Below are 144,179 nucleotides of genomic sequence, written 5' to 3'. Positions count from 1 at the left end.
TATTGTAAAATATTTGGCCATTATGAAAGAAATTGTTGGAAAAAACAAAAACAACAAGCTAATTTTTCTGAAGAAAAAGAAGAGGTTGGCACTTTATTCTTGGCTTGTGATTCAACTAATAATGTTTCCAAAGAGGTGTGGCTTATGGATAGTGGTTGCAACAATCACATGATAGGAAACAAAGATGGCTTTGTGCAGATAGATGAATTTACAAAATCTGATGTACTATTGGGAGATGACAAGCCAGTTGAAGTTAAAGGTAAGGGAACAATTGTTGTGAAGACAAAACAAGGAAAACCAAAGCACATTAATGATGTTTTATATGTTCCTGGTCTAGCACATAATTTGTTGAGTGTGGGAAGCTCCTTGAAAACAGATATTTAATTTTTTTCAAGGACAAGAAATGCATAATCTATGATAAAGATGATCACAGTAAAATTATTGCTAAGACTAATATGCTGCAAAACATAATTTTTGCTTTCAATCTCCCTTGTGAAGCAAGTACAACATTGAATGTTGCTTATGATGATAGTTCTTGGCTATGGCACATAAGGTATGGACATTTGAATATGAAAGGCTTGAAATTGTTATATAACAAGAAAATGGTCAAAGGGTTACCACTTATTGGTTCTATTGATAAAGTTTGTGTAGGGTGTATTCTTGGTAAGCAACATAGAGATTCATTTCCAGTAGGAAAATCATGGAGAGTAAGTAAACCATTGGAACTAGTGCATGTAGATATATGTGGTCCTATGCAAACTTTGTCTCTCAACAAAAATAAGTATTTCATTATTTTTGTGGATGATTTTAGTAGAAGAACATGGGTATATTTCATTAAAGAAAAATTTGATGCATTTGTCATATTTCAACAATTTAAAGCTCTTGTCGAAAAGAAAAGTGGTTATTGTCTAAAAACATTACGCACAGATAGAGGGGGAGAATTCACTTCTAATAAGTTTGATTCTTATTGTAAAATGAATGGCATTCAAAGACAATTGACAACTAGTTATACTCCCCAATAGAATGGCATTGCTGAACGTAAGAATAGAATAATTGTTGAGATGGCTAGGAGCATGATGAAAGGTAAAAACCTTCCAAACATTTTTTGGGTTGAAGCTATAGCTACATCTATTTATTTTCTTAATAGATGCCTAACAAGAAGTGTAAAAAATATAACCCCTTATGAAGCATGGTGTGGAAAAAAACCCCAATATTTCTCATTTAAGAGTCTTTGGTTGCATTTCCTATGCTTATGTTCCTACTGAAAAGAGAAGAAAGTTGGATGGTAAAAGTCAAATGCATTTTGATTGAATATTGTGAGGAATTCAAAGGTTATAGATTGTACAACCTAGAAACTGAAAAATCAATGATTAGTCGTGATGTGTTCTTTTATGAGAAAGAAGAATGGAAGTGGAATCACAATGTGCAACAACAAACTCCAAGTAATGTTGTACAAGAAGATGAATATTTTGTTTATGCAAATACATCCAGTAATCAAAATACTTCAGAGTCCACATTCACTCCATCACCTTCTCCTACTTCAAGTCCTATTTCAAGTCCAAGTCCTCCTCCGAAAAAAAGAATAAATAAAAAATAAAAAAAATCTTTAAATGAAATTTATGGTTATACTAATTTTGCTTTGATGTTTCAAATTGAAGCAGAGCCAAGATGTTTTGAAGATGCAGTGAAAGAGTAAGTTTGGTGCAAAGCAATGGATGAAGAGATGGCAGCGATTAAAAATAATGAAACATGGGATCTTGTGGATCCTCCTACTAAAAAAGAAGTAATTGGGGTGAAATGGTTGTATAAAACCAAGTATGCAGCTGATGGATCAATACAAAGGAGCAAAGCAAGGTTAGTAGCAAAGGGATATGCTCAACAACCAGGTATTGACTACAATGAAACATATGCTCTTGTTGTAGGATTTGATACAATCATAACTGTTTTGGCATTGGGAGCACAATATAAATGGTTATTTTATCAATTTGATGTTAAATACGCCTTTCTAAATGGTGAGTTGAAAGAAGATGTATATGTTCACCAGCCCCAAGGATATGAAGAAGCAGGAAATGAACACAAAGTCTACAAATTGAAAAAGGCTCTTTATGGGCTTAAACAAGCTCCAAGAGCATGGTACAGTAGAATTAAAACTTATTTTTTGAAAAAGGATTTTAATAGAAGTGAAAATGAACAAATTTTCATATAATCTTTGTGATGATATTTCTACTAATTGAAATATTTGTCTGATGAAACATTTATCATCTTGATCCTGAATGTCATAGTTAGTTAAAGGAGAAAAATTTTGATTTCATTCATCATCTAACATATCAACTATTGGATCATAAAAAACTTGGAAGGATTGCTACAACTTATTGCATATAGGTTTGAATGGAACTTCATAGATTTCTACAATCTTCTCATCCTTTTCTTTAGATATTTTATACCACATTTCGTTTAAAAACTGAAATGATTCAAAACATAGTGGTATAGAACTTTCCTATGTCATCTCATCGGGATTTTCAATGAAATTTGATAACTGTAATTGTGAAACTAAAGAATCTTGATCAAGATTTTTATTGTCTTCTTTGTTGTCGATAACAATACCAAAACACTGTAGATTTTTGATTGCTTTAAAATTGTCTCTGATAAACTGAAATGAAGCAAAACAAAGTGGCAAAGATCCTTCATTTATTTCAAAAATTTCTGCATTTTCTTCTTCATTTTCATATCTGATATGCATTGGCTTATCATTGTATTCAAGCTGCTAAAACTGAATTTCCTCATTTCCCAAACTAGCTACTAATTGCTTTGTAAAGTTAGCTTGTGTTTGAAGAACATAATTATCATCATACTGATCATACTTAGGAAAATCACTAAAAGAAGGAACGTCATCAAACATACACATTAGATCATCATATTTCTCCTCCACATATTGATCTGTAAATCCATTTTCTGATCTATGGTAGTTGGAATTAGCAGGAATTTTCTCATGGCTATCAACCTCTTCTTTTTGTGAAATAAGTGTGTCATGGTGAACTTGAACAAAAAATTAATCTTGCATGGTGATCTTCTGTATCATTTCCTCTATTTTTCTTACCAAAATGTCGATTTTTACCTCTGCAATGTTGTTCTTCTCTGCTTCTGCTTTCAAATTTTCCTTTTTAATCAGCAGATGAACTTGTACATCTACTGTACTTTTCTGCATCTTTTCAAGAGTTGTTGGGTTTCTTTCGCTTAGCTGAAATTCTATTTCTGGATCAAACGCTTTTGGATAATGCAAGAGAGTTGAATCAGGAGGAGGTCTCATATTTGCTCGTATTGAATAATAAACTTGATTAAATCTGTCATAAAATTGTTGTATTGTTTCATTTGGTTGTCTTTTCAACTGATTATATTTTTTTATGATCGCAAAAAGATTGACTTTGATTATCCATCTATCAAGGAAAAATTTGACAAACTTTTGGAAATTTGAGATGCTTGCAATATGTAGATTCTTGAACCAACTCTTTACTCTACGTTGCAAAGAAAGAGAAAAAAGTCTAATTCTAACATCATCTTCATTAATCTCAAATATGTCTAGATAGTTCTCAAAACCTTGAACATGTTTTTGGGCAATGATACCAATCTCTCCATCAAAATTGGGGAGATATTTGTAATAGTTATCAGGAAAATCATGGAGTATAGGAGGTAACATGAGGGGATTATATCTATCAGGAACTTTACAAGGTACAAGAATATGTACAGGGATTGTAAGATTAGTCTTGATTTCTTGAGGCTTCTCAATTGGAAAATAATCTTCATAAGTTTCATAAAAAAGTTGCTCCAATGGGTAAGGAGATTTTATATTTACAATTTTCAAAGGAAAATAATCAAATACTAATCCAAGATCTTCTCTAAAATACAATATACATTGAAAAACCTTCCTGATGAGAAAGATCATGATGTCTTGGATTGTAATCCAAGTTAAAAGCTTGATATTTCCATATTGTTCTTTCAGGTTCATTCCTCCAGTGGAGTCTTGATTGTGAAATTAATTCGAAGCTGGAGTCTCCAAGTAGATGATTTTAACCTTTGTGTGTCTGATCACTGTCCACCATCATAGATCAGATCTGATCTTTGTATAATCTTTCTAAAGAAAATGCTCACCAATATTGTCGCCACTATGTTATCACTCAGTATTTTCTCAAAGTTAAAGAAAGAAATCACCGAGGTAACCACAAACCTATTTTTGAGATTAGGATCTGGCCTTCCTAATGATCAAAGAGGGCTCTCTCTTAATGATTTAACTTTGTTGAGTTATTTGATTTTAGGCTAGTTATGGTCGTACTTGGGTTTTGGGTTTTGATTTGGGTTTTGGGAGACTATATGTATTCAATTTAATTGGCATCTATTGGGAAATGGAGTCAAAAGATAAACTGGATGGTTGCATCAATTTTGCACAGAGTAAACTCAGGGCAAGTTAGGAATATTTACTGGATCTTTCAAAATAACAAGTGGATGATGGCAGAACAATGAAAATCTTCAGCGTAACTAAAGAGCAACTAAGAATTCTTTAGTGTGGCATTCAGTCAATTAGGAAGAACTAAAGAGCAATCAAGAATTCTTTAGTGTGGCCTTCTGTAGAAAACATATAGATTGCACAAGCAGTGAGAATAAGGTACTCAAAAGTAAATCCTATTCATCACATTTCTATTTTGCAATTGGAATTTAGATGATTATAGTGAAGAGATGATAGTGAAACCTTTAACATAAGAAAAACATCACTAGTATTTAAGCCACAAGAATCCTATGAATGGTCTGCTTAGTATTGATGCTCCAGTGCTTTAAAAAAAATTATAATGCTTCAATAGATCACTAATATTTCTGATCTCAAACAATCGACCTCTAATACTTCAAAAGAAGAAGTATTCATACAAAATTTACAAACTGTTTACATTAAATGTACAAACTGTTTACATTAAATGTTGTCTCTAACATGCAGGACAATTTTAGACTATAGATGAACTAAAAAGCTCTAATTGTTGCATATTAATAGTTCTAGTGTAATGTGTTGTGCAAATGTTGTTGTTGTGGAAGTGGGAGCAAGTGGGATGTGGACCCAAATTTGTGGTTGTGCTGGGAAATAAACTAGCAGATGCAAATGTATCTCTCTTTTTCTTAGTAATTCACTCAACTGCTTACTGATCCTCTGACTTGATAATTTGAGACTTCCCTCACTCATGGCTGATCCTGTGACTACCCTGTTGTTTTATCATTCATTAGCGTCACAAAATATTTTGGAAAATATATAATAATATATATATTTAAATAATATTTTCAAAATATTTTAAATGAAATTTATAATTAAAATTCCTTTTACCCTTGTATAATACCTGGATGGTTTTGAAAAACCATGTGTTGATTTGTATGGTTGGAAGAGTATTCTCACTTTACTCTTTTACTTTCACCTGCAACAAATATTACAGCTGATTGCTCTGTCACTTGTCACAGTGACTTACATTTCACTTTTTACAGTAAATTATACTAATCCTCTCGTGTCTTTTAGTAAAAGTGGATTTTACTAAGAGACATATGTAAAGTACAAAATGTTTCGTGGGAAGTAATTCATATTAATTTTGGTTGTTGCTAGTGTAAATGTTTTTATTTCTTTTAACCATTTACTGTGTAAATTTCCTCATTCGGCTCTGTCTCTGATTTGATTTGATTTATGCACAAATTGTTGTTGAATGAGGCCTTTGAAATTGTTTCTTGAGAATCTGGAGCAAAAGTTTTTAACTAGTATAAAAACTGTTTGTCCAAGTCTTATATGATCACATGTAAAAATAAACTAGTAATTTAATGTAAACACCACAAGGATGTAAAAATGGACTTTAAGGAACTGGAAATCTGTGGATTGAGTCCCAACTTTAGAGGTTTTGATTCTGCGTTGGCAATGGTATTTCCAAGTTTATTTATTTCAAATTGAGGTAAGGGAATGGTGGAATCTCTTTTGGTGGAAACTCTGTTATTTTTCACAATGTGCAGTACAGTGCAGGGAGGCAGTTTATATTGCACAATGGAGGAATGGAGAGGTAGTTTTAACACATGCACAGATGAGTTGGTGGTTTATCGCATCGTGGTAGGGTGAAAAAAAATTCTTATCGCAATGTAGAAGGGTGGTTTATCGGTTTTTAGGAATGGTCTAACACATAGAAGCTGGGTGGTTTGGCAATTTTGCTTGGAGGAGTGCGATACGATGTGGGAACATCGCATGGAGAGAGAGCGTTGGATAAAATAACCCATATCATGTGCTTTTCATTGTGTTAATTGTTGGGCAATTGGGGATGCGATATGGTGTAATGGTCGTTTGATTTGAGCGGGGAGATGTGGATGGAGTCGGGCTTGGATAGGTGGGACCCGAGAATTGTTGTGGAGGGGTGAGTTATAAAGATGGGTCCGGAACATTAGATATGTGGGTTAATATATAGGAATGGGTAAATATAATATGGGGGTTAAATATAATATAGCAGAGATTTAGGATAAATATATAAACTATAATCTAATATATCATATGGGGTGATAGGAATATGAGAGCGAGTGTTAATGTATGTGGGATATAACATCGGGGATGGATTTTTAAGCTAGGGAAATGGGTATTTACCAAATGGGATAAGGGTTTTTACAAAGGAAATATGTTAGAAGAAGGGAAAACGAAGAGGGAAAGGATTTTTGGAATTAGGAAGCAAAAATTAGTAAGATATTAGAGATAAGAAACATATTAACTCATGCTTTCCATACCATGTGAAAGTGCTTCTGCCTACCTTTTATTTACCCTAAAATTTTCTCTTCATTTATTGGGCACATTTGAGCTTGCTGACACTCTTATTTTTCTTTAATAAGCAAACTATCTAATTCTAATCTTATAACGTCCAATGGCTCAGATTAAGCTGATGAGCACATTGTTTCTCTACCTAACTAATGATCTGCTAAGATTAGATGGTTTAGTCAGATCTTTATTCACTAACTATTATAACATGAAATTTAAAGCATGAATAATCAATATCAAATTGTATCATTATCATGAATTGTGGCATTTTGACAAGCTGCACACAATTTTATTTGCATAAAGTAAATAAGAGGAGTGGCATTTGAACGTGAAACACTTTCAGGATCTATTTTGGTGGGTTCATTTTTAATATTCTTTTTTGATCCTTTTTCTTTTTGTCCTTTGATTTTTCTTTCAGGACATACCATCTTTTCATTTTTTAAATATGGTAAAACATTTGCAGAAAGCAAAGGTATGTACAATATTCCAACATTTACATGGTCATTTCAAAATTATGAACCATATTATTATAGTACCTAATAGGAGCTTCACCTTTGATATTCCCAATTGGGAACTCAAAGGTGGTGATAGTGGCATTTGTTTTAGCATGTTATCATTGTTGTCCCCCATGACTAATTATTCTAACCCTTGCTGTAGTAGATGTCCTTCAAACTATTTTTGTGATGGTCTTGTAGATGTGATTAATACCTCAGATACCCCTGGGGCTACTTGTTTCACCGCACTACTTGTATTTGGATATTGATAAACCAACAGGTGCTTTTCCATCTCAGGTGTCCGATGTTCCCCTCAGTTTCCCCTTGCCCTCCAGTCCTCAAATTATAACTACTATCATCCCCTTCTTTCTCATGAATTGAATGGTCTTGGGGGTATGGGCACTAGCTTTAGAATGATGCGGTCCTGAGATGGAGGAATTAAAGGTTTCTTCTTTCACTATGGGAGTAATAGCTTTCTGTAGCCTTGGTTTCCTTGCATTCCTTTGAGAGCTAGATTGTTCCTTTTCTGCCTTGGAGATTAGTTCCTGGATAAATGTCTTCCTTCCTAAATCTTCACCCTTCCTCTCCTTTTTATAACCCATTGTTCTTATGACTTATTAGAGTGGGGGTGATTTTAGTATTTTTGTAACTCCTGCAAGTGAACACATGGACCCTATGTGTGTTAAATCACACCCTAAGTGTCTCAATCTTTGACAGTGGTGAGCCCACCCATGTATGTTAGAGCGATGCGCAGGTTCTTACCTCTCCTCTTACTGCCCAACGACTGAAGAGCTGAAGACACAGTAACAAAACATCAAAATGTCTTAAGTGTCATAATAATCACAATGGTGATCCCACCTAGGTATGTTAAAGTGATGCCCAGGTTCTTACCTCTCATCTTACCACCCAACAACTATGGACTAGGAACACTCTATATCAAACAAACAACATGGCTCACGGTATCATCAAATTCCATCCTAGCAATGGCGCCAAAATGTAGTGTTGTTTTAATCAATCTTAATTGACTGAGACTACAACATTTAATTTTCAACCTAGGGTAGGTCTTGCTGTTTCAATGGAGTTCGCACTGTTTGTGCCGATACACACCAACCAAGAATAAGAAAATGTAGAAAACTGTAAAAGATGTCATTGATCTAAATTGTTGAATCAAACCATGCGTGTCGACATAAAAGCACTCTACAAAATTAAATCACAACTCGCAGCTATCAAAGTAAAGGCGCGCCACACATGAACTAATATCTACTCTAGATGGTTACTACCATTTTGTTGATTAACTCAGTGTAACAACATAATATAAATGGAAACAACAATGAATGTAATCCACGATTTTTACAGCAACAACGGAAAACTATAAATCAATTAACTAAACTAGAACGTACACTACATATATCGCTGCAATCCCTATCAAAGAGGAGGGCCCTTCCTCCTCAGCAAGGCACAAGAATAACACAAAAGTGATTAACGAATTAGTTGAAGAACAGTAACGGAATCACCGTGCTGATTGACATTAAAAATAAACTCAGAATTATAGAAGCATAGTAACAATACTCTTCTATATGCCCACATTTGCTAGCCTCAGCACAACAACATCGAGTGAATGGCATTTTGGGATGACGCAACATCACTGGCAACAACACTTTTGATGTGACGAGAGATTCTTGTATCAATGCATGCTATAACAACATCCTGTAACAACATCCAATGTGTAATAGCAACCTGTAATAACATCCAATGTGTAAAAGCAACCTGTAACAACATCCAGGGTGTAACATCGAACCGTTCTACCCTTTTTTACAGTTAATCTGTGCTTGATGTCTGCTCCATAGCTTTTTTCTCGAAAGACATCACCTGAAAGGAAGAGCTTCCCAAATTACTTCTTCAATACTCTCCCAGTTAGCCACAAAAAGGGATAAAGCCTTGTATTATTCAGTAAAATACACCAAAGTAACATGACAGTAGAATAGGTTAAAAAAGTAAGAAAATAGGGAATTTGATCATGTAAAGTCATAGCCCTCGAGGACAGAAAGGTCAAAACTAGGGAAAGAATGTGCAGAAAATAGGTAAAAAACCACACCCAACAATTTCCATACTTACTTTGTGCATTCTAAGCAGGATTAACCATTGGTGGGATCCTTCTTAATAATTGTTCCTTCAATTTTTGTCTCATCACCTCTTGTTTAGAAATGGGCCCTTGGCTCCTCAAGTTATATCGACCATTTTGTTTCTAAGGGGGGATGATCGATTTGAGGCAATGCTTCATCACTCTTCTTGTCAGTAGTGTGGATAGAATCAAAATCATTCATTTCATTTCCAATACCTATGCTTTCATCAACCACTGCATGTTCTTTTGTTTCTTCTATTTTCTCAGATTGTTTATCTTCTAGTAAGGAATCCACAATGTGTGTGGCCAGAGCATTCATGTTGTGGTTCCACCGTGGGAATGTTTTCTTTGAATGATATTCCTGGCAAAAAGAGGAATATTTATCCATGCCCATACTTTTATTCAACATGATATTTGAACTCTAGGAATATTGAGACGAAACATTGTTGTTATTGTCGTAATTCCTTTGGAATGGAAAAGAATTGGGGTGCTTGCTACTGGTAGAAGTATCTCCTAACCTTCTATTTAATTCTGAAACCTCATTGGTAAGTTCCTTTAATGCTATAGTAAAGCTTTCAATATCTGTGGAATTATTTTCTTTAGCCTTACTTGAAGAAGGATGAGACTTCCTACCAGACTCCTTGGATTCTTTAAATTCATCATCATCAGTAATAAATCCAATAGAACACAAGTATTTCTCCATGAATATTGCTTCTACAAAGTTTATATCCAATGTATTCTTTGCAACATTTTTAATGAAAGAGGAAATCTTGGTGGGAAAGGAAGTCGTATAATAGTCAATAGTGATTGCATCATGAGGTTACATGCCCAAGGGAAACTTGTTCAATATGTGATTGAAATTTTGATTGAAGTATTTTACTTTCTCCTTTTCCCCCATCTTACTATTTTTGAGCTCTTTTAATAACATGGTGGGAGTCTCATCATCAACAGTTTCTCCAAAAATAATTTCTTAAACTCGCTCCAACAATGGACTAAATTTATAGGCAGACTATGGTACAATGTTACTACTCTACCTTACAATGTAAAAGGGAAAGGCCTACAAGAAAAATCATTGTGGTAATCATCAATCTGATCTTCTACCCTTGTCTTCTTGTCTGGATCAAACTTTGGTGACAACTTTTTTGGATATCTGGGAATTTTGTGAAGGTTATCCAGAAGAGAAAGAGGCCCTTAGGGCATCCAATCTAGGTCTTGGCCAGCCATGTCTTTATCTCTTGGTTCCTCCTCCTTTTCAAAATTTGACGATTTGTCTCCTTCACCATATAAACCTTTTTTGAACTCAAAATCAGCTCCAGGATGTTCTTTGTCAAAAAGAACAATGTCCTCCTCATACCCTTCATTAATGGGTGGAAATGGATCTTGTTAAATTGTATCTTTTGAGGAATCTATTAACTCTTCAAGAGTGTCTAAAGCCAAATATTCCACTAATGCAACTAATACATCGGTATGAGTTATTTCTCTCTTCTTAGGATGATGCGGGAGATTATGGGTGACAGGGAGTAAATTGATAGCTTTTACAAACCAACCGGTTATAGGTAAAATTGCACATAGCTGTTTGTAGGTGACCTCGTAATCCAACTCTAGACCAGGTTGAGAAGAACCTCCTACTTCAGGAATAGGAGTTGGAATGGTGCTTGGAATATTGCTACCTTTTCTAGAAGATGAATTATTAGGATTTGTTGACTTATTAGCAATAAAAAAATGGCTCCCCTCTTTCTAGCACCAGAATTTTGATGGTGTTGGATACCATCAACATATAAGGGATCTCCCCGATATGAGGTCCCAATTAGACCTCACACCATTTGGTATAGGAGTTCCATCTAAAATATGACTCGACTATCATTTTCTTAAAGATATGCCTTGGCTTTAGTAGTTAGCATGAGAGAGAGGTGCACATGTTTTTGAATGAGTAAGAGAGTGTGCCTTGTAAATGTTCAATTGCAGATGTACCAATGTTCTTTCACTGTAGAGGGGAAATAAAGTGAGCCTCTAAGAGAGAAGTAATAGTTCACATAGATGCAATGATCGTTACAATCATTACAACACATTTTCAACGAGTTAAGAACCAAAGTCACCAAAATAGTTCAATTACTTTAGTACATGTGAAAGTGAACATGAATCAAAAAAATTCAAAGAGTAGTCTTAAAACATTCACAATCCACATATGAAAATGTGTTGGCCGGAAGGCTTCAAGTATTAAGAAAAAGTTCCAACATACATAAGTACAATGAACATCAATAGCTCCAATAGTGGAGCATTAGAGCCACTACTTCCTCCCCAAAAGTACTAACTCTATCTCTCTAATTCCTTGTGGGAGAAGCCAAGTTCAAAATTCCTTTTCATGAGTAATTAGGATCCTTTTATAACTTTAGGCATGACATTTCACATCCCCATGACTCTTGAATTTCCAACTCCTAATGACCTTTGGACTTCTATGACCTTTGGAATTACATATGACTCTTCATATTACATGTCTTTTGGACTTCTATTTCTCTTTCGTCCATACATGAATCTTGGACTTCCACTTATATTTATTTACAATGATTACATATTACATCATATATTACACATAATCATGTGATGAGTCATGACAAGTCACTATCATTGATGATTCATACTTGTAGTGACCAATGACATGGGCTTTGTTTAATTGGTGACATGAATACCACTCATGTATCTGTTCTAAATGCAATTTTCGATCATTGATGTCTTCACCCTCCAAAGGGTCTTTGATTTTATGGATTCTTTAGGGTACTTTGATCATCAAGACTTAAATGTGTTCTTATTTTTTAAATGCTTCCTTTGTTTTCCTTCTTTTCTCAATCTTCTTAATACATGCTTGATACAATGTTCCTAAAATACATGTAGCTAAAACCACTCATGACAATCAACCATCAACTTGAAAATGTCTTATTCTAACATGTTTCATGTAGATTTTATGTTCATGCCTTAACAATGCACTTGGAAGGATAAAGAGAGATTATGAGAACAAGCGTACACATCGAAAGGCTAATGGATTGAAGGGAGGAAGCTTCAGGGCTTAAGGATGCACTCATGCACTCAAGAAAGAGAGGCACTCCAGGAAAGGTGTAGAGCACATGTATGAAGGATGAAGGGTGAGGATTCAGGCCTCCCAAGTGTTTTTTTTTATTGAGGGAGACATGGAGGGTGCATGGAATAATGTTGAAGAATAAAGGGAGAGCCTTCAAGGCCTCGAGGTGTGCTCATGCACTTAAGAAGATAAAGGAGGGTGCATGGAACATTATTGAAGGGTGAAGGATGATGATTAGGGCTTCAGAGTGTGCTCATGCCCTCAAAGGTCCAAGGAGGGCATAGGGTTTATTACTGAAGGCTAAAGGAGTTGATATTCAGGTCTTTGGGGTGCGCTCATGTGCTTAAGGAGGGCGCACTTCTTCGAGTCGAAGGAGTGTGCTCAAAGGGAGAATTAGTTTTTCCAAAGGGCATGGTTAAGAACAAGGAAGGGGAAAAAGGGCTTAGGATTGTGTTATGCACTTCTGGAGGGTGCAGGGAACACTTCCAAACAAGGAATGATTCCCACTTGAGGCTTGAGAGTGCACTTTTATACTTCTAGCCTTGTCGGTTTCACTTTGAAACATAAAATTATCTAATTATGGAGGATAAAACAAGGGGAAAACATAACGAGTTTATTCTTTTAATCATGTGTGACACATCCTAACTCATCAAGAAAACTTAGACATGCTTGAGAAATGATAAATATACATCAAAATACCACTTTACTTACATTCCCTAAGTGCAACAAACAAAGTGTGTGTGACTATGATCAAAAGTGTTGTTTTACAACAACAAAGGTGTTATGACCATGACATGTGCTAAATATGTTCTAATAAATGCAATGAAAAATAAGGATGTCTATAAATATGGTGATAGAATTGCAACTGCTCAATAAATTGTAATCTAAATTAAGAGACACAATTCTACTCTACTGATCTAGAGAATTCAATTCACAATTTAAAACAACAATCTCATACATGCAATAAGAAATAACACACATGCACAATGTTTTCCTAGGGGAACTCAACTGGGAAAAACCCCTCAAACCTCTTTACATTAATTAGATGAATAAAGATGTATTACAATTTCTAGCTCTGAATGATATCAACCTACAAGTGAATAACCTATCTCTCTACTCAATGAGAAGCTCTGACCTAGACTTAATCAATTTCTACCTCTATTTTAGCCCCTATTTCCTTGTGCAAATCCTAGAGAATTAGCCCCTAATTTTTAGGAATTTTCCTCCAATTGATTGTGAAATTACCAAGGTTTGATCATCTGACTTCATGCAACACCTATACACTCAAACTAGTTTACAACTGCTTATTACACTGCCTTGGAAACTCCACCACAGCTGGGAACTCAAATTCTCTGTATGCATTAGTTATTTTAGGTTGATTGATCAACTAACTGGATGATCATTGAGTTAGTCTATTGTCCCAATGCACAAATGACCTTCCACTAGTTTTTCCAATTGTTAGAAGTAGATAAACTGAAGTCAACTAGATATAACTAAACTGGATTACTAAAATTTAGAAATCACACATTATTAACTAAACTCCAAGCCCTCTAACTTGAATTTATTAAGCTAACTGAGTGATAATAGCCAGGTCACACAATTTAACTACCTCCAAGTTTTCTATTGATGTGGAAATTTGAATTTTCTCAATTTATCTAAGGCAAAGTCAAATTGAGACTTTCTTGTCACACTTCTCAACCCTCCCTCTCAGCCAGAAAGAGATTATCAACCACCCCTATCTTGCATCTATGTAATTCAAACTTCCCTCTTGACAAATCCTTTGTCAATACATCATCATCTTGTTCCTCTATCAGAATGTATTGTAGCAACGTTATTTGCCTTTGCACAAAATCTCATAAATGATGATATCGAATGTCTATATGCTTGAGTGGATCGTGAAATGCCATATTCTCAAAGAGATTAATGCAACTATGATTATCACAATAGATTATAGTTTGATCCATCATCTAACCAAATAATCCCACACATATCTTTCTCATCCAGATCGCCTCACATGTTCCTTGACTTGTAGCCATGTATTTCGCTTCTACCGAGATGAGCATCAGAAATCGTTTCTTCCTACTGTACCAAGAAATCATTGCAGACCCAACACTAGAAATTCCACCTGATGTACTCTTTCAGGCAAATGGACTCCATACCCAATCTGCATATGTGAAGCCACACAACTTCACTCCCTCTATCTGTTTGTATCATAATCTATACTAGGTAGTTCTTCTGAGGTACTGTAAAACATGCTTCGCTTCCTTCCAATATAATTTGATTGGCCTAACCATAGCTTGGCTCATCTAGTTGATTTCATAGCACATATATGGTCATTTGTTTAGAAGATACATCAGTGAACCCACTAACTTCTGGTAAATGGTAGCATCCACCTCTTCACCTAAAGTGGAAGTCTCCTTCCTCCAGTTGGTCCCTAGAGGTGTCTCCATGGGTTTACGACTCTCCATGTGAAATATCTGTAGTATCCCGTTGGCATACTTTCCTTGAGACAAAAAAAATTCCCCATCACCTTACTATACTTCTAGCCCAAGGAAGTAGTGCATGAGACCCATGTACTTCATTTCAAATTCCCTTACAAGATCCTCCTTGCAAGAGTTGATCAGTTTCTCATCACCTATTAATATTACACCATCAAAATATAAAACAATGACAAGCAATTTACCTTGTACCAAAATATGATAAAGGTTCGCATTTGCTTCACTTTTGGTGAAGTCCAATCCTATGAGATCACTGTCGATCCTAGTGTACCAAGCATGAGGTGCTTGTTTGAGATTTTACAACGCTCACTTGACTTTGCGCACATGAGACTCTCGATCAAATGTCTCAAAACCTTTTGACTTCTCTATGTACACCTGCTCCTCAATAACACCATTGAGAATTTTTTTTTTTTACATCCATCTGGTAGATATTCCACCCCATTTGTGTAGCCAGTGTAAGAATTGATCTAATGGATGAACAACTTGCTATAGAAGAAAAGGTTTCCTCATATTCAATTCCCTCAACTTGAGAGAATCCTTTGGCCAAAAATCTAGCCTTATACTTCTTTATGCTTCCATTTGCTACATGTCAAACCTTGAAAATCCATCTCGTACCCATAATTGGTTTATATGTTGGTCTTGTAACCACTTCCCAAATGTTGTTCTTCATGATAGATTCGTACTTGTCCACCATTGCATCAACCCAAACAAGCTGCTCAACTACTTCCTCGAAAGAGGATGGCCCAGTCTCTACAAACTCGTTCATTAGAACCATGTATCCAATGTACATTTTATGTGACCTCCTTTGCCTGTGTAAATTTGAAGAGCTCCTGAATTCTCCCTCTCATCCTACACAAGTCTATCAACTTCTCTGGTTCTCTTTTTACCTTCTTTGGATTATTCTGCTTGAGTGGATGTCTCCACTCTCTACTCCTTTATTTGTGGCTGTTTCACAACTTCTTGAGGCTCCTCCTATGGATCTAAAAGCTCCTCTTCTAGTGGTATATGAAGCTCCCTCTCAAGAGAGCATGAAATCACTTTCTCCTCATCAAACTTTACATCCCTATGCACAAATTTCATTTTGTACACCTCATAATTGTGTGGAGTTTCGGTGTAACCCAAAAAACTCCCAACTGTGCTTTCAACTCAAGATTCTTCCTCAAATCTTTAGAGACATGGGCACATTTGACTTTCTCCTCGAGAAAGCTTCCTCCAGTGTAGTCATACCAAGACTCTTATGAGGACTTTGGTTTTGTAGGTATATTGTTGTGTTACATGCCTCTACGCACAATGCAGTGGTAGGCCTTGGTCATGTAGCGTATATCTCACAACTCCTACAATGTTCTAGTTCTTCCTCTCAGCCACCCCATTCTGTTGTGGGTTGTGGGGTGTTGCCAACACTCTCAGATTGCCTTATTTCACATAGAAATCCTTGAAGTCATTTGAAACATACTCACCTCTATTTTCTCTCCTGAGAGCCTTCACCTTCTTGCTAATCTCTTTCTCAACTAGTGCCTTAAACTCTACAAACTTGTATAATGTCTCATCCTTCTTCCACATGAAGAAGATCCAACACTTCCATGAGAAACCATCAATAAAAATAACAAAATATTTGTGTCTAGTAGTGGAGGCTATCGAGAAATGTCCACAGATGTCAGATTGGACTCTTTCCAAGGTTGCATGCACTTTTTTGTCTCACTCATGGAATGTGGATTTCTCATACTTTCGCAAGTTACAGCCTTTTTAGGCATCTTTCTACTCCGATGCTTGTTTATGGAGGCTAGTGGTTATTTTCTACATAATTTTCACACATTCCAGTAGTTAATGATGTTGTAGAGAACATGGTAGAGGGCCTATTGTATCCAGATGTTTAAAATAGGTTTATGGTGTTGGTCCGCTGCCAATAGGCCTAGACAGTACCCTGATAGAGTCACTTCAAGAAATCACAAACATTGCTCCACTACTAGATAGCTTGGTCAGTACCCCAATGGAGTCATTGCATTATGTCTCTGCACAAGAAGCCTTTCTCACTCCCTTACCCTTTATTGAATTTCATTTTATTTCTTGTGCACATTAGCACTTATTATTGGGCATTAATTGCGCCATGGTAGTTGAGGGATTCCAAATTATTTTATAGGAAAGAGAGGTTGTTTCTTTTTTGACATAAACTAAAAGATATTATGTTTTAGGTTTTCCCTCATGCCAGGCTTTCACATCTCATCTCGAATTAACAGGTGAACAATGAAAACAAGTCATTGAAATATTGAAGATCATGCTAGGCACAAGATTTAGGTTATGGGTATAGGTCATTCGAACCGATTAGGATTCCCCACAAGAAACCTATTCGTATTTTCTTTGATGATGAGTTAGACTTGTAGGAAATATGTCCATGATGTAACTTTGATGACCGGTTCTAAGAGAAGATACCTCTTGGAGTAACCATCACAACCATGCACAATCATTGGGGTTAGGGTTTTAATAATAGGGCAAGGTGACCAGGGAATCTCTTCTAGGGTTTTCAACATGTGTGAAGAGGTCAAAGAAAACTTCCTTTAGGGTTTGAGAATGTGCACACAGGCATTAGAGATCTAGTCACACCAGCAAGGGATCAAAGGCTCTAGGTTCGTGAAGGCTCATGTAGTGGCATACAACATAGAGAAAAATGCAAGGCTAGGTCAATCACCAATGTATGCTATGCAAGAAGACAAATGTGTGACGTAATGCAAAAGGCAAGATTATAGTGCAATGCAATGATGTATGAATGCAAGTAAGAAATTATCCAATTGCAATTAAAAGACCAATGTAACGCATATGCAGAGATTTCATGAATGCCATGCAACAATGAGCGATGCAAGAATATGAGTGCAATCTTAAATTCCTAACGTCATGCAACAACTGATCAAATATGATAAATAAAACACAACAAGGCATATCTAAACCATAAAACAAATGCTAAGAATAAAACCTTAATCAACAAATTATTAAGCAAAACGTAAATAGTAAAACCTAGCTAGTCTAAACCCTAAAACCCTAATTTAACCAAAGGGGAGGTCGAGTCATGTGAAATCAAAATTCTAATGCAGCCACCACAATAGTTCCCGACCTACAAAAACAAAGATATCAGCGATTAGAATATGTAAAAATAATTGTGCAAGAACCAAAATTCTGACCTATGAAACATGCACAATAGTAAGAAGGTCATGTCTAATTATCGGAAAACATGCCAGAAAAGACCATTCCAGTGAAACTACAATTCAACCATGACACACATACATTCATACGTAATCATAAATTCAATGAAAGTGAGGCAAGATGTTTCCTTCTTGCAGAGACATTTTCCTGATAAGATATTTCAAGAAATTCAACAATCCTATCATGATATTGATGATGCTCAACTTGATGACTTTGTAAAGAGTAGTTTTCACCAAGTGTAACTGAGATACCGATGGATTCAAGCATATAAAAACCCTAATTTTAGAAACCCTAGTTTGAAGTTTTCCATGGATTTCATCGAGGATGTGAGAACCTAACATAACCATCAATGGGAGCTGAAGTGCCTCACCATTCTGACAAACCTTTGAACCTTCAAACAATAGGTCATCAAATATTGGTGGTTTTATAAGATCAACTGGATAATGTCCATGGTCATTATTAGTTTTGATAGGACAACCATATGTGAATAAATTGTTGATTTGATCAGATGCTTGACCACTGATAGATCGGCATTTCAACAGATCAGATTCTTTAGATTCCGAAGAATGAGGTGAACCAGATGGAAGAGTCTCAGGTAAGAGATAGGTTTGGTGATTGGTACCCCCACATATAGTGGATTGTAAGACATCACTTGCTTGTACCTGTTCACAATCCATACTAGTTGGGAAACAATAAAAAAGATTTGAGACAATGGCTGATGTACTCTCTTCAAAAAACAAATTAGAGTATAGAGGTTAATGCATGTCAACTAATAGGGTATGGAAATATTTTATCAGGTAAACATTACTCGATTCAGAGGCTTTCCAAGATGAGATTTCATTTGTTAAGATGATGTTGAGAGGATGGTAGAGAACAAAAAACCCTAATTTCAGAAACCCTAATTTGACTTGATTCAGGGGTCTCATCAGGGTTGTGGGAACCTCACATAACCATTAGTAGAAACTAAAGTGCCTCAACTTCTTGATGAGTCCCAAAGATTTTGAAAGATGAATCATAAAATTTTGGTGGCTTCATAGGATCAACGGATGGATACAAATGACAATCATCATAGGTGTGAACGATGATATTTTCAATAGAATGAAAATCATTGAAGCCACCAATTTTCTCAGGTTGGGTATCTAGGACATAAGGTTCTTCTTGGATTAAAAGTGAAGATGAATTAGTGAAAGATTCATATTGAATTTGTTGAGATGTAAGGCTTTCTTCTTTACCTATTAAAGACTGTGGATGGTAGATATCAGGAACAAGAGATCCAAAATTCTGATATTGTGATTGTAAGAAATCACCCTCATGTAGATGATGAAAGTCAACACTAGTAGAATAAATATTTGAATGATTTATAAAAATTGTTGGTGTAGTATACGTAAGAATTAAATTAGGTTATAATGGATGACATGGTTTAGATGAAGGGGCACCAATCAGATTGGGACTCACATCCTGCACATTAGTGTCAGCTAGAGGGAGAAATAAATCTATGTGCACGTCATGGTTCGTGGAATTTATAGGACAATCAACTTTATCTGAGACAAGATCCAAATCATTTCCAATAGGCGAATGAAGTTCAGGAATATACCAAGACATATGTTCAACATACTTGAGCTTAGTTTCATTAATAGGGAGAGATGTTATATCAAATCTATCTTCAATTTCAAATTCAACGGGATGTATTAGAGCTTTGGAGGAAATACAAGTTGGTTCATTTCCCTGTAAACATTTTTCATCATGCAAACCATTTATGACCAAAATTTCACTAGGTAACACATCAGGAGGAGGATGAGAAATTTCACAAGTAGTAATTTCCTCCTTAGAGGCTTGAGTTTGGTCCTGACTCAGATAAATAGGAAAGACAAGATTTGGACGATTTGTAACTTTCATATTATCATGATGCTCATAAGAATCAGAATTTGTTTTAGATTTAGAGCGTTGCAGAGAAACATAAACCAGACACCAAAATTCCTCACTCGAATACATCTAATCAACGTCTCTCTCTGGGAATTCACAACAAAGATGAACGAACCTAATAGAAAAATCTTCTAGGGATTATTTAGGTTTCATTATAAGCTCATCTATCCTTTTAAAAACATCTTGAAAATATTACCTATCAAAGGCTTGTTGGAGCTAACAAATAAGTTTCTCAAATGAATGGATGGAAGCTGCAAGTAATGTGTGGCACCATTGCTTAACATGACCTTCAGGCATGAGGGTAAACAACCTTTCGATAACATCTTTACAATGTATTATGTTAGAGTGACAGAAATGAATAACTTGAAGCATGTGTCCCAAAACCGTTGTTCGACACTCGCCATCAAACTTCCATTGTGACAAGTGATAGATTATTTCCGCAGGGACCGAAAGGTTAATGTTTTCAGAAAAACAACCCGGGATAAAGATTTAAGATAGAGCCATTTATAGATATGAGACTAACTACAGGCTCCAAGGGCTCATCTTTTCATCTGGCCCTCCTTCTAGTGCCAAATCTATTGATGGGCTAGAATATACCACCAACAGCTAGGGGGTCTCCTCGGTGTGAAGTCCTAAATAGAACTCACATTGTTTGGGATAGGAGCCCCATCCGGTATGTGGGCCTGGCTTCCACAACAAATGTTTCCGCTCTTGGCTATCAAATGAGAAGGTGTGAGAGTGGGACAAGAATGAAATGCCCAAACAATGAAACAAAATCTGCCCAAGATTGAAAAACTACAGAAAGAGGTACAAGAAAGTCTCAGCATCAATAAGAAGGTGTATGCCATGAGAGGGATCAATAAGCCAAAAGCCAATCAGACATAGATGAACATGAACATGCCAGAGGTTAATTGCAAATTAATTCACAATATATCACCGACATGGCGAGAAATAAGTCAACACAAATTTGATTTTAGGTCCCTATATTAGTAGTGTAACCCCTTATTGTTATTAGTGGAACCCGCTTAATATATTTTTGTTCCCATGTAGTCACCATATTTTTATTATTGTGCCTCATAGAATCCCACTATTGTTATTGTTGTGGCCTTACATTATTATTGTTATGTCGGCTTTGATTATATTATGACCCCTTAGACTCCTATATACAGAAATGAGGTCTTGTCAATTGTATCATCCAAGAATTTCTCATTTGTGTGATGTAAAGGAGGTTTCCCCCTCGAAAAGGATGATTTTGAAGTTGTTGATCTATCCTTTCTATTTTTTTGTGAGCTGGTTTCATAACATTTGGTATCAGAGCTTTGGATTCTAAGGTTTCTCTGCTCCAAACAGGTCATCGTGGAAGTTCCGCTATAAAGTTTTCTCTATTAAGTTTCAAAAGCTAAAAACAAAACCCAATTGAGTCGAAAGCATTATGAACCTCACATCTAAATTTCAGATATTGGTGCGCCACATTTTCAGAGATATGATCTGATGAAGTTAGGGATTTTCCAAGATCCATAATTCCATATCAAACAAGTCATCGTGGAAGTTGCGCTATAATTACTTTTTCTACAAAGGTTCAAACTCTAAAATGAAAATCCATTTGAATCAAAAGCTTGATGAATCTCGGGCCTGAATTTCAGATATTTCTTCGCTATATTTTCGGAGATATGGTCCAAGACATTTAGGGTTTTTGTAGGCTCCCGAATTACATCCCAAGCATGTGACCTTGGGAAAATCGTCATAACTTTCTCTCTAAGCATCAGATTGAAATTTCGTAAGAAGTTATAGAAATAGGATAGATTGTATGTTTCTTTGTATCATTTGAATGTCCAAATGTTGAAACAGAGATAGGTGATATGTTGTACATGTCCGCTCTCCTGAAAAATTATATAATCAAGCCATCTTGGTAGATTGGGCATAACCCTTTCTTGGAGAATCCAATTTCAATCAGACTGGTGGCATTGGAAAGAGGATGCAGAGGGATCCATAGATCACAATTTCAGAACTTGGAGATCCAAAATTTCAGAGATACAATAGATTCAAGGTCGAGCTCCTAAAAGAAAGAAAAAGAATGACTCGAATCAAGAAAATAGAAACACCTAGTAAGCAAAATTGGAGAGATGTTTTGAAGAATGTGATCGACGATATGATCAATAAGATAAATGGTATATATGAAAAATTGAATGTAAACATGGAAGATTTGAAGAAATACATGGAAGGTATGAAGGAAGGTGGGACAAAGTCACTACAAGAAAGGCTTCCTACTGCCGAAAAGGTAGTAGAGTAAACTCATCATGAGAACAAAAGAAATGTTAATCTTGATTTCACAGACTCTAACATTGGATTGAAGACCCGCCATATTCCAAATATAGATATGAGTAAATTTGATGGCAAGGATACATTAACTTGGATGCTACAGATGGAGAAATATTTTGATCTACATGATGTACAACCGCCACAAAAGGTACGTATTGCATCATTATATTTAGAACTGAATCAATTTTTATGGTATAAAGGTATTTTTTCTCTTAAACCACTTGTCACTTGGTCAATTTTCATGGAGGAAATGATAGCACATTATGAGGATACAAACAAAAACACCTTCTTTAGCCAATTTATAAATCTCAAACAAAATTGTTCAATGGCGTAGCACATTGAGGACTTCCAAAAATTGAATATAAGGGTAAATGATATTCTAGAGAAGCAAAGGATTGATGTCTTCATAGAGAGTTTAAAGGATAACATTAAACATGAGGTTCATCTTTGGGAACTTGATTCATTGGAGAAGGCATTCAAGCTAGAAGGAAAAATTGAAAGAAAAATTATGGCAATAAGAAATCCTACCACTCATAATTATAAAGATGGAAGTGTTGTTGCTCCTACCCTTACACAACCTACAAGGTTGATACCACAAAAATTGGAAGAAAAAGGAGAAAACCACCTTTGTTATAATTGTGATAGAAAATACACTAAAGGTCATAAGTGTGCTGAGAAGAAATTATTTTACATTGATTGTGAAGAGGAGGAAGAAAATGATCAAGAAACATCAAAAGAAGAGGATATACACTAGGAGTCAACCCTAGAGAAAGAAGAAATGAATCTACCATATCTTGTAATGCATTGGCAAGACTTACCACTCCTCAAACTCTCAATATAGAAGGGCATATCAAGAGTAAAAAGGATAACCTCACTTTTATGCAAAATCGAATGAAATAAGAGGCAGATCAACATCACAACAAAATAAGTTTTGATATAGGAGATTGGGTATTTTTACGAATACAACGATACAAACAAATGTCCCTCAAGAAATCTAAGAAGGATAATAAATTATCACCAAAGTACTATGGTCCTTACAAGGTGTTGCAAAATATTGGTACTATGGCATACAAATTGGAGCTTCTTACATCTTCTTGAGTGCCCCTAGTTTTCCATGTTTCATGCTTAAAGAAGGTTAGAGGTGATAAGCTCCTAGTTCAAACAATATTGTTTGAACTTGACAAGGAAGGAAAAATCATATTGGAACCTGAAGCAGTGATGGAAACAAGAACCCGACAGCTACGAAATCAATCAAGTTCAGAGTATCTCATCAAGTGGAAGAACTTACTCATTGAAGATTACACATGGGAGGATGAGAATTTTATACAGAAGCATCCAGAACTACTCAGGCGTTAAGGATAACACTTTTTTAAGGAGAGGGGCATGTTAGGTCCTTATAATACTAGGGTAACCCATTATTGTTATTAGTGGAAACCCCTTATTATATTGTTGTTCCCATATATTCCCCATATTGTTATTATTGTGCCCCATAGAAGCCCACTATTGTTATTGTTGTGCCCTTACATTATTATTTTTATGTCCGCTCTGATTATATTATGACCCCTTAGACTCCTATATATAGAAAGGAGGTCTTGTCATTTGTATCATCCAAGAATTGTTCATTTGTGTAATGTAAAGGAGGTTGCCCCCTCGAAGAGGCTGATTTTGAAGTCTTTGATCTATATTTTATATGTTTTTGTGAGCTGGTTTCATAACATTCAAAAGTAAACATACATACAACAACTATGAACTAGTCCATAACATATTCCATGTATGAATTCACACATACAAATGTAGTGAAAATATCAGATAGCCAATACAACCAGTATGAACAAGCATGGGAATCAGTGCCAGAAATGAAGAACATATTATTATTATCGTTTTAAATACAAGGACATATCTTGTAATTTTTCAAATCCCAATAGTGGAACATGGGTTGCTCATACCATTGCCTAATGAAAAACCCTAGCCTCACTGCAGCTCATTCAACTAGCTTCCAAGAGCTAAGTGCCTCTAGCTCTCATGAACGAATCAAATATCGATTCCTAGCCTCAACTCAAGTGTTAAAGGTCCTCATACAATGAGGCATGAGGGAAAATTTATAGAAATGTGGAGGGTGACCCTTCACCTCCTCTTGTGACCTTTCAGCTAACCTCATGATTCTTGAGCTTACTCACTTCTTTCTTAGGCCTAATGATGCTTACATGCTTAAATTAGTCTTAGCTTAACTATTGACATTATGGTGAGTGATATTTACATTATGATGAAGGAGAAGAGGAGGATGTAGAGGGTTCTTGGATCCCCTAGAACGCTTGTTGCCCATATGCTGCAATGATGTGGATTCTCGGTCCTGAGATGGGCCTATTTTCTTACCACTATGCCTCACTTGCATTCATCCATCTTTCGGTAATGCTCCTTTTAAGTTATTGAAAGGTTCTTGGAGCTTGTATGGGACCATCTTGCTTGCTGAAGGAAACCCTAGTTATGTAAGCTTTATGAGAAACCCTAATCCCTTTGCATAGAACAACATCTCGTTTCCTTTCTTCTACCTGCAGGAAAATAACATTGGTAAGAAATAACTTTAAACAAAGAATAATACAATAAATACAATCAACTAATTGAATGAATGGCATTAATGAATAATTAATTTAGACCCCTATGTGGTCAATTGTGGTGCCACCGTGTTACTAGAGAGAGTGGATTTTATAGGGTCTCCTTGCACTTCTTCAATCAATGTTTTTGCTATGGGCCTACTATGGAATGAGTGTTGAATGTAGCTCCACTTCTTTGCAAAGCCAAGGGGCATCATACTGTAAAAAAAATGGATGATATCATTTTCCTTGTCTTCAAGCTTCCTTAGGTAATTCCAATCGTTAATCATTTTTTATAAGAGCCTCAAGGGTTTGATCACTTCCATCTAAGTTTCCTAAGTAGGTATAAGAATCATCCACTTCTTTAGTTGATTCCTATTCGTAAAACTTGAGACAGGAGATAGAGGTTTTTTGTAGTGGCTCCCAGGAAAATTTTAAGGATGGGAAATTATCTTCAAGTTTAAAAACATTGGCGAATCTCACTAGTCCATAATATGTAAACTATAAAATTCTTATTGATATATTTGTAAAATTATTCAAATATATAATGATTTTATATATATATTCTCTATATAATATTGGAAATTTTTAAGGTAAATTAATTTTATGTTGTAAAATTTGGCCGAATCATTTTTAGAAAAAATGGAAGTTGGCGAATCTTTTTTTAGAAAAATCATGGAAAATTAGCCCACGTACGAATATTAGCACCTAAAATTTTCCATGAGTGGCTCCTCTTGAAAATGCAACAAGAAAATACTAATTTAATTTGTCCTTGAATTAAATTATGAATTAGATTGTAATTCCACATCTCATGACAAATTTTAATAGTTAACTAAGTTAATTTGACTTAGTAGCTTAGTTATTCATGTTGGGAGTCTAACTAGAATCATGTAGAGTGTCTCCTACAATTAGGAGAAATAATTGAGTTTATTTTAAGTTGTAATTATTTAATTCAGTCTAACTAAGTTAAATTTAGTTAAACTAGTTCCAAATGATGGAGAAATTAGTGGGAGATCATAAACGGTTGGGTGTAACCAACAACAGTGGGGTGTAACCAACATTAGTGGGGTCTAACTTACTGTAGTGGGGTTTAACTTACTATAGTGGGGTGTGACTTACTGTAGTGGGGTGTAACTCACTATAGTATGGTGTAACCTGTTGTAGTGGGGTGTAACCTATTGTAGTGGGGTGTAACCAACACTGATTAGTAAACTGAAGATTCACCCATAATTAACTCATGCATGTCATATAAGAGAAAGACCCAGCTGAGATTAGAGTTCAAGGATAGTGTACTATAAGGTGTATAATCATCTTAATTGTACAAGTGTTGCATGCAATCAGAGGAAGTCTTATGAGGATTGTGCAATTCATAATTGTGGGATTTCCCAATTAAATGTGGGCTAATTCACAAGGGAATAGCACAAGGAAATAGGAGCTTGGTAGGCAACATAATTGGCTAAGTATTGGGTTGAGCTTGTTTGCGAAGCAGTGAGATAGATAGAGATAGTGCACAGGTTGCTCAGGCTTGAGGAAAGAATTGCATTCTTCTCATATTTTCTTATTAATGCAATATATAGATAACATGGGTGTTTAGCTGTGGATTTCCTGAGAAAATCATTGTGTTATGTGTGATTGAATTCTTTCTCTTATATGTTTCGTGATTTCATCGATTGTTTATTGTTTCTGCTAATGAGTAGAGTAGATTCAATTCAAATGTTTTAGCATATTACAATCTACAATTTGAATCTACAAGGAATTTCTACATCGTATCAGAGTTCAAATCACTATAGAAGATGTTAAACACAAACATGGCAACAACAGAGTATAAATGATAAGCATGAGACTATATCTATTATTAACAAATGATATACATTTATAGTACATTCATATGACCTTTGGTTTCATATTCCAAGGTCTCTCAGACTTCCTTAGACTATTCAACTTCCACACCAACCCTTAGAGGATTAGGTGTCTAACATTCCCCCCCTTAATCCAAAGGGTTATGTAGAGTCCAAGAAGAGAGTTGTAATACCAAACATGCAAAAATGCATGGCAGCACTAGGATGAATGTGCTCTCTGAAATGTTGGTATAAGGGGGGTGGTTTATGGATGACCACCAACACTGGAACGCTTAGTGCAACTCCCAGAACTCTTCCAAGTCTGGCATGAAGCTGAGATCTTCTGCTAGAGGAAGTGGCTTTATTTTTTGAAGAGGGAAACCTTCAACCATGAAGGGAGGTTTCACCCTACATAAAAGAGAGAACCTCAACCTGAAAAGGGAGGTCTCAACCTATGATGGTTTAAGGATTACCAACAACTCTGGAATGCTTAATGCAATTCCTAGAACTCTTCAAAAACTGGAAAGAAGATAAAGTATTCTACTAGAGGAAGTGTCTCCAATTCTTTGAAGATGCATCACCAACTGAAGGCATGCTCAAGGGCATATTTGTCTCTGGCTACAACTCTAAATCTGATATGGCAGGTTGTGGCTCAGGCTCACTTGATGTGGCTTTGAAGCTTGTAGATGACCATCATTTCCCCCCCTGTCAGATACAAGGTGAGATGATGGAGAAAAATCAACTGTAAGACTATTCAATACTCTAGAACAAGTTCGAACATATGACTGAAATATCTTCTTAGTTGTTGATGCCCATTGCCAAGAAGGGATCCATCTAAGATGAATCTTTGTTCTTGCAAGAGGTTTGTTTCTGAAGCATCTGTTTGAAGAATGACTGGTTTTATGACAATGCTTACATGGATGAAGATCAAAACAGTGATCTTTCATATGGCCAACTCAGTCATAGTGTTGGCATTTAGCAACTTGTTGTGGTTGATGTGGAAGGGAAGCAAAATCTGGAACAGCTGAAGGTGGACTGTCATCACGGAATCCAACACTTAAAAGTGAATGGGCTTGGAGTCATCTGGAATATGAAAGGACACGTCCTTGTCATATTCAAGACTATTTCTATGCTTGTTATGGACAAGCTCTTCCCAAGGTCTAATGATGGGCTCGGGAAGTGCAGACTGAATTTCTGCATCTACATGTAACCTTGCCGCTTCATTGGGAAATGGATCTAAATCAACCACAACATTATTGACTTGCTGTTGATGGGTTGTTGTTTCAATGTTCTGAACAAAAACAGGTTTAGAATGATGTCTGTTCTATTGTAACTCCTCTTGTTCTAACTTTGTCTCAAACTGCAAAAACTCAATATTCTCTTGTGCATTTTGCAAACACATTTTAATATTGGAAATAGAGGTTTTGTTGATCTTAACCATCTCATCAACAGTGGAATGTATCAGAGTATTTAACAACTCTAATGCATCATCAAGTTTGGTCATTGTCTTCATTATCAAACTTACACTTTAAAGAAACTGATCACAAATATTAGGAAATGAGGAAGAAGTAACAATCACTCACAATTCAATGTTATTGCAATATCCTCTGTTCTAGAAAGTCACATAATATTTCTTACTTATTTTGTGCTCTTACATCGATAACCTACCTCTACCTTTGTTCAACATGGATGGAAGTCGACTTTGTAATATCCTTCTTAGCCAAGGATATAACCAACCATAATAATTTGATGTCCTCGTTCGAGATATTCCTCCTATACTGACTGGAATGACATGGAAAGAACAAGTGGACTCTTTCTTTAGGAGGTTGTACCTGAAAACTTATGAAGGATCTGTGATTTTCACTGACATAGAAGAGATGTTTGAAATTTCATTTAATCTTATCCTTCTCATTGATGTTCTTGCTAACAATTTTCATAGAGGCCAGAAATTATTTTCCTACTGTGTCATGTATGGTTGAATGAAATAGACTTTTGTACATTAGTGAAGGGGTCCACAGAATGTTCGGTCAAGTCTGGTTATTTAGAGATCCAAAAATAGCAATGGAAAGTGGCATCTTTATGAGTATTTCGTTCTGATGAACAGATCATTGCTGCTATGGAATTGTGGAGATAACCGGGTCGTATCTCTGCACATTATCGTAGAGCTCAAACAGTGGAACAATAAGCAGGTTCAAAATGCAACCAATGTGGCGATGAAATGTGGTTGTATGCAACTTCATAGGGTAGATCGTTGAAAGAAGAAATTCATTTGACTTGTATGACCAGAATTCAAATAAAATTTAATCCTCTTTGATAACATATTGGGTCACAACAGTTCCATTAACCCATGCACATGTTTATGCACGATTATCATCCAATCAATCAACTAATGAACAGTCTTGATGGTCAGAAATCAACGAGGTTTTAATCCCATTTTATAAAAACTTATCGCATCCATTTCTAACATTAACCTATGCGCACTTTCAGAAGCGATATGCGTCCGATCACCCATTCATCAAACGGTCCGATCACTCTAAACCTTAAACAATTTGTGGCTTAGATACAAGGTTTGGTGACTTACTATCACAAATCACAGACCATATATGCAATTATAATACACATCCACATAGGTCCTAATACCATTCATGTTGGAATTATGATACAAGTATTGTCCCTGATGGAAACTCTACAGGTCAATTCAATTTTGATAAGAGGCTAACAATAATATTTAGAGGCAATAGGGTAGTGGTACAGAGGATCAGGAAGATGGAACTAAGGCCTATTGATCAGAATAAAGAAGTTGAAGGAAGAAGATGATGTAAGAGCAGTTTAAGAGATACATGCAGGTTCACTTAGTCCAAGAAGTGTATACACGCAAGTACTCAGAAAAGAAATAGCGTATAACATACACACGCACTTCCACAGAAAGAAAAGTGCGTACATGTTGAAAACTATGGGTTTGGTCTGAGGTAGTTTGTTCAAGGTATCTTTAGACCATGATATTGACCCTAGGTATTTAGTCTGAGGTATTCGGTTTGTGGTATTTGATCCAAGGTATTGGTCTTAAGTGGACTCGGTCCATGGTATTGAGAAAGGCCAAAAACTATATAAAGAAGAGAGGATCATAAGGCCAGATGTGTAAGTGAATAAAATCCTAAGGAATACTTCTATCCAAAGTACATTTTATGTTGCAGGGTTGTGTTTCAGACTAGATCTGAAATATTTATGTGCACCTTGAGTTTAATATTGGATCAGGACCATGAGACCTGAAATGACTTATTATTGAATGATCTGATATTGGTTGGGGCTAAATTTGATGTTTTGCGTTATCTATCATGATCTGGGTTTTTCTGAAGTCTAGAATTACAAAAAATTTCTGTACGCATGTTCACCTCGGAAAAAGAGTGTATACACACAGGTTTTGTTCTTTCAAGTAGCATATACAAAAGAAAGGCTTGATGTTCAAAGATGACTTATCTATCAGATCAGTATTGCTGATTTATTGTTGCTGCTATTTTACTGTTGTCTGTCAATGAAGTCTTCTTAGATCTGAATGCATAAGGAGGTTGATATTTGATTGATTTTATAAGTGAGAAGAAGTGTTTTTTGTTGCCTTCCTGTGTAAAGTTTTGTAAGTTGACAGTAGATGTTCAGTACACTTCTGGTTGGTATAGTTTGTGATTCAAAGATTTTATGATTCAGAATCTTTAGAGGTATACGCAGGTTGGGCTGAAGGAAGTAGCGTATACACGCAAGTTTTTCTTCATTGAAGTAGTGTATACAGTTTGACACATGAATTTTTGAGGTTTCAATTGGTTCTAAATGTTGATACAGGTTTCTGGGCTCAGCACAGTGTTTTGATGACAGTGATCTGATTGTTTCAGATTAATTACATGTTGGTTGATGAAGTTTGAGTATCTAAATTTCTAATGAGTTATTGATGAGCCAAGGTCTTCATATGTCTTGATATGTGCCAGGAGCATCCAGTCTAAAAATTCATGAAACGTGGTCCCTGGTGGAAGAGTGGAGTTTCCTGTAGGTTGGAACCTACGTACTAGTAAACATATTAGCTAGTACAAGAGCTAGGGGGTTGTAGATCCCTTCCAGTAGACGTTGGAGAATGAGAGAAGGTTGTAACCTTCTGTAGGTAGAAGCTTGTGTACTGGTATGATTCTACACTAGTAAAAGATTGTAAATAGATTTTCTTATTATTAAAAGAAGACAGAGACAACAACAACAAGTGGTTTTCATCCACATTGGGTTTCCACCTTAAATCTTGGTGTTCATGTGTATTTATTATGTGTAATGGTTTATTATGTTTATACTACACATGGTTACTATCTAATGATTGATGAACTACTGATGCACTGATTAAAGATCAACATATGATGAATTAACTGAATCATAAGTTTACTGCATAAACGTTGGTTGCCTTAAAGATAGTTGTGTGTACACGCTAGTTCCCCTCTCTGAAGTAGCGTATATAAATTTGATTATGAAAAAGAAAAATTCTTGATCTGATATCACCCCACCCCTCTCAGTATTATTTCCAACAATTGGTATTAGAGCCAAGTTCTTCAGAAGAAGCTTGATCGCTTGAAGGAAGATCCATCAAGATGAATAATCACGAAAGCATGGGATCTATCAGACTGCCAATGTTAGGGTCCCACCCTAACCCCCTTATTTATGTCATGGGATCACGTCATAGTCAAGAGTCAATAAAGCCCATATTAATAATTGTAAGTGGTTAACCCGCAATTAATGACGGGACCACAGTTAGTTGCAAATGGGCGGAAGTATTAGTTAGATGGTAAATGGGCGGTAGTATTAGATAGATGGTATTAATAAAATCCACGATATTGGCTCGTGGTATTGCATGTATGAGTCATATATAAAGGATAGAGACTCCCTGCGAGGAGTATTGTGTCTTGTTTTGTAATCTAGCTCTGCTCTATTGGAGGTTGCCCCCTCGAAGAGGCCTGTGAACATTTCTCTCTGGATAATAAAATCATTGCTATTCTGTGCTCTGGGTATCTTTTCTTCGCATATTTTGTGTTCTCGGTATCTTTTCTTTGCAAATTCTCTGTTTGGGTATCGCTTTGCAGGTTAAGAGCATAACAAGTGGTATCAGAGCACTTTCCAGGGCTCGGTGGGATCTCCAAATTTTAGCAAAATTTTTTTAGGCTAGAGACGTGTTCCGGCGTCTTTAAACCACGGGATCTGTCGTTAAGCACATAAACCTGCGGATTTGGGGAGGCATGCACGCAGGAAATACAAGAGGTGGTCACGTCTGTTGGACTCCCTTGTAACCCCTGTGGGTACCCCTTTGAGTAGTAGTGCATTAGACAGAACCGCGCACGGACTGTCTTCCACGTACCCTCTGGGTATATAGGAAGCCCCCTAGCTCCCTTGAAACCTCGCCATAGATAAAAACTTCGGCTGTCTTGTGGCTACAGTACACCGAGAACAGCACTCGGAGAGATTACTCGCCCGTACGATAGGGTAGTCGGGTTGTACGGCTAAGGGTACGGTCGATCCTCCTTAGTTAGAGCCTTGAAACATTGGGCCGAGTACTACTGTCAGACCCTTATGTATATTGCGATCTGTAGCACCTGACACTCCCCAAGACCATAGTTCCCTTTCTCTCGAGGGATCACACATCATCTCCAGATCAGCGGCAGCAGTTGTTCCACCATTCAGATCTCTCAGATCCACCAGATCGGACATTCCAGATCAGCAGCAGCAGTTGTTCCACCATTCAGATCTCCCAGATTCGCCAGATCGGAGTAGTGGGAAAGGGTTCCTGTACCTGGATATAATTTTCGCAGGACTTTTGGTGGCATTGACATTTTGAGGATTTGGCGACTGTAGTATTGATCAGAAAGGAGTAAAACTCCATTAGGATTTTTCAAAAAAAAAAAAAAAAAACAAAAAAAAAAAAGTCTGAGATCTTCCAGGGCGCTTATTGGTGACCTAGCCCATCAGAATCAGGATGACGAGCTGAGCAAGGTGGTACCATTCAATTCTTAGTAAAAAAAATTTCGGCGGTCCCAAATTTTCGTCAGACAGGTGTATGGTAGAAACTCGCGCTCAAGCAATGGCCAATGAAAGGGTAGAAAAACTAGAAGAAGAGGTGCACTCCCTCCACTCTGTGGTGGAAAGGATCGAAAATCATCTTAAAGGATTAGATTGCCTACTACAGGACAAGGGCAAGGAGCCAGCCCACGAGGAGGCGTATAAGGGTCATGAATACCATGAGGGGGAGTCTAGCCACTCTCCTCACGTCTGGCACACCCATCCACCACCCAATCAGAGACCTCCCAAGTTGGATATGCATAAATTTGACAGTTCTCACACGTCCGCATGGCTAGCACAAATGGAGCAGTATTTTCAATTGAATCATATCATAGATGAGGGGACTAAGCTTATGGTGGGCACCATGTACTTGGACAGTGAACGATGGCAATGGAAGGAATGGTATCAGCGTTGCAATGGACAATTTAAGAATTGGGGCCAATTTACCAAAGCTCTTCGAAATCGCTTTGAACAGGAAGACTCTTTTTTGGGGCGTCTCACTAAGCTCCGACAGACGGGTACAGTGGATGAATATATTACCGCTTTTGAAGCCTTAGCCTTCCGCACTAAGGGTCTCACAGATGAATTCTACATGGAATGCTTTATCAGCGGTCTTAAAGAGGCCATCAAAGCTCAGGTTCTACTCCACCATCCCCCCACATGGAACGAGGCTTGCCAGGTAGCCCGTAAGGTGGAACGGGCATTAGCAGCTCAATCCAGCCGCCCCAACTTTCCCGCTAAAGGTCGTCCCTCACAGGCTCCCAATATGACCCAAACACTTAAGATTCAAAAGGTGTCACCTGCAGAAATGGCTGAAAGAAGGAAGCAAGGACTATGTTACTACTGTGATGAAAAATATTCCCCGGGTCATAAATGCAAAGAGCACAAGTTTTTTCAAATAGATGCCACTGACTACAGCTCCACCGAGGAAGATCCACCACTTGAGGAACCAGAGGCGACCGAAGAAGATAACCAACAGGAGATGGTATCTGAGGAACCAATGATTTCACTACATGCATTGGCAGGAATTTCTTCACCTCAAACTCTCAAAATCAGGGGTTTTCTTAAACATCGGCCAGTAATAGTTTTGATTGATAGTGGAAGTACCCATAATTTCATCCACCAAAAGATCGCTGAAGCAGCACATTGTTATGTCCGAGCAGTTTCTAACTTCCAAGTCCAGATTGCAGATGGAGGCACAATGAAATGTGAAGGTCGCTGTGAAAATGTCAAAATTCAAATGGGGGATTATCAATTGAAAACCCACATGTTTGCAATACACATGGGGGGTTGCGACATTGTCCTAGGTGCGGAATGGCTCCGCACTCTTGGGCCAATCACAATGGATTTCCAGGAGTTATATATGAGTTTTAAGCAGAACGACTACACACATACCCTCCGTGGGCTACAAGCGGGAGCCCCTTCTATCATAAGCTCGCATCGTATGGAAAAATTGTTAAAAAAGGGCCATCATGGAGTAGTAGCTCAATTTAATGCCATCCAGGTAGTAGATACCATGTCTTCGCCAATTCATCCTGAGATGCAACAGATTTTGAATAAACATCAGACGGTCTTTGACAAACCTCATGAACTTCCACCCTCGCGAGGGGAACATGATCATAGCATCACATTGGTCCCAGGGGCCCAACCCCCAAATGTGCGGCCATACAGACATCCGTTCACCCAAAAGAATGAAATAGAAAAAATCATCAAGGAATTGTTGGAAGCAGGTGTCATTCGTCCTAGTATTAGTCCTTACTCATCTCCAGTCGTCATGGTCCTCAAGAAAGATGGGGAGTGGCGGATGTGTCCAGACTTCTGGGCCCTCAATAAGTTAACAGTCAAAGATAAATTTCCCATCCCAATGGTTGACGATTTGCTGGACGAACTCAATGGGGCTCAATTCTTCACTAAATTGGATCTTCGCTCAGGCTACCACCAAATTCGCATGAAGGAAGTTGACATTCCCAAGACAGCTTTCAGAACTCATGAAGGCCATTATGAGTTCTTGGTCATGCCATTTGGTCTCTGTAATGCCCCCTCTACTTTTCAGAGCCTTATGAATCACCTCCTCAGACCATATCTCAGAAAATTTGTCCTGGTCTTCTTCGATGACATCCTCATCTATAGTGGCACTTGGGCGGCACATCTTAAGCATGTAGATATCCTCTTGCAACTGCTCAACAAGCATAAACTATTTGTCAAAATGTCTAAGTGTGCATTTGGCATGGAAGAAGTTGAGTATTTAGGCCACATTGTGGGCCGTGAAGGTGTCAAGGTTGATCCCAAAAAGATCCAGGCAATGCAAGAATGGCCTCAACCTAAGACCTTGAAAAGCTTGAGAGGATTTTTGGGTCTCACAGGCTATTATCGTAAATTTGTCCGCAACTATGGCCGCATAGCGAAGCCCCTGACGCAACTTCTCAAGAAAAATTCCTTCTTCTGGAACGAAGAAGCACAACAGGCATTTACCGCTCTCAAAACCGCCATGTGTTCCACTCCGGTCTTAGCACTACCGAACTTCACCAAAACATTTGTCATTGAATTTGATGCTTCGGGAACAGGTATTATAGCAGTCTTAATGCAGGAAGGGCGACCATTGGCCTTCACCAGCCAACAACTAAGTGGGAAGAACTTGGGCCAATCTACCTATGAGAAGGAAATGATGGCCATCTTACATGCAGTTGAGACCTGGCGACCTTACTTGTTGGGGCGACGTTTCCAAATCCGCACAGATCATCACAGTCTTAAATATTTTTTGGAGCAACGCCTATCTTCCCCCCAACAAAATAAATGGTTAGCCAAAATGCTGGGTTATGATTATGAGATCATTTACAAGAAAGGGAAAGACAACAGGGTAGCAGATGCATTGTCACGCCAATTTGAGGAGGAAAGTACTCTGCTCGCAATATCCCTCCCCATTCCAGACTGGATTGAAGAGGATCGCGGGGAATGGTTTTCACATCCTGAGCTCTCCCAACTCATTTCTCAATTACAGGCAGATCCTAATTCCAGCAAGGGCTACTCGTGGCAGAATGATATTCTTCGCTACAAGGACAGAGTCGTCATATCACCAACATCCACCCTCAAAAGTCGCATTTTGGCAGAATTGCACTCCTCTCCCATTGCAGGACATTCGGGCTTTCAGAAGACATACGCTCGCACCAGAAGATCATTTTTTTGGACCGGCATGAAACAGGACATCCTTACTTTTGTAGCAGAATGTGACGTCTGTCAACGCCACAAGGGGGAAACCGTCAACACACCAGGCACATTACAACCATTGCCCATTCCGGCGTCAATTTGGATGGAGGTCTCCATGGATTTCATTACAGGTCTTCCAAAGTCTGGGAACAAATCAGTCATCATGGTGGTTGTGGACCGACTATCGAAGTATGCTCATTTCTGCGCTCTACCCCAACCATTCACACCTACTTTGGTTGCTCAAACTTTCATGGATCAAATCTTCAAATTGCATGGCATGCCCACTTCGATTGTGTCCGATCGCGACCCAATCTTCACCAGTAATTTTTGGCAGGAGCTCTTCAGACTACAAGGCACTCAACTCAAACTCAGTACTTCATATCATCTGCAAACAGATGGTCAAACCAAAGCCGTCAACAAATGCCTAGAAACCTACCTGAGGTGTTTCACTTCAGAAAAACAACACCTTTGGGCACAGTGGTTACCTCTGGCGGAATGGTGGTATAACACCAACTATCATGCCACCACCAAAATGACTCCCTATGAAGCAGTCTATGGACAACTTCCGCCGTCCCCTACTTCTTATCTCACGGGGTGCTCCAAAGTACAAGCAGTGGATCAACTCTTACAACACCGTGCAACCATGCTGGCCCACTTGCGCGAGAATCTTCATCAAGCTCAGAACTGTATGAAGCAACAGGCTGACCAACATCGCTCAGAGCGCCAATTTCAAGAAGGGGATCAGGTCTTTTTGAAGCTAAAACCATATAAGCAAACATCACTCAAAGACAAGGGCTGTCAAAATCTCTCTCCAAAATTCTACGGACCATATCAAGTACTTCAGCGCATTGGAGAAGTGGCTTACAAGCTGGCTTTGCCACCTACAGCAAAAATCCACCCAGTTTTCCATGTATCGTGCCTCAAGAAAGTGATTGGGAACAATTGCCGAGTTCAAACCAGTCTACCTGAATTGGATGAAGAAGGATCAATCTGGCTTCAACCTGAACAGGTTCTAGACACACGAGACAAGCACCTGCGTGGCCGCGTGATTAAGGAGGTCCTAGTCAAATGGAAAGACACCTCGCCGGAAGATGCAACTTGGGAACCAGCCGCTATTCTTCAGCAGTTTCCGTAGCTTCAGCCTTGAGGACAAGGCTAGTCTTAAGGGGGAGGGCATGTTAGGGTCCCACCCTAACCCCCTTATTTATGTCATGGGATCACGTCATAGTCAAGAGTCAATAAAGCCCATATTAATAATTGTAAGTGGTTAACCCGCAATTAATGACGGGACCACAGTTAGTTGCAAATGGGCGGAAGTATTAGTTAGATGGTAAATGGGCGGTAGTATTAGATAGATGGTATTAATAAAATCCACGATATTGGCTCGTGGTATTGCATGTATGAGTCATATATAAAGGATAGAGACTCCCTGCGAGGAGTATTGTGTCTTGTTTTGTAATCTAGCTCTGCTCTATTGGAGGTTGCCCCCTCGAAGAGGCCTGTGAACATTTCTCTCTGGATAATAAAATCATTGCTATTCTGTGCTCTGGGTATCTTTTCTTCGCATATTTTGTGTTCTCGGTATCTTTTCTTTGCAAATTCTCTGTTTGGGTATCGCTTTGCAGGTTAAGAGCATAACAGCCAATCTTCGATGGGAGCAACTTTGTTTATTGGAAAATACCACAACCTATCTACAATCTCTTGAAACAGATTTTTGGGAAATTGTGGAAGGAGGATATAAATTTCCAACAACAATTCCTACAAATACAGCAGGTAAAAAGCAATATGAAACCAATGCCAAAGTTGTCAATACTTTATTGGGAAGTTTGTCACAATTAGAGTTTGTCAAAGTCATGCAACTCAAATCAGCCAAAGAGATATGAGACAAAGTCATTCAAATCTACGAAGGAGACTCTCAGGTAAAACGTGCTAAACTTCAATCTCTCATAATTCAGTATGAAACTCTTAAGATGCATAGTGATGACAATATAGCTAGTTAATTTTTACGTATAGATGAGGTTGTTAATTGAATGAAGAATAAGTGAATAAATAAAGGAAGTTACCTTAGTTGAGAAAATATTTAGATCCTTGTTTGCTAAATTTGAATCAAAAGTGTCTACCATAGAAGAAAAACAGGATCTGCAAAATATCACTATGACACAGCTTCACAGAATCCTAACTTCTTTTGATATAAGAAAAGGAGTTCCATCAAATATGAGAGAAGTCGCATTTAAAGCTTCAGAAAAAGGAAAATAAAAGGGAGAACATGATTAATTAGGACACATTTCAGAAGAAGAAGATGAGGTAAATTTTGTCAAGAAGCTTCAATAGGGTTTTGGAAGGTTCAAAGGTAAGCTACCTTTAAAATTATTTTCTTGTGGTATAGTCGATCATTATGCTTCCAGATGTACTCATAAAGATAAATATGAAAAAGGAAAGGAATGTGCAAAAGGGAATAACATACAATTTGTGAATAGAAGGAATTATTATGCTCATGAAGATAGTGATGGTTTATCTAATAGTGATGAAGATGAAACTGGTGATGATTATAGACTTCTCATGGCTTATGACAATGATGATTTTTGGGATGATTTAGAAGAGGAAAGCGTTCATGAAGAAATCTCTAAACTCAAAATCTGTTTAGAAGAAAAGAATATGATCATAGATACCTAGACATACCAACTTGCTGAAAAAGAAAAACACAATGAAAAACTAGAATGTGAAATTGTGGGTCTAAGAAAAGATCTTGAGAAAACAAAATATCTCAATCTTAGATTTTCTAAAGTATCAGAAAATTTAAATGAAATTATCAAAGTTCAACATTCTCCTCTAATAAAGACAGGTCTTGGATATACTGAAGAAGCATCTCAATCACAAAAGTCGTCAACCTCCACCAAAAGCTATCTTGATGTAGCAAATACCAGTGAACAGTATGACAATCATTAGCAAAGGCATAAAGCTAATCACCAGGTAAATCATACTCAATTTTCTCCAAGGATGAATATCAATAGAAGCCACAAACAACCTCAGGCAAATCATACTCAATTTTCTCCAAAGATGAATATCAATATAAACTACAATCAACAGGTAATTAGATTCGATAGTCGCAGAAAATTCTTTAATGGGCAATGTTTTTCATGTCATAATTTTGGGCACAAAGCTGCTCAATGCGTTGCTTACAAAACCATCATGACTAGAGAAGCACGAAATCAAAGGAATGTAACAGGGATCAAGAGAAGTTCCTATAATAACTTTTCTCCTCTTGAAAATGAAATAGAATGCTCAATTTGTAACAAATTTGGTCATGAAGAATCTGAATGCAGGAGAGAATTTTGGCAAACACCTCAAAAGGAGCAAACGCCATTAAATCCCAAGAATCTCAAATAGAAATATGTGGTATAGCCTTGTATGCAGAAGGACAAGAAAATCAGTGGTACATCGACAGTGGATGCTCCAAACATATGACAGATGACAAAGAGAAACTTCACCCATATAATGCCTTAGAAAAGGAAAAGAATGTCTCATTTGGAAATGACACTCCAGCTGTCATAAAAGGTAAAAGTTATGTTTTCTTGAAAGAAAAGGTTAAAGCTGGAAATGTTATGTATGTAGATGGTTTAAAACGTAACCTGTTGAGTGTCATTCAAATGTGTAATCAAGGAAATGAAGTGGTGTTTCGATCAAACAGATGTGTTGTTCGTGAGCTTGATACAGGAGAGACCATGATCAAAGGTACAAGAACTCCAAACAACTTATGCATACTCAAAGGAGGACAACAACACTGCTATCTAAGAAAAAATGATGAAAAATGGTTTTGGCATAGAAGATTGGGACATCTAAGCTTTTCTCAAATAAGAAAAGCATGTAGACTCAAGGTTGTTCATGATCTTCCAAATATCAGCATCCCAAAAAATACAATATGCAAACCATGTCAAATCGGTAAGCAAACCAGAGTTCACTTCATGGAAAAAGAAGGGTCAACTAGTAAGCCTCTTGAACTTATCCATACTGATTTATATGGACCAACAAGGAAAAAGTCACCTCATGGAGAAGAATACTTTATTTTGTTCATTGATGATTTTTCCAGAATGTGTTCGATAGTTATTCTAAAGCATAAAGATGAAGCATTTGAAAAGTTCCAAGCCTTCAAAGCTTTGGTTGAAAATGAATCAGATCTAAAAATAAAATGCCTCAGATCTGATCTAGGAGGGGAATTTATATCGGATGAATTCTTTGACTTTTGTGAACAACATGGAATAAAAAGGGAATTCTCCATAACAAGAACACCTTAGCAAAATGGTGTAGTAGAAAGGATGAATAGAACAGTTAAATAAATGGATCGAACCATGCTAGATGAATCTAGAACTCTTGCAACCTTCTTGGGTGAAGCTGCATTCGATGTCGTGACTATTCTCAACAAAGAAAATGTCTGGGAAAATATCACTAAAAGTCCACATGAACTTTGGTATGGTAAGACTCCTACTGTAAAATACTTTAAAGTTTTTGGAAGCAAATGTTTTATCAAAAGGACTAATGAGAAACTTGGTAAGTTTGAACCCACAGTAGATGAAGGGATTCTTCTTGGTTATTCTTCCAAAAGTAAAGGATATAAATTTTATAATAAAATACTTGGGAAATTTTTTTAAAGCATTGATGTTGTAGTTGATGAAGCATGCAGAAATCCAAAACAGATAAAATCAACAGAATATTATGACAATGAGGAAGATGGAGATTAATTTCCCACATCAAATCAAAATTATATTGAAGAAGAAACCAATGAAGCACCAGAAGAAGATATAATGGTAGAAGAAAATACTTTGTCCATGTATGTTTAGAAAAGTCATCCAGAAACTCAAATTTTAGGAGAAAGGGAGGCTAGTGTATAGAAAATAAGAACTATTATAGGGACCTCAAGCTATCTAGCATTACTATCCTCCACCGAACCTTAAAATGTAAATGAAGCATGCAAAGATGAATGCTGGGTCAAGGCCATGGATGAAGAACTTGAGAAAATTGAAAAGAATGACACTTGGGAATTAGTTCCTAGACCTCATGATAAAAATATTAGAGGAACTAAATGGATATTCAAGAACACGCTGAATGAAAATGGAGAAGTCATTAAAAACAATGCCAGACTTGTTTGTAAAGGGTATGCTCAACAAGAAGGTATAGATTTTGAAGAAACTTTGCACCTGCTGCCAAACTTGAATCCATAAGAATTTTTCTTGCTCTTTCCAGTTTTCAGAAATTCAAAGTATACTAAATGATGTAAAATCAACCTTCGTTAATGGAGATTTAGAAGAAGTTTATATTGAACAGCTAGAAGGATTCATTCTTGGAAATGATGCAAAACTTGTATGTAGACTCAAAAAGGCTCTTTATGGTCTGAAACAGGCTCCAAGGGCTTGGTATTACCACCTTGACAAATATCTACACCAACAAGGTTTTACAAAAGGTTCTACAGACAACAATTTAAATAAAAAGATTGAAAATGATAAATTGCTAATTATTATTGTTTATGATGATGATATTATTTTTTGGTAGCAATGAAGAATCCATGAGTCAAAATTTTGCTTCAGTAATGCAGCAAGAATTTGAAATGTCCTTTCTTGGTGAACTTACCTATTTTCTTGATCTACAAGTTCAACAAACTAAAGATGGTATTTTTCTTTCACAAACCAAATATCTCAAGCAAATCTTGAAAAAGTACAGAATGGAAGATTCTAAACCTGTATGTACTCCAATGGTGATAGGATGCAGTCTCAGCTCAAATGATGAATCAACAACAGTACATAAACCAACCTATAGATCCATGATTAGCAATCTTCTTTATCTAACAGATACCTGACCTGACATCATGCATGCAGTAGGAATAGTTAGAAGATTCCAAGCAAATTCAAAGGAATCACACCTTTAGGTAGTGAAAAGAATTTTCAAATATCTTCAAGGAACTCAGGACTTTGGACTATGGTATCCTAGAGATGTAAATCTTACTCTTCATGCATATACAGATGCAGATTGGGCAGGAAGTGTTGATGATAGAAAAGGCACTAGTGGTGGTGCATTCTATATGAGTTCCAGGTTAGTGTCTTGGTTCAGCAAGAAGCAAAGTTCAATTGCTTTATCTACAGCTGAAACAGAATATGTGGTTGCTGCATCTTGCTGCACACAACTACTTTGGATGATGCAAAGTTTGCAAGACATTCAGATCACATGTACTCCACCCATCTCCATTCTATGTGATAATACAAGTTCCATCAATATTTCAAAGAATCCAGTCATGCACTCCAAGACCAAGCACATACCCATCAAGTACCATTTTCTATGAAAACAATTGCTTGAACAAAAGGTCAAATTGGAGTATGTCCCCTCCAAAGAATAGGTTGATGACATATTCATTAAATCACTGCCCATAGAAACATTTGAATATCTCATACAAAAGTTGGGAGTTGTTGTTGCATCATCCTACTGTTAAATCCAGTTTTTCAAAGGAAGTTTACTACACGCTGATTTCATGAAGTATCTGCATGGGTACACGCTGGTTGCCTTGGCTGAAAGTGCGTATATGTTTTTCTAAAAAAAAAAATAGTCGTACCACAGGTTCAGGGGGAGCATTCACATTCCACATTGTTGCCATTATGGTTGTTGAACTCAGCTATTTCTTAGTTGTATCAGTCATTAGTGTGATATAACTTCTTCTATCATGGTCTATATTTCAATGAGTTCTATTGGTCATATGATGTAATTTATTTCCCCAATATCCTTGAGATGGATGATGCAATAATTGTTGTATTTCTGTCATGTATAAACTTTGGTATATCCCCACTTGGTTGGGCAGATGAGTCAAATATGGTGTATCCCCACATGGTTGGGTGATTGATGTATGTATGAGTTCGTGATCATATGGAGGTCATACTCACTTTGTTGAGTTATAGTGTCATGTTATTATATTGAATCAGCTCTCTGCAAACTTGGCATGTACTCAGGGGGAGTATGGATAGCATCATGCAAAGGAGGAGAGTAGACTGGTCCTCCCTTTTCCCTTGATGTCAAAGGGGGAGAGTATTTTGGTATTTTTGTGTTGTATGGTATCTCTAATAGTATTTATTGCTTGTAGTAGTGAACACCATCATGGTTGCCATCAAGTCCAAAGGGGGAGATTGCTGGCATTATGATACAAGTATTGTCCTTAATGGAAACTCTCCAGGTCAGCTCAGTTTTGATAAGAGGCTAACAGGAATATTCAGAGGCAATAGGGCAATGGTACAGAGGATCAAGAAGATGAAACTAAGGTCTATTGATCATAATAAAGGAGTTGAAGGAAGAAGATGATATAAGAGTAGTTTAAGAGATACATGTATGTTCGCTTAGTCCAAGCAGCGTATACACGCAGGTACTTAGAACATAAATAGCGTATAAAGTACACTCAAACTCCCACAGAAGACAAAGCACATACATGTTGAAATCCATGGTATTGGTCCGAGGTATTTGGTCCAAGTTATCTTTGGACCATGATATTGACCCTAGGTATTTAGTCCAAGGTATTTAGTCATGGTATTTGATCCAAGGTATTGGTCCTAAGTGGATTCAGTCCATGGTATTGAGAAAGGCCAAAAACTATATAAAGAAGAGAGGATCATAAGGCCAAATGTGCAAGTGAATAAAATTCTAAGGAATACTTCTATCTGAAGTATATTTTATGTTGCAGGGTTATGTTTGGGACCAGATCTGAAATATTTATGTGCACCTTGAGTTCAATATTGGATCAGGATCATGAGACCTGAAATGACTTATTCTTGAATGATATGATATTGGTTGGGACTAGATCTGATATTTTGCATTATCTATCATGATCTGGGTTTGTCTGAAGTCTGGAATTGCAGAAAAGTTCTATATGCAGGTTTGTCTTGGAAAAAGAGTGTATACAAGAAAGTTCTATTCTTTCAAGTAGCGTATACAAAAGAAAGGCTTGATGTTTAGAGATTTGTGATCTATCAGATTAGTATTGCTGATTTATTGTTGCTACTATTTTACTATTGTTTCTCCATGAAGTCTTCTTAGATCTGAATGTAAATCTGAATGCATAAGGAGTTTGATATTTGATTGATTGTATAAGTGAGAAGAAGTGTTTTCTATTGCCTGCCTGTGTAAATTTCTGTGAGTTGACATTAGATGTTCAGTACACTGCTGGTTGGTACAATTTGTGATTCAGAGATTTTATGATTCAAAATATACGTAGGTTGGGCTGAAGGAAGTAGCGTATACACACAGGTTTTTCTTCATTGAAGTAGCATATAAAGTATAACACGTGAATTTTTATGATTTTAGTTGGTTATGAATGTTGATATAGGTTTATGGGATCAACACAGTGTTCTGGTGACAGTGATCTAATTGTTTCAGATTAACTACATGTTGGTTGATGAAGTTTGAGTGTCTAAATTTCTGTTGGGTTATTGATGAGTCAAGGTCTTCATATGTCTTGATATGTGCCAAGAGCATCTAGTCTGAAAATTCATGAAACGTGGTCCCTGATGGAAGAGTGGAGTTTTTTGTAGGCTGGCACCTACGTACTAGTAAACATATTGGCAAGTACAAGAGCTAGGGGGTTGTAGCTCCCTTCCAGTAGAAGCTAGAGAATGACAGAAGGTTGTAACCTTCTATAGGTATAAGCCTACGTACTAGTATGAGTCTGCACCAATACAAGATTGTAAACATATTTTCTTATTATTAAAAGAAGACAGAGACGACAATAGCAGGTGGTTTTTACCCACATTGGGTTTCCACCTTAAATCTTGGTGTTCATGTGTATTGCTCATGTGTAATGGTTTATTATGTTTATACTGCACATGGTTACCGTTTAATGATTAATGAAGTACTAATGCACTGATTAAAGATCAACATATGATGAATTAACTGAATCATAAGTTTACTGCATAAATGTTGGTTGCCTTAAAGACAATTGTGTGTACACGGTAGTTCCCCTCCTTGAAGTAGCGTATATAAATCTGATTATGAAAAAGAAAAGTTATTGATTTGATAATACTGATTCAACCCCCCTCTCAGTATTATTTCCAATAATTCAGACAGATATATTAAATCACGGAGGATAACTGGGAAAATGTCAGTCTACAAATCAGAAATAAGATATGGAGACTCGACTAATGTTTTGATCATTTATTAATATTTCAGCAGTGGAAGGATTTTCTTCCAGACTAATCCGCACATACCCACAGTATGCATATAAAATGCATGTCATATACATGTCCCAAGAATTTTAATATTCATGTTTAGTAAAACCTTACATAACCCAAGGTTTAACACTCTTTAATTAAATGGTTAAGTGGAAGTTAATAAAGCACATATTAATCAGATTATACCCACGGATCTTCTTACCATCTGATTCACAACAAACCTGACCAATCACTGTCAACCGTGTGTTGCATAGCTGACATATTTAGGCCAAGAGCATGCTAGAAAAGTGGTTTCCCTGTGCTACGTGTCAAGCCCTCAGGTTAATCACGTGAATTTGCAAAATACCATTTACAACTTTTAGGGTGCATGAGATACTGCTTACCACCTACGGAGACCGCTCCATTATTCTACATGTTTTCCACCCATCTGTCAACACGTGCCTAGACGTGATCCATCCATTTCTTGAATTAATCTCCTGTGATAAGATCTTCATCGCTCATCTTCCATTAATCATGTCCATTGATCCGACTGATCCAATGGTTACTGTGCACTGTCACCTGATTCACTAGACCTCGAGCTGGAAGGATTTCCAACCTCCAGCAAAGTATCAATTCAGCCTATTTAGCTTCCTAGCCCACTTAAGGGTTTTAGTCTTGGCTTCGAGCTTCTTGGGAAGTCACCTATGGACGAGAAAGTTGTAGTCCATAGATCTTCTAATGTGGAATTAGGGGCAACATTCATATAACTGGACGGTGTAAATACTAATATGTTTCAGGGAAACCAGAGTCACTGTGTATAGTCGTGGTGTACATGCCAACACAATTTCACTGACACAGAGGAGGTATTATGGTGCGGAGTCAGGAGTATTAACTGTGTGGAAGGATAAGTGTTAACCAAGAAACAGTAATGGTAATGCAGTATTATGAACACAATAACACCCCATGAGAATCACTCCATGTCAAGCAACACAATGTTCATCCAAACACCGTCAACACATTACCATCCAACGTAGAATACCATTCAATGCAGAATAAGTATCGAATATGTATGGCTGCAATACATACTTACTTCACTCATGGCACTTACTATGGTCATCTCAGTCTTCCATGCAACACAGACTTTAAAGGTCATTTGATTTTCTATCAATTTCAGAGCGTTCAGGTGTAGAGTCCAGGTGGGTGCATTTTTTCTATTTGAGGCAGTGGATAGAGAACTAAGCACAAATCTAGCTAAGAGAGGTCAGCCTGATAGTGTGAAGAATGAAATAGGCATGCACACAACAATAGCAGTTTTATCCACAGGAATGTAGAACTAACAAGCACATAGAGGCCACAACACAAGTGGCTCAAATTGGAGCAGGGCAGGAGTACGCCTGCTCTGAGACCATTTTAAACACATACATGGCAACAATAGAGTATGAATGATAAACATGAGAATATATCTATTATTAACAAATGATATACATTTATAGTACATTCATATTACCTTTGGTTTTGTATTCCAAGGTCTATTGGACTTCCTTAGACTATTTAGCTTCCACAACATCCCATAGAGGATTAGGTGTCCAACAGAAGAGGAGAATATGAGTTTGTATTTTGCAAGAGAAATCGAATTTGTAGTATCATACTTCAGATCCAGCAATATGTCATTCTACATATTGAGGCTTTAATATTCCCTTAAGGGTAGTTCAAACTATATTTATTGGAAGGACAGGATGGAGGTAATGTTGGAAGACAACATGCTTGAGGAATTCATAGATAACGATATTCCTAAGCCAGCTGATGCTAAGGATCTGGTAGAGTGGAGAAAGTGTGAGGCAAAGGTGAGAAGGATTATCCTAAAAGGAGTTTGAGATCATATTGTCTCGAACCTTCACGGTAAGGAAACTCCATTTGCAATGTGGAAGGCCTTGACAGACATGTTTTAGAACAACAATGAACACAGGAAGTTTGCACTGAAGGACAAGCTCAGAAAGATAAAGATGGAGAATGGAAATTCAATACCAAAGTACTTGACCAAGTTAACCCAATCTCGAGATGAACTTTGAATTGTGGGTGTTACAATTGCTGAAGATGATATGGTGAGCCTAGCACTATGCCTTCCCAGGAGTTGGCATAATTAAGTGTTATTGGGAAAACTAGTGTCCATTCGGAGCTGCTAGTCCCACTAAGATGGGTAGCTATCTTAGAAACAAACAAACTAAAGTCACTTGTGTTTTCCTTTATGAGAGATAGATGAGATAGAAGCAAAGAGTACCAACCTCAGTATTTCGCTAGTCTCCTTGCTCGTTTCCTCTCTCCCTTGATAGAGCTTTCACCACTCCTTTATCACTTGTCCTGCTTCAAAGAACACCTGTAGAGTCAAGGCAGCAAAATACCATCAAAGCATACAGATCTATAACCATAAACAATGTAGGATTAGATGCACATTAACCATATAAATGCATATACAAATACAAGATTCAGAGATATACAAGCATATGGAGGAAAACTCAAATAGCTTTATTGATAGAAGTAGTAGAAGAGAGGATTACAACCAAGCTGTCTGATCGAGAATCATCCTCTCGGCATGAATGCCCTCTTCACCTCATACAAAGCAAGATCACCCAACAATGTCTTCAAAGAGAAACCAACAACACTTCCTTACAAATTACAAAATTCCAGCTTTTGGATCTCTAGGATGAGGGATCTATATATAGATGTTTATAGGAGAGTGAGTCAACTTCTAGGATTTTTATTAGTGTCATTTCATTGATAGTCCTTGGTTCCACTTGGAGATTTCAGATCTCTTACTCATCCATGGGCGAATTCAGAGAGGCAAGTGTCATATGAGCAGTTTCTAGAAGATTCTCTGGGTTTCCACCTAGAAAACTGCTTTTTCCATTTGTCTACTCTTGCTCATCACACCCTATAGAAGGGATTTCCAGTATGCATCGCACCCACTGTGTGTAATAGGTAAGATACATCGCACCCTATGCATGGAGCAGTTAGTATGGTCTAGTTTTGACCAGTTCTGAGTAGTTTTTCATGGAGAATTCCTGGGAGATGATGTAATTAGCTAACCTTGTTCCTTTAGGGTATGAAACAACACTTTTAGGGGTTTAGAATCCCTTGGTTTATGGACATATGTGATTGGGATTGCAGTGCCCAAATATCTCTATAACAGTTGCCCCCTAAAGCATGAGGTCGTAAATCTTTTGATGTTGGGTGAAATGCTTTATAATGAGGATCCGAGGTTTTTCAAATTGGAAGGTGACCTGTAATAAGATATAATACAATATGTTATATTCACAATATTTTCATGATATAGCTAAGGTGGGCATTCCCATGCTCAACTTTATAAATTCATATTTATGTACATAAGACAGACAACCATCTATGTGGCAGACTGATGACTCTAGTAGAGCCATCATCCTTTAGTTTGGATTATTATTTGTGCAGCTGTGATGTACATTTAATGTCTTTATTTTCTTGAATATATCGCAACCCAGATGGATGAAACTAGATCCATGGTCTTCAAACTCATTCAATCTTCTCCCGAAGTACAAGTCGATCCATGTGAAAAGATGTTCTGATGTCGAACATGGAAAGACATTGCCTGATTACTACCCAATGATGTAAGCTATTAATAGGCATGAGAGGAATCACTGATAATGATGATGACCCTCAAGGTACTGCAATACAATTCACGTGGTGTGAATACATGAGTTGATGTCGAACACCACGTAAAATCTTTCGGTCGAAGGCCATTGATGTAAACCTATCACCGGAAGTGAGAAACTTGCCATTGAGGCATGCAAGCTTCAAAGTACTGAAAGGGTTGTTCCTAAGTCAACTTCTTGGATAATGAGTTGATGTCGATAAGAAGTGAACCGTCGTAGGAGGGCCTTAATGAATCCCACATCTACGACATGTAACGAAGAAAATGATTTTGTGGAGGTGAAAACGATCTGATGATATAAGGTTCAAGGTGGCGGTCATGAAAAATGGAGAGTGAAGGTATTGCAGTAGATGAGGCATTAGCTAGGTTGGTGAATTCTCTGATTGACTTCTCTTGAACATACTGGCAACACTGAAATGGATTGGTAGCGTTAACCCCAAGGTGGACGGTACGACAGTTCAATGCTGATATGACCAGTGAATGGAATAACCCAACCCGACTCAATCATGGTGACGGAGTGAAAGTGTCATGTTCAAGAGCGACCTGCTACCAATGAAGCTATTCAAGTTTTCTTCCCTTTCTCCCTAGTCATTGCTGACCAGTACCTCTTTATTTTTGTCAAGCTTGAGGAGGATAATATATGCTTGTTCTATAATTTTCCCTTCGGGCAAACCTGTCGCTATGTTTTAACGAGCTTAGTGACAGTGAAACTCGTTCTTGTCTGCATGGACAAGTTTATCGCTATTGTTTTAACGAGTTTAATAACAAAGATAAATCGGTCCTTTTCAATTTTAGAGAGTATAAAAAGAGATGTAAAGGCAATTCCAGTGGTCCTTTTTCATAATGTAATCCCTTAAGTCCAAAAAAGTGTAAAATAGTACGAAAGGGATGAATTTTCAATAGTTTTAACGAGCCGAACAAGACAAGCGCTCGATCTTTTTGTGTAATGATCCCTTGGGTCCAAAAAGATTAAAATCTAGAGGAGGGATGGCACTTCCAATTGCTTTAACGAGCTGGAGAGGCCAATTTCTCGGCAATCTTTTCATATTTTATGAGTAAGATGAAAAGAGCTTAAAGGAGACTCATTTTTTGAGGAACAAGTGATGTTTTTGGATAGCAACTGGTTCCAGGTAAGGTTTGGAACTTTTCAATCACGGCAGTGTAAAGAACGTGGCTAATAGAATCACTTGTCGCAACTGTTCCTCAAAACGGTAAACAATCAAATGGAGGTGTATGATCGGCTAAAAAAGAGTGGAGGTGACGATGAGAACACGACCAAGGTTCAAAAGCTGATAATTATGTCTCGCAATGGTTATTTATCGGAGGGGGTTCATGTTATAGCTCCAAATCTCACTATTGAGGTTTGTGATGCTGCACTCATGGCCTAGGGCAACCCCTCCTTCCAAACCTGGTCCAAAAATTTTAAAAACAATGTTTTATTCCCACCTATACGTTACATTACCCTGAGTTAAACACATGTATACGTGGGTCTGTGTATACCCAACCCGCGTATATGTCTTAAAACACTTAAAAAAACTAAATCTCCTTGATTTCGGGTGGAGATCACGGGTTTTACCTGCTGATTACCTGTTAGTGCCCGTGGCCCAACTGTTCCCAACGAATCCCAACTAAAAAACTACTTTGGGAGAAGTATAAAAAGGCTTCAATGGGAAGGCCTAAGGGAAGAGAGAAGAGAAAGAAAGGTTATTATGCTAAGATTTCCCTGACCAGGTCTGAAGATCCTTGTGCCTCCTTTACTTCCCCTTACTTACAGGAAACCCTTGTTTCCTTGTGTGATGATGTCTATTTACTACTTGTCATATCATGGAGTAAGTCATGGAAGGAGTTTGTTAAAGGCTTGAGACTGGAGGAATCCAGAGGACAATTCCGCTTGGAGCCTGCGAAAGGATGAATCAGGTGAAATTATTCCTTTCTGTACTTTATTTGTCTATAATAAAAGAAACACTTGTCTTTGTTCCTGATATAAATATTCTTCATGTTTATGATATCCATGTTATGATTCATATATGAAAGGTTGTTTAATTGTATAACTAACTACTTTTCAATATACTATGAAGATGATTTCTTTATAATGTTTAGTCCATATACTGCTGTACTTTCTGGGATTGATTGTTTTGCAGGTTGAAGGAGCAAAAGGAACTCCAGAAGGGTTTGGACCCTGGAAGGCTCTTGTCAAATGAAGGACCCCTAGGTACGCCCCTTATCGTATAGTTTTCTTATATTTGCATTATGGCTGTATGGAATGTGTGTTTCTCTGTATAGACAACCTCTGATCTGCTAGGGTTTCAACCTAAAGACCCTAGGGGAATTTGTTCCTTAACAGTTCATTTTTTAATGAGCTTAAACTTTAGGGAAACATTTGCTCATCGCTAGGTTTATTTTTTAACGAGCTTGAACTTTGCGTAAAACTGCTCATGGCTAGGTTTATTTTTTAACGAGCTTGAACTTCGTGTAAAACTACTCGTGCTAGTTTTATAATAAGGATGTCTCATCAGTAGGTTCATTTTTTAGGGAGCTTGCCCCATGCGCAACTTTGCTCCTGAGCCTTTCGTTATGCAAGCTAGGAATGACCAACCTACGAGTTTAAAGGGTTAAGAGTCTACAAAATATGAAAATAAATGGTCGTTTTCCACTTTCATGCCAAAAGGTTTGCATGCCCCCAGGTATAAAGTAGAGTTTCCAGGTCACCATATGGAAGTTCTTGCATTAGAAAGATTGTTCCGTCCACGTCGCAGACAAAACACTTCCTTGGCGATGTCCATTGAAATGGACAAAGGTGACTGTTGTCAGTGCCAATCACATAACCTTTGATGGGGGAATCCTTTTCCTGTTCGAATCCATTTTCCTAAACAGACAGGGGTATCAGACTAGTCATATTCCTACGCGGAAACCTACCTTATATTTGGGCTTTTCCTACTAAAGCAGACTAAGGCACATGCCTCCTAGGTTTCAGTCACAATCACCGAATCACTCACGATCATCAGGTGGATGGACTGGAGATTGATTAGACATTCCTTGTGTAAAAAGACCAGTTAGGGATGGCATTTTACAAATAGCTGTGTTTGAACTAGGGAATGAAAGGTAATCAACTTCATGGACCACTCTGCCTTCATGTGGAAAACACATCACTCGGAAGAGTGAGGAAATGATAGCTCCCATGCTATAAATGTAGTCATGACCAAGGAATAGATTGTAATATAGAGGTCCTTGGACCACCATCACGTTTAGATGAGTGGTTTTCCTTCTCAAATTTATAGGCGAATTTGGAAGGATCCCTAACGGTTGACTGGTTCCTTTGTTGAAGCCTGTAAGATTTCGAATCTCAGGCAGAAGCGATGGTGAACCATGCACTTTCCAAGCAGTTGAGGAAAGTATACTCACAGAAGCCCCTTCATCTATAATAGTACCAACCATGATCATTCTGTAAGCTTGTACTATGATTCAGAATGGTACATTAGATGGTAGGTGGGGTCTGCCTAGTAGATTCCAATCGAAGGAAATGACTAGATTGCTTGGAGGCGGGACCGAATAAATGGCCAGATACATCTCTGACAAAATTCCTTCCTGTAGTAAAGGAATGGGTAGATTTCCCCCATGTTCATCGAAGTCTGTGTTTATGAAGAGAATTTGAACGGTGTTGTTCTCATTCTTCTTGGTGACAGTGTCATCTGAAGGTGGACCCTCTGAAGACAAGATTGGGTCGATTTTTGTCTCGACCTGTTGACTGTGTTCCAGTGTGGACTCAGAGGGCTTATCTTCAATGATAGGTGCTTCGACGGACAAAAAAGGTGTGTCAGTGAGATTTTCAACTAGCGATGGACTTGGCAAGAGTTTCTTATATCCGGGAGGAAGTCGCTATGGTGATGCAGGACAGTTATCCAAGACTCTCTTAGCTTCATCTTGGAAGGGACAAGAATGGAGGGCATGATCACCTTCACACAGTCTACAAGGAAATTTGGATCTTCCTTTTTTTCCATTGACACTGTTTTCACTAGTTGATGGTGTGCTCTCAACATGATCATCAGCAGTTGGAGACACTAGATTGTGCAAGCGGGGAGACCAGTCCCTCAAGATCCATGGGATGCAAGGACAATCTCGATGATAGTGGTCTCCCTTGCAAATGACACATGGAGATTTAGGTTTTGAAGGTGCAATGTGTGGATTTTCACCAGATGATGTATGACTGCCCCCTTTGGTTGTTGGATTCTTCTTCTTCTTCTCCTTCCATTTCTTCTTCTTCTCAGTTACTTGGTTTTTAGCGTCACTAGCTTCACCAAGCGAAGAGGAAGAAGGAGAGGGAGAAACAAATGAATTAGAAGGTTGGGGAGAAAATTCATTTGATTGCTGAGGAATTGAGGTGTTTTGAATGACAGAGGTCGAGAAAAGCCACACTGGCAGGCCAATTGTGAGTCTCGGAAGGGACAATGTAGCCATATGTGGAGCACCAAAATCTCCCCAAGAAGAGAAGGGACTAGGACTTCCTCCAAGGGGAAATCCTTGATTGGTAGACTCCATTTCTCAACCTAAAGACCAACGAGGGAACAATGACATTATTCCGATTAAAATAAATTTTATGACGCTTTGACACAACTTGCTTTTTCAATTTTTAAGAGTCGAGAAAAAGCTAAAGATGACTCTAGTCGCCTTCGATTTTTAATGAGCCTAAAGTGACAAGTGCTCAATTGGACCTTTTCTTTTAAGGAGTCTAAAAAGGAACAAAAGTGACTACTCTAGAAATCTAGACAGAGGGGATGCCAAACCAATCGCAAAACTGCAGAATACTTTTTATGGTACGACAATCAATCTTCCTGAATGTTGTGTTCAGTGCATTGTAATCAATTGGGTGGCTGACACGACTTCATAAGGATAAAGGAGGTAGCCTATTATGGTCTCCCAATATATACTCGATGGTACATGGAAGCACAAGTCCGTACTGGCACTTGTCTCAAGGAGGAGGAATCACCCAACCTATGATGAAAGCAATAGTTACTAGGCTTTACGACGCCAGAATATGTCTCTAGCCTAGACTTCTAAATGTTGTGCGTTAGGTTCCAAAGCATTTTTATGTTCATTGAAGTTTATTTTATAGTTGCTCTTTCTTAAGAAGTTTGCCTTTAAGGTTCACTGCGTGATGTAGATATACAATTCCTAAATATGCAACCTAGGATGATAAACAGTCATTTACTTTCTTTTTGTAATGAAAATCCTAGCTACTAAGGAAAGAGAAATGAAATTCTTTCAACGTAGAGCAGAGAGCAAACACTAGATGCACTTTTCCTAAATCAACTCCAGCATCCAGTCTTAATGCAAATGCACATGTATGTATTGTTTTTCAGTTTCCTTAATGTGAGAATGACAAAAAGAAAACTAAGTATAGATCTAAACTATCTTCTTTCAAAGCGATAGTACTAACAATTTTCCTTTCAAAAAACGAAAGTAAGGTCAAGTGGACACTTTGCGATTTTGAATTTAAAACTCCTTTCGACACTTGAGACACTTTCAAATGAAAGGACGACAATTTGATTAAGCTATTATATGCAAAGGAGAACTGTAAATGATGAAAAATACATAAAAAAAAATTCACAATTCCTTCTGATGGAGGTTGAATAATGCAAAAGAAGATGGTTTCAACAGAGATATACTGATCATAGATAGAAAAACTACTGAATAAAGCTGAAGACAATGAAGAAAAAACCAAAATCTAGAGGCAGAAACAGCCTCACTCAATCATCGCACCTATAACACAGGGAAATAGGGATGCATCTCACCTGCGACACATAGGAGGTGCGATGCATCCAGGTTGCCAAGAAGAGACAGTGCGATGGGCAAGGGACGAGACTGAGCTTGGTTTTCACTCACAGTTTGCAGCTAAGTTCAGGGGTTTAGGCTAAGCTAATGATTGTCAGTAAACACAAAGTATAGGGGCTAATCTAATGAGGTTATTTGAGCTACCACCAGGACACTTAGGATGTTCTCAAGCTAGATGTTCAGTTCATAAACCAACCTGGAGATTGACTAAAGCAGCGTTGATCTACTTTGTAGTTACATAGCAAAAGAAGTTCGAAGGCTAGCTGGCTTGACTTCAGGCTCTGTCTGTGGTTTATAAAGCAAACAACAGTAACAAAACAAACAAACTATTCATTCCCTAGTGGAGTCGCCAGTTTGTTATTGGGAAAACTAGTGTCCATTTAGAGCTGCTAGTCCCACTAAGACGGGTAGCTATCTTAGAAACAAACAAACTAAAGTCACTTATGTTTTCCTTTATGAGAGATAGATGAGAGAGAAGCAGAGAGTACCAACCTCAATATTTCGCTAGTCTCCTTGATCGTTTCCTCTCTCCCTTGATAGAGCTTTCGCCACTCCTTTCTCACTTGTCCCACTTCAAAGAACACCTGTAGAGTCAAGGCAGTGAAATACCATCAAAGCATAGAGATCTATAACCATAAACAATGTGGGATCAAATGTACATTAACCATATAAATGCATATACAAATACAAGATTTAGAGATATACAAGCATATGGAGGAAAAATCAAATAGATTTATTGATAGAAGTAGTAGAAGAGAGGATTACAACCAAGCTGTCTGATCCAGCATCATCCTCCTAGGATGAAAGCCCTCTTCACCTCATATAAAGCAAGATCACCCAACAATGTCTTCAAGGAGAAACCAACAACACTTCCTTGCAAATTACAAAATTCCAGCCTTTGGATCTCTAGGATGAGGGATCCATATATAGATGTTTATGGGAGAGTGAGACAGCTTATGGGATTTTGATTAGTGTCATTTCATTGGTAGTCCTTGGTTCCACTTGGAGATTTCAGATCTCTTACTCATCCCTGGGCGAATTCAGAGAGGCAAGTGTCATATGAACAGTTTCTAGAAGATTCTCTGGGTTTCCACCTCGCAAAATGCTTCTGCCATTTGTCTACTCTTGCTCATCGCACCCTATAGAAGGGCTTTCCAGTATGTATCACACCCCCCATGTGTAATAGGTGAGATGCATTGCACCCTATGCATGGAGCAGTCTGTATGGTTTAGTTTTGACCAGTTCTGAGTAATTTTTCATGGAGAACTTCTGGGAGATGATTTAATCAGCTGACATGAAACAAAAATTTTAAGGGTTTAGAAGCCCTTGGTTTATGGACATATGTGATTGGGGTTGCAGTGCCCAAATATGTCTATAACACCAAGACTCAATTAATGGGAGGGATAAGCTATGAGAGTGTGTTATAGACATATTTGGGCACTTCAACCCGAATCTTATATGTCAATAAACTAGGGCTTTCTAACCCCTAAAAGTGTTGTTTCATACCCTAAAAAAATCATGGTCAACTAATTACATCATTCCCAAAAAGTTCCACCTAAGAAACCATCCAGAATTGGCCTAAACTAGACCATAGTGATTGCTACACTGGCCAAGTGCGATACATACTGAGTGATACACTACTTAGGTGCAATGCTTACTATTTGGGCCTTCTATAGGGTGTGATGAACGAGGATGGACAAATGTCCGGGACAGTTTGCTAAGTGGATGCTCATAGAATCTTCTAGAAACTTCCCTTCTGACACTTGCCTCTCTAAATTCACCCAAGGATGAGTAAGAGATTTGAACTTCAGTTATCTCCCCTCTTGTGGAACCAAATGTAACAAGTGGAATGACACTAATCAAAACCAAGAGATGACTCACACCCTTGCACACATCTATAAATGGATCCCTCATCAGAGCGATCTAGAGGCTGGAATATTGTGCATTGCATGTAGGTGCTGATAGTTTGTATTTGAGAAAGAGCATTGTATTGTTGGGTGATCTTGCTATTTCATGAGGTGAAGAGGGCTTTGATGCTGAGAGGATGATGCTGGATCAGACAACTGGGTTGTAATTCTCCCTTCTACTTAATAAAGTTCTTTGAGTTTTATTCCATATAACTGTGTAATTGTGAATGTTATTATTTGTGAATGCCATCATATGTTCATTATATTTTTGATTCCGTAATGATTATGATATAATAGATCAAGATGCTTTGATGGTTCTTTGTTACTGTGTTTCTACAGGTACTCTCCAATCGGGATAAGTACGGAGAGGAGTTGCAAGTTCTCTAAAGGGGGAGAGAGATCAAACAAGGAGTTAAGCAGAAGATCCAGGTTGGTTCTTTTGTCTTTCTCTTATCTATTATATATAGAAGAAATCACGAATTGCTTTAAACTATTGTTTCTAGGATAACTGCCAAACCTAGAGGGCTATTCGATCGAAAAGACACTAGTTTTCCCAGAAACAAATTGGCAACTCCACTGGCGATCGAATAAATGTTTGTTTGTTGTTATTGTTTGTTTTGTAAACTATATATGGAGCCTGAAGTCATCCAGGTAGCCTTCGAACTGCTCTTGCTTTGCAATTGCATAGTAGATGAATGTTGCTTCAGTCAATCTCGAGTTTAGTTTATGAATTAAAAATTTGACTTACAAGCATTCTAGATACCATTTTGGTAGCTTAGTAACCTCTCAAGATCATTCCTCTGTACTTTTCTCTTTACTGTCCATCATAGCTCAGCTTTACTCATTGAAAACAACTGCACATTTGAGCCAAAACCCACTTCAGTTGCGCTCCCTGGACCATCGCACTATCTGTCACTGTAACCTAGTATGCATCACACCTCCCAAGTGTAGTAGGTGTGATTCATCTCTATTTCTGTGAAACCTAAGTGCGATGACTGACTGAACCTATTTCCATTCTAGAAATTGGGAGTTCTTGTCCTTGTTTTCAGTTCTGTTTAGTTGATTTGCTACTTATGAACAGTGCCTCCTTACTGAAGCCTCCTTAAATCACATAGATCAGCATCCATTGATTAGGATTAGTAAATGTTTTTATGTATTTTCCCATCATTTACAATCCTTTGTCGAAAAGTTGCTTAAATCGATCTGTCGTTTTGGTACAAAAAGTGTCATAACTGTCATTTTGTGTGAAAAAGAGAAGTGTCTTTGAGTCTTCCTTCCCTGGATAGTCGATTGAACTTTTTGTCAAGCATTTAATTTGATTTTTTGATATTTGAAGTTTTGAAATCATTTTCTATTCGAAATTGGAAAGTGTCGTTTAGTCTTCCTTTCTATTTTAAAAAAGAAATTGTTGAAAATGTTGCTTTGAAAGAAATATTTTAGATCTTTGCTATACTTAGTTTTCCTTTTTGACATTCTTTCACATTAAGGGGAATGAAAAACAAATACATGCATTTGCATTTGCATTTAGTTTTTGTGCGAAAGATGATTAAAATGCACTAGTGTGTGCTCTTTGCTCTTTGTTTGAAAGAATTGTAATCTTCTTTCCCTAGCAGCTAGGATTTTCATTGGTCAAAATAAGCAACGATTGTTTATCATTGTAGATTGCATTTTAGGAATTTCAAATCAACATCACACGGTGAACCATTGAAAGGAAAACTTTAAACAAGATCAACTTTAAAATATATTTCAATTAACTTAACAATGCTTTGGAACTTAACGCAACACATCTAGAGGTCGACGCTAGAGACGTGTTCCGGTGTCGTAAAAAATAGTAACTATCATTTTCATCGAAGGTTGGGTGATTCCTCCTCTTTGGTATGACAAGTGATAGCACGGACTTGTGCTCCCTGTACTGTCCAGTATATATTGGGAGACCACAATAGGATTCAATCCTTTATCCATAGGAAGCTGAGTTTTCCGCCCTATCGATTGCAATGCACTGAACACAACATTCGGGAAGATTGACTGTCGTACATAAGTCCTTGGTAATTTCTCTTTAATTTATCACCAAGGTGTATTTTGCAGTTTTGAGATTGGTTTGGTAATCCCTCTGTCTAGATTTCCAGAGTAATCACTTTCGTTCATTTTTTACTGTTTAAAAGAAAAGGTCCATTTGAGCACTTGTCACTTCAGGCTCATTAAAAATCGAAAGGGACTAGAGTCATCTTTAGCTTCTTCTCGACTCTTAAAAATTGAAAAAGAAAAGTTGTGTCATAGCATCATTAAAATTTATTAATTTGGAATAACATTATTTTCCCCTTAATTTTGAGTTGATCAAGTAATTCACAATCGTGGAAGAAAGTCAATCAAAACCGTGTTGTTTGCAAAGACTAGCGAGTTAACCATCTTTGACTCCGGAAACGAAGCCATTCCGAGCAAAACGGTCTCGTTTAACTGAGTCCAATTCATCTGGTTTATTTGAAACTTTTGTTTCAACATCGTCAGAGACTACAATTACTCTGATTATTTCTGATACATCTGCCTTTAGAGAAGAAGTTATGTTGTTACAAGAAGACACTAGAATTGATCCTAGTGTAATGGTAGACACTTCTATACCTGAAACAACTCCATCTAGAGTTGATCCAGAGACTGAAGTTCGCTTACCTAAACATCTGGAAGTTGAGTTCCAGAATTCAAAAGGTGTCACCCCTCCGGTATCTATCATTGTAGAAGCTATGCCTTCTTCATCTCTAGAAATATTTTACGGACCTGACGGTCTACCTCTTCCACCTGGACTGATTGTTATAGAGGAGATAGTAGAAGATCCTCCATCCAGTACCCCGTTACATTTTGGAACTGGGATTCATCTATACCCTTCTACTCCTGAAGTTGGTCCTTTTAATAATCCTTCATCGCAAGTTCCTATCGAATCGCTAGGAAATCTTTTGGATAGACTAAACATGTCTAAGCAACCATCGACATCTAGGACTGTGTCATCTGATACAGCTACAACAGAACTTCCTGCTGCCATTCCTACAATGTTTGCTGGTATACCATCTGTCCCAGCTAGTTATCAATCACTAGCTGGAGTCCACTCAGGGGTTATTTCGACGACATGGTCTATTCCTATTTGTTCATCTAGAGTCCCATCTGGTATTTCTTATGTTGAAACTCAGCAAGTTGATCCTACATGCCAATATCAATTTGGGCAGACCAGTCTTCAAAGACCGATATATCCTTTGAACACTAGACTGCCGCCATATGGAGGGCAATATGCTTTTTCATTGTTCCCTCCCGGAGAACAACCATATGAGATTTTACAGCAAAATTCAGGTCAAACCAGAATTGCATCGAGTGGTTGGGTACCGATATTGCCACAACAACCAAGGGTTTTATATTCAATGCAACCAACACAACCTGTGTCGAATATTCCCACTACACTTGCTATTATGATTGTGTCGCAAGTACAAGCACTACCTGTTGTGTCTCAACCTCAAGTATCTCAAGTTGAAATACAACAGCCTCTTGTCTCTACGGTTCAATCACAACCTCAGGTTAGTTTTTCCTTACCTAGAACGACTCAGGCTCAAACAAGTATTATTACTCCACATCTTAGTCAATCTTCTAGTATTGGGCAATAGCAAATGGTCCAACAACCATGGCTAGTACAATACCAACAACCGCAATTCCAGCAAACCCAACCTTAGCTTGGGATTGGTCAATATCAAACCTACCAAGGACCTGAGCAACAAGGCTTTGTAGGTAATGGACAACCACATTTTCAAAATGGTTATTAGCAACCACACTATACTGGTTATGTCCAACAACCTTATCAAAGTTACCAGCATCAGATACATTATGATGGTATGCAAAGACCTACTGCTTAGGTGATTCCATCTTATCCTGGGTATGCTTCACCTAACATGAATCAAAAGTTTCCTTTTGTGGAAACTCTAGAATTACCAAATTTGAACCGGCTGACAAATGATCCAATTGCATATGCCCCTTGGTGGCCAGTGATTCCTTATAAACTTCCCTCTGATATTCCTAAATTCAATGGAAATCCAGGAGAAGATCCATCGAATCATGTAATGACTTTTCATTTATGGTGCTCATCTAATACCCTGAATGATGATTCGATTAGGCTTCTCCTTTTTCAGAGAACACTCTCTGGTCCAACAATGAAATGGTATATTGAATTTCCTAGAGCTTCGTTTGATAACTTTAGTGCCCTTGCCACCACTTTACTAACCCACTTTTAGTTACCCATAAGGTACGAAACAGGAACAGAACTTCTTACCAACTTTAAACAGAACACAACCACTCACATATCTGATCATATTCATGAGTGGTGACGTTGTCATCAAATGGTAAAGAAGTATGTTCCTGATCAGCTTTTAGCTGAGTGGTTTATTAAGTCCTTATTTCCATCTATAACTAAGGATGTGGCAAAAGGAGGAGTTGTCACGGAAGAGAAATTCATTGCTCGTGCCCAATATTTAGACTTAATCTATACTCAATCTAGCACACTCTACGACAAAGTTCCTGATGCTCCTAGACCTGAATTTTCCATTCCACTCCCTCCTAAATCAAATAGGGACTCTCACGCTAGTGATGGCGTGACCGGTGCCTCAAGCACGCAAACTGCAAAGGCTCCACCTAGTAAAGCCCTTGCAGTTTCTAGTAAAAAAGAAAATGACAAACCTCTTGCCTCAGAGATTAATGCCGTGTCATCTAACAAGGGAAAAAATCCAAAGTAACCAGGGGGCAAGAAGAAATGGAAAAATAATAAGAAGAAACAGGAAGATTCAACTCTTAAAAAATATTCTGAGAACCCTAATGGGCAAAAGAAACCTCGTTATCCATGTTACATATGCAATGACAAGCATTGGATGAACGATTGTCTGCATCGAGCTGAGGTTGTGAAATTTTTAAAAACTTCAAATACCTCAATAGTGTTAACTGATTCATTTCTGAATCTAGAAACTAATCTGGTTGCTATCGATAATGCTTCCACATCCTAAGTGCTTATGTTATCCATCTCAAAATATCAAAATTATTCTTTGATATCGACAAGGAATAAAGATTATGGAAATCCACTGTCTTCAAACAACAAGGCTATAGATCAACCCAGTAGTTTGAAAATGGCTTCACCTGAAGTTGTTCTGCCCATCATTCCTGAATTAACGATAAAGCCACCAAAAGGGAGTCATACATAAATAGACATTTAATCCTCGTGCTTGAGCTGCATAGAATTATAATATAGTGGAGGATCTGGCTCAATCGCCATCCGCTATGTTGATGCTTGAAGTACTACAGAATTTCCCCTCCCCAAAGCAGGCTTTGTTATCAGCAATAGGTGGGATTGACCCAGTAGATTCCAATCTTGTGGCATTTAACCATAAGGGATATACACCTCAGTTACTGGCCCAACTCGCTTTCCTTATACAGGTAAAAGCCCTCAATAAAACTATTCATCAAACAATCATAGATGAGGGGGCATCTACCTGTATTATGTCAATGAGTTGCTGGAAAGCTTTAGGTTCACCACCCTTGTCACGATCATTAATGACATTAAAAGCATTCGATGGAAGAACATACACGCCGTATGCGATTTTAAGTAATTTGCAAGTTGAACTGGGGGGAAAGATAGTAGAAATTGAAGTCGAGGTCATTGATGGAAACCTCGATTACAATATCTTACAGGGAAGGCCCTGGATTTATGCTATGGCTGTTGTTGTGTCTACATACTTTAGAAATATTGCATTTCCCTTCCAAGGTGGAATTACAATCGTAGACCAACTAGCCTTTTTTCCTAACAGTTCACAAGCTACTGGAAGCATTCCATTGATCCATGGAAGTCATCAATCACTTCAAAATGTTGGAGTAGGTCTCCTAAAAGATCCTTCCCTAATGGGTACTTTTTCCCTCCCACCTCCACCTGGACTTGTGGAAGTGGCCACAGTGGAAACCTATCATATGATCTCTTCTACATCACCTAATATTAAGAAGAACTCTGACAATTTTGATAGTTCATATCACAACGAGGTGTTGCCTCCAAGCCCCATAGAATCTTTGTAGCAATCAATTTTCTAGGCCTGGGTGCTAAACCAGAATCAGCACTCAAAGATTATTTGGATTGATAGGTATTTAGAGTATGGTAGCTCTTCTGATCCTTGGTCTAATATACATTCTATAGATGAAGGAATCGTCCATTCAATAATGATAGGAGAGACACCGTGGGAAGATTACCACCATCGTTCCCACTTTCAATTAACAATGAAGATAATTCGAGCAACCTTAACCATCCTTCAGTTTTTGATTTTTTATCAAATACTATAAATATGATAGATTCTAAGCGAAATCTATTCAATATTGAAGAAACTATCACCATTAATATCTCGACCAAACCTAATGTTGTAGAGAATATTCATGTGGGCAAATCTTGTTCTCCATCAGAACTAGAAATTTACTGTGCTCTCTTTCGTGAATTCAGAGATGTTTTTGCATGGTCATATGAAGAAATTCCAGGTATTGACTTGATAATTGTTGAACATGAAATTAAGATGTATCCAGTAGTCAAACCAGTACGACAATGGCTTCAAACTGTCCACACGAAGAAATTCGTTGCCATTAAAGCGGAAGTTGAAAAACTTTTGCATGCTGACTGATTGGGTATCAAATATTGTTCCTGTAATGAAGAAACAAGGAACAATTAGAGTGTGCATCGATTATAGGGATATAAATCAAGCATGTCCGAAGGACAACTATCCTACACCCTTCATCGACCAGATAATTGATGAATGTGCCGGGTGCGAAATCTTTTCATTCATGGATGGATTTTATGGATACAATCAAATCAATATCCGCCCACAGGACCAGCCGAACACTGCATTTATATGTCTATGGGGCACATTCGTGTATCATAAATTACCTTTCGGTTTGAAGAATGCAGGGGCGACTTTTCAAAGGGCAATGAATTACGCCTTCCATGACATCAAAAACATTGTTCAATAATATCTCAATGATCTACTGGCTCATTTGTGAAAGTGGACTGATCATCCGCAGCATTTGAGAGACATTTTTTTACATTGCCGACACTACAAGATACGACTCAATCCGCAGAAGTGTGTGTTTTGTGTTGGTTTTGGTTGATTACTTGGTTTCGTAGTTTCTAAGGAAGAAAATCGACTTGACCCATTTAAGGTTCAGGCAATCCTTGACATGCCTCCACCTTCAAATTTACTTCAGATATAAAGACTCCAACGCAAAGCTAACTTTCTGAGGAGGTTCATTCCACATTATGCTGAACTCACTAAAGGTTATACACGTCTTTTGAAAAAAGGAGTACCCTTCCACTGGGATTAGGTTATGCAAGCTTCCTTTGATGCTTTAAAAGATTCCCTGATAAAAGCATCATTAATGTACTCTCCTGACTACCAAAAAGACTTTAACCTGTATCTCGCCACTGCAGATACGACCATCGCCATGGTTTTAGTGCAAGAAGATAGTGGATTGAATATCCAAAATACTATTTAAGTCGCAACCTTAATGATACAAAAATTAGGTACTCTTATGTTGAAAAATTGGCTTTAGCAGTCATTTAAGCAGACAAAAATTTTGACATTATGTTCTCTTTCGCAAAACTACCATTGTGTCAAATTGCAACCCTATGACCTACATTCTGTCGCGTCAATTGCTCGGGGCCAAATATTCCAAATGGATAGCTATTTTGCAAGAGTTTGATCTAGAATTCACCAAATCCAAATAAAAAAAATCTCTCCTCTTTGTAGAGTTAATTTGTGACCTTCCCTCGTCATCCAACAATTTAACGTCCAAAGCAAAAATCGTGGATAAGACTCTATTTCTGATATCGTTAAGTGATCCGTGGTATGGATATATACTGGTCTATCTCCAAACCCAAAATTTTACATCTAACACATCTCGCTCTGAACAACAACGTACTCGATACCAAGCCAAAGACTACCTGATCATTGCCTATACCCTTTACCATCGTGGTGCCGATAAATTTCTACGAAGGTGCCTCATGCATGAGGAGGCCGAAAAAGTTTTAAATGATTGTCATTCAAGTGCTTGTGGAGGGAATCTATCTGGTTACGCTACTGCACAAAATATCTTATGAGCAGGTTACTTCTAGCCCACCATATTCAGAGATTTCATAACTGCAGTCAGAAGTTTCCATGCTTGTCAGTTTTTTTATCGCAAAACCAGATTACCACCTACACCACTGCATCCAGTAGTTGTTGTTGGGCTATTAGCTAAATGGGGCATTGATTTCATGACATGTAACCCCACCTTGGCTCGGGGGCATGGGTATATTATAGTTTTTGTCGACTATTTTACAAAATGGGTGGAGGTGATGGCTACATTAAACAACAGCAGTGAAATGGCTGCTCTTTTCTTTTTTAATCATGTAGTTTCTAGATTTGGTGTTCCACAGGCTATAGTCACAGGTCATGGGTTGCATTTTCGCAATGACATGATGAGTGAATTGACTACCAAATTAGGATTGTCCCACAATAGTTCTACTCCATATTATTCGCAGGCTAATAGATAGGTTGAGCCAATCAACAAAGTCCTTAAGTGCATGTTGCAGAGAATGATTGGAGTCCACAAACAGAATTGGCATTTAATCCTATACTCAGCTCTGTGGGCATATAGGACTTCAGTGAGAAATGCGACCGGATTTATGCCTTTTCAGTTGGTGTATGGTCTAGAAGATGTCTTGCAAATTCAGTGCAAAATCTTGTCCCTCAAGCTTGCAATTGATTTGCTTCCCAAAACTTTTGAAGAAGAGGCTTGTTTCTTGGAAGTAATCGACCTAGATGAAACCCGTCATGATACCGCGTTGGCTAATGAAGCACATAAGAAATGTTTCAAGGTGTAATTTGACAAAAATGTCAAGCCTCGTTTCTTCTCAGAAGGTGACCTGGTCTTGCTTTACGATCAGGACTCCAACAAATTAGGAGTAGGTAAATTCGAACCATTATGGATGGGCCCCTACATTGTTAAACAGGTATTGACAAAAGGAGCCTACGATTTGGTTGATTATGATGGGATTCCATTGTCGCAGCCTCGAAATGGGTTGTATCGTAAACGTTACTATGCTTGATTAAGTATAGTAAACTCATTGTACATATGTTTTTATTGCATTTTTTGGGTTTTCTTTTAGAGTTGTCATTTTGGTTAGGTAATCCACTTTGCATTTTTTTGCAGATGTCAAACTTTTTGGAAACATTTGTTGGGTACACTGACAGAGCTAGTCATAGTATGTAGAACTTATCTTCTACAGCCTGGGCCATTTTCGCTCCAAGCGGCGAGTTAGTGAGTTTCAGGGGGATATGTATTGGTCGTGTTACACAAAAATATTGTCATCATGATTATTTGCAGTCAGTATGGGTCTATCATCACTTGTACTATCCTCCTAAGCAAGTCTCAGACCTCAGCTCTCCAAATCAAGCTTTGGAAATGAGAGAAAGGCATTAAAAATCAATGTAACTCTGGTTCCTCACTTTCTCTCATGGTCACCTGCGGTCCCGCACCTTCTGTGTACAAAAATTGCGGACCTGCCCGCTCTGTCCCTAACGGTGTAGGTGTGGACCCCTGTGAAAGTCAAAAGGTGCAAGTTTTATCTTAAAAAACTCACTTTGGGTTAATTCTAGAGGTTTCTAGAAGGAATTTTGACGTGGATTGTTCGCTCTGAGGTGGTTCATGCATCCCAAAAGAGAAGGAGCTAATCCCTTGATGAGAGGAGCTATCCCTTTGAAGGAGGGCTTTATCCCTTTGAAGGAGGACCTAGTAACTTCCCTCCATTGCACTATAAATACAGGCATTGGGCTGGTTGCTGGGGAGGTTAGAAGCTGAACATTTTTTAGGGTAAATGCTGGTGAAATCAAGACTTCCTAGTTAAGCCTAAAGAGGAGAGATCACATACCTTTTTGGTTTCATTGGGGAGTGAGTGAAACTTGTCAAAGTAGAGGAGACTTCTTGCTGGACCCTGGGAGGAGCTTGTACAGCGTCAAGGCAAAGGTTGTAAGGTTCTTCTTCTTTTGAATTAATACAATCAAACTCATTTTTCTCAACAAGTATCTTATGTTATTTGTTTCATGGACTCCTTGACTTTCATGTTAAATATGTTTTATGCAATTGGATTTTCAGGTGCTATTTAATTTGTTTGCCTTGTTTGTGTTTGCAGATCCGCGAAAAGGAGCTCATTTGGATCGAAGGAGCGAGGGCATCCACAAGTTAGCGTTGGACCTAAGGTAGGCCCTAAAAACACTTGTTTGCTATTGTTTATTAAAGCATATTTAGAGAAAGATAGTGTCTGGTTGGTTTGCTTGTCATTAGGTCTTCTTTAGATTCTAGGAAGGTCTATCTTGTCCACAAGATCGACTTATTCCGTGTGACAAAATGGCGACCATACTGGGCAGCTTGATTGTTTTCCTTGTTTATACTTTGACTTGAGAAACTGTATTTTTGTTTCTGTTTTTGACTTGATGATTGTGGGTTTGGATGTTTTTAGTTAATCTTGAGTTAGTTTTTATTTTTCATAATTTTGGGAGAAGTACGCACCCTCTGAGTTAAGCACAGTGCGTACCTGTACGCACTTTTGCTTTGTGCACAGAGCATGAACGCACCTGCCTGCGTACCGTGTCAAAATTTTGAGAAATTTTAAATTTTTCTCTTTTTTATCAGTTTATAATTTGTTTATAGGTTTTAGCCATTGCCTAGACCTGCATGTACTCTGTCAAAAACTTTCCTTGGATTGATTTCGTTAGTGTTAGGGTTTTAGGTGAATTTCCTAGGAGTTTTGCTTGTTGGGTTTGTTTTTCATTTTGGTTGTGTAGTGGCTCTGAGCTTAGAGGCTGTAGGGACTTCAGATCACCTTAGTGTCTACCAGCTTTCTTATGAGTCTGACCATGTATGAAATCTCCCCTTGTTGAGGAATCCGCTTTGTATTTTCTCATTTCAAAACTTCGAAAAGCTTGTGTTTGAGAGTTTGGATTTTCATTTTCAAAAAGAAAACAAAATTGGTTGTTCTTGACTGATTTGTGATTCTACATAAATTAGTCCTTAGCTTGCATCTAGCTGAGTAAAACATCCTTTAAAAAGACTTTTAGTAGGCTTTGACTTCAAATAGGTTTTTATAGTTTGTAGCTCTCAAAGTTAGTCATTTTTATTAGTTTTGAGTGTTTTATTTACAAAATATAAAAAATCTCTTTTGAAAAAAGTTTGTTTTTTGTAGTGATTGGGTGCTTTGAAACGAAAAGGGGAAATTTTTGTGAAATAATTAGTTGTCTCGTTTTGAGTGCTTTGGAAAGGAAAAGCTCTTCTTTTAATTTGTTTAATTGAGAAAGATTTGTGTTTACAAGGTATTTGCATTCTCAAACTCTTTCTTAGTTTAGAAGTTCATCGAAGAGAAAAAGATTGTTTAGATCATCTTAGGTGCTTTTTTAGTGATTTTGAGTCGAGTCTTCATACCACGAGTTTCATCTCCACACCTTTGGACTTAAACAAAAACCACTAAAATTAACGCTTAAAGTAAAATTCATCTAGTAACATTTTTATTTCTAGGGCTCTGATACACCAACTTAGCTTAGGATAGTGTCTTGGAGTAGGAGAGTAATTAACTCTCCAAGACAGTAAAAACAAACAAGTAGCTGTATCTTGTGGTAGGGAAGAAATCCAATTGTTGCATTTATGCTCTGGGAAAGCTCCTCTTAAAGGAGAAGCACGAGATCGTGTCTGAACCAGTGTGGGAATCAATCCTTCCTCATTGGGAACGACGCCAGATATTCACGTATTACAAATGGTAAACCTCGGATTAACCATTGTCGAGGAGCCTGGGGTCACTTGTTGGTAAACCTTGGATTATGTCAAGGAGCCTTCAAGGGGATTGAGCTTGCTACTCTGCCCTTGCGTGCGTATCGGATCGTAGACTGTTCCCCCAGGTGTATTTTTCTCAGTTGGTAACCTTAGTGGCCATATTCTTTAGGACTCTTCCTAAGGTGACAGTGGTGGGAAGATCCCACTGTACCTGGAGCAGATGTCGGCTAGACTCACTTGGATTTTCTGGGGGGTTCACTTCACTTGAGACGGTTAAGTGGAGGAACTTGTGCCAGTCTATTCATTAAGCAGGTTGCCGGGGTAACTGTTCCAACCGCCATTTCTGTACTGAACTCTGCGACGTTGGATTTCATCACCAACTAGTGTTTTCGGTCCGGAAAGTTACTGTTTGTGTGTGTTTGATCTCCTAGATTCTTTAGGCGTGTGATTCAAATTTGTTTGGTTCTTTAGAGACTTTAGGTGCTTTTCACTGAGATTTTACTTTGTTTGCGTGTGAAGTAGTTAAAAGTCTTTAACTGTGGCTAAATTACCAAGACAGTCCCGTAGACTTCGGGGCCAGTCTCCTGAGATTATAAATGTGGCTGAGTTACGGAGGAAGTCCCGTAGACTTCGGGGCCAACCTCCTAAGGAAGTACCGAGCCAACTTGAAGGCTTAAAAGTCCTCGTAACTCCTAGAGACAGTAGAGTTGGGTCACGGGAAGAAGGAGAATCTTCTTTGATAGTACATCCTGATTTTCAAACTCCAGTAGTAGAATATAATCCACAGTCAGTGTTTGTCTCTGAAATCACTGGTAGTTTTTCATCTACTAGTGATATAGGTGAAGAACCTGAAATATCCGAGCCTGAAAGTGAATTTGCTGCTACTTCGACATCAGGGTTTGTTTCTCCAACTTTTAGTGGTCCTGGTTTACCTAGGGTAGAAAGAGTCATCACTCAAGATCTTCCTTCTGGACTTATTTCTATTGAATAACTTGCTCCGGAAGAAGAAGAAGTAGGCATCCCTATCCCTAAAAATCAACCTGTCATTGAACTAAGGGAGCGTGAATCAATTTTTTACAGTCCACCTAGGAGTAGTTCTTGGTATCTTTCTTTGACTAATTATTTAGAAAACTCAGGATTAAGTTTTTCACCACCTCGTGCTCCTTATCACTCAACACCTAGAGGTTTTTACACTCCCATCAATATGGCAGGACAGTCGTCCATGTTTACTCAATCGCCCAAATCCTTTTTGTACGGCGGTCCATCTGTTCCCTCTGGGTATCAGTCTCTTTCTGGTACTTTTTTGGGAGCATCTCCTCAACTCATTGAGCAAGGGTTATTAACTGGAAGCAATGGTAATAAACCGTTGAGCGTAGAAGACATTCTTATGATGTCAGGTTCTATTCCCAATCCTCAACCTCAAGGTGGCCAGTTACCGCCTGGGGGGCAGCCTCAATTAACACCTGGGGGGCAACCTCAAGGTACACAATTTGCATCTGGGGGGCAACCTCAAGGACAGTACATACCTACGGGATAGTACGTTCCTCAAGGTCAACCCTAGACTCAATATGTATCCCAAGGTCAACCCCAGTATCAATTTATACCTCAAGGTCAACCCCAGTATCAGTGTGTGCCTCAAGGGTATCAACCCCAAGGTCAGTACTTGAACCAAGGTTTCCAACCACCCCAAGGTCAAACATTTGTTCAAGGAACGGGAAATGTACCTTTCAATTATCAATCCTACCCTCAACCCGGTTATGGTCCTCAATATTCTCAACCAGTTATGGGTCAGTACCCCGGAATGAATATAGTGTGGGATCCATCGCAAACTCAACAGGTGTTGCAGCCAAGTGTACAGTTGCCATCTCAAACTAGACAACCCTTAGTTTCTAGTACACCCTAGCAACCAGTCCAGTCTAACATTCAAACTTCTGTACCTTCGGTAGTTTCTCAGCCTAGGCCTAGTACACCTCGTACTCCGCCTCAAACGACTGCTACAACTGCCGCAACATCTGTTCAATCTACCCCACCTACTTCTGGAGTATCGACAGCTCCGGTTTCTACTGTTCCTGTATCTACTCCTCAGACATCTTTACCACCGTCTGGATCTACGATTCAAACTTCGGTTCAGATACTTGTAGGACAACCTAGTTTAAGTACGGTTGTCACAAGTCAACCACAATTCGCCTATCAACCGTACCAGGGACAGTACCAATTTGGTCCTGCTGTCCAACAACCAGTTTATCAGTATCAACCGTATCCTGGGTACACTTATCAACAACCTCAACAACCTCAGTACGGTCCGGTTAATCCTGGTTTTCCGGGAGGATACAATATCCCGAACGCGATTCCTATTCTTAGTTATCCTGGATTCCTCCTCCTGGGGCTGGTCTCATGACCCAAAGTTTTAGGGATCCTAATCGGCAGTTACCGTTTATCGCAACTTTGGACTTACCTGACTTGTCACGCCTAACGAACGATCCCATTAATTATCTTCCGTTTTGGCCGCCAATGCCGAATAAGTTGCCCAGTGACATTCCCAAGTTCGAAGGTAAATTAGGAGAGGACCCGTCGAACCATGTGATGACTTACCACCTCTGGTGTGTGTCTAACTCCATCACAGATGATTCGATCCGTCTTAGACTTTTCCAGCGCACTCTAATTGGTCTCGCGGCCAAGTGGTACATTGAGTTACCGCGAGGCACTTTTTATAATTTTAGTCAGTTAGCTATCTCATTTTTAACTCATTTCCAGTTGCTAGTCTGATATGACAATGACACAGAATTGTTAACTTCGCTAAAACAATCGACATCCACGTAAATTTCAGATCATATTCACGAGTGGAGACGTCGACACCGTTTAGTGAAGGTATTTATTCCGGATCAAATCTTGGCTGAGTGGTTTGTAAAATATTTGTTGCCATAGATCACTAAAGATGTTGCTAAAGCCGAAGTTGTTACTGAGGAGCAAGTCATTGCTCAAGCACAGTACCTTGACTTGGTCTATACTCAGTCAGGTACGTCACATGAAAAAATCCCCGATCTTCCCAAGTCAAATCAAATCGCTGCAGCTCCTTCGGGATCTCATGCCGCCGATGGTATGATTGGCACGGTTAACACTAAAAGTAAGAAGAAGTCTTCTAAGAATTATTCTCCTATTATAACCTTGCCTGATTCCCCAACAGGCGATTCCTCTGCAGAGATTTCCACCGATATTCACGTTGTAGAGTCATCTACAGCAAAATCAAAATCCGGTGGGAAGAAGAAAGGAAAGAAGAAGAATAAAACGGACAAAAGTTCAAAGGAGAAACCTGAAAAGGCAGAATCCAATGACGAAAAGTGCAAACCTCGTTATCCTTGTATCATTTGTGACGATGAACATTTTACAAGAGACTGCCCTCATCGTGCAGAGGTTGCGAAGATTGTCAAGGGTTCCCAAACACCTGCTGTTTTGAAGGATCCTTTTCCGGCTCAAGACAGCAAGATGATAGGTTCATCCTCGAGAGCCAATGAAGAACCCATACTGATGATGTCCCATGTTAGGATTGCGACTCGATCGCAAGATTATGGTAGTAAGAGTCCTGTTGATGGTAAAGAAGCAGAATCTTCTCATTCTAATCCATCAACCTCAGCTCCCGGTTCCGATCCACTACAGATCGAGAAACCTAATTCAGACTTGGTAATCAAACCGCCCGCCAAGGGTATACTTCAAAAGTCAGCTTTCAATCCACATGCGAGAGTGGCTCAGAATTATAACATTGTTGAGAATTTAGTTGTTTCACCCTCAGCAATGTCGGCTTTGGAAGTGCTGCAATCATGCCCAGCACAACGTAAATTACTTTTGTCGGCTATAGGAGCTGTTGATGTTCAGGACCCGAACCTAATAATTTTCGATCTAGAAAATAGTACACCGTGTTTGCCTCATCAAATGGCTTTCCAGATTCCAGTGATAGTCAAAAACAGGCCTATTCATCGGACTGTAATTGATGAGGGAGCCTCAACGTGTATTATGTCGATACAGTGTTGGAGATCCCTTGGTTCTCCTTCACTAAATCAATCCCCGATGATTCTAAAGGCCTTTGATGGCCGTGGGTTTCATCCTTTTGGCATTCTACAGGATTTGCCTATAGGGGTTGAAGGAAAAACCGTTAGTTTAGATGTGGAGGTGGTTGATGTCCCTCTAGACTACAACCTTCTCTTGGGTCGAAGTTGGTCTTACGCTATGACAGTAGTCGTTTCATCGGTCTTTCGAGTAATAAAGTTTCCACATAATGGAAAGATCGTAACAATAGACCAACTGGCTTACTTTTCATCCGACCCAGCCTCTTCGGAGAGTATTCAGCATGTTGGTAAAATGACTATCCCATATAAGGATGTTGGAGTAGGATTAGTTAAAGATGCCGGTTTACTGGGAACTTTTTCTTTTCATCCAATCAACGCATCATCTTCATTTGCAACCATTCATATGATTACATCAGACACCATTATTTATGATGATCCTTGGATCGTCCCTTCTGAATCTGAGATAGACTCAATTGGTAATTCCATGCCTTTGAGTCCATATGAAATTGTCTATGAAGCTGTGCAGTCGTTTGCTGACTCGTTTTCAACCAAAAATGACTTAATGAATGTGGTCCGTGAGGAATCACTTTTCACATCAACCTCGGATTTAACTACGTTTTCTGAACTTGTTCACTCTGATGAGAAAATTCGTGAAATCCTATGTGTAGATGATTTACCATGGGAAGATCTACATCACAGATCTTCATTTTTACCTGAGGATGATCGTTTTGAAAATGATTTCTCATCAATTTTTACAACTGAATATGTCAAGGAACCTCAGAATCCAATGAAACATCCCGATTCAGAGTTAAATTTGGGAAACATCTCTCGAACTATTCCTATTGACATTTCGGACATTTTGGTTAAGCCCAGAATTGTTGAGAACATTCATATAGGTGTCTCGTGTTCAGATAACGAAATTCAATTATATAAGGCCCTATTTAAAGAATTCCGCGACGTGTTTGCCTGGTCTTATGAGGAAATGCCAGGAATTGATCCCACGATTGTTGTTCATGAGATCACGACTTACTCGGACGCTAAACCCGTTCGGCAACGTTTGCGTCAGATTCAGCCACGAAAAGCTGCTGCAATTAAAGCAGAAGTTGAAAAACTGTTGAAAGCAGGTTTCATTTATCCGATCCCGTTAACGAATTGGGTATCGAATATTGTTCCGGTTAACAAAAAGCAGGGAACAATAAGAATATGCATCGACTATAGGGACATTAATTGAGCATGTCCAAAGGACAATTACCCAACCCCCTATATCTATCAAATCATTGATGATTGTGCCGGCAGCGAAATATTTTCCTTTATGGACGGTTTTTCTGGATACAATCAAATCAACATTCTACCTGCCGATCAACCAAAAACGGCTTTCATTTGTCCATGGGGGACATTTTCTTATTGCAAATTACCTTTTGGGCTTAAGAATGCCAGAGCAACTTTTCAAAGGGCGATGTCTTATGCGTTTCATGACATCAAGCACATTGTGCAACTGTATCTCGATGATTTTCCTGCTCATCCGTTACATCAAGCTGATCACCTCGTCCATTTACAAGCAATCTTTATGAGGTGTAGGCATTATCGTATTCGGTTGAACCCACACAAATGTGTCTTCTGTATAGAAACAGGTCGATTGCTGGGATTTGTAGTTTCGAAAGCCGGCATTCGCGTTGATCCCTCGAAGGTCGAAGCTATCATCAAATTGCCTCCTCCTTCGAGTCTTTGCCAACTCCAAAGTTTGCAAGGGAAAGCAAACTTTTTACGACGATTCATTCCTAACTACGCCGAGGTTATAAAGGGTTTTACCCAGTTGTTGAAGCAAAACACTCAATTCTATTGGGATGAGATAGCTCAGAAATCTTTTGATGCACTCAAACACGCGTTGACCCATGCACCGTTGTTGCATCCTCCCAACTACAACCAGGATTACTTCTTGTATCTCGCCGCTTCTCATTCCACCATTGGAATGGTCTTAGTTGAGGAAGATGAATTCGGAACGGAACATGTGATATATTACCTTAGTCGAATGTTAAATCCAACTGAGCTAAAATACTCACATGTGGAGAAATTGGCATTGGCAGCCGTCCAAGTTGTCCAACGTTTTCGTCACTACATTCTACTACGTAAAACTACAGTCATTTCGGATTGCAACCCTATGATATACATTTTGACCAAGCAATTGCTAGGGGGCAAGTACTCTAAATGGATCGTTATCCTACAAGAGTTCGACTTGGAATTTGAGAAATCTAAGTCTAAGAAATCTTTAGTTTTTGCGGAGTTAATGTGTGACTTCCCGCGTGCTGACACGGAAACTGTGGCGAAGGAGCCCATTGCAGATGAATCCTTGTTTCTAATCAGCACTTTAGATCCTTGGTATGGGGATATCATCATTTATCACCAGACCCAATCGTTTCGGCTAGAAATTTCAAGGTCAGAACGTCGGAAAATTCGATTCCAGTCCCAACAATTCAGGATTATTGGAGATACTCTTTATCGCCATGGGGCGGACTCTGTTTTTCGACGTTGCTTAACTCACGAGGAAGCTGAAAGGGTTCTAAATGAATTTCACTCTGGAGTGTGTGGCAGTCATATGTCTGGGTATGCCACAGCCCAAAAGATATTGCGCACTGGCTACTTCTGGCCGTCCTTATTTAAAGATTGTATTACGGTGGTCCAAAAATGCCACAACTGCCAGATTTTTGATCGTAAGATGCGCGCTCCACTTGCTCCTCTCCACCCTATAATTTCCGTTGGTCCTTTTGCCAAATGGGATATCGATTTTATTACATGTAACCCTCACTCGGCCGGGGGGCATGCGTATATCATCCTTACAGTGGATTATTTTACTAAGTGGGCCGAGGCGATGCCTACATTCGAGGCAGATGGCAAGACAGCTGCAATTTTCATGTTCAATCATATAATTGCTAGGTTTGGTGTCCCGCAAGTGATAATCACTGATCATGGGCGTCATTTTCGAAACGTTATGATGACTGAACTTACAGGCCAGCTTGGTTTACGTCACGATAGTTCAACCCCTTATTATCCACAAGCGAATGGTCTAGTTGAGTCCATCAACAAAGTTTTAGTTATCATGATCCGACGAATCATTGGGATTCATCAGTCGAATTGGCACAACATGCTATTTTCAGTGCTTTGGGTGTACCGAACTTCAGTAAAAACATCAACAGGGTTCACTCCTTTCCAACTAGTCTATGGTTTAGAAGCCGTGTTACCCATTGAATGCGAAATCCCGTCACTGCAAATGGCCATCGAGTTACTTCCAGCCACTTCCAAAGAGGAAAAGCGTTTGTTATCCTTGGCTCAATTAGATGAGAATTGACGTGATGCTGCATTGGCGATCGAGACTCACGCAAAACGGATAAAAGCTCAGTATGATCGAAATGTGACCCCTCAAAATTTTTCGGAAGGAGATCTAGTCTTAGTTTATGATCAAGCTAATGATAAATTAGGCGCTGGAAAATTCGTTCCTATGTGGCATGGTCCCTATGTTGTTAAGAGAAAGCTAGCCAAAGGGGCTTATGAATTGGTAGACTTTGATGGGGACTCTTTGGGTAAACCCAGAAATGGCCTTTACTTGAAGAGGTATTATGCTTAAAAGAATGGGTATGGATATTTTTAGTTAGGATAATTTTTCTTTCTAGCTGGTGTGTTTTAGTTTAAACAGTGTGCTTAGCTTAAAGAGTGTTTTTTCGTCATTATTCCTGCTTATCTTGGTTTTACTCTTGATATTGCAGATGTCGATGCCTCTCCAAATATACATTGGTTTCGCTGATGGTTATCTATTCGCCCTCTGACGAGTTAGTATCTATGCATGGGGTAAGCCTCGGTCAAACAACAAACAACATTGCCGAGTATAGTGCAGTGATTGAGTTATTGTCTGAATCTATTTCATTTGGGATTCAGAGTTTGATAGTGAGGTTAGATTCTGAACTCGTTGTATTACAGCTTAATAGAGTGTATGCCATTAGAAATCCAGTGTTATTAAGATTATTTTTAAGAGTGCATCTCTTGGAACGTGAGTTTGATTACATTGAATATCAACATATTCCAAGGACTTTAAATACATTAGCAGATGCAATTGCTTCTCGAATGTTAAATAGACATTTTCAACAATCATACATGTAAATTTAAAATCATTCCATAACATGATTAACAAGATAAAGACGGTAATAGTGATATATATATATATAGGAGTGTATCAAAAAATACATCGTCTTCGATCATAGGTTGAAAAACACCTTATGATCGGCAAAAATGATAAGTACAAAAAACAAAAATGTCACATGTGCCCACAATAGGCGATCATACTATCACTGGTGATGATCTCTATAAGAAACCACTGCACAGGCCACCTTGCAAAGGAACCTCCTAAAAGGTCCCAGGACTCCAATCACATAGCGCTGAAGTCGACGAGGAATGTCGTCTATAGTGGTCTCAGGAATATCTCCTGTCAAGCGCTCGAGATGACCCTCCAACTCGGCCAAAACCTCTGCTGACTCGCCCTGTGGGGCTGGCGCGGGTGTAACTGGTTGTTTCCTCTCGAAAGGCCGGAGAGCGGCTAGTCGCTGTGGACCCACATCTGCATTTTAAAACTTTTACTATCAGTTTTGAGACGATGGAAAAATAAATAAAAAATAAAATAAAATAGGAAAATATTGGAAAGGATTTTACCTGACTCGTCCCACTACTCTCCTGGTGGAAGAGCCATGTCTGAGTCACCATGAAAATCTATCCCAGCGTAAGGGAAGTCCTAAATGGAAAAGACCTGATTTTCCAACCATTGGAAATACTCAGGTTTGAAGTGAGCAACCTCTGTCCTCTCGTCTGGGTGACAAGCCATGATTGCGACCCATCGCATCAGTTTGGGCTCTCGAGGAAGCCCAGCTCCAACAGTAAGGTGCTGTGGGATCAGCATAGGAACCCTCTCCAGGCCAAAACTCACGACCAAAGCCCCATAACCAAAGGTCTTTAGTCGTCCGTTCTTGGCCCTGGTCAGTTGGCCTTTCACATTGGCCAACACGGCATCGCACCAGTTGAAGATGGTGCCTCGAAAGCAATCAACTGCCATACGCATCTGGGATCCGATGGAAATATATAATGTGGCAGCTCCTCAAAGTTTGGTGACAGTAAACGCAATCACCATGAGTTCAGGACGGGATATGGTCTTTATGTCTATCCCTTTGTCTCTAGCCTCGCTGTTGCAGTACTCTAGCCGGAGGCTATCGACAGACTAGCCACCTGGCCTAGTCCCGTGCAGAGTCAAGTCTTCGCCTCTCTTAGGCAAACCAGTCAAGAAATATATGTCCGCCGGCTCGATTTCGAGCTGGTGGCCACCGATGAAGAAACACTGGTCCTGTATGCTCCATCTGTCAACCAGCCACTGTAAGAAATCCACCTGAGCCCTCATGCCAGGAATGGCCCAGAATTTGTACAGTTTGCATGCCCTCAAAGCATCAAGTGAAGGCTGATGATTCCATGCGGCAGCATCCACGTCCTCATGCTCTTGTTCATGCCAATCTAGCATGATGTACTCTCTGCATCAAGTATAAAGATTAATTAAATTGCTAGAAAATATTTTGATTGGTCCATTTTTGAGAATTTTTGGGTTCAAAACCCTTGCGGCGGGGTACGCAGCCTCTGGGTTAGACACAGTGCATGGGACCGCACTTTTTCTACACAGAAGGTGCGGACCCCGAGCTTTTTCCTAATGGAGAAAAAGTCGGGGTCCGTGGGTCCGCAATGGTAAACCTGCAGGCCCTCGCGCGTGGGTTTTGCACCTAAAAACCCTCCCAAAAATGAATTAAAGGACTAAAAAAAAATTAAACGGTTAAAAATGAAGAGAAGGATGATGTGGATTACCTAGAGAAGACGGTACTCAATTCCGACGGTTGGATTTTCCGCAATCTTCACGGGAAGTTTTCTAAGCAAAAGCACCATTTTCTCACCCAAACTCAAATGGTAAAAATGATTTGACAAAGGCCCTTTTTATAAGTTTTTTGAGTAAATAAATCGCAAATTTGTTTATGTTTCACTTTGAAAAGGTATTTTGCGATGTTTTTATTCATTTCAAACAGGTATGAGTAATGTTTGTGTTTTTGTGCAGAATAAAGGATTATTCAGGCGAAATCTACCATTTTCGACAGAAAAACATGTAGAGTCATCTTTAAGCTCTTTTCTGACTCCAAAAACATGAAAAGATTGCCGAGTGTTTCTTTTAAACTCGTTAAAACGGAATTAAAAGACGGTCCGCTTACAGCTCTTTTCCGACCGTAAAAACATGAAAAGATTGCCGGATTTTTGTCGTTTCGAATTCGATACTGGTTATAAAACGACGTGTCATTGATCGCTTTTTTACTTTTTCAGGTCAAGGGCACTAATGACGAAAAATACTCCTTGGTTGTAAAAGATCAAGTGGTTCTCTCAAGTATTATTTTATACTTTTTCGGGCTTGAGAGACACAAATTTACGAAAAAGGTCAACCCTGGAGTCTTCTTAAGTTTTTTCAGACTCTCTAAAATTGAAAAACGCCGAGTTTCTCCTATACTGGACTCGTTAAAATTTCACAGTAAAGGACCTGTTCAATTACAAAGAGGAATGAACCACTCCTTCTTAGGGTTCGAATTTAAACTAAGTTGGACTCATCCGAAGGATGAGCTTATAATCAAGCAAATGTTATCCTCCTCAAGCTTGTCAAAAATAAAGAGGTACTTGCCAGAAATGGTGGGGCAAAAGAGAGAAAAATGAGCCTGTTTGTCATACTTTGTAACCACTCTTGAACACGACACTTTTATTCACCTGGGTTGGGAAATCCTTTGCCTAACAGTTGATCAAACCACATTGAAAGTCTTCAGCCGGTTTCTGGGTATTAACTTTGGGTCAATTGTCACCAAACCATCTGTCGTGTCGTTATGTGTTCAAGAGGTCACTGCCAATACGCCATTCATCTGCAAAATATCTGTCATCCATATTGACCATCCCTGAGTCAGTTCTTGCAACTAAATTTCTTCAACTTGATATATGATTTCGTGTTGTGGGCTTGCCTACGACGGATCGCTTTCTATCGACATCAGATCATTATCTAGGAAGATGATCTAGGAATCGTCAGTACCTTGAGATCTGCATGCATCAATGACAAGTTTCTCGCCTTTGACGACAGTTTACATCATTGACTTTCGATCAAAGGATTCCGTGACATGCTCGACATCAACACATTTATTCGCATCTCCTGGATTGTACTGGGTACTTTGAGAGCCATTGACATTACTGGTGGTTTCTCTCACACTTGTTAACAGTTTACATCATTGACTGGTAATCAAGTGGTTTCTACCATGTTCGACATCAACACATTCATTCGCATGGATAGAATCGTACTATTTCGGGAAGTAGAAATGAAGACCCTGGATCTAGTTTCCACAATCCAGGTTGCGAGGAATTTTGTATTCATTATATAATGGACTATTCATAAATAGATGGCTGCGTCCATACTATGTCCACATGAGTCTTTACTTGTGATGTTTTACAAGATCATTCCTGTATCAGAACAGTAGTTAGTTTTTCTAGTCAGTTTTGATCTAAGTATGGGAATGCCTACCTCAGCGATGATATGATCTCATATATATATTTTGCATTGAATGTTTTTACAGGTTCCAACCGGGTTCTCCACAAGATGATCCTCGAAATGATAAAGTACTTCACTCTTCCTAAATGATAATAAATCCTCATCTACTACAGACTTCACACTTTAGGGGGCAATCTGTTACACAAAAATATCGTCATCATGATTATTTGCAGTCAGTATGGGTCTATCATCACTTGTACTGTCCTCCTAAGTAAGTCTCAAACCTCATCTCTCCAAATCAAGCTTTGGAAATGAGAGAAAGGCATTAAAAATCAATGTAACTCTGGCTCCGCACTTTCTCTCATGGTCACCTACGGTCCTGCACCTTCTGTGTACAAAAACTGCGGACCTGCCCGCTCTGTCCCTAACGGTGTAAGTGTGGACCCTTGTGAAAGTCAAAAGGCACAAGTTTTATCTTAAAAAACTCACTTTGGGTTAATTATAGAGGTTTCTAGAAGGAATTTTGACGTGGATTGTTCGCTTTGAGGTGGTTCATGCATCCCAAAAGAGAAGGGGCTAATCCCTTGATGAGAGGAGCTATACCTTTGAAGGAGGGCTTTATCCCTTTGAAGGAGGACCTAGTAAATTCCCTCCATTGCACTATAAATACAGGCATTGGGCTGGTTGCTGGGGAGGTTAGAAGCTGAACATTTTTGAGGGTAAATGCTGGTGAAATCAAGACTTCCTAGTTAAGCCTAAAGAGGAGAGATCACATACCTTTTTGGTTTCATTGGGGAGTGAGTGAAACTTGTCAAAGTAGAGGAGACTTCTTGCTGGACCCTGGGAGGAGCTTGTACAGCGTCAAGGCAAAGGTTGTAAGGTTCTTCTTCTTTTGAATTAATACAATCAAACTCATTTTTCTCAACAAGTATCTTATGTTATTTGTTTCATGGACTCCTTGACTTTCATGTTAAATATGTTTTATGCAATTGGCTTTTCAGGTGCTATTTAATTTGTTTGCCTTGTTTGTGTTTGCAGATCCGCGAAAAGGAGCTCATTTGGATCGAAGGAGCGAGGGCATCCACAAGCTAGTGTTGGACCTAAGGTAGGCCCTAAAAACACTTGTTTGCTATGGTTTATTAAAGCATATTTAGAGAGAGATAGTGTCTGGTTGGTTTGCTTGTCATTAGGTCTTCTTTAGATTATAGGAAGGTCTATCTTGTCCGCAAGATCGACTTATTCTGTGTGACAGGTCGATCAACGAACAACATCACTGACTATAGTGCATTGATTGAACTTCTCTCTGCTGCCATTTCACATGGCATACGCCAACTCATTGTCAGGCTAGATTCACAACTCGTCATTCTACAGCTTACTGGCGTTTATTCCGTTCGGAACCTAGCTATTTATCGCATGTTCCTAAGAGTAAAGATTCTAGAAAGATAGTTTGATTCCATTGAATATCAACACTTTTCTATAAACCTAAACACATTTCATTAGCAAACTATGTGTTAGATAGACATTTGCAACATTTGTAAAGAAAGCATTTTATATCAATAACTTAACCAAAATAAAACTCTGAAAATAAAAAATATATAGTTGTTTATAGTTTTTACAAAATGTTTTGTGTCCAAGAAAAAATTGGTCATCTAACCAAGAAACTCAAAATGAATGCAGAAAAGCATCCTAGACTAATGATGCTAGTGATAACATGTCACCGCCTATGTGATCATGCACAAGAGCCTGGTCCATTGACTCGGCACACTAGTAGTGTGGCGTTGTAACCTCAAAGGTAACTCATTGGTCCTGACATCCTAAATACCGAGATTGAGGCCCTCGATCTGATCCTGCAACACTGTCAGGGTCTCCAATATGTCTAGATCCTGAAGGACAACCCTCCCTATAGCCTCTCCTGCTGGAGCGTCATCTGCTGTCGGTGGGCGTGCCACTGGTCACACTGGGCCAATATATGCACACACATATGAGTTTGATTAGTCTTGATAACATTAAAAAACACAAAAAAATTATAAAACTAATAAAAAAAGATATGGCCGAGACATTTTTTCTATAGCACTCCACTACTCGCCCGGTGGTAATGCCAAATTCAGGTCACCTCAGAAATCTATCATGATGTATGGATATTCCGAAAATACCATCTCCTGACGGTTGAACCACTCAAAAAAGGCATCAGAGAAGGAAATATGTGACTGACTGGTATGTCTGGCCATAAGATCAACCCATCTCTACATCCGTGGTTCCCTCGGTGCTGGAAATCCCAGTGAAATGTTCTGAGGCTGCATCACTGGAATCCTTTCCAAAGCAAAAGCAGTCAATATGGAACCGTTGCCAAAATTCTTGGTTCTTCCATTATTTATTTTGGAAAGTTGTTCTTTTATTAGAGGAGGTATCGCCTCACACCAGTTGAACACCTTCGGTTCCAGGCATTCTAGGGCATACGTCATGTAAGATCTATTTGCCAAATGTAAAGCCGCGCTACCAGCCAATCTAGCAAAGGTAAAAAAACTGGTCCTCAAGGGACGATCAGTAATATCCCAGATATTGATCTTGCCATCTCTACTGAGCTCAGATCCATCGCTATAGAACTGACGAATATAGTCTTTCACAGATTCACCTCCACGGGCAAATACTAATAGTGAAAGAGGGGCACCACACCTCAACAATCTCGTCAGAAAGTAAATGTCCTTGACTATCAATGGAATAGATTTACATCTGATTTGGAATACCTGGTCAATCGGATCCCAAGCATCGAGAAAACACTACAACAAACAGATTTGTTGCCTCATGCTGGATATGTGGAAGAGCTTCAGCAAGCCACAGTTTCGTAATGCAACAACTATGCCCTAGTCATGTAAAGCAATCATGTCCTCCTCTTCATGTTCTCGTTCACGCCATGTGATGACCATCTTGATCCAACAAATGTCTGAAATGAAGACAAAAGATGAGTTAGGATCCAAATTTGAGCAAAAACAGGCAAAAATTTGATGAAAAATCATTGTGTAAAGTTTCCTTTCTGCGCCCATCGCACCCTGCCTTTGAGCAAGGTGGGATGCATACTAACTGGCCTGTTCGCAGCTCAGTATGAATGGCACCTTTCAATATAGGCTAGGTGCGATGATTGGGGAATGAGATATTCAAACCCTAGGGGCCTAGAAATATAGAAAAACTAGCTCAAAATCAAGAAAAGATGGAATGAAAATGAAGAGTTTAGGGTTAGCTCCTACCTGGTCCTAATGGTGCAGAAAATAGTCCACCGGATCTCCTCAAATCAAATCGTGAAATTTAAAGGGGAAAACCACTCTAGAGCTCCAAAATCCCAAATTTGAAATGAAATGATGAAAATGAAAGGTGAAACTACTTTTTGTATTTACTATTCACGTACTTCAAGTAAAATGTTAGTTTTAGTTCATTTTTCCTACATATATGTGTATTTCTAATCAATTTGATGGAGTGATTGAGCAGGTTAAATGACCGTCGAAAAAAAAAACTCATGTGCTAAACAGTGAATTGAACATCTCTGACCAACTTGACCAAGCATATGTTTGTTCGTTTCAAGCTTGTAAAAGCAATGAAACCCACACTGAGCATAGTTCCCCCAGGATTCAAGCTCATTAAAAAATGAATCTTCAAGTAAATAACTTTGTGATTGCCATCAACCTTTTGAGCCTTGGTTGTGTACCTCTCATCACCTCCATTCTTTTGGCCAATCATACACTTCCACTTGGTTGTTTACCATTTTGAGGAACAGCTACGACGAGTGGTCTTGTTAGCCAACCTCTTCCCAAAAATTACCATTTTTGAGAAGTTCCAGCTTACCTGAAACCAGTTGCTACCCTAAACACCACTCGTTCCTAAAAAATGAGCCTTCTTTAAACCCTTTTCAGACTCGTTAAATATGAAAAGATTGTCGAGCACTTGTATTTTTCGGCTCAGAAAAGTGATCGAAAAGTCATCCCTTTTGTATTATTTTAATATTTTTTAGACTTAACGGATTATCCTACGAAAAAGAACTGTTGGAGTTTCCTTTTCGTCCCTGTTCAAACTCTATAAATATGAAAAGGACAGAGTTATCATTGTCGTTAAACTTGTTAAAACAATAGTGACAAACTCATCTAGACGAGACGGAGTTTCATTTTCATCCCTTTTCAAACTCTCTAAACATGAAAAGGACCGAGTTATATTTGTCGTTAAACTCGTTAAAACAATAGCGACAAACTTGTCCACCTAGACATGAACGAGTTTCACTGTCACTAGACTCATTAAAACATAGGGACAGGTTTGCCCGAAGGGAAAATTATAGAACAAGCATATGTTATCCTCCTCAAGCCTGACAAAAATAAAGAGGTACTGGTCAGCAAGGACTAGGGAAAAAGAGAAGAAAACTTGAAAAATTTATGGTAGCAATTCGCTCTTGAACATGAAACTTTCACTCCATCACCATGATTGAGTCAGGTTGGGTTATTCCATGCACCAGTCATTTCACCATTGGTCTTTCACACCATCCACTTTTGGCGTTAACGTTACCAATCCATCTTAGTGTCACCGATATATTCAAGAGAAGTCATTCAGTTGAGAATTCACCATCTAGTTAATGCCTCATCCACTACAATACCTTCAACCTCCATTTTTCATGACCGCCATTCCTAAACCTTGTGTCGTCAAATCGTTTTCACCTCCTGAAAATCATTTGCTTCGTTTTGTGTCATAGATGTGGGATACATCAAGGCCCTCCTATGATGAGTCACTTTTTGTCGACATCAGATCATTATCCAAGAACTTGACTTAGAAACAACCCTTTCAGTGCTTTGAAGCTTGCATGCCTCAATGGCAAGTTTCTCACTTTTAGTGACAGGTTGATATCAATCGCCTTCGACCAAAATATTTTGTGTGGTGTTCGACATCGGATCATATATTCACACCCCGTGAATTGTACTATAGTACCTTGAGGGTCATCATCATTATCAGTGATTCCTCTCGCATCTATTAATAGCTCACATTATTGGCTAGTAATCAGGCGATGTCTTTCCATGTTCAACTTCAGAACATCCTTTCACATGGATCGACTTGTACATCGAGCGAAGATTGAATGAGTTTGAAGACCCCAGATCTAGTTTCATCCATCCGAGTTGTGATATATTCAAGGATATAAAGACATCAAATATACACAGAAGCTGCACAGATGGTCATCCAAGCCAGGGAGGATGGCTCTACATATGAAGAATCACCAGTCTGCAACTACAGACGATTATCTGTTCGATGTACATGAAATGAATTTATAAAGCTGAGCATGGGAATGCCAGCCTCAGCTAGATCATGAAAATTATAGTATGATGATGTATTGTATTGTATCTTATACAGGTCACCTTCTAGTTTCGAAACCTCGAATCCTCATGATAAAGCATTTCACCCGACATCAAAGATTTACGACTTCATGCTTTAGGGGGAAACTATTATAAACATATTTGGGCACTTCAACCCCAATATTATATGTTGATAAACTAGGGATTTTTAACCCCTAAAAGTGTTGTTTCATACCCTAAAAGAGCATGGTCAACTGATTACATCATTCCCCAAAAGTTCCACCTAAGAAACCATCCAAAATTTGCCTAAACTAAACCATACTGACTGTTACACTGGCCAGGTGCGATGCATACTGAGTGATACACTACTCAGGTGTGATGCATACTATTTTTTCCTTCTATAGGGTGCAATGAGTGAGGATGGACAAATGTCAAGGACAGTTTGCTAAGTGGATGCTCATAGAATCTTCTAGAAACTTCCCTTCTAACACTTGCCTCTCTGTATTCACCCAAGGATGAGTAAGAGATCTGAACTTCAGTTATCTCCCCTTTTGTGAAACCAAATTTAACAAGTGCAATGACACTAATCAAAACCTAGAGATGACTCACACCCTTGCACACATCTATAAATCGATCCCTCATCGAAGAGATCTAGAGGCAGAATATTGTGAATTGCAAGTAGGTGCTGATAGTTTGCATTTGCGAAAGAGCATTGTATTGTTGGGTGATCTTGCTATTTCATGAGGTGAAGAGGGCTTTGATACTGGGAGGATGATGCTGGATCAAACAACGGGGTTGTAATTCTCCCTTCTACTTGATAAAGTTCTTTGAGTTTTCTTCCATATAACTGTGCAATTGTGAATGTTATTATTTGTGAATGCCATTGTATGTTCATTATATTTCTGATTCCGTAATGATTATGATATAACAGATCAAGATGATTTGATGGTTCTTTGTTACTGTGTTTCTACAGGTACTCTCCAAGCGGGATAAGTATGGAGAGGAGTTACAAGTTTTGTCAAGGGGGAGAGAGATCAAACAAGGAGTTAAGAGGAAGATCCAGGTGGGTTCCTTTGTCTTTCTCTTATCTATTATATATAGAAGAAATCATGAATTTCTTTAAACTGTTGTTTCTAGGATAGCTAACAAACCTAGAGGGCTAGTTGATCGAAAAGACTCTAGTTTTCCCAGAAACAAAGTGGGAGCAGTTCTGGTTTGGCTTGGTATAGGAAGAGATTCATTAGAATAGCAAATATGGATCCTCATCCAAACACGGTGACGAGGAGAATTTTTCCTTAGCTGTAAAGGAAAAGAAAGTGGATGGGAAGTCATCACATTTCAAATCAAATTCTAGTAAGGGCGGAAAGAAGAAGGACTTGTTGAAGATTAAACGCTTTCATTGTCACGAGCTGGGACAATATGCCACAAAGTGTCTACACAAGAAGACCAGTAAGAAGACCTCAAGAGGAGTGGCAGGTGAAGCCCTTACTTCACAATTCAAGTTGGATTTCACCCTCATCACTTACATGGTGACATTGGTGATGGGTAGTGTGTGGTACCTAGATAGTGGAGCCTCATTCCATATTAACGGAAACAAAGAGTTCTTTAGGGACTTGGATGAGAAGGACCTCCAAATGCACATCCAGATGGGATATGATGGGAGGTATAGTGCGACTGACATCAGTATTTTTACCTTTCAAAGGGAGTCTGGTACTCCTCTCACAATAAAATATGTCATGTATGTTCGAGGTTTGAAGAAGAATTTGGTTTCAGTTTCCATGTTGGAGGACGAACTATGATGTGATATTTAGTAAGGGAAAGGCTTTCCTTTTTCACATTGCCTCAGGACAGGTGAACTGGATCAAGGTTCGGGTGAAGAACCTCTACAATTTGGATGTAGAATATTGTGTTGTGTCGAGCACAAAAGTAGAGAAGGTGCAAATTTGAGACATCGGTGAGTTGTGGCATAGAAGATTGGGTCACTTGCACTACAGAGCTTTGAAGATCATACAACAAATTTCTACAAGAATTCCCAAGGGTACACTAGAGTAGAGAGACACATGAAAATGGTGTACATTGGGGAAGTACACCAAATCTTCCTTTCATGATAAGGATAATCGAGCGCAAGCGATCCTTGAAAGATTTCACTCAGATGTTTGTGGACCGTTCTGGACAACCTCCACCGCCAAGCATAGGTATTATGAAATATTTGTTGATGATTTTTCTCGTAAGTGTTGGATTTTATTCATGCAGAAGAAAGATCAGACCTTTGCTAAATTTTTTGAATTTAAACCACTTGTTGAGAAAGATACTGGCAGGAAAGTTAAAGTTGTCAAAAGCGATAATGGTGGAGAATATGTGTCGAATGAATTCAATAATTTCTATGCTTGAAAAAGCATTCGACAAGAGTTAATAACACCTCAAAACCCACAGCAGAATGGGGTGGATGAAAGGAAGAACATAAGTATTGTGGGATCTTGGCGGGCGATGTTACATGATCAAGGCCTTCTATTTCACTTGTGGGCTAAAGCATGCAACACAACTATTCATTTGCATAACAAAAAGCCTCATCAAATTCTCAGGATGAGTACACCAAAAGAATATTTTTCAGGTAAGAAACCATATGTGGCACACTTTAGGATCTTTGGTACATCAGTCTACTATCATGTTACCAAGGATGCATTGAAAAAGCTATAGCCAACAGATGAGTTGGCCATATTTGTGGGGTACACTGATACACCTCACAACTATCAGGTGTACCTAGGATCCAACAGTATGACTATGGTTTGTAGATATGTGAAGTTTGATGAAGAGAAGGCCATGAGATGTTCCCTTGAGAGGGAGCTTCAATTACATGTAGATGTGGAGATTTTAGCTCCAAAGAAGGAATCTTGGGATGAAGTGGAGTAGCCACATGCATAGGAGCAGAGAGTGGAAGCACCCACTCATGCAGATACTTCTAGAGATGGAAGGAAGCACATCAGAGAGGTTGAAAGATTGATGCATGATGCTATATAGAATGTGGGAGCACCAACATCATAACCCAGGTAGAGGAGTTCACCAAATTGGTACATTGGCTACATGGCTCTGATGAGCGAGAGTGTAGAGGTTGATCCATCCTCATTCAAGGAAGAAATGAAAAAACTAGTATGGGTTGATGCCATGGTTGAGGAGTATGAACCCATTATCAAAAATAGTTTTTGGGAAGTGGTCCCAAGACCAGCAGACAAGTCAATGTTGAGTTCCATATGGCTTTACAAGGTAAAGCAGGCAACATATGGGAGTGTGGAGAAACACAAGGCCAAATTTGTGGACAGAGGACTCTCTCAGGTGGAGAGAATTAATTATGATGAGACCTTTGATCCAGTAGCAAGGTACTCTTCAATAAGATCTATTCCATTACTGTCAGTGCCGATGGGATGGAAGATACATCAAACGGGTGTGAAGACAACATTCCTCAATGGTATGATTGAGGAAAATGTGTATTTTGAGTAGTCAAAAGGATTTGAGACATTCAACAGAGAGTCACATATGTGCAAACTAAAATGAGTGTTGTATGGACTAAAACAAGCACCCTGTGCTTGGTAGACCATGATTGATAACTATTTCACTTGGTTGGGTTTCACCAAAAGTGAAGCAGATGCAAACCTTTACCATATTGTGGTTGAAGGTCATCTTTTTATTTTAGTAAGTATATTTCGATGATTTGATTCTAATAGTTGATGAGAAGATGGTAAAATCTTGCAAAGAGGATCTTGCAAGACAAATAAAAGTGAAGAACCTGGGGCTTATGCATTACTTTGTTGGTACGGAAGTATGGCAAGGAGATAGGGAAATGTTTGTATCTTAGGGAAAGTATTCCAATGAAACACTGAAGAAGTTCCATGTGGAGAGAAACAAACCTATGGAGACTCCTCTAGCATGCAATTGGAGGAAGGAAGATGCTACTTCAAGTGAAGTAGTGGAGGCTACTATTTATAGACAACTTGTGGGTTCACTTATGTATTTAGTGAACACAAGACCGAACATCTGTTTTTTAGTTAACCATCTTAGTCAAGACATGGTTAAGCCAATGAAAATTTATTGGAAGGAAGCTAAACATGTTTTGAGATACCTTAGAGGAACCACTTAGTTTGGTCTTTGGTACATATGGACAGAGGGAGTGATGCTTCAAGGCTTCAGAGATGTAGACAGGGTAGAAATTTCATCTGACAGAAAGAGAAAATTAGGGGGGATCTTCAGTATTAGGTCAACAAAATTTTCCTGGTACATCAGGAAGTAGAGATCAGTTTCACTCAGTTCAGTAGAAGTAGAGTACATGGCTGATATTCAAGCAGCTTGTGAGGTTTTTTGGATGAGGATCATCCTTGTTGGGTTATTCGGTTAGTAGATTGATCCTACAATGATTTACTGTGACAATCATAATTGTAGCGAACTCTATGAGAATCTTATTTTTCATGACCAGTTCAAGCATATCGACATCCGGTATCACCATCTATGAGATTGTGTGCAGAGGAGAATTATGTTGTTGGAATACATTCCCACATAGGAGCGGGATCCATATATTTTGACAAAGGCATTGTCAAGATGCAAATTCAAGTTTCACAGAAGCAGGATGTAGCATATAATCCCTTTCTTGTTGAGAGGGAGTGTTTAAAATTCAAAAATAAAATACTAATTTAATTTTTCCTTGAATTAAATTAGGAATTCAATTGTAATTCCATATCTCATGAAAACGTTTAATAGTTAACTAAGTTAATTTGACTTCGTTGGCTCAGTTAAATTTGAGTTGGGCATCTAATGTTATTTAAATTAATTTATATTTGTAGCGATTAGTTAAAATAGGAAAAAGGGCATGATCACAGATCATGCCCATTCACCAATAGGCACCCAAGGCAATATAAAGCCAGGGGCCTCCGACAAATTGTATCATCATCTATCTATTTTTTAATAATAAAATATGTCTTTGTTGAATCGTTGACTTCTTCTACTTCATTTGGTATGAGAGTTGTTCGATCCTTTGGAAAGCTCAAGCATTGCACAAGAGCCTCATTCTCCGATCTAGGTCTTTGGCCATAAAAATCAACTTTATTGCTGTTGTGACTAACGCATTCACTACAACAAACTTGTAGTTTCTCCATCACTGATTTCATCACGGGCCATAGAAAATAATAATAATAATAATAATAATAATAATAATAACAATTAGGAGCACTAGTTGAGTTTATTTTGAGTTGTAATTATTTAATTCAGTCTAACTGAGTTAAATTCAGTTGTGAGTAGTTCCAACTGATGGAGGAATTAGTGGGAGATCTGAAACTGTGGGGTGTAAGCAATAGTAGTGGGTGTAACCAGAATCAGCAGGGTGTAACTTGCGATAGTGGGGTGTAACCTGTAGTATTGGGGTGTAACCAACATTGATTAGTAAATTGAATATTCACTTATAATTAACTCATGCATGTTAGATTAGAGAAATACCGAGTTGAGATTGAAGTTCAATGACATTGTACTATCAGTTGTAATCATCTGATTTTTATAGGTGGTGCATGCAATCAGAGGAAGGCTGTTATATACCTAGGGGGGATAATATGGGGTACCAAGGGAGGTACCCAAGGTAATAATGGGATGGGCCATAGTAATAAATAAGGTGGTTAAGCCATGTCATGTAAGGGACCACAAGTAGTTAATAATAATGTAATGGGCCCATGGTATTAGTTGATGGTATGAGGAAACCATGGTAATGATGCATGATATTGTATGTATGAGGCCTATATAGAGGCTAGAGACTCCACATGGAGGGATATGAAGAGAAGTATTATTGTATGAACAGGCATATGGCTTGTGGAGTGCTCTCCTTCCTTAAGGAGTGAATGTATGGTGTTGCCCTACCTTAAGGGTTTGATCTATAAAGAATCATTTCATATTATCTTTGGGTTTACTTGCATTATCTTATATTTTTATATCAGATCTATAGTATTTCCAGGTTAGATCTACAACAAGTGGTATCAGAGCACTTTCTTGGGCAAACCGTGGATTTTTTTTTTTATTTTTGCAGGAATTTTTTGGGTGGCGAATTTACAGATCATATCTGTACGTTTTGGTGCAAGATTTGCAGAATCTAATTGCAGATCTGTATTCCTTGTGAAAAAATACCCAAATTCAAAAAAAAAATCAGTTGAATAGGAGTCTGGATGAAGGAGATATCGCTGATCTAAAAATCAAGGGGGTTGCAGACAATTTTCAGGGCAGCGAGTTTGCGGCGCAGATCTAGAAGCCCTGGTGCAAGATCTGCAAAATATAATTGTAGATCTGTATTCTTTGGGAAAAAACACCCGATTTCAAAAAAAAAATCGGTCGAATCGGAGTCCGGATGAGGGAGATATCGCTGATTTAAAATCAGCTCTTTTTGCAGACATTTTGGGTGACGGCGGGAGAGTAGCAGAGCAGATTTGGAATTCTAGTGGCTGGATCAGGATTTTTATCACATGGGCAGATGCAGAATGATTGTTCCATTTCTAAAAATAGGTTATAATAGGGATTCTGAGCAATATTGACAGATCTGTGACCATTTCAATTTTTCGCCAATATTTTTGTGATGGCGGGCCTAGATCGCTTTGAACAGGAAGAATCTTTTTTGGGTCGTCTCACTAAGCTCCGACAGACTGGTACAGTGGAGGAATATATTACCGCTTTTGAAGCCTTAGCCTTCCGCACTAGGGGTCTCACAGATACATTCTTCAAGGACTGTTTTATCATCGGTCTTAAGGAAGCCATCAAAGCTCAAGTTCTACTTCACCACCCTTCCACGTGGACGGAGGCTTGCCAGTTAGCTCGTTAGGTCACATTGCCTAGCAAAGATTTTATTTTTACAGAAAAGAAGGAAACTATGGAACCTAAAAGGTTACTTCCTATTGGTATATCCTTATTGCAGATTCATGGATTGATTCAGAAAGAGAAGATCATTGTTTCTATCAATCCTAGTTGTAAACATAATTTTATTAGTGTTAATTTGGCAAAAAAATTGCAAGTCCCAGCAAAACAAATTGAACATACACAGGTTGATGATAAGGATGTTCAAATCTATATGGATTTGAAGCTTTCTATGGATAAGTATGTGTTTCATGGTGATTTTTATGCTTCAGATACGAATAACATGGATGTTGTTTTGGGATACCCTTGGATGGAATTAGTGGGTACTACCAATATTAATGTGCAGAAGAAATTCCTGAAGCTCTGGTATAAAAAGAAGAAAATTACATTACAGGATATTTCCATTAATAAGCAGGTAGAGTCCAAGGAGGCTGAAGCAGAAGATGTTCAAGGGGCTGACACATCAGATGATGAGCCTTTGATGATCAATAATCAAACACAAACAGAGGCTGCAGAAGAAAAGGTTACAGGTGATGATACATCAGACGAGGGCTCAGTGGTTGAAGTCATATTGAAAAAGAAGACACCACAACAGGCACCACAGCAGGGTGAAGTAAAGAAACAACCATCGTGGGTTAAAACTTCAACATATCATCACCCACATCACCTAGCAAGACAACCATCAAGATGGAAACCAAGTCGTCACATGACGGATCACGAGGAGAGAAGATCCACCCACGGCACATCAACACAGAAGAGCTGCCACGGTCAACTTCCATCTCAAGCGAGCGAGGCACCAGCGAGATCGAGGGTTCACCTTTCTCTTGGACGGCTAGATACACGTGCATGGTACCAATGGACTACTCTTTTGAGTAGATCTTATTATTTGTGTTCTTCCCATGTTTCGGGGACGAAACATGCTTAGGGGGGTGGAATGTTATATACCTAGGGGGGATAATATGGGGTACCAAGGGAGGTACCCAAGGTAATAATGTAATAATGGGATGGGCCATAGTAATAAATAAGGTGGTTAAGCCATGTCATGTAAGGGACCACAAGTAGTTAATAATAATGTAATGGGCCCATGGTATTAGTTAATGGTATGAGGAAACCATGGTAATGATGTATGGTATTGTATGTATGAGGCCTATATAGAGGCTAGAGACTCCACATGGAGGGATATGAAGAGAAGTATTATTGTATGAACAGGCATATGGCTTGTGGAGTGCTCTCCTTCCTTAAGGAGTGAATGTATGGTGTTGCCCTACCTTAAGGGTTTGATCTATAAAGAATCATTTCATATTATCTTTGGGTTTACTTGCATTATCTTATATTTATCAGATCTATAGTATTTCCGGGTTAGATCTACAAAGGCCTATGAGGATTTCTCAATCCATAATTATGGGATTTCCAAATTGAATATGGGTTGATTCCCAAGGGAAAGACACAAGGAAATAGGAGCTTGGCAAGCAACATAATTAGCTAAGTACTAGCTTGAGCTTGTTTGTGAAGCAATGAGATAGATATAGATAGTGCAGAGGTTTCTTGGGCTTGCACAAAGAATTGTAATCTTCTCATATTTTCTGATTAATGAAATATACAGATAGTACAGGGGTTTCTACCTGTGGCTTTCCCCAGAAAACCATTGTGTTATGTGTGATAGATTTCTTTCTCTTATATGCTTGATGATTTCATCGATCGTTTATTGTTTCCATTGATGAGAGAGCATATTTTGTTGGAAATAATACTAAGAGGGGGGGTTGAATCAGTTTTTACAAATCAATAACTTTTTCTATTTCATAATTAGATTTATATAAGCTAATTAAGTGAAGGGAACTCACGTGTGCACGCAACTGTTCTTAAGGAAACCATCGTATATCCAGTGAACTTATGATTCATTTAATTCATAATATGTTCATCTTTAATTAGTGCATAAGTGTTTTATTAAACATTAAATAGTAAACATGTGCACTAATAATAGAATAAACCATCACACATAAGCAACAGACATGAACAACAAGATTTAAGGAGGAAACCCAATGCGGGAGAAAAACCGCCTGTTGTTGTTGTCTCTGTCTTATTTTTAATATAAAGAATAAGTTTTTTACAATATTTTACTAGTGCAGACTCATACCAATACGTAGGCACCCACCTTCAGAAGGCTACAACCTTCTCTCATTCTCCAGCTTCTATTGGAAGGGAGCTACAACCGCATAGCTCTTGTATTGGCTGATATGTTTACCAGTATGTAGGTGCTCACCTACCATCTTCACTTGTTTTCCAGCTACTACTAGAAGGGAGCTCCAACCCCCTAATCTAATCACCAACCACTAATGGCAGGAGCTTTGACTTCCTCAATGAAGGCTTCAACCCTGAGTATCCTCCAGGGACCACGTTTCATAAATTTTCAGACTGGATACTCCTGGTATAGAACAACACACTATGAAGGCCTCATTTCATCTAATTTTCACACTCCACCCATCAATAACATTGAAGCTCAAAATCAATCACCATTGCAATACATACAACAAATACATCTGCATCAACCAATCACTGAAACCCAATCATGAAACTATAATATAACTGAAATCGAATCATCAAACTCTGATATACCTGAAACCCAATCATCAATCTTTGAATCAACCATAATTGAATCAATCAATCATTGAAACCTTTAACATACTGAATCAAACAATCATTGAACCTCTGACACAACTAAATCAACCATTCATTCAAAACTTAATCAAAGTTCAACCAATCAACTAGAACAGACAGATCATTGTAACCAGTGCATAGATCTAAACCCAGAACATTGCATCAGCAACCAAAACCAATTGTAACCTCAAAAATCATGTGTGAAAATGTATATGCTACTTCAATGAAGCCAACCTGCATGTATACACTACTTCCTTTAACAAAACCTGCATATACCTCCAAAATTACTGAATCATAAAAACCTCTAAACCAAAACTGTACCAACCAGTAACAATCTGAAGATCTACTTTCAAATTACAGATATCTAAATAGACAACAGCAAAGATCACCCTTCTCACTTAATCAACCAATCAATCGAACTCAATCTCCTTATGCATTCAGTTCTACTTTTAGATCTAAGAAGACATCATTGAAAGAAAACAGTAAAACAACAACACTAATCAAATAGACCAGTCATCTCTGAACAACATGCTTTTCTTTTGCATACGCTACTTGGAAGTGACAAACCAGCGTGTATACATGCCTTCACCAAGGCGAAGAAGAATACAGATCTGCAAATAAAAACTTATAACTTCATAGCTATTCTAATCTTCAGATATATCCATATCATAGCATTTAAAGCACAAAACATTTGTTAGCACTCAAATCTAGCCTATCCATTATCAAATCTCATAATGATAAGTCATTATGATCTTGATCCATCATTAAATCTCATCCATCATCAAAAACTCAGGTGCATACTTAGTCCAGATCAAGCAAAGCATCAGAAACCCATAGCACACATAATTGCTTTTGATCTAACACTTCATAAGATATTCATTACTTGTGCACTTAGACCTTTGATCTTCTCCTCCTTATATAGTTTTAGCCTTTCTCAATACTTCAAACCAAAATAACACTTAGAACCTGTGGTATTCTTAGACGAGATCAAATAGTCGTTAGCTGGCTCAATATTGTGAGCTAATACCATGGTATTGACCCTTGGTATTCTTTCACCTTAATTTCCCTAATTTTTCATCCTATACGCGCTTTTCTTCTTGTGAAAGTGGTCCATACGTATACTCTCTTTTTTTTACAGCGAATCCATGTGTATACACTCTTTTTGTATATAGAACCCACGTATACAACTTAACATGCCTAAAACATCATTTTTCTTCAACTTATTGATTCCGATCTGTAGTCCTTTGTTCCAACATCCTGTTTACCTCTGAATTGACCTGGTATAATGTGATTTGCCATCATACATTACTTTTGAACTGATTTCTTTGAATTTCCCTGCATTTTGTCACATCTGTAAACACAACTTCCATGCATTATGTCAAATCCTGTTTATACTTTTATCAATTAGTTCATTCATCAAATATCAAGGACAATACACACTACCAATCTCCCTGTATCAAACCTTTGACCATTATTCCCTTCCATAATTTTGTCACCTCTGACCTGTAGATTCATCTTTGTTCCATCATTTTGTCACCTCTGATCTATCATGTAGATTCATATAGTTTCCATATACTTGTTATGCTACAAGTGGGTTGCCATCAAGTACAACACACGCATCATAATGCCAACAATCTCCCCCTTTGGACTTGATGAAAACTAATTTGGTGTTTAGTCACCACAACCTGTAATAACACCAAGTTGTTCTAAACATCAAGTTACTCTCCAAACACAACTCTCTAAACACCAAGCTACTCTCCAAACACAACTCTCTAAACACCAATCTACTCTCTCCCTTTGACATCAAGGGTAAGGGGCTGACTGACGAATGCTAAATGAAGACTTCCATATTTAAAACTGAATATGAACATTGATCATGCTCACCCTAGGCACATACTAAATTCTCTGATTAAACTCCCCCTTTATACATGTTGATATGCACTATACCATCCATTATCCCCCTGAGCACATGCAGAGTCTACAAAAATATTTTCAAAAGAATAACATGACTCTATAACTCAACCATGTGAGTATGGCCTTCTTATCACCAAGTGGGGATACACCAAATTTGACTCATCCACCCAACTAGGTGGGGATATACCAATTGTTTATACGTGACTGAAATATGAAAATTATTACATAATATGTCTTTACATGACCTTTACATCAAATGATATACATGAAATTTATAGCAAAGATCAAATATCTAAACAAGACCATGAGAGTCATCAGCAACTATCATACACCATATATGATCTGCACCATAAGCATATGTCAACAACATCCAGACCAACAATCTATATATGTCATCATCAGTTCCCAATATATGAAAATGTAAATATCATCAACCTGTGACAAAGTATGCCACATATAGATATCAACTCATCTTCTTGATCTCATCAAGATCAACTTGCTATGTTTCCTTAGTAGACATAGCCTTATCATAACCTTCCATGAATCAACTAAGCATATGTCATATCTCCAATAGTAACACAAAATCATTCACATCATATCATATGTATGTGAAAACACCATAGTCATAATCTATGATCATAACATCATCATCAAGAACTACATGATCTTTCCATAAGAACCATCAATATATCAACAAGGTATCATCACTAGGGAACATCCCACATCTGATAAGAATCAACCATGATAATCAACATACGTGAGTATCAAACCTATCATCATAAAGTAAGAAGTCATCATCATTATGTGACTAAGAAAGCCATGTCTCCAAATATCCATGTCTTCAAATAGCTATGTCTTCATGGGACCTGCAATCAGGGAAAATTTTAAGAACCCCCCCTAAATTTACATGTATAATAAATGGGCGAATCTCCATGGTATATAGGAAAAATGGAAGGCGATTTTATCAATAATATGAAATGTATATATAATTTTTTGGCGAATCTCTCACTAGGCATGGCGAATATTTTACTCAATTATAAAATCTTGTGTTTATTGAATACACAAATAAAATCATTGCATTTCTTTAAAATATCTTTTGAAATCAAAATTACCGAAATTACATATCGATAACCTAGTGGGTGTAGGATAAAATTCACCCGTGCCATTCACAGAAAGCATGAGAACAAACCTAATACTATATATAAAACCAAGAAAAATTCAAATTCATCACTTCTAGGGACCTCGTAACCAACCTGCCAATACACAAGTATGTTCCTGTTTACAATTAGAAAAATTACCCAAATTATAATATGTTTACTCCAGCATATATTGGAAAGTTATAGAAAGATGACTAGTGAAATCAATCCATTCCTTTTAACCCTCGATTTGTTTCAGTTTAAAACAGAAGTATACAAATATACTTGTGCAATGTCTATGCTTTAACCATTCACCTTAAGATGTTTTTACAATATAATTTCCTAAGTCTATTTAATATCTTCATTATCATAAAAACCAACCTATATCCATCTTAACTCTACATCTACCACTCTTAGGGGGATGAAATCTATTTATCCCTCTGAGCACTTGGTAGACCCAGAATTAAGATGGATCTAAGATGATAGAATTTCCCCTTTAAATAGTCTATGTTCACATGAATACCATGGTATTACCATGGGTCAATACCATGGGTTATCGTAAACCTGGAGCTTAAAAATTACTATTAGTAATTTATAAAAATTAATAAAATTAATAGCTGATTTTTATTTTATTTTTTATTTTAACAAAGCTAAAATGTTTAACATACATTAAATTACAACATCCATTTTTACTCTTGATGGGATCAAATAATTTTTCACTCTATGCTAGTTTGCATATCACGATATTTGATACCTCTTGGGGGTTAGTAGATCCAGAGTAAAGATGGATCTATGCTCGTTTAATTCCCCAATTTAAATGGGCTACATTCCAGGTGAATACCATGGGTCAATACCATGTGCCATTTTGGTGAATACCATGGGTCAATACCATGTGCCATTTTGGTGAATACCATGGGTCAATACCATGTGCCATTTTTATTTTTATTAATACAGTTAATAATGTTTTTTTGCATGGTATTAATAACAATCTAATCCATGGTATTTGTCCCACAGTATTTTGCCCATAGGTTTCACCTAAATATAACGCATTTTTTGAGTGTTTGTAAATATAAGGTGACTTATGGAGTAAATATAAAAAAATGTTTTATTTGTTTACCATACCTCTCGTTTATTTATATTTTTATTAATTTCCCATACCTCTTTTACAAATATGGTATTTGGCCCATAGTATTCACTTAAATAAAACCTCCTTCTTGAGCCTTCGTAAATAGAACGAGGGTTATGGACTAAATATAAAAAGAGGGTTTATTTATTTACCATGCGTCTAGTTTATTTATATTTTTATTTATTTACCATACCTTTTGAGTAAGTATAAAAAGACGTTTCATTTATTTACCATACCTCCACTTTACTTATATTTTTATTTGTTTACACCCTTGCATGTATATAAGGTGACTTATGGAGTAAATATAAATTTTTATTTATTTATTTACCATACCTCTCATTTATTTATATTTTTATTAATTTACCATACCTCTTTTATAAATATGGTATTTGGGCCTTTGGCCCATATGATTCACTTAAATAAAACCTATTCTTGAAAATGGGCGAATGGATTCACTTAAATAAAACCTATTCTTGAAAATGGGCGAATGGAAGGTTGTAACTCCTAATTTCAAGGGCTAAATTTACCTTTTTTACCCTCTCCCTTAAAATAAGGTGGGCTATTTGAGGTGATTTGTAAAAATGTACTATGATACAAAATATTCGCCCACTAAAAATTTAAAACCCCTTAATTTCGCCAGAGGGCGAACATTCGCCCTCTTGGCCAACCAATAATATTTATCAATATGCAACTTAAGTAACCATCCATGTATCCAACATAATGTGTATCCATCAAAGAGATAGCAATATGTATCTAGCAAACCATGAGCTCATAGTCATTTGTCAAGCTTTTTTTATGCCATCAACATCAGCAATCCTTAACCATGTGAGAGCCAGGATCTATATGATTGCTCATCCATAACTGCACCATATGAAGTTTATGCATATTTGAAGGCATGATGACAACAACATAAAAGAAATGAGACTTATCAAATAATGAAGTTGTGTATTCAATCTCTGTTCTTCCCTTGTCCTTATGAAGATCACCATGTATGAAACATACCATATGTACTGTATGCATCATCAAAAGGGTCATCCACAATCATCCATAAATTTGATCTGAATAACAACTATGTGGCTCAAGCAATATAAGTATCATCTGAGATTTCATCATAGGAAACTCATGACTGCATCATAGCATGATGTATCATTTAAACACTTCAACAAAATAAGAATCCTCACCATTGATAATAATCTTTATGTATCGAATACTTCTAAACATAATGCTAACAATACATTAGTAGAAGCATAGCATATTCTCCCCCTGAACTTGTGCCAATTGTTCACTGTCAGATCTAATAATTTCATATATCAATAAGGATCATCAGGGCATCATCATCAACTAGTTATACATCAAGTCATCAACAACTTATGAGGGTCAAAATCACTTCTGAGTAACATCCACAGGTTGTAGTCATCAAACATCTAGATAGAAAAGATAATTGATAATTGTATGAACCAGATCAGACCCTTTTTCTCTGATTCTGTCCTACTATATCTTCATCAAACCAACATATACGCGACTGTGCAACTTCTAACTCATGTATATACGCGACTTGTATTTATGATAACTGTGTATGAGAATTAGAACACTAAACTTTCATACTTTCAGTTCCTCATGAGTTTGTTCTATCAGTATACTGAGTTATGGCACATTTTTCAGATGGTAGTTCCTTCTTCTTCCATACCTTGGAGTTTTATCAGGAAAACCAGTTTCTATTCAGAGCTACTAGTCCCACTAAGATGGGTAGCTATCTTAGAAACAAACAAACTAAAGATACTTGTGTTTTCCTTTATGAGAGATAGATGAGAAAGCAGCAAAGAGTACCAACCTCAGTCTTTCGCTTGGATCCTTTCTTGTTTCCTTTCCCCTTTGACAGAATCTCACCACTCCTTCCTTACTTGTCCCACTTCAAAGAGCACCTATAGAGTCAAAGTAGCATAATACCATCAAAGCATAGAGATCTATCACCATAAACAATATAGGATTAGATGTATATTAACCATACAAATGCATATATCAATACAAGATTCCGATATATACAAGAATATGGAGGAAAACTCGAATAGATTTATTGATAGACGTAGTAGAAGAGAGGATCACAGCCCATTGGTTTGACCCAATGCCATCCTCCCAGCATGAAAGCCCTCTTCACCTCATACAAAGCAAGATCACGCAATAATGTCGTCAAAGAGAAACCAACAACACTTCCTTGCAAATTACAAAATTCCACCCTTTTGGATCTCTGGGATGAGGGATCTATATATAGATGTTTGCAGGGGGTGAGTCAGCTTCTGAGATTTTGATTAGTGTCATCTCTCTGATAGTTCTTGGTTCCACTTGGAGATTTCATGATCTATTACTCATCCTTGGGCGAATTCAGAGAGGCAAGTGTCAGATGAGTAGCTTCTAGAAGATTCTCAAGGTCTCCACCTAGCAAACTGCTTGTGCCATTTGTCTGCTCTCACTCATCGTAACCTACAGAAGGGGTTTCCAGTATGCAATGCACTTTTTTCATGTGGCAGGTGAGATGCATCACACCCTTAGGACTGGGCAGTCTGTATGGTCCTGCTTTGACTAGTTCTGAGTAGTTTTTCATGGAGAACTTCTGGGAGATGATGTAATCAGCTGACCTTGCTCCTTTAGGGTATGAAACAACACTTTTAAGGACTTAGAAGCCCTTGGTTTATGGACATATGTGATTGGGATTGCAGTGCCCAAATATGTCTATAACAGTTGCCCCCTAAAGCATGAGGTCATAAATCTTTTTGATGTGGGGTGAAATGCTTTATCATGAGGATCTAATGTTTTTCAAACTAGAAGGTGACCTGTAATAAGATACAATACAATACATTATCTTCATAATATTTTCATGATCTAGCTGAGGCGGGCATTCCCATGCTCAACTTTATAAATTCATTTTCATGTACATAAGACAGACAATCGTGTTGGCATTTTGGCACAGGTGTGGCGCTTTGATACAGGTGTTGTCCTTGATGGCAACTCTCTTTGATGACAGATCTCTGTTCAGACTACAGAATAAAGAGAAATCTAATATACGCCGGTTAATCAAGTCCAAGTTGCGTATACACGCTGGTGATATGCATGCTAAGTCGCGTATACGCAGGAGAGCTATATACGAAGGCGCGTATACACGCAGATGCATGAACAGAAAAGGGCGTATATGTCGGGAAGGTTCCTTTTGGTCCATGGTAGTTAGTCCTCGGTACTTGTGCCCATGTCTTTGGACCAAAGTACCTCGACAGACGTGTAGATCTCTAGTTTTGAAGTTGATGGTTTTGGATTTCTATGGTTTTGGCTCTTGGTATTGAGCTAGGCCTAAGGCTATATAAGGAGGAGAAGATCATTAGGCAAATCATCTTGAAAAGGCTTGAATATCTGCTGAAGAAAGAGATCTAGTATGCAGGCTCTGGGTTGCTTGATCTAAGCTAAGGAAAGATCACTTCGGTTGGTGAAAGACTAGATCTAAAGGATAGATCGGGATCTAATGATTTGAAATGCACTATTATGATATGGTTGATTATGCGTATTTCTAGATCTGCATACTGACGCAATGTTATGTTCTGGGTCTAACTGATGTCTGGTACAGCTGCAAGTTGATAGAATTTATTTTTAGATCTGTACGCAGGTTGGATTCGGTAAAAGCGCGTGTATACGCGTTTTTCTCTCATTGAAGTAGCGTATATATTTTGGAGCTTGATTTTTTGAGTTACAGTTGGGTCTGACTGTTATTGCAGAGTTCTGTAGTCTGCTCTGTGTTCTGGTAACTGGTGATTGACAGGTTTCAGTGGTTCAGTGATTGATGATGCTAGTATTGGATGTTTTGTGCTTCAATGATTTGTTGTGAAAGTTGAATGAATTGTGGTCTTCAGATTGTAACGTTGTGCTTCAGGAATATCCAGTCTGAAAATGTTTGAAAGGTGGTACCTGAAAGAAAGAAGATTGTAGGCCAGCACCTACGTACTAGTATCTTGGCTAGTACAAGAGCAAAGGGGGTTGGAGCTCCCTTCCAAGGAAGTTTGGAGAACGAGAGAAGGTTGTAGCCTTCTGTAGGTTGTAGCCTGCGTACTGGTATAAGGCTGCACCAGTACAAAAGGATTGTAAACTGAAGTTTCATATTAAAGATAGAGACGACTTGCAGCAGGTGGTTTTCACCCACATTGGGTTTCCACCTTATATCTTGGTGTTCATGTGTGTGGTTTTGTGTGATCTGTTCTACTGCATCTGTTTACTCTTAATATGGTGAATAATGTCCTCATGCACTTAACTGAAGATAAACTGACTGAATTATAAGATTTCTAGTTATACGCTGTTTTCTTTATTCACAGTTGCGTGTACACGCTGGTTCACTTAACGAAAGTAGCGTATATGTTTCTGAGCATTGAAAAAGTTTTATAGTTCTGATAATACTGATTCACCCCCCCCCCCCTCCTCTCAGTATTATTTCCAACAATTGGTATCAGAGCAGGTCCTTCAGAGAAGCTTGATCGCTTGAAGGTAGATCGTTCACCATGAGCAACTACGAGAGAGAAGCATCAATCAGGCCACCGATTTTTGATGGGACAAACTTCAATTATTGGAAGGTAAGAGTTACTGCATATCTTCAATCTCTTGGTACAGAAGTTTGGGACATTGTAGAAACAGGCTATGCTTTTCCTTCAGCTACTCCTACAGATCCAGCTGAGAAAAAGAAGTATGAAACAAATGCAAAAGCAGTCAGTACTCTATTAGGAAGTATATCCCAAACAGAATTCATGAAGGTAATGCACTTCAAATCAGCAAAAGAGATATGGGACAAAATGGTCACGAGCTATGAAGGAGATGAACAGGTAAAACAAGCTAAACTTCAAACTCTCAGGATTCAATATGAGACTCTCAAGATGTATAATGATGAAAGTGTTGCTAATTATTTTCTTCGGGTAGATGAGATTGTTAATTGTATGAAAAATTTGGGTGAAGAAATAAAAGAGGCTATAGTAGTTCAAAAGATTCTAAGATCATTATCCCCCAAGTTTGAATCTAAAGTATCTGCAATAGAAGAAAAGGAAAATCTCCGTGTTCTCACTATGTCTCAGCTACATGGAATTCTAACTGCTTATGAAATGAGAAAGGGAGGTCCATCAGACAGAAGGGAAGCTGCTTTTAAGGCATCAGGCAAAGAAGATTACTATGAAGCAAGCCATGTTCCAGAAGAAGAGGAAGAAGAATCAAATTTTGTCAGAAATCTTCAAAGGGGTTCTGGAAGGTTCAGAGGTAAGCTACCTTTCAAATGCTTTGCTTGTGGAAGAGTAGGTCATTATGCTGCAAAATGTCCTTATAAGGATAAAGGAAAGGAACCTGCTAGATGGAACAAGAAACTAAGTGCAAATAAGAAAAGCTACTACACCCATGAAGATAGTGATGGTTTATCAAACAGTGATGAAGATGAACAAGGTAATAAATATAAGTTGTTAATGGCATTTGAAGATGATGATTATGAGGATGCTGTAGATGTGAATAACCTCTATGATGAAATTACTAGACTCAAGAGATGTATAGAAGAAAAGAGTGTGATCATTGATACTCTACAATTTCAAATTGATGAAAAAGAAAAACATCTTGAAAAACTAGAAGGTGAAATTGTTGGTCTCAGAAAAGAAATTGAGAAAACAAAAGCTATTAATCTTAAGTTTGTCAAAGGATCTGAAACCTTAGATGAGATTATCAATGTGCAGCGATCTCCTCTGATCAAGACAGGTCTTGGATATAATGGAGAAACATCTCAAGCCTCTACCTCTAAAAGTTATCTTGATGCAGCAAGGAGAAGCGAGCAAAGGCCAAATAAAAGTCATCAGGTGAATCAGGGACAGTTTATCTCAAGAACAAATAAAGACCATCAAGAAATTCAGGGACAAACAGCCTTAAGGACAAACAAAAGCTACAATCAGCCACAGGTAAAATCTTCCCAATTTGCTCCAAGAATGAATAGAAGCTACAATCGGTTGGATGATAGATCTGATTATCGCAGAAGTTTCTTTAATGGCCAATGCTTTTCTTGCCATAACTTCGGTCACAAAGCAGCTCAATGTGTTGCCTACAAAACAGTCATGACTAGAGAAGCTCAAAAGCAAGGGAGAATGACTGGAACCATGAAAAGGACTTATAACAATTTTTCGGTTCTTGAAAATGAAGTTGAATGCTCTATTTGTAATAACTTTGGTCATGAAGACTCTGAATGTAGGAGCAGATTCCGGAAGACAACTCAGAAAGAACAAACCTCAAATGTTAGAACATGGAGAATAAAAGAATCACAACCAGAAAGATGTGGGATAGCCTTTTATGCAGAAGGTCAAGAAAGTCTATGGTACATTGACAGCGGATGTTCGAAGCATATGACAGGGGACAAAGAAAAGCTTGAGTCATATACCGCATTAGAAAAGGGGAAGAAAGTTTCTTTCGGGAACGATATCTCTGCAGCCATAAAAGGAAAAGGTGTTGCTCCGTTGAAAGAGGAGGTCAAAGCAGGAAATGTTTTATATGTTGATGGATTGAAGCATAATCTTCTCAGTGTCAGTCAGATGTGCGATCAAGGAACTGAGGTAATATTTAGATCAAATGGATGTTGTGTTCACGATCTTGATACAGGTAAAACAGTGATCAAAGGAAGAAGGACTCCAAATAATCTATATATCTTTGAGGAAAGACAACAATGCTACTTAAGCAAGGATGATGAACATTGGCTATGGCATCGGAGGTTGGGGCATCTAAGCTTTTCACAAATAAGGAAAGCATGCAAATATCAGGCAGTTCGTGGTCTTCCAGATATCAAAATTCCAGACAATACCATATGCAAATCTTGTCAATTTGGAAAGCAAACCAGAACTAACTTTCCAGAGAAGGAAGGATCAGCTAGCATGCCTCTTGAGCTAGTCCATACAGATGTATGTGGTCCATTTAGGAAGAGGACACCTCGAGGAGAAGAATATCTGATATTATTCATTGATGATTTCTCCAGATTTGTTTGGTTAGGGCTCATGAAGCACAAAGATGAAGCATTCGAAAAATTCAAATCCTTCAAAGCCTTGGTTGAAAATGAATCAGGACACAAAATTAAGTGCCTCAGATCTGACAGAGGTGGGGAATTTACCTCAAACGAATTTTTCGATTTCTGTGAAGAACATGGGATAAGAAGAGAATTCTCTATAGCTAGAACTCCTCAGCAAAATGGGGTTGCGGAAAGAATGAACAGAACAATCCAACAAATGGCTCGTGCTATGCTTGATGAATCAGGTACTCCCGCAACCTTCTGGGGTGAAGCTGCACATGCTGCGGTTATTATTCTTAACAAAACAAATGTCCGAGTAAACAGCACTCAAACACCTCATGAGCTCTGGAGTGGTGAGACTCCTTCGGTGAAGCACTTCAAAATCTTTGGGAGCAAATGTTATATTAAAAATACTGATGAGCAACTTGGCAAACTTGAACCAAGAGCAGATGAGGGCATTCTTCTTGGTTATTCTCCACATAGCAAAGCATACAAGTGCTACAATAAAAGACTTGGCAAAATTGTTGACAGCATTGATGTAGTGGTTGATGAGAAGGGATATATTCCTAGGCAAGTTCACCATGAAGACATTGAAGAAGATGAAGGCTACCCTCAAAGACGGAATGATGAAGAAAAAGAACCTCAAGAAGAACCAGAGGAGCAGACAAGAATAGAAGAGAAGACTCCATCCAGATATGTTCAAAAGAATCATCCGGAATCTCAGATTGTGGGGCAAAAAGAAGCAGGAGTACAAACAAGAAGGACACTTGCAGAAGCTTCAAGCTATTTGGCATTACTCTCCTCCACTGAACCACAAAATGTGAAAGAGGCATGCACGGATGAATGTTGCGTCAAAGCAATGGATGAAGAACTTGAGCAGATAGAAAAGAACAATACTTGGGAATTAGTTCCTAGACCAAAAGATAAAAATGTAATAGGAACAAAATGGGTCTTCAAGAATAAATTGAATGAAAATGGAGAAGTAATTAGGAACAAGGCCAGACTCGTTTGTAAAGGGTATGCACAGCAAGAAGGAATAGATTTTGAAGAGACCTTTGCTCCTGTGGCAAGACTTGAGGCTATCCGAATGTTCCTTGCTCTCTCAAGCTTTCAAAACTTCAAGGTATTTCAAATGGATGTGAAATCAGCCTTTCTGAATGGAGACTTAGAAGAAGAAGTATATATTGAGCAGCCAGATGGTTTCATTCTTGGGAATGATCCAAACCTTGTATGCAGATTGAAAAAGGCTCTCTATGGACTCAAACAAGCTCCAAGGGCTTGGTACTATCGGTTGGACAAATATCTTCACCAACAAGGCTTTTCAAAAGGATCAGCAGATAGCAATCTCTATATAAAAGTTGAAAATAACAAATTGCTAATTATTGTTGTTTATGTAGATGATATTATCTTTGGTAGCAATGAAGAGACTATGAGTCAAAACTTTGCCTCGGTTATGCAGAAAGAATTCGAAATGTCACTACTTGGAGAATTGACATATTTTCTTGGATTGCAAATTCAACAAAATGAAGGAGGTATCTTCTTGTCTCAAACCAAATACCTCAAGCAGATCTTGAAGAAGTATGGCATGGAAGAGTCAAAGCCAGTATGTACACCCATGGTTACAGGATGCAGCCTCAGTGCAAATGATGAATCAGCAGCAGTTCACCAACCCACTTATAGATCCATGATTGGGAGTTTGCTCTATTTGACAGGTACTCGACCAGATATTACACATGCAGTAGGAATTGTTGGAAGATTTCAAGCCAACCCAAAGGAAACTCATCTTCAGGCAGTCAAAAGAATCTTCAAGTATCTTCAAGGGACCCAAAACTATGGCTTATGGTATCCTAGAAATACAGATCTCACTCTTCATGCTTACACAGATGCAGATTGGGCTGGAAGTGTGGATGATAGGAAAAGCACAAGTGGTGGTGCTTTCTTCATGGGTTCCAGATTAGTATCTTGGTTCAGCAAGAAACAAAGTTCGATTGCCTTATCTACAGCTGAAGCAGAATATGTGGCTGCGGCATCTTGTTGCACACAACTTCTTTGGATGATGCAGACCTTGCAGGACTTTCAAATCACTTGCACTCCACCAGTCTCTATCTTATGTGATAATACAAGTGCAATCAGCATTTCAAAGAATCCAGTCATGCACTCAAAGACCAAGCACATACCTATCAAGTACCATTTTCTCCGGGAACAAGTGCTTGAGCAGAAGGTCAAGTTGGAGTATGTCCCTTCTAAGGAACAAGTTGCTGATATTCTCACAAAACCACTGCCCAGGGAAACTTTTGAATATCTCAGACAAAAGCTGGGAGTAGTTGATGCTTCATCCTGCTGTTGAAGCTTGTCTGTTCTACAGAAAAGTTGGTATACGCAAGTTACGTAAGGTATATACGCGTATACACGCCGATTTATGTGGGGAAATTCGCGTGTATGGTGTACGCTTGTTGCAGAGAGTATATCCGCGTGCATACACTGTTTTGTACAGGATAAATCGCGTATATGGAGTTCTAAGCAGCAAGGGCAAACTCTGGTTTGAAAAGGTCTGAGATGGGTATGTCAGAATCCTTCAGACACAGTTTCAGAAGGTGCAGCAGGCACAGGTTCAGGGGGAGCAACTTAAAAGTCTCATAAAGCATTGTTGGCATTTAGATGTTTTGGTTATTGGTTTCAGGAGAAGGAGCTCAGAAAGAAATCCTGGTTGCTGATCTAAAAGATGTTTATCAGATGCTGCTGGTGACTTTCATAAGTCTTGGTCTAGACCTGTTGTCTCTATGTCATGTATCTCTTTTGTGATATCTCTTTTATGATGTCAAGGTCATGTAACGGCCTATGTTGGTTTCCCCACTATGCCTGGGATGATTGATGTAATATAATTGGTTGTTTCTGATGTGTCCCCTCTTGGTAGGGAGTATGGATGTATGTATTGAGTCTTTTGGTGATAGGAAGGTTCCTTATGGTGTAGAAGTCTTGGTTCTTGTTGAAGAACATCTTTTACAGATCTGGCCTACAGTCAGGGGGAGCATGATTCAGCACAGCCAAGCAGAGGTATCAGCATGTACTCAGGGGGAGCATAGCCCTTTGCCCTTGATGACAAAGGGGGAGAATGATTCTAAGGATCTTGAGGTTGCCATCAAGTCCAAAGGGGGAGATTGTTGGCATTTTGGCACAGGTGTGGCGCTTTGATACAGGTGTTGTCCTTGATGGCAACTCTCTTTGATGACAGATCTCCGTTCAGACTACAGAATAAAGAGAAATCTAATATACGCCGGTTAATCAAGTCCAAGTTGCGTATACACGCTGGTGATATGCATGCTAAGTCGCGTATACGCAGGAGAGCTATATACGAAGGCGCATATACACGCAGATGCATGAACAGAAAAGGGCGTATATGTCGGGAAGGTTCCTTTTGGTCCATGGTAGTTAGTCCTCGGTACTTGTGCCCATGTCTTTGGACCAAAGTACCTCGACAGACGTGTAGATCTCTAGTTTTGAAGTTGATGGTTTTGGATTTCTATGGTTTTGGCTCTTGGTATTGAGCTAGGCCTAAGGCTATATAAGGAGGAGAAGATCATTAGGCAAATCATCTTGAAAAGGCTTGAATATCTGCTGAAGAAAGAGATCTAGTATGCAGGCTCTGGGTTGCTTGATCTAAGCTAAGGAAAGATCACTTCGGTTGATGAAAGACTAGATCTAAAGGATAGATCGGGATCTAATGATTTGAAATGCACTATTATGATATGGTTGATTATGCGTATTTCTAGATCTGCATACTGACGCAATGTTATGTTCTGGGTCTAACTGATGTCTGGTACAGCTGCAAGTTGATAGAATTTATTTTTAGATCTGTACGCAGGTTGGATTCGGTAAAAGCGCGTGTATACGCGTTTTTCTCTCATTGAAGTAGCGTATATATTTTGGAGCTTGATTTTTTGAGTTACAGTTGGGTCTGACTGTTATTGCAGAGTTCTGTAGTCTGCTCTGTGTTCTGGTAACTGGTGATTGACAGGTTTTAGTGGTTCAGTGATTGATGATGCTAGTATTGGATGTTTTGTGCTTCAATGATTTGTTGTGAAAGTTGAATGAATTGTGGTCTTCAGATTGTAACGTTGTGCTTCAGGAATATCCAGTCTGAAAATGTATGAAAGGTGGTACCTGAAAGAAAGAAGATTGTAGGCCAGCACCTACGTACTAGTATCTTGGCTAGTACAAGAGCAAAGGGGGTTGGAGCTCCCTTCCAAGGAAGTTTGGAGAACGAGAGAAGGTTGTAGCCTTCTGCAGGTTGTAGCCTGCGTACTGGTATAAGGCTACACCAGTACAAAAGGTTTGTAAACTGAAGTTTCATATTAAAGATAGAGACGACTTGCAGCAGGTGGTTTTCACCCACATTGGGTTTCCACCTTATATCTTGGTGTTCATGTGTGTGGTTCTGTGTGATCTGTTCTACTGCATCTGTTTACTCTTAATATGGTGAATAATGTCCTCATGCACTTAACTGAAGATAAACTGAATGAATTATAAGATTTCTAGTTATACGCTGTTTTCTTTATTCACAGTTGCGTGTACACGCTGGTTCACTTAACGAAAGTAGCGTATATGTTTCTGAGCATTGAAAAAGTTTTATAGTTCTGATAATACTGATTCACCCCCCCCCCCCCCTCTCAGTATTATTTGCAACAAACCGTCTGTGTAGTAGACCGATGATTCTGGTAGAGCCATCATCCTTTGGTTTGGATGATTATCTGTGTAGCAATGATGTACATTTGATGTCTTTATTTTGCTGAATATATCGCAGCTCGAATGGATGAAACTAGATCCGGGGTCTTCAAAATGCGTTCAATCTTTGCCCAAAGTACAAGTCAGTCCATATGAAAAGATGTTCTGATGTCGAACATGGAAAGACATCGCCTGATTACCAGCCAATAATGTAAGCTGTTAACAGGCACGAGAGGAATCACCAATGATGATGATGACCCTCAAGGTACTACAGTACAATTCACGTGGTGTGAATACATGAGTCGATGTCCAACACCACGCAAAATCTTTCAGTCGAAGGCCATTAATGTAAACCTGTTGCCAGAAGTGAGAAACTTTCCATTGAGGCATGAAAGCTTCAAAGTACTAAAAGGGTTGTTCCTAGGTCAACTTCTTGGATAATGAGCTGATGTCGACAAGAAGTGACCCGTCGTAGGAGGGCATTAATGAATCCCACATCTACGACACGGAACGGAGCAAATGATTTTGTGGAGGTGAAAATGATCTGATGATACAAGGTTCAGGGTGGCAGTCATGAAAGAATGAAGCATGAAGGTATTGCAGCGGATGAGACACAAGCTGGGTAGGTGAATTTTCTGAGCAACTTCACTTGAACATATTGGCGACACTGAAATGGATTGGTAGTGTTAACCCCAAAAGTGGATGGTACAATGGACCAATGGTAAAATGACCGATGAATGGAATAACCCAACCCGACTCAATCATGGTGATGGAGTGAAAGTGTCATGTTCAAGAGCGACTTGCTACCAATAAAGTTTCTTCAAGTTTTCTTCCCAATTTTTCCCAGTCATTTCTGACCAGTACCTCTTTATTTTTGTCAAGCTTGAGGAGGATAACATATCCTTGTTCTATAATTTGCCCTTCGGGCAAACCCGTCCCTATGTTTTAACGAGCCTAGCGACAATGAGACTCGCTCTTGTCTAAATGGACAAGTTTGTCGCTATTGTTTTAACAAGTTTAATGACAAGGATAACTCAGTTATTTTCAATTTTAGAGAGTCTAAAAAGAGACCGAAAGAAAACTCCAATATTCCTTTTTCGTAATATAATCCCTTAATAAGTCCGAAAAGGTATAAAACAATGCACAAGGGATGTCTTTTCGATAGTTTTAACAAGCCGAACAAGACAAATGCTTGATATTTTTGTGTAATAATCCCTCAGGTCCAAAAAGATTAAAATCTAGAGGAGGGATGGCACTTCAAATCACTTTAACGAGCTGGAGAGGCCAATTGCTTGGTAATATTTTCATATTTTATGAGTCAAATGAAAAGAGCTTAAAGGAGACTCATTTTTTGAGGAATGAGTGATGTTTTTGGATAGCAGCTGGTTCCAAGTAATGTTTGGAAATTTTCAATCACGACAGTGTAAAGAAGGTGGCTAATAGTATCACTCGTCGTAGTTGTTCCTAAAAAGGGGTAAACAATCAAATGGAGGCGTATGATCGGCTAAAAAGAGTGGAGGTGATGTTAAGAACACGACCAAGGCTCAAAAGATGATAATAATGTGATCGCAATGGTTATTTATCGGAGGTGGGTTCATTTTTTAATGAGCTTAAACTCTGGTGGAACATATGCTCATTGCTAGGTTTATTTTTTAACGAGCTTGAACTTCGCATAAAACTGCTTAGGCCAGTCGTATAATAAAGATGTATCATTGATAGGTTCATTTTTTAGGGAGCTTGCCCCATTCAAAATTTTGCTCCAGATCCTTTCATTATGTAAGCTAGGAACGACCAATCCTATGAGTTTAAAGGGTTAAGAACCTACAAACTAAGAAAATAAATGGCCGCTTTTCACTCTCATGCAAAAAGGTTTGCATGCCCCCAAGTATAGCGAAGTAGAGTTTCCAGGTTACCCTTCAATTTGCAGACAAAACATTTTCTCTGCCGAGAAAGGCATACCGTCTGACAGAGGTATCTTATTCCAGTCTAATCCCATTTTCCTAAATAGATGGGTGTGTTATACTAGTCATATATCCTCTGCGAAAACCTACCCTATACCTGGAGTTTTCCTGCCGAAGCAGGTCAGGGTGCATGCCCCCTGGGTTTCAGTCACAATCATCGAATCACTCGCGCTCATCAAGTGGACGGACTAGAGATTGATGAGACATTCCTTGTGCAAAAAGACCAGTTAGGGATGGAATTTGACTATTAGCTATGTGTGAACCGGGGAATGAAAGCTGTTCTACGAGCTGGACCACTCTGCCTTCATGCAGAAAACACATCACTCGAAAGAGTGAGGAAACAATAGCTCCCATGCCATAAATGTAGTCACACCTAAGGAGTAGATTGTAATCTAAAGGTCCTTGGACTACCATTACGTTCAGATAAATGGTTTTCCTTCTCAAAGTTATAGGAAAATTTGGAAGGATCCTTAACGGTCGACTGGTTCCTTTTTTGAAGCCTGTCGGATTTCGCATCTTAGGCAAAAGTGATGGAGAACCAAGTGCTTTCCAAGCAGTTGAGGAAAGGATACTCACAGAAGACCCTTCATCTATGATGGTACCAACCATGACCATTTTGTAAGTTTGCACTATGATTCAGAATGGCACATTAGATGGTAGATGGGGTCGGCCTAGTAGATTCCAATCAAAGGAGACGACTAGGTTGCTTGGAGGTGGGACCAAATAAATGGCCAGATACATCTCTGACGAACTTCCTTCCCACGGTAAAGGAACGGGTAGATTGCCCCCATGTTCATTAGAGTCTGTGTTTACGAAAATAATTTGAACGGTGTCATTCTCATTCTCTTTGGTGACTGTATCATCTGAAGGTAAATCCTTTGAAGACAAGATGGGGTCGACTGTCGTCTCGACCTATTGACTTTGGTTCGATGTGGACTCAGAGGGTTTATCTTTAATGATAGGTGCTTCGACCTGTTATCACCCCAAGAAACTCTCCTAGGTTGTATATCAGAGATGCTCGGGAACATTACAAACACAACAAAATGTTGAATAAAATGGTGGATGAATGTAAGAAATGCTGCATATTCAAGCCAAATAACCACTTCTACTATGTTTAACCCCAGACATGGGTGAACACTCCCAGACTACAAGGCTTTTAAGCACCAATTACTCACAGTTTTAAAGAAAATGTGATGATGGAGAACACTGATCACACCAACAGATGCACAGGACCCTGTGATGGCCAGCTGCAACCCGTTTAAAGGTCTGTAAATCTGTTTCTAATACATAGACAAGATGACAGCTCTCTGGCATTAAAATAACAGAAACTTGCAAAAAAATTCAATGATACATGCTAAATCCTAACATAGAGGTGGGCTGACAGCCCCTCTAATGCTAAACATTAACAGCACATGAATAAATGCAAAACAGGCACAACCTGGAACAAGAAGAAGAAGTGGAAAGTGAGCAATTAACAACAAAAGAAGCTTGCATTAGCTGAAAATGAAGACCAAACACTGCAAGTATCACAGCAGTTACAATCTCCAGAAGTTGAACCTTACAGCAAAATAACACTCATCAACCTATTACATCATGTTTTCTGGGTATATACAAAATCTGTTTACAAAAATTGCTCTACTGCTAAGCGTGGAGTGGTCATAATTGACCACCAACCACATTTACAGTTAGATATGGGTCTTTGATAACAGTTTGATTGTTTTTAATGAAAAAAATGGCTCTTTCTGTACATTGATGTCCTTCCTGAACAGGTGAAATATTAACTGAATAAATTTCCATAACTGTTGCAGTCATTAATCTTCTCGAGGGTGTCCTTTTTGTCCTTCGGCCATTCTATCTTTAAAAGAAGTTGGTTGTAGATTAAATGCGTTGAGTATTTAACCATGAACTCCTTTTTTCTTCGGGTGCACAGGACTACTATAAACATGAAAATTACATTGGAAACTGGTGGGAGACGATGAAAGACATAGAGGCAGATTAAACAACGGAACAAATCCCAGTCGTCGGATGATAAAATCAATGGTGGAGATTGCACGGGAGGAGCTATCAGCAGATTGCAAAGCAGATGCAATTAGGGGCGTCAAATCATGTGAATGAATGGTGGAGATTTGATCTGAGAGGCTATCGGGTGGGTACGTGAAAAGGAGGATCGTGGGCCATCAGATCACAGCGGGAAAGATCTGATGGCTATCGGCAGCGGGATCTGCGCACAGGTTAACAAGCAGGGAACCGTACCAGAAGGGCGGTAAGCGGTTTCCCCGCACCGCTTTCAGTGCTCGGTGGTATCCGTATGAGGGCAAGCGATGCAATGAAATAATGACACGTGGCCGGTAGGAAACCACTTCCCCGCGGGTTAACAGTTGAGCAGGTTGGTGGAGCGAGGGCTGCGATAATCGTTAGATCTCCGGGAGATGATCGGACGGCCGCGGGTTAATCGCACCTATTTGGTTGATATGACAGGTGATGTGACAGGTTAAAGAACCACCAGGTTATGTATTTTTATTATATCCGCGCGTTATAAAGGGTTAGGGCCTTAGCACCGGGGTTTAAAGAAAAATGGATTAATACGAGGTTTTAAGAGGTTAACGAGATTTATAAAGGTTTTCGGGGGTTTATAGGTTTTAAACAAAAAGAAGCCCGATAGCCCGAAAAAGGGTTTAAAGGAGAGTAAAGAGGATATAAGGAGATGGAGGAAATGGAGGTGTGGGAGTTATAAGGAGAAAAAGGGAGAATGAAAGGGAAGGATAAAATAAACAGCTGCAAACCCTTTGCAACCCAAACCAGCACTGTCTGACTTGATTTAATCCATCAAATGTTGCAAACTGTAGCAGAGCTAATACTGGCTCCTTTTGGGGATGAGATCCTCGCTATGAGGTCTCAACAACCTACAGATCAATGCCTTTCCAGCTGAAAACACATTAATCAAAATTCCTAGTGTTCCATTGGGCATGGAGTCTACTTTGCCTACACAGAACTGATAAAAACAAAATATTTATAGCCTTTAAGGCCAAAAGACCTTAAACAACATAAACTTTCAAAAACCACCCATTAACTGGGTCATCAAAAACTGTCTCTCCTCCCATACTTTTCAATATGAAGTTGTTGTTCCCTTGAACCTGTGAAATGATGAAAGGCCCTGTCTAGAAAGCATCAAATTTCCAATGATTGCCTTTCTTCTTCTTTAATGCATCACATTTCAAAACCAAGTCACAAATCTGAAAATTATTTGTTTTTTCCTTTTTGTCAAAGGCTTCCTCGATCTTTTTCTGATGTGCTGCAGCCTTTTCAACCAGCTGTTCTCTAATCTGATGTATTTCTGCTAGATCAGTGATCCTCTTTGCCATTTCTTCTTCCTCACCCTATTCTGTTTGAAGGAATTTTGCCACAGGGAGAGTTAGCTGAATTGGAAATACAGCCTCAGTGTCGTATACCAGCTTGAAAGGAGAATTGCCTGTGGATTTTTTAATGGTCACCCTATCAGCCCACAGTGCATACTTGAGCTTTGAATCCCAATTCTTTTTATTGTCCTCTAAAGACTTTTTAATTATCCTGATTAGACTTTTATTAGAGGATTCCGCTAGACCATTTCCTTAAGGATACTATGAGGTGGAATGAACAAGTTTAATACCCATAGAATCACACATTTCCACTAGCTCTTTTGCCCTAAAGGCTACTGCGTTATCTGTTATTAATTTATATGAACAACCAAATCTGCTGAAGATATTTTCTGTCAAAAACTTCATGACCACATTATGATCAGCCTTCCTTGTAGGGACTACTTCAATCCACTTGGTAAAATAATCAGTGGCTACTAATATTCATCTATGCTGGCCACTGGAATGTGGATTGATTTCTCCAATAAAATCCAAGCCCCACTGCTGAAAAGGTCCTTTTGCAATTATTGGTTTTAGGGGTAGGGATTTCAACTGCTGTTTTCCTTCAAATCTTTGGCACCTGTCACAAGATTTAATAAAAGAAAACACATCAGAAAATAAAGTGGGCCAATAGTACCCAGCTCTAAGAATTTTATGGGCTGTGGTTTTCCAATAATGGTGCCCTCCACATATGCTGTTATGAAACTGCTGCATAACTTCTTTTGACTGTTCCTTGTCCAGACACCTCAAAAATATTCCAAATGGATCCCTCTAGTAGAGCAGATTCTCATTAATGCAAAATTTTGCTGCTCTAAGTTTTAAAGTTCTAGCTTGACTTTGAGTAAATCGTGAAGGGATTTCTAGCTTCAACAAGAAATTAATTATTCCAGAATACTAATTACAAGAAGCTAGATTCTCGGCCACTAACTGCCTACTCTTTGTTTCAGCTATTTTTTCCTCTTCTGCCTGACTATTTTTTGCAATTGTGCACAAGAAATCAATATCTAAAGACCTACAATTTTCTTCAACCAATAATTTGGCAAGCCCCTGACCTCTGACCAGCTTGGTGGGCTTCAGCTCAATATTAAATTCTATCATTTTTGCAATCCACTTTGCCCTTCTTCCATCAACATCAGGTTGTGTTAAAACATCTTTAATTGTAGCAGAGGGTACATATGCGGCTATCTTTGAATGCAAGATATAAACTCTGAAAGATTTTAAGGATTTGATAAGAGCATATGCCTGTTTTTCTATAATATCGTACCTTAGTTTAGCATCCCTCAAGTTCTTGCTGAAAAATGCTACTGGATGTTCTGAACCTTCTTAATCTACCTGCAATAAAACTGCTGCAATGGTGTCTTCAAAGGCAAAAGAAAATATGTGAAACTCCTTGATGTAGTCTAGACTTATCAATGTGGGAGTCTCCATAATAGCTTTCGTAATTGACTAAAATGATTTCCTTCCTGTATCAGCCCATTTGATTTCTGCCTCTTTCTTCAACATGGAGGTAACATGCTTTACCAGCTCTGCAAAGTTTGGAATAAACCTCCTTACAAAATTTATTTTGCCCAAAAAAGATTGAATATCCTTCTTTGATCTAGGGACAGAAAAAGTCTAAATTTCTTTGACTCTTTCTGGATCAATCTGAACACCTACAACAGACACAATATGTCCTAACAACTTGCCTTCTTCTAAAGAAAATTGTGATTTTTTGGGATTGACTGAGATTCCAAGCCTCCTGCACTTCAAGAATACTTTTTTCAAATGTTGTAAATGATTTTGATGGCTGCTGGAGTAAACTGTTATATGATCAAGATAGATAAGCACAAATTTATCCTTCTCTCCCACAAATGCTATATCCATAGCTCTCTGAAAGGTGGCTCCAGCATTCATCAATCCAAATGGCATTTTGGCATACATAAAAGTACCCCAAGGAGTGGTAAATGCAGTCTTTTCTTGATCATCTGGGTGCACAGAAATATGATTAAAGCTTGAAAATCCATCCAAGAGAAACATTACTTTAGCTCCTGAGACTTTTTGCAACAAATGCTCCATCTTGGGCAGAGGATAGTTGTCTTTCTTGGAGCATTTTTTTAAATTTCTGAATCAACACAAAGTCTGATTTCTCCACTCTTCTTCTTCACCACCACCAAATTGGCTACCCATTTCGAATACCTGAGAGGTACTATGATCTTGGCAGCCAGCAATTTTTTGATTTCTTTCTCAACTAGAGGAAGAAGCATGGGATTTATCGGTCTCAGCTTATGTTTGAAAGGCATAGTATCTTTCTCCAAAGGGATTTTGTGCTGAATTATGTTCTTATCATATGCTTTCAGATCACTATACTCCCAGGAAAACACATCAGCAAATTGCCTCATTAAATTGCAGTATTCATCACTTTGATCAACAGAAAAATGAGTGGAAAAATTCACATATTTAGGCTGACATGGACTTCCTATATCATGCTTACAAACTGTAAATTGGTCTTCTTTTTGGGCAGCTTTGTAAGACACATCATTTTGGTCAAACCGTCTTTCAAGAGGAATTAGACCTTTAGGAATATGATTACTAGGACGCTGGACAATGCTGTCTTTACCAATTTTATTTCTAAGCTGGGACTGGGGGTTTTCTAACAAGACATCATTTTCTTGGTCAATTTTCATTTCAGAGAACTCATCAATGACTTGAAGGAACCTATTTATCTCATCATCATCATCAAAAACTTTCCAATGGTGGACATTATCAGGCAAGGAAGGTGTGTACTTCACTTGGACTTCATACACTAGTTTGGGAGGCATTAGAGGGATAAATAGACCGGCAGACACAGCAAGGGAATCAGCGAGCTGATTTTGGGCTCTAGGAATGTATGAAATACAGAAATAATCAAAAGAATCTTTGATTCTCCATACCTCATCTCTGTATGCTTTCAACCTTGGGTGCTTTGCCTGAAATGTTTTATTAACTTGCTGGATGATCACATTAGCATCTCCAAACACCTTCAGATTCTTGATTCCTCTGTCTTTGGCTGCGTTAAGGCCCAACATCAGTGCTTCATATTCTGCTATATTGTTTTTCACTTGAAAAACCAGCTTAAAAGACAGTTGAATGCTTTCTTTTTGTGGAGATCCTAGCACCACCCCTACTCCTGCAGTCTCCCTGGAACATGCTCCATCAAAGAACATCTCCCAAACCTGACTTCCTTGCTCTTCTTCGGCTTGAACTGTTGGTTTCCTGATCTGCATTACAGCCTTCTGAGACTCTTCTATTTGGAGAATACATGCTCCAAAATCAGTGTCCACTGCATATATAGGATGATTTGTAGGACTCTTTTCATCATTGATAATATATGCCAACTGTGCTTCTCTATATAACCTCCTACTTTCTCCTCCAAAAACTGGGACAGTTGCATAAGAAAGATCATTCTGCAAGGTCTCACCTAATCTCTTAATCCACCCTCTGGACAGTAGCATGCCAAACTTAGGAGGGACATCTGCTACCACAATATCCATCATCATACTCTTCATGGGCAGCTAAGTTAAGGTAATGGCCATATCTTTAATCAATCCAAGACATTTCACCTTCCTTGAATCAAAATAAAATAAATCATGATAGGGTCTAGTGATATCAAGGCCTAACTCTTCCATAATAGCTTTAGGCATTACATTGTGGCTAGCCCCTGTGTCTAGCAAGCAATTGTGGAGGACTTTATCATGAATGGTCAAGGAGACATAAAAAGATGGGGAATTATTATTAGCATGCTCAATCATGGGGCTAAGCATAATGGTAGACTTGTCATCTTGCAAATTGACAAAGTCAGTGGAGGTTTGTCTGGTTTCTAGCTCAAGGGCTTCAAGGATAGGCTTTCTAAATATTTCATTTTTCACCAACTCTACCAGAGGCATAGCTATTTTCAATTTTTGAACTTCTGACTCAAAGTTTAATGAAGAAGATGATTTATTAGAACTTTTTACCTCTTGAACTAGAGCTTTGAGGATGACTGGATCAGCTGCTAGTCTTCTCTGCTTGGTATTCTGTGGTTCTGTTTGGAAAACAGCTCTTTGTGCAGGATTTTCTTTGACATTCTTTACATTCGACCTTAGGTTATATCTCTGCTACTGTTCACTAGTTTGTAGAACAGCTCCTCTATCCCATTCTTGATTGTCTTGTTCCTGCAACAATGATTGTTCATACTCAGCCAATGTCAAAAATGCAGTGCTGCCTTTATCTTCCATGCAGTGAATTTCATCCTCATCTTCTTCAAATTGTTCCTCCTCCATGAATACATTTTGGAAAGGAGCTTTAACTTTTTGATATTCTTTTGATTCTTCACCCCTCTGCATTATTTGTAACTGCTCATTTTCTCTTCTAAAAGGATTTTGATTTCTTGGAGCAAATGTGTTCTGCTGCCTTGTTTTCCCTAAATTCTGTTCAACTTTCAGCTTAGAAATTTCAGCAGCGAATGACTTTCTCATCTTAGTCATTTTGTCCAATTTATGCTCTAAAGATGAAGAAGAAGAAGTAGAAGCCTGATTTCTCTACCTTCTTCTGTCAGCTTGACTTTTGAGCTTTTCTGCTACCATAATATTGGATTCTACTTCTAGTGCTGCATCCTGCATATTAGCTAGAGTAGCACATCTTATTTCTCTCAATAACAAGTAGAAATTAGAGTCAAAAGCATTGGCATAAGTGATTTTGGTAGATGTAGGAGTAGGCTTTACCACAGCTGGTATCTTACTATACATTCGATTGAATCTTTTATTAAAATCAGGCAAAGATTCACTATTTTCCTTCTTCAGATTACCAAACTCAGTATGATAATATATAAAGTCTTTTTTATCTCCCCATTTCTTCAAAAACGCATCATCTAATGCTTCAATATCTATTATTGATCTCTAGGGTAATTCTCTAAACCACTTCCTAGCCTCTCCATCAAGGCTCTGGTAAAAAACTCTCATCCACACATCATTTTCATTTATATCTAAATTATCAGCATAATTGTAAAAAGCTTCAAGGTGTTCTTTTGCTGTTACTCCCTCTGTACCAGTGAATTTAGGCATATATTTTTTATATTCTCCCACAAGCATAGGATTTAAAGGCACAGGCAATACCAATGGTCCATATCTGGCAGCTACAATTCTTTCTATCCTCGTAGGTGCTTGCTGTCCTGCCATGATTGGAATATTTGGAAGAATACTAGAAGATTGAATGGTAGGGAGTAATGTGATGGATGGCAGAGATAAAGTGATGCTTTGGACTGAATGGGAAGCTTTCTTTGGACTGAGATTCAAAGGGGAACTAACTGCACAAGGGGCTGAACTAATCTCTGAAGGTTTTTCCTTATTAACAGTGTTGGGTTCTAAATCTTCGAACTGTAAATCTTCAGCTATGACTTTGTCTTTTGAAGATGAATGAGATTTCTTAGGCTTACCTAATCCTGATGCCCCTTTCTATGATTCTTTTTTGGATTTGATAGTCCTCTCAGGGTCAGGCATTGGTTCAACTAGTGATTTCTGAGGATTTCTTCGAGTATGTCTCACAAACTTAGCTAGAACTTCAATGTGGAGTCACCAAAGGTTGGTCTTCCTCCAATGGAGTCGCCAGATAGATGATTACAACTAGAAACTATGTTCAAATCTTGTCTATCATCAAAGCTTGAAGCTGTGTCATTATCCTAGGGAAGCTGAGCTTCAATCTCCTCTCCCCATCAACGGCGCCAATTAATGTTATCACCCCAAGAAACTCTCCTAGGTTGTATATCAGAGATGCTCGGGAACATTACAAACTCAACAAAATGTTGGATAAAATGGTGGATGAATGTAAGAAATGCTGCATATTCAAGCCAGATAACCACTTCTACTATGCTTAACCCCAGACATGGGTGAACACCCCCAGACTACAAGGATTTTAACCACCAATTACTCACAGTTTTAAAGAAAATGTGATGATGGAGAACACTAATCACACCAGTAGATGCACAGGACCCTGTGATGGCCAGCTGCAACCAGTTTAAAGGTCTGTAAATCTGTTTTTAATACACAGACAAGATGAAAGCTCTCTGGAATTAAAATAACAGAAACCTGCAAACAAATTCAATGATACATGCTAAATCCTAACACAGAGGTGGGATGACAGCCCCTCTGATGCTAAACATTAACAGCACATGAATAAATGCAAAATAGGCACAGCCTGGAACAAGAAGAAGAAGTGGACAATGAGCAATTAACAACAAAAGAAGCTTGCATTAGCTGAAAATGAAGACCAGACGCTACAGGTATCATAGCAGTTACAATCTCCAAAAGTTGAACCTTACAGCAAAATAACACTCATCAACCTATTACATCATGTTTTCTGGGTATATATACAATCTGTTTACAAAAATTGCTCTCTGCTAAGCATGGAGGGGTCATAATTGACCACCAACCACATTTACAGTTAGATATGGGTCTCTGATAACAGTTTGATTGTTTTTAATAAACAAAATGGCTCTTTCTATACTTTGATGTCCTTCCTGAATAGGTGAAATATTAACTAAATAAATTTCCATAACTACTGCAGTCATTGAGCTACTCGAGGGTGTCCTTTCTGTCCTTCAGCCATTCTGTCTTTAAAAGTAGTTGGTTGCAGATTAAATGCGCTGAGTATTTAACCATGAACTCCTTTTTTCTTTGGGTGCACAGGACTGCTATAAACATGAAGATTACATTGGAAACTGGCAGGAGACGATGAAAGACACAGAGGTAGATTAAACAGCAGAACAAATCCCAGCCGTTAGATGATAAAATGAACAACGGAGATTGCGTAGGAGGAGCTATCGGGAGATGACAAAGCAGATGTAATGAGGGGCATCGGATCATGTGAATGAACTGTGGAGATTTGATTTGAGAGGCGAAAAGGAGGATCGTGGGCCGTCAGATCGCAATGGGAAAGATCGAACAACTATTGGCAGTAGGAGCTGCGTATAGGTTAACGAGCGGGGAACCGTACCGGAAGGGCAGTAAGCAGTTTCCCCACACCACTTTTGGCACTTGGCGCTATTCGTATGAGGGCAAGTGATGCAATGACATAATGACATGTGGCTGGCGGGAAATCACTTCTCCATGGGTTAACAGTCGAGCAGGTTGGCGGAGCGGGGGCTGCGATAATCGTTAGATCTCCGGGAGATGATCGGACAGCCACGGGTTAATTGCACATATTTGGTTGATATGATAAGTGATGTGATAGGTAAAAGGCTTGCCAGGTTATGTATTTTTATTATATCTACGCGTTATAAAGGGTTAGGGCCTTAGCTCTAGGGTTTAAACAAAAATGGATTAATACAAGGTTTTAAGAGGTTAACGGGATTTATAAAGGTTTTCGGGGGTTTATAGGTTTTAAACAAAAAGAAGCCTGGGAGCCCGAAAAAGAGTTTAAAGGAGAGTAAAGAGGATATAAGGGGATGGAGGAAACGGAGGTGTGGGAGTTATAAGTAGAAAAGGGGAGAATGAAAGGGAAGGATAAAATAAACAGCTACAAATCCTTTGCAACCCAAACCAGCACTGTCTGACCTGATTTAATCCATCAAATGTTGCAAACTGTAGCAAAGCTAACACGACCGACAACATGGGTGTGTCAGTCGGATTTTCAACTAGCGATGGACTCGGCAAGAGTTTCTTATATCTAGGAGGAAGCTGTAGTGGTGAAGCAAGACGATTATCCAAGACTCTTTTAACTTCATCTAGGAAGGGACAACGATGGATGGCATGATTGCCTTCACACAGTCTACAAGGAATTTTAGATCTTCCTTTTTGTTCGGTGATTTCATTTTCACTAGTTGACGGTGTACTCTCAACATGATCATCAGAGGTTGACGACACCAGATTGTGAAGGCGGGGAGACCAGTCCCTTAAGATCCATGGGATGCAAGGACAATCTGGATGATTGTGGTCCCCTTTGTAGATGACACATGGAGATTTAGGTTTGGATGGTGCAGTGTGTGGATTTTTGCTAGACGATGTATGGTTGCCCCTTTTTGCCGTTGGCTACTTCTTCTTCTTCTCCTTCCATTTCTTCTTCTTCTCAGTTACTTGGTTTTTAGTTTTACTAGCTTCACCAAGTGAAGAGGAAGAAGGAGAGGGAGAAACAAACGAAGTAGAAGGTTGGGGGGTAACTCTAGTATCATCTAGTTACTGATTTGATTGCTCAGGAATCACGGTGCTTTGAACGACAGAGGTCAAGAAAGGCCATACTAGTAGGCCAATTGTCAATCCTGGAAGGGACAATGTGGCCATATGAGGCACACGAACATCTCCCCAGGAGGAGAAAGGACTAGGATTTACCCCAAGGGGAAATCCTTGATTGGTGGACTCCATTTTCTCAACCTAAGATCAACGAGGGAACAGTGACGTTATTCTGATTAAAGTAAATTTTAGACTCTTTGAAACAACTTGCTTTTTCAATTTTTAAGAGTCGAGAAAAAGCTAAAGATGAATCTAGTTGCCTTCGATTTTTAATGAGCCTGAAGTGACAAGTGCTCAGATGGACATTTTCCTTTAAGGAGTCTGAAAAGGAATGAAAGAGACTACTCTGGAAATCTAGACATAGGGATTACCAAACAAATTGCAAAACTACAGAATACTTTTTACGGTATGGCAGTCAATCTTCCTGAATGCCATGTTCAGTGCATTGCGATCGATAGGGCGGTAGACACGGCTTCCTAATGATAAAGGATATAGCCTATTTGGTCTCCCAATATATACTCGACGGTACATGGGAGCACAAGTCCATACTGGAACTTGTCGTCTCAAAGAGGAGGAATCACCCAACCTATGATGAAAGCGACAATTACCAGGATTTACGATGCCAGAATACGTCTCTAGCCTAGACTTCTATATGTTGTGCGTTAGGTTCCAAAGAGTTTTTATGTTCATTGAATTTATTTTACAGTTGATATTTCTTAAGAAATTTGCCTTTAAGGTTCACCACGTGATGTAGATATACAACTCCTAAATATGCAATCTAAGATGATAAAAAGTCATTTATTGTTCTTCTTGCAATGAAAATCCTAGCTACTAAGGAAAGAGAAGTGAAATCCTTTCAACATAGAGCAAAGAGCACACACTAGATGCACTATCCTAAATCAAAATCAACAAGCAGTCTAAATGCAAATGCAGATGCATGTATTTTTTTTCTGCTTTCTTAATGTGTGAATGACAAAAAGAATGCTAAATACAAATCTAAATTATCTCTTCTTTCAAAGCGATAGTACTAACGATTTTCTTTTCAAAAAAAAAAACGAAAGGAAGACAAGACGACACTTTGCGATTTTGAATTGAAAACTGCTTTTGACACTTGAAATACTATTAATTCAGATCAAATACAAGAGTAATAGTGTAATCGACTATCAAAAAGAGGAGGATTCTTTTCTTTGATTGAAAATGACACTTGCGACACTTTCAAATCAAAAGACGACAGTTCGATTAAGCTACTATTTTGTAAAGGAGAACTGTAAATGGCGAAAAATACATATAATCGTTCACAATTCTTTGTAAAATGGAGGTTGAATGATGCAAAGGAAGGGGGTTTCAATAGTGGTATATTGATCACAGATAACAAAACTCCTGAATAAAGCTAAAGACAGTGAAGAAAAAACCAAAATCTAGAGGTAGAAAAATTGTTACCTGATCATCGCACCTATAACACAGGGAAACAGGGATGCATCCCACCTACCACACACGGGAGGTGCGATGCATCCAGTTTGCCAAAAGGAGACAGAGCGATGGTCCAAGGACAAGACTTTAACTTGGTTTTTGGTCACAGTATGCAGCTTAGTTCAGGGATTTAGGCTAAGCTAATGATAGTCAGTAAATACAAAGTATAGGGGCTGATTGAATGAGGTTACTTGAGCTACCTCTAGGGCACTTAGAATGTTTGCAAGTCAGTTGTTCAGTTCATAAACAAACCCAGAGACTGACTGAAGCACTGTTGATCTACTTTGCACTTGCATAGCAAATGCAGTTCGAAGGCTAGCTGGCTTAACTTCAGGCTCCGTCTATATGAAGCAAACAAGTAGAGACAAGCAATCAAAATATTCGCTACCCAGTGGAGTCACCATTTTGTTATCAGGAAAACTAGTGTCTATTCAGAGCTACTAGTCCCACTAAGATAGGTAGCTATCTTAGAAACAAACAAACTAAAGTTACTTGTGTTTTCCTTTACGAGAGATAGATGAGAAAGAAGCAAAGAGTACCAACCTCAGTCTTTTGCTTGGCTCCTTTCTTGTTTCCTTTCCCCTTTGACAGAATCTTGCCACTTCTTCCTTACTTGTCTCACTTCAAAGAGCACCTATAGAGTCAAAGCAGCATAATACCATCAAAGCATAGAGATCTATCACCATAAACAATATAGGATCAGATGTATATTAACCATACAAATGCATATATCAATACAAGATTCAAAGATATACAAGAATATGGAGGAAAACTCAAATAGCTTTATTGATAGAAGTAGTAGAAGAGAGGATTACAACCCATTGGTTTGACCTAGTGCCATCCTCCCAGCATGAAAGCCCTCTTCACCTCATACAAAGCAAGATCACCCAACAATGTCTTCAAAGAGAAACCAACAACACTTCCTTGCAAATTACAAAGTTCTAGCCTTTTGAATCTCTGGGATGAGGGATCCATATATAGATGTTTGCCAGGGGGGTGAGTCAGCTTTTGGGATTTTGATTAGTGTCATCTCTCTGATAGTTCTTGGTTCCACTTGGAGATTTCATGATCTCTTACTCATCCTTGGGTGAATTCAGAGAGGCAAGTGTCAAATGAGCAGCTTCTAGAAGATTCTCAAGGTCTCCACCTAGCAAACTGCTTGTGCCATTTGTCTGCTCTCTCTCATCACACCCTACAGAAGGGCTTTCCAGTATGCATTGCACTTTTTGCATGTGGCAGGTGAGATGCATCGCACCCTTAGCACTGGGCAATCTGTATGGTCCTGCTTTGACCAGTTCTGAGTAGTTTTTCATGGAGAACATCTGGGAGATGATGTAATCAGCTGACCTTGCTCCTTTAGGGTATGAAACAACACTTTTAGGGACTTAGAAGCCCTTGGTTTATGGAAATATGTGATTGGGGTTGCAGTGCCCAAATATGTCTATAACATGGAGTGTGATGATGTTTTCTCCTTTTGGTATGTTGACTGAAATTTTCTCCTGCATCCTTTTGCTATATGCGCAAACTTTTTCCAAGCATAACATTTTATATGTTTCATATTCCTTCTAACACAATCAATGGCTTTGTGACCAAACATATTGCAAGAAAAACAATATCCCTTAAAGTACCTAGAAGCTAATTATCTTTATGTGTGATGGTTATTAGCTTGAACCATTCTACTTCTGTATCTTGCTGCAACATGTCCAAAATTATGACATATAAAACATTCAACATTATTCATCAGATGAAAGAATCGATTAACACTTCCATGGTTAGGAGTAAATGATTTTCTTTGAAGAATTTCTTTCCTTGGTTGTTGATGGGGTTGACCTCTTATCTCCTTATTGAGCCTTTCACATTTTGCATTAGAGTTCCTTGCCTCAGTTTGTGAGCTAGATTCACCTATAACAGTTTTATGAAAACCAAGAACAAATTTGATGGCAGGAGACCTTTGACTACTAAGAATATCATCCAAAATCTTAGTATTATCTTAAAATCGCAAAAGTTTATCTTTTTCTTTTAATTTATCTTTTAGGATATTTACCTCAACCTGATATTGCTCCTCCTTTTAGAGACACTGCTTCTTCATGATTTCTTCAACATTTATTCCTTCTTCCACTTGTTGCCTTAATTCAAGAACTTCATTTTCTTGTTCTTCAAATGCTTGAAATAGTTATTCATTCTGCTTATTTGAATTTTTAAGATATTCTTCTAGAGAAATGACAACAGCTTGAAGACCTTCACAATAACTGGTTCTTTCTATAAGTTCCTTGGTTGTTGAGTCCTTTTCATTCACTTCATTTCTCAATGCTGTCACTTCATCCTGCAACCTTTGACTTTGAACTTTCTTTTCTTTGTACTGCTTCTTTATTTTGTTTCCTTTCTCCAACTGAGATTTTAACTTGGTAACTTCTTCTTTGTAGGCACATTCCCTTTTATCAATTAGATATTTTTTATCTCTAATTGTGTCTCTGATATTTTTAAAGTCTACCTCTATTTGTTTTCTTTCTCTTTCACCCAAAAGAGAAAATTTAGTTGTTTCACTGTCACTTTCATTATCTTCAAATGAATAGAGAAATGTATCACTAGAGGACAACAAATTCGTACCTAATAATTATTTTTCTTGTTCATCTTCATTCTAAGGTGATTCTGAATCTAAAGAGTTGCTTCCACATAATATCCAATCGTCTCTCCCACTCTCACAGTTCCTTTGAGACGTCTTCTGCTTTTGAGGTGCTTTCTTCTTTTGTTTCTTTCCCATTGTTACTACATATCTCCTTCAAGTGATCAAGCTTCTGCCAAAGGACATGCTCTGATACCAATTGTTGGAAATAATACTAAGAGGGAGGGTGAATCAGTGTTTACAGATCGATAACTTTTTATATTTCATAATCATATTTATATATGCTACATTAGTGAAAGGAACTCGTGTGTGCAAGAAATTGTTCTTAAGGAAACCAACGTATGTCTAGTGAACTCATGATTCAATTAATTCATCATATGTTGATATTTAATTAGTGCATCAATACTTTATTAAAAATTAAACAGTAACCATGTGCAACAATAATAGAATAAACCATCACACATAAGCAACACACATGAACACCAAGATTTAAGGTGGAAACCCAATGTGGGAGAAAAACCACCTGCTGTTGTTGTCTTTGTCTTCTTTTCGAGACTCATACCAATATGTCGGCACTCACCTGTAGCAGGCTACAACCTTCTCTCATTCTCCATCTTCTACTGGAAGGGAGCTACAACCCCCTAACTCTTGTATTGGCTGATATGTTTACCAGTACGTAGGCACCGACCTACCATCTTCACTTTTTTTCTAGCTACTACTAGAAGGGAGCTCCAACCGCCTAATATAATCACCAGCCACTACTGGCGAGAAGCTTCAACTTCCTCACTGAAGGCTTCAACCCTCAGTATCCTCCAGGGACCACGTTTCATAAATTTTCAGACTGGATACTCCTGGTACACAACAACACGCTATGAAGGCCTCATTTCATCAAATTTTCACAGAGGACCCATCAATAACATTGAATCTCAAAATCAATCATCACTGCAATACATCCAGCAAATACATCTGTATCAACCAATCACTGAAACCCAATCATCAAACTCTGATATAGTTGAAACCCAATCATCAAACTCTAATATAGCTAAAAACCAATCATCAATCTTTGAATCAACCATAACTGAATCAATCAATCACTTAAACCTCTAACGCAATGAATTAAATAATGATTGAACCTTTGACACATTTGAGTCAACCATTCATTCAAAAATTAATCAAATTTCAATCAATCAACTGGAACATATAGATCCCTATAACCAGTATACAGATCTGAACCCAAAACACTACATCAACAACCAAAACCAACTGTAACCTCAAAAATCATGTGTCAGAATGTATACGCTACTTCAATGAATCCTTTAACAAAACCTGCATATACCTGCAAAACTACTGAATCATAAAAACCTTTGAATCAAAATTGTGCCAACCAGTAACAATCTGAAGATCTATTTTCAAATTACATATATCTAAACAGACAAAAGCAAAGATCACCCTTCTCACTTAATTAATCAATCAATCAGACTCAATCTCCTTATGCATTCAGTTCTACTTTCAGATCTAAGAATACGTCAATGACAGACATCAGTAAAATAACAACATTGGTAGGATAGATCAGTCATCTTTGAACAACATGCTTTTCTTTTGCATACGCTACTTGGAAGTGCCGAACCAGCGTGTATATGTGCCTTCACCAAGGTGAACCAGTGTACAGATCTGCAAATAAAAACTTATAACTTCGTAGCTATTCCAGTCTTCAGATATACCCATATCATAGCATTTAAAGCACAAAACATTTGTTAGCACTCAGATCTAGCCTATCCATTATTAGATCTCATAATGATAAGTCATTATCAAATCTCATAATGATAAGTCATTATCATCCTGATCCATCATTAGATCTCACCCATCATCAAACACTTAGGTGCATACTTAATCCAGATCAAGCAAAGCATCAGAAACCCATAACATGCATAATTGCTTTTGATCTAACACTTGATAAGATATTCATTACTTGTGCACTTATCCCTTTGATCTTCTCCTCCTTATATAGTTTTAGCCTTTCTCAATACCTCGGACCAAAAGAACACTTAGAACCTGTGGTATTCTTAAACAGGATCAAATAGTCATTAGTCCGCTCAATATTGTGAGCTAATACCATGGTATTGACCCTTGGTATTCTTTCACCTTAATTTCCTTAACTTTTCATCCCATACGTGCTTTTCCTCTTGTGAAAGTGTGTGCATATGTATACACTCTTTTTATACAATGAACCCATGTGTATATGCTATTTTTGTAGAGTGAACCCACATATACAACTTAACATGCATGAAAACATCATTTTTCTTCAGCTTCTTGATTCTGATCTATAGTCCTTTGTTCCAACATCTTGTTTACCTCTTAATTGACCTATTATAATGTAATTTGCCATCATACATCACTTCTAAACTAATTTCTCTTAACTACCCTGCATTTTGTCACATCTGTAAACAAAACTGTCATGCATTCTGTCACATCCTGTTTATACTTTTATCAATTAGTTCATTCATCAAATATCAAGGACAACACACACTAATAATCTCCTTGTATCAAACATTTGACCATTATTCTCTTCCATCATTCTATCACCTCTAACCTGTAGATTCATCTCCGTTCCATCATTTTGTCACCTCTGATCTATCCTGTAGATTCATATAGTTGCCATATACTTGTTCTGCTACAAGTGGGTTTCCATCAAGTACAACACATGTATAATATTGCCAACATATCCATGTCAATTGTTTTATCATATTACAATCTCCAGTTTGAATCTACAAGGAATTTCTATAGCTCCATAAAAACTGAACATGCATAATCTGTGTCAAACAATTTCTACACCTCCATCTTAAGGCCCCAAACAACTGGGTCTTCTAAAGGAACCAGATGATAAAACATAGAAAAATTGTTCCAACTATACTTTAACATTGGAATCATTAATACCTTAGTTTCTAACTAAAAACATCCATTACTCATAAGGTGGCTATGAAACTATGCAGTATCACCTAAACTCGCCATTACATAAACATTAGGTGGGGAGTGAGTGTGTATAAACAAAGAGATAAAACGATCATTAATTTAGGCAAAGCCTGTCACCTAAATCCCCACAAAGGTGTCGAACATCTTAATGCTACATGATCATCATTCATGCATATTGGATCACTTATCAATTTTAAGAGTATTGACATTATTTAGGCCACTTGTCCTGTAAATAACACTCTACAATAGGAACCCCTGCTATCCCAACTCTTATGCAAATCTTTAAGTGAGGATCTTCCCATTATTACAACACAAAACTGAGTATAACTTTCTCTTCTGCAAAGGAACTATTGGAGAGATGTAACTTTCCATTATTCTTGCCAATGTTATTCCACATATCATAGTAGTTGAATCTCAGCAAGTTCGCATAGTCCCAATGTGAATGCCATGTTAATCATGGTGTTGACTAAAACAACTCCTAATCCTGTGAAGTCACAAGGTAAGCATGTGATCCAAGGATTGGAAGAAAGAGGATGTGACTAGCAAGAAGACTTGTGACCTCTTCATGGAGATGTGACCTTGTGGGATGACGACTTCTAGAATGGCCATATAGTCACAACTTTTTGTAGGTCGTATTTCCCAGTCATTTGTATCGGGTTCTGCAGTGTGACTCTGCGACCTGGGGAAGGGTTTCAAACAAATGATGCAACTTTGGTGAGTTGCATAGTCACACCACTCTGTAGGTCGCATTTCTTGGTCATTTGTTGGAGCCTAAATTGCAATCATGTGACCTGGGGAAAAACTTCGACCTGAGGGTAAATAAATATGAGAGTTGTGTCAAAGTTAATGGTAAAGCTCCTTCATTTTGGGACTCTATTGATTAAAAAACATTTGAATATTTAGAAGGCTGAGACTATAGACTTCCTTTGTGAAAGGGATTGATTAATTTAACTCTCCAAAAATCTTAGTAGTCACAACCATGGATGTTGGAAGCTATCAAAATGAACTTAATACGGATAACACTCTTGAATTATGACCCCTCTTTAACATGGGATATATGAAGTAATGTTTTAGGGCAGTCGACCCATCATAAATCCTCCCTGGGTGTGGACCTCATACTTATTTTGAATTTGTATAATTACACAACGTGCCTATTGTTTTCAATGCATGCTTACACTAGAATGACCATTATGTATCGATAGCTTAGAATCCTTCTACATATGGCGATATCAAGCGTTCCACAACTACACATATAGAGTTTGTCTTTTAAGAAATATAAATTGTGGTCCTAGCGGATTTCTTTAATGCAATGGATCTCATGAAGGTAACTTGATAAGTCCTTTGTTGTGTTATACATATGATTTTCTTCACTCTCGCATCGTGATTTAACAAGAACTCAGGTGCGTTACTTTATCCTTCTTTTCCATATTGGATTATTCATAAGTGAAAATGGAGTGAATATAACTTGTGATGACCTTGACAACTTGACAAATGAGGTCTTCATTCTATTTCAAAGAGACCATTCCAGTGGTCCTTATGAATAAATGAGTGCCATCGAGGCATGAAAAAAATGTTATAATGCAACCTGGGTGGAAATTTGACTTGCTAGAGGTTGCATAATCATGTTGCAGATAGGTCGCTCACCCTAGTTGCTTCTAGAGTGCGACTCTACGACTTCGGTGAAAGTGTGACTTGCCAGGGGTCACATGGTCACATAACCTAGCTAGTCGTAACCCTCGGTGACCTTCCTAAGGTGATGAGGTGTGACTCTCCGACCTAAATTGTTGACCAAATGAACCTTGCTACTTTTAACAATCACGTGGGTATGATGATTCATGTGTCTTTTCTTCTAGTTGTGAGAAAAGAACTTATTTTGTTACAACAAAGGTAATTTGTGGCTCCATGATGCCCATTCAATGTAGCCTCACAACCACCGCTCATACTCTTGGAATATCGAATTGATGCATGGCATTTGGTTCCTTCAACACATGAAGTTCAATCTTATGCAACCCTTCACCATTTGTGACTTGCATATGTGCACTTGCAAGCCAAATACTTCCCTAAATGTGATCTGAGTGAATAGTTGAGTACAACGCTTTTCCTTTGGGATTGTGACATATTTAATGGATATGTTGGCCAAAAGTGCACAAACGTGGTTTACATAGCTAGCTTTATGTCATTCATTGGCCATTTTGGTCTTCTTCGTGGCAGCAAGATCTTTTATAGGATTGTTAAAGTCATTACTTGTAGCAGGAAGAATGATTTGAACACCTTTGCAAATTAATATCTTCAACATTATTGTTTCACAAACATATATGTACAAAGTGAAACAAAATTGATCTAGAATGGTTCTAGCATCACAGGGTCTAGATTTTACCTTGAACCAAACCTTAATAACAGGGAAATAAGATAGAATAAGAAGGAAGTCCCCTCATGTGTGACATTATCTTTCTAGAAACTCTAAAGCTTAATGGATACCAGACCTCAAACAAATCACCTACAAAGAAATACCAACATTTGAACTTTACGACACTAAAAATCCACGAACTGCAGTAAAGGAATTCCTTATCCAAACAAGAACATCCTCAATAATCAAACTCCATGGAAAAAAAAGATAAATCCTCTTCATGTCATATGGTACCCTCCAATGGTGTATATGGTACCCTCTTCATGTTGGTTGAACACCTTCCATGTGTTGTGTGTTATCACTCAGATGCAAAATTCATATGGATTGGTCGGACATATAACCACGTTTGGAAATGCCTTGTTTGTTCTTTTATTATTATATGTTTTCACTTTAATGTGGTTGAATTATTCGGGTGCCTCTACTTCAATACATAATGTATGTGTTTAACACCTTTCCCCAACATATCACATGCACTCACATTAGCTCCCATAACGCTTTTAGCGTGGTGTTATCCCCCTTAGCACTACCATATGACCTATTTCTTTGTAATATGATCCAACATTATCCCAATTTAATATTATCTCCAAACATTGGTTAAAGGAATATGTTGTCTAAATTGAGACAACATTGCTTGAAAGCAACCATTGTTAATAACTTCCACCCTTTGGTTTGAAAAGGTTTGTTGATTTCCCTTTATTCACCCTGCATGAAAAAATATATTATGAATTAGCTAAATCATAGAAGACAATGACTTCGCATGTGTTTCAACATAAAGCCTTGAATATGATAAAAAGGAAATTAAAGGTTGGTCTAAGTGAGTTCCACAAAGTCCAAGAGAAATTTACCCCATTAATACGAATATTTAAAATATCTTGGGTGTTAATTTAAGTGACAAAAAATCCACAAAATAAAACTTATGGGGATTAGCTTGCAATATACAAGTGGAAACTCTTTATTTACCTAGACCTTGAAAGGGGAATTGAAGGTGCTCTTGACGATATAGGGTTTCAAAAGAGACAATAGTTGTTGCATACCTTGATGTACATTTCGAGATGTGGGGAACCAATTATGATCCTAGGGGAATGTGGAATGCAATGATTATGCTACAACACTGAAGGGAACCTTCCCTTTGACATTTTATGGTTTTCCTCAGACCTTAATGTGATTAACATAATGAACAAAAAATTGCAGTCATGTCTTCCCACACACGATGCCACCACTGATTGCAATACATATTACGGAGTGATAAATTTCAAATTCATGGGAAAGAAATCAAACCTCTAAAATCCTAATGCAATGGTAGGGTAAATGCACAAGATAACACATGAAAAATGAATGCAATATACATCGCATGATCGAACGGGTGAGTGCATCGACAGAGTCTTATAAGAACAATTCATGGGGATATTAACCAATCAACAACCAAATCATAACCTTAATGGCTTGAGGCGAGTAGTGGGGGACACACAATTTTGAATATGCCCAAAATTTTGGGTGTTGTTGTAGCGACTACAACAAAATTGACAAATCATTACATTGAGTGGATCAATTTAATGATGCATTACTCTACCATTGCTCGTTAGATTCCAAATTTATGAAGTGTATCCGAGGAACACTAAAATAAAGATTTTCACCATTGAAGATCCAACCAAGAATATTCAAATCAAGGCTTTCATGGTTGAAGAGCCAACAATTAACTTTTTGTAAAAAAAATTTAAAGCTAAAATTTATTTTAACATAGATTTTTTATAATCACAAGAATTGTAAAATATGTATAATAAATTTAGAAATATCAAGAGTGATAATAAGAAAAGGACAATTGGAGGTTGGAAAGCTTTAGTATGGAGTTGAAAACAATTGTAAGTACACAAATATTTGGGTATAGAGTAAAAAAAATTCCTCTGAGACCCACTCTGTTATTTTATATGGATGTGAGGTTTGGGGTTGTAGTATATCTAGATAATCATGGAGGAAGATTGAGCTAATTTAAAATAAATTTACAACCTACAACATCAAGATTAAAGGAAATAACCCCTACCCTATCCTCTTGATTGAAGTTAACCTTTCCCCCATTGAAAAGCATGGCTATGACTAGTATCTCATGTATAAGAAGAAACTATGCAACATGGAATCCAAGAGGTTTCTTAAAATTGCTTCTAACTCTAGTCAAAACCCCCACTGACTCAAGTGACACTGGCATAAGATGCCCGCTTCTGACTCAAGTGAGGTTGGCATAAGATGCCCAATGTTGTCTAGACCTTTGGGGAGTGAAAGAGGAGGCCATCCTGAAAAATAAGGATAAGATTAAAAATATTATTACATCCAAATTTAAGGATAAGTTTTGGCACTATAAGAAGTCTGAGAGAAAAAGGAAGCTGAGGTATTATAAGGAGGTGATCAAACTCAATCTTGAAAACCAGAATTGTCTTTCTCCATTGACTAGTTCTAAGAAGAAAATGAACATTGGGAAGATAAGAACTAATTCTCACTAGCTTCAAAGTGAACAGGGCATTGGTGAATTCCCAAAATACCTTGGCACTAAAGAGTTTGTCACCTTTGCTATATTAAGAGGATTGAATATTTAAAAACACTTTCTCTGGCATTGCCCAAATCTTACTCACATATGTTCTAATTTTCAAAATATTTACCACCCCACCAAACTTCTTGACTTGTTAAGTAACCAAAACTATGGTGATCTAGGAACACTTGTCTCCCTTCTTTTCCATCATAGAATTAAAATGCTAAAAAATATCAATTAATCTCTTACTTTTTTAAGGTCTCATAGAGAATATCGATCTTAATTGACATAATCATCATCTTAATCTTGATTTTTCCAAAATTTAAATTTATTTTATATTAATAAATTTATTTTAAATAAAAAAACATTTTAAATAATAAAAAACCAAAATTTCTTTAATTTCAACAGAAAAAGAACATCTCAACATAAAAAGAACCACTAACCATTATGCAATATATTCTAAGAATGATACATAATGTTACAACCAACTTTCCCAAAGATGCCCCTACACTCAACATCAACATAAAAACTCTCCTAGTGAAAACACCACACAATTGTTTATAGAAAATCAGGTCAATTAAATTGGGAAGTGTCTACCTAGGTGGAGGAATTTCCTGGATGGCCAAAAGTGGATGAAATCTGGGAAAAAACATTTCAATAAATCTTGCAATAGCAGTGTTTGAATCATGTTTTTGATGGTGGAAATGGATTCAACACCATCATAAACCTCTGGCACACCCAAAACTAAAGGTCATAAGTGTACTGAGAAGAAATTATTTTACATAGATTGTGAAGAGGAGGAAGAAAAGGAACAAGAAATGTTAAAAGAAGAGGATATACACCAGGAATCAACCCTAGAGAAAGAAGAAATGAATCCAACCATATCTTGTAATGCATTGGAAGGAATTACCACTCCTCAAACTCTCAAGATAGAAGGACATATCAAGAAAGAAAAAAAAGGTAATATTGTTAATTGATTTGGGTAGTACCCATAATTTTATTCATTGTAAGATAGCCAAGGAATTGAATTGCTTCCTATATCTAGCACCACAGTGTCAAGTGATGGTTGCAAATGGAGGAACCAAAAATTTCTCTGGGAAGTGCCATAATATCAAGCTATCGATGGGAGAATATGTATTGAATATTTCAATGCTTTCCATTCCAATGGGTGGTGTTGATGTTGTACTAGGAATCTAATGGTTACAATATTTGGGTACGATAGCTTTTAATTTTCAAGAACTTTTGTTGAATTTTTTTTTTGGAAGTAAAGGAAGTTGAATTAAAGGGTATCGTAGGGAAACTAGAAAATATAATCATCTCTAACGGCATGACAAAGCTTCCAAAGATAGAACAATGAGGCGTAATTTCACTTTTATGTTCACTATAGGTTCCCACATCGAAATCATCTATTTCTCTAAATCTCCAAAAGGTTTTGGACAATCATTCCAAGGTATTTGAGACTCCCAAAGGCCTCCCACCTATTCGTGATCATGATCATGCTATTCATTTAATTCCAGGAAGTGTTCCTCCAAACATCAGGCCTTACAGATATCCCTATGCCTAAAAGATGTTGAAGTTTCTAACTTTACTTAATTTAGAAATCCTTCATGCACTTTTTCTAATTTATTCCTACCTACTTGTTAATTTTTCTTTAACAAGTTATTTAAAAAGTAAATACTCAGAATAAACACCAGTGCATGCTCAATATATTACAGATCAATAACTAAAAGAAACAAGAACAAACACACCACATGACACCATTAATTTTGGACCAATGTCCCCGGAAAAATCCAATGCGGCAAAACCGGTGTAGCTATCTGAGGGTTTTCTTATTAAGCAATATAAAAGTACAATCTGGGTGTTGTAACTGACCTACCCAATAGAGAATTTCCTTAGGAGCTATACCTCACAGTTTGAGAGAAATCTCCTGGCTGAAACCCCGGAAAAACCCTTCTAGCAGCTCCTCGGCATAAAATTGCTCCTGCAACCCCAGCGTCTGCCCAATCTGGACTACATCAGCCCGTCTCTATGTCACGCTAGCCCTATGTAAGCCTTTATTAGCCTGTGTTAGCTCCCGAAGGCCCTGTGTCATCTCTGGGAGCCTCTACGTCAGCTACACTGGCCCCTCTAGTGCTCTGCACAGCACTTGGCTGCCTCTGCGTGGCCTTGTGTGAGCCCTTGCTGGCTCTGTGTCACCCTCCTTGGCTGTTGTGCTGCTCTCCCAACATAATCTTTGCCTTGTCTATTCCTCTGTACTCAATGCTCCTCAGCTGCTCTCCCGGTCACTGATTCTATCTCTCTTAGCAAACCTGGCTCTAGAGAATAAAATGACTGATCATCTAGCGTAATCTCCAAGTGACCCTCAAGCCTCCTCTTATACTTTTCCTATTGACGATTCAACAGCCGAGATTAGGTCCCTAATCAATGGCTAATATTAGATCTATCTTGATCCATGTCTTTTGGACCACTCTAACATAGATTCATATTAATACTCATTAATATTTTATTTTTCCTAAGTTTAAACTTAGGGACTCCATTAAAAATATTAATTATTTTAATATCTCATGATCTATTTAGAATCTGCCTAAACCCTTTCTGGGTATTGGAGATCTCATGTGCCCCAACCTCTCCACCAGATTTCATGGCTAGATCACATGCAATGCTACCCCAAATCAGCACTCCCTCTTAGCGAGCACTGCGCTCTAGCAATACTCCTCACTGAGTATTATTCTAATCACTTGGCATCCGTACCTGTGCTGATGCTAAGCATTCCTGCCCAACATCCTCTACAATGTTGCCTCCTATAATGCTACCCATGGTTCTGCCACTGCCATTGCTACATCTGTATGACATCTGGTCCTTTCTCCCAGCATTGCATCTGCACTGCACCTGCTCTCATCATGTTGCATCATGCTGACCACTACTGCACTGCAACTCAGTTACTAAGAAGTAAGTAACTGATCTCCCAACTGACCCCCCTATTGGGCTAGAAACAGCCACTGATGTTGAAGCTCCCTCTACCACTGACAAGTGATCCCTCTCTCTGACCTTTGCATTGCTGCAATAACGCCCTGCATCTCGCACTGTTTCACACCTCTCTGTGTTGTCCTGCACTGGTGAAACACTCCTGTGCCTCTCACATTGCTACAACCTACTAGCTCTGCACTGTCTTAGGACTCCTTCACTGTAGCTCTCTCTGCCACTACATCCACATCCACCTCTACTCAACTCAGCCAGTCCTGCTACTCCTCGTCAGGGCTCCCGTAGCAAGGTCTAATCCAAGAGGCTAGGTACCTCGAGGATCCTGCCCCTCATCGCCTATAATCCACCTGACTACAACTCGATGTCTCCCCACTTCTGCTCAAGTGGAGTGTATGCACTCATGGCACAATCATCATCAGTCAAAACTTCCTTCTCTACCCATGCTGGCGCTACCTTAGTCTTAGAAGACTCTCCCTCACTCTTCTTCCTTGGGCACTAGTTCACATAATGACCCATCTCCCCACAGTGGAAGCACTTGACCTTGGAGAGATCTTTCTTCTTTCACTTCTCCTATTTTCCCTCAGATGCTAGGGCCACATCCTCCTCCTCCTAATTGACCTTGATCCCTTTATTGCTGCTACCTGTCTTTGATTATCATATGATCTCTTTCTGGCAAAGAGTTGCCCACATCTCGTCCTAAGGTAGGAAAGTCCCTCTGCCCACGAGGCTTTGGACAAACACTTCTCACTCTTCTGAGATAGCATTCAGGCTTTTCCTCACCATAAGCTCCTGATACGGTGTCGCTCCTATAGCAGCCAACTGATCTCAGATCTCATTCAGTCCTCCAAGGAAGGAGTCAATCGTTTGACCCTTCTTCATTTGATATGACCTCATCTAGTTCTCAAGCAACATTCTTCTCTCCATAGAAGTATGTTGGTATAGTTTTTTGAGCACCTCCAACATCTCAACTACCGTTTCCTTCTCGGCTATATGTGGTACCACATGATCCTTGACCTCGTCAAGGATAATGCACATAGCCCTCACCATCACCTCCTTGTACTTGCCATTATCATTCAGGTCAACTGGGATAGCTTTAAACTTGAAGGTGAAGTTCTTGACATGATTCCTGTCAAGTACTGATAAGATTCTTGCCTTCCAAACTGTGAAGTTCGATGATCCGTCCAGTCTATCCTGGTCTCTTACCCCATGTAGTGCCATGACGCTTCTCTACTTACCTCCTGGAAGTTCTCTATTTGACTCATCTGAGTCTCTACTTCCCGTCTGGAATTTATCTTCTGGACTCCCTTTGAGTCCTAATTTCCCTCATGGAAATCCTTCTGCCACTTGTCGAGATGCCCCCTACTCCAATCGTCCTGTGTAATTGCACTAGTGATCTAGGTTCCTCGGCTAGAAAACCTCGGTAACAACTCCTCTGGCCCTGCTCTATTAGATATTGTTCTGACTACAGTACCTCACCAACTCCACTTTGCAATATTCCTATAGCCTTCTACACCCTAGCAACTGCCTCTCTTTGAACTACGTCAACCCTTCTCTGCCTCATGGTGGCCCTATGTCACCCTCGATGGGTTTGCGTCAGCAATGGGATTCCCCTGCGTCAACCCTCTGGCCCTCTACGTCAGCAACATTGGCCTCTCTAAGGCTCTGTGCAGTTCCCAACTTCTTCTGCGTGGCTCTGGCTGGCTCTGCATCACACTTCCTTGGCTTCTACACTACTAGAAATAGCTTCGGTCACCTCAAGATAGCTATTTTCTGCTGCTATTGCTTCGGTTTGTTGATGTATCTTAGTCTCCCTATGATCTGCAATCACCCTCTAATACCATGTTGAAGTTTCTAACTTTACTTAATTTAGAAACCCTTCATGCACATTTTCTGATTTATTCCTACCTGCTTGTTAATTTTTCTTTAACAAGTTATTTAAAAAGTAAATACTGAAAATAAACAATAGTGCATGCTCAACATATTACTGATCAGTAACTAAAAGAAACAAGAACAAGCACACCACATGACACCATTACTTTTGGACCAATGTCCCCGGAAAAACCCAATGTGGAAAAACCGGTGCAGCTATCTGAGGGTTTTTTTATTAAGCATTATCAGAGTACTATCTAGGTGCCATAACTGGCCTACCCAACAAAGAAGTTACTTAGCAACTATAGCTCACAGTTTGAGAGAAATATCTTGGCTGAAACCCCGGAAACCCTTCTGGCAGCTCCTCAGCACAAAACTGCTCTTGCAACCCCAGCATCTGCCCAATCTGGACTGTGTCAGCGCCTCTCTGTCTCACGCTGGCCCTTCGTTAGCCTTTCTTTGCATGCATCAGCCCTAGGAGGCCCTGCTTCAGCTCTAGGAGTCTATGCGTCAGTTACGCTGGCCCCTCTCGTGCTCTACGGAGCACTTGGCTGGCTCTGCATGGCCCTGCATGAGCCCTTGCTGGCTCTAGGTCACCTTGCTTGGTTGTTGTGCTACTCTCCTGGCACAATCTCTACCTTCTTTGTTCCTCTGTACTCAATGCCACTCAGCTACTGTCCCGATCACTGATTCTATCTCTCTTAGCAAACCCTGCTCTAAAGAATAGAATGAATGATCATCTAGTGTAATCTCCAAGTGACCCTCAAGCCTCCTCTTATATTTTTCCTGTTGACAATTCAATAGTCGAGATTAAGTCCCTAATCAACAGATAAGATTATATCTAGCTTGATCCATGTCTTTTGGACCACTCTAACACGGATTCATATTAATACTCATTAATATTTTATTTTCCCTAAGTTTAAACTTAAGGACTCCATTAAAAATATTAATTATTTCAATATCTCCTGATCTGTTTAGAATCTACCTGAACACTTTCTGGGTATTGGATATCTCATGTGCCCCAACATCTCCACCAAATTTTGTGGCTAGAGCACATCCTATGCTACCCCAAATCAACAAAAGAGTGAAATTGAACATATGGTTGCAGAAAAACTAGAGGCTAGTATAATTCAACCTAGTCAAAGTTCTTTCTCTATTCTAGTAGTATTGGTGCACAAGAAGGATGGATCATGGTGCATGTGTCCATATTATAGCGAGCTCAACAAGCTCACTATTAAAGATAAAATTCCCATTCCTATCATTGATGAATTATTGGATGAATTACATGGAGAAATTACTTCACCAAGTTGGATCTTCGTTTAGGATATCATCAAATCAGAATGAAGCCTAAATAAATTCTAAAAACAACATTTAGAACTCATGAGGGTCATTATGAATTTTTGGTCATGCCTTATGGCATTACCAATGCCCCTTCTACATTTCAAGGTTTGATGAATTCCATTTTCAAACCCTTCGTTAGAAAATTTGTGTTAATATTTTTTGATGATATACTAATCTACAATATGTCTTGTAAGGATCATGTTCAACATGTTGATAGGGTGCTCAAACTATTGGAGGAGAAACAATTATATGAAAAAACATCCAAATTTTTCTTTGGAGTACATGAGGTGGAATATCTGGGTCATATTGTATCTCATGAAGGTGTTAAGGTAGACCCTAGAAAAATTAAATCCATTAAGAAATGGAAAGTCCACATATCCATAAAGCATCTGCGAGGATTTATCGGGTTGACCAGTTATTATCTCAAGTTTGTTAAGAATTATGGGAGAGTAGAAGCACCTCTAACAACATTATTGAATAAAGAAGCATTTTCTTGGACTCCAGAAGCAATGAAAGCCTTTGAACATCTTAAAGAGGCAATGTGCCAAGCACCGGTCGTAGCTATGCCATACATCACAAAAGTCTTTATTGTGGAATGTGATGCCTCAGGAAATGGAATTGGTGTTGTTTTAATGCAAGAAGGAAGACCTATATCTTTTGAAAGTCGTCCAATCAAAGGGAAGTATTTACACAAAGCTATTTATGAGAAGTAAATGTTGAAAATACTACATGCACTTAAGAAATGACGACTTTACCTAATGGGAAGACACTTCAAGGTAAAAAAGAATCATGATAGTCTTAAATACTTCTTAGAACAAAGATTATCTTCAGAAGAGAAGCAAAATTGGGTCACAAAGATGTTGGGTTATGACTTTGAAATCATCTACAAAAAAGGGAAGCAAAATGTTGTTGTAGATGCACTCTCAAGAAAGGATGAGGATGTGAAAACATTGCTTTGTGCCATTTCTATCATTCAAGCAAATTGGATAAATGAAGCATGGGATGAATGGAAGAATGATGAAGAAGTGTTGGCACTCATTCAAAAGTTGCAGCAACATCCTAGTACATCTGATAGATTTATCTGAAAAATGATTCGTTATGGTACAAATATCACTTATACCTCTGTAAGAATTCCCAACTCAAACAAAATATTCTTCTGGAATATCACACCTCTCCCTTAGGAGGGCACTCGGGATTTTTAAAAACTTAGCATAAGGTTAAGAATGATATTTTTTGGGATGGACTTAAATCTGATATTCAAAAGTTTGTGGCCATATGTTTGGTTTGCAAACAAAATAAAGTTGAGACAATTAAGACCCTGAGTCTGTTACAACCTTTATCCATTCCAAGTCAATTTTGGGAGGAGGTTTCAATGAATTTTATCATAGGTGTACCCAAGTCCGAAGGAAAGAGTATCATCATGGGGGTAGAT

This window comes from Pinus tabuliformis, chromosome 9, assembly GCF_031772625.1.
Source record: "Pinus tabuliformis cultivar Carrire ecotype Pingquan chromosome 9, CPIR1, whole genome shotgun sequence".
NCBI lineage: Eukaryota > Viridiplantae > Streptophyta > Pinopsida > Pinales > Pinaceae > Pinus > Pinus tabuliformis.
This window is presented reverse-complemented; position numbering follows the sequence as displayed.